General features: G+C 37.3%; 7 protein-coding genes and 2 long non-coding RNA genes across 19 annotated transcripts; 4 read left to right on the top strand and 5 right to left on the bottom strand.

Moving 5' to 3' along the window:
* Window positions 1-1,239: 1,239 nt before the first annotated feature.
* On the bottom strand, window positions 1,240-5,975 carry LOC113041651 (kelch-like protein 13). Its single transcript, XM_026200299.1, has 4 exons — window positions 3,839-5,975; window positions 2,719-3,658; window positions 2,460-2,630; window positions 1,240-2,186 (listed from the first exon to the last, which is right to left on the bottom strand). Exons 1-4 carry the CDS (start codon window positions 5,679-5,681, stop codon window positions 1,664-1,666), a joined length of 3,477 nt encoding a protein of 1,158 aa, XP_026056084.1. The 5' UTR covers window positions 5,682-5,975; the 3' UTR covers window positions 1,240-1,663.
* Window positions 5,976-11,540: 5,565 nt separating this feature from the next.
* Window positions 11,541-15,754, bottom strand: LOC113041688 (uncharacterized). The gene is made up of 7 exons (XM_026200356.1): window positions 15,540-15,754; window positions 14,813-14,911; window positions 14,652-14,738; window positions 13,796-13,873; window positions 13,653-13,723; window positions 13,404-13,575; window positions 11,541-12,625 (listed from the first exon to the last, which is right to left on the bottom strand). The coding sequence occupies exons 2-7, from the start codon at window positions 14,882-14,884 to the stop codon at window positions 12,407-12,409; spliced, it is 699 nt and encodes a 232-aa protein (XP_026056141.1). The 5' UTR covers window positions 14,885-14,911; window positions 15,540-15,754; the 3' UTR covers window positions 11,541-12,406.
* Window positions 15,755-19,832: 4,078 nt separating this feature from the next.
* Window positions 19,833-29,907, top strand: LOC113041683 (heterogeneous nuclear ribonucleoprotein C-like). 8 transcript variants are annotated; one of them, XM_026200345.1, is made up of 11 exons: window positions 19,833-19,961; window positions 22,065-22,099; window positions 23,432-23,500; window positions 23,601-23,645; window positions 25,235-25,500; window positions 26,955-27,027; window positions 27,107-27,172; window positions 27,332-27,492; window positions 28,005-28,118; window positions 28,202-28,320; window positions 28,404-29,907. In XM_026200345.1, exons 4-11 carry the CDS (start codon window positions 23,641-23,643, stop codon window positions 28,500-28,502), a joined length of 903 nt encoding a protein of 300 aa, XP_026056130.1. In that variant the 5' UTR covers window positions 19,833-19,961; window positions 22,065-22,099; window positions 23,432-23,500; window positions 23,601-23,640; the 3' UTR covers window positions 28,503-29,907. The 8 variants fall into 8 exon arrangements, with proteins under 8 accessions (XP_026056130.1, XP_026056135.1, XP_026056134.1 ...); XM_026200350.1 differs by lacking the exon at window positions 23,432-23,500 and having other exon boundaries at window positions 27,125-27,172; XM_026200349.1 differs by lacking the exon at window positions 23,432-23,500 and having other exon boundaries at window positions 27,122-27,172.
* A 7,472-nt stretch (window positions 29,908-37,379) lies between these two features.
* Window positions 37,380-70,212, top strand: LOC113041674 (protein NDRG2-like). The gene is made up of 16 exons (XM_026200330.1): window positions 37,380-37,894; window positions 50,079-50,171; window positions 51,066-51,107; window positions 51,328-51,433; window positions 60,262-60,382; window positions 61,222-61,284; window positions 62,868-62,928; window positions 63,505-63,591; window positions 63,680-63,736; window positions 64,557-64,660; window positions 64,808-64,846; window positions 64,931-64,982; window positions 65,057-65,104; window positions 65,232-65,267; window positions 65,361-65,412; window positions 66,543-70,212. Exons 2-16 carry the CDS (start codon window positions 50,097-50,099, stop codon window positions 66,704-66,706), a joined length of 1,107 nt encoding a protein of 368 aa, XP_026056115.1. The 5' UTR covers window positions 37,380-37,894; window positions 50,079-50,096; the 3' UTR covers window positions 66,707-70,212.
* On the bottom strand, window positions 56,653-59,295 carry LOC113041699 (uncharacterized). Its single transcript, XR_003275428.1, has 2 exons — window positions 59,208-59,295; window positions 56,653-57,320 (listed from the first exon to the last, which is right to left on the bottom strand). It is a non-coding gene; the product is annotated as an uncharacterized LOC113041699 (long non-coding RNA).
* A 249-nt stretch (window positions 70,213-70,461) lies between the features above and the next one.
* Window positions 70,462-74,026, top strand: LOC113040899 (ice-structuring glycoprotein-like). Its single transcript, XM_026199093.1, has 5 exons — window positions 70,462-70,465; window positions 71,167-71,376; window positions 71,691-71,730; window positions 72,034-72,593; window positions 73,041-74,026. Exons 1-5 carry the CDS (start codon window positions 70,462-70,464, stop codon window positions 73,091-73,093), a joined length of 867 nt encoding a protein of 288 aa, XP_026054878.1. The 3' UTR covers window positions 73,094-74,026.
* A 4,982-nt stretch (window positions 74,027-79,008) lies between these two features.
* On the top strand, window positions 79,009-81,900 carry LOC113041675 (C-type mannose receptor 2-like). The gene is made up of 5 exons (XM_026200331.1): window positions 79,009-79,198; window positions 79,387-79,425; window positions 79,516-79,863; window positions 80,641-80,988; window positions 81,152-81,900. Exons 2-5 carry the CDS (start codon window positions 79,389-79,391, stop codon window positions 81,511-81,513), a joined length of 1,095 nt encoding a protein of 364 aa, XP_026056116.1. The 5' UTR covers window positions 79,009-79,198; window positions 79,387-79,388; the 3' UTR covers window positions 81,514-81,900.
* A 5,195-nt stretch (window positions 81,901-87,095) lies between these two features.
* On the bottom strand, window positions 87,096-105,349 carry LOC113041681 (uncharacterized). Of its 4 annotated transcripts, none has more exons than XM_026200339.1 (9): window positions 105,331-105,349; window positions 105,000-105,057; window positions 101,266-101,330; window positions 90,906-91,188; window positions 90,468-90,601; window positions 90,353-90,385; window positions 87,915-88,197; window positions 87,650-87,786; window positions 87,096-87,164 (listed from the first exon to the last, which is right to left on the bottom strand). In XM_026200339.1, the coding sequence occupies exons 2-9, from the start codon at window positions 105,011-105,013 to the stop codon at window positions 87,160-87,162; spliced, it is 954 nt and encodes a 317-aa protein (XP_026056124.1). In that variant the 5' UTR covers window positions 105,014-105,057; window positions 105,331-105,349; the 3' UTR covers window positions 87,096-87,159. The 4 variants fall into 4 exon arrangements, with proteins under 4 accessions (XP_026056124.1, XP_026056125.1, XP_026056126.1 ...); XM_026200340.1 differs by having other exon boundaries at window positions 105,000-105,054; XM_026200341.1 differs by lacking the exons at window positions 101,266-101,330; window positions 105,000-105,057; window positions 105,331-105,349 and adding exons at window positions 91,313-91,377; window positions 92,550-92,604; window positions 93,855-94,007.
* On the bottom strand, window positions 98,279-98,952 carry LOC113041704 (uncharacterized). The gene is made up of 2 exons (XR_003275434.1): window positions 98,830-98,952; window positions 98,279-98,572 (listed from the first exon to the last, which is right to left on the bottom strand). It is a non-coding gene; the product is annotated as an uncharacterized LOC113041704 (long non-coding RNA).
* Window positions 105,350-120,143: the final 14,794 nt, after the last annotated feature.

Below are 120,143 nucleotides of genomic sequence, written 5' to 3'. Positions count from 1 at the left end.
TCGCAATTCAAAGACTGAAACTTTTTGGATATGTAAATGTAAAATGTAAATAATTAATGTAAATTCAAGACAAAGAAACTATTTAAATTCAAAATATGATTGTTTATTGGAATTTTTGTTTAACTTGTAACAGATTTTCTCATGTAAACAACATACCTGCAATAAACCATCAATATCCTCCAAATTAACTGTTTGCTTGAAAGCCATATTTATTACAGAAATAAAAACACAGGCATGTAAGTACCATTTGAATTTCAAAACAATCAATGCCAATAAAAAACAAAAATGATTTCCATGTTGAATTCTAAGTGGACTGCAAAAAAATTCCAAAGTATAGTCATTGCCAGTGCTTTAAGTGGGCCAGTACGCACCGGTACTCAGTACCGCCACTTCCAAATATAGCTCTTGAGCGTACCGCCACCTCTCCGTGCGCCCAGAACGTGCTTGTAGCATACCGGTACGCTCATTTGGACATCTGTTTTAATAGAGGGTTTAATCTTTTACCTGCACTGCCGATTTTCAGAGCGCCCTTCACAATGCAAGCTTCCTAATTCATCCCACCCAGAGCAGAAACTACATTACCCATTCACCCTTAAGTTATACAAGTGAATAGCGCATGTGTTGCTTTTCCCACTGTTAAGTGTCAACAACTCAACGTGGCCGGAGAAGGTGTGTGAAACTCGTTGTGAGTTATACTAAAGCAAAATCTTGAGTATTTATTGTCTGATAAACATTAAAAACTGTCTGCTGAGGTTGAGTCGTCCTGCAGCCCCCGCTGGCTGTTCATTGGCTGCAGCATCTTTTTTCTAAGTTCTAAAAAAATACCGTAGACGGCAAGGCACAAATTTAGATATTCATTTATCTAATTAATCTATAGCCTATGCACAAAGACAATATGATCTTTTTGTCCCCTTTTTGTTTTAAAGCTTGATGAAGAGAGAGAGCGCAAGTTGCTGCAGCTGAGGAGGACAGTGATGCACGCGTACAGGAGTGATTGACAGTTCGCGGCACTGTGTACAAAAAATACTCCGCTACACAATTATTTCGTTATTTTCGTTTAAGCTTATTAACGTTAGCGTTACAGAAAGGTCTGATTTACGCACTGTTACAGTCATTGTTTTTTTTTTGTTTTTTTTTTAAACAATGACATTTGAGTTCATGATTTTAATGTTGCTGTTTCTTGACTAAATGAAGAGTAATGTTTCTTGTGGCAGACTGAAGAGTAATCCGGCAGAGTTTTATACTGAAACTTTCCGTCTAAAAGTCCTTCCTTGGTCTTATCCATATTTCTTTGCACGTTGAACACACATAGGCCACAACTGGAAATAAAAATATTATATATACATATATATATGTAATGCACACTTTCAAAGAACTGTTATTTGAAAGTGCCTATGTGCAGTGGGGATAATGCCATAATGTCAATAATATAACCAGACTTTCAATGGATTGTACATTCCCTTAAGAATCACCTGTTCAAATCATTTCTGAGAACGCCTTTTGCCCCAATCTGAAATTCAGATCAGAGTTTTCATCCTCGTGTGTTGATTTAAAGATGTTTTACTTTTATTATTTTTTTATTTAATTTAATTATTATTTTTTTATTTACAGTGCAGTAACTGAGGACACTGCATTGTATTCAATGTATTCCCTTCTTATTGTCTTATTGTCTAAGATGAGCAGGTATTGGCAGCACACAGGCAGCTATGTATGTGTTTGGTCCTGGTGTTATGCTCATGTTCTCCCAGCGTTCTGTTGCAGGATCATAGCGATGCACAGTTTTGGTATCATTGTAGTCTTCCTGGCAGTAACCTCCAATTACGTAGACCTTTCCTTCTAAGACCGCTGATGCTGACCCAACATGAGGCACTGGGAATGGCATAATGGCACTCCAGGAGTTGGCTACAGGGTTATAGACCTCACAAGCTAATTGATCTAACAGACGCCCATCAGCATCGCACGAAACCCCTCCAGCCACATAAAAACGGTCACCCAGGGTCTCCATGCAGTGCAGGGCTCTATCATGTGTCATCTCAGCCAGGTAAGTGGATCCTCGTTCTGGGTGGTAAAGGGTCAAGGACGAGAGGCATTGGTACTGGTTGTTAAAGCCTCCCGATAGGAAGATTGTACCATTCCATACAGTGGCCGCATGACAGCACAGAGCTTGGTCTAATGGGTGGACAAAACTGGAGTAGGAGACAATGAAACAGAAAGGATTTTCATTTGAACAAAAATGTGGTGCCTTATCAGACTAAGATCCAAAAACAAAGTTTAGTGGTAAGGATTTGATCTGGGGTTTGGGTCTTTAACAACATTCAGACATATGGATATTTCTTGCCATTGATTACTTTCTAGAAACAAGTTTCTAGGAACAACAGCTAATATTGATCATGCATGCTTTTTAGACTCTTCCTGTAATTACAAATTCATTTCTTGTGCTATTCATTTACTCTACTAACCTCCAAGAATTTGTGTTGGGGCAGTAAACCTCAGCACTCTCCATATTGACCCCTGAGTCCCTCTCTCCACCAATAGCATATATTTTACCATTTAGGACCACTAGAGTGAAGCTGCCTCTTCTCTCGTGCATGTCAGTCAACCTTTGCCAAGAGTTTTGAATGGGATCATACCTAATTCAAAGATTGAACAAGAGGTCCACAGTATGAGAAGGCAACCCTGGACAAGGTCAAATATAGGAGTCTTCATGTTACATCTTACCTGTAGGTGCAATTCATGGTATCAGCTTTGCCGTAATAATGCCGTCCGCCAACTACGTAAAGCTTGCCCCTCATAACCCCAACTCCATGACTGAATCTTGGTTTCACAGGTAAAGTTCCCAGCATTCTCCACTCTACTTTCTTAACCAATCCAACATGGTTCTGCAAGGAATTGCTAAACCACATTTCCCTACATGGTCTACGTTTGTCAAAATTATCAGTGATCCTCTCACCCCCAACTAGGACTAGAGCGTCTTTAGGCATATAGGCCCTGAAATTGGACTGAACATCTGAAGAACTGGAACAGAACTCCTCAAGGAAAGAATCGTATAGTTTTTTGGCTCCAATTCTCGGCCAGGACGTTATGGACTTGACTTCTTTGAACTCCTTAAAGGTCATTAAGGGAAACTGGACAGTTCCCATCAGCTCCCTGGCAAGTTTCACCCGTTGTCTGGGAAAGGCTTCGATCCAAGACATGACTGCTCTGAATACGGGCAACTCTGAGGGAACGCAGAGAGAATCACTTTGAAGGTACTTCTTCAGTTTCTCTGCAGGAAGATCTTGAAACTTTGGAGTGACAGACACGTCTTGAAAGTGCCTCAAGACATAGTCATTGGCCAGTGCAAGTAAGTCCCCCATTCCAAAGGACTCTGCAAAAGATGCTACATCCAGGCAGTGGTAAGCATCTATTTCTTGTTGCAGGAAGTTAAGGCATAGTGAGAAGGCAGTCTGAAACTGTAATTGAAGAGATGTACAGGTGAGATCAAACACACAGCCCCATCCGAGCACAAGAGCCCCACTGTAGGTGTAGTGCAGGAGGACTTCAAACTTGGCCGCCCCTACAAGCAGCAGAGACACCAATTCCTGTCGACTCTCCTTCATACCGTTAGTAAACATGCCTCTAAAGTAGTCACTGCTGGCAGCCAGGAGTGCGCGGTGAGCTTCATGAAGGTGGGACATAAATAAAACAGTATAAGCATTTTTGTAAATGCAGAGGGCATCAAATTAATACTGATCAAATTAATTCTTTGAGCTAGAGAAGTATAAATTCATATGATATGGAGGCAGCATTTAGCTTCTTGAAAACTCAAACAGTTGCCATATTTCCAAGTGTCTCTTACCATGAAACACTCTTCCTTCTGCTTCAAGCTCCACGTCACATCCCATCCTCTGTGTCCACATCTGTCTGATATGCTGGAGACTAATTTTTATATGTTCCTCTGCAGAAATCTCTTTCCTGTCCACTTTCTTCCCTCCTGCCTCGTCCTCTTCTCTTTCTTCCTCCTCTTTGCAGAGTTCTAGAATTCTTGGAGCTTCCAGGCTCACTGCTGCAGACCAAATCTGTTCTATATTTTTTTTTTTCCGAATGTCAATGTACCCTGTATAGGCGAACTCCACCACTGCTGCCAACCCAGAACCATGAACCTTAGGACCCAAACACAACGAGATAAACTGCTCTTGTTTGGGCTTCTGTCTGAGTCTCGTCTGAATAAGGTAACTGACTGCAGCCAAGACAAAGGAATGAACCTGGAACCGGTATCCATCATCTGTGAAGAGGGTCAAGTCAGTGAGGACCGAATGCAACATCATGTTCTCCAGAGCCTGGAAGACCGCACTTGGGTAAGCTGGATCAGAACATAGCTTCCTGGGATAAATGTCGCAATTCTCAACTTCTGAATCTTCAAAGCTGCTACTTCCATCATCATCATCATCATCATCATCATCATCATCGTCATCATCATCATCAAGATCAACATCAAAATCATCTCCCTCTTCCTCTTCTAATTCTTGATTTACCAGTTCCTGTTCAGAGTTGGAGTCCGCCATGTGCTGCTCTTTATCTCTAAATGTTAAACCTCCAAATGTTAAGGCTTTTTCAGAACCACCTATGTCATTGGTACTGATGGAGGCAGTTGCAAAACAACCATTTTCAATATTGTTGTATTTATCATAATCTTTATCAATGATTTTATTATTATGTCCACACACAGCAGCTAAACTGTCAACATGTGCAGAATTAACAGGTAAATTCTTAATATATTCTTCATTGCCGTTAATATCGACACGTACATTATATCCACTCTTGTCATCATTGACTTTATCATTATTTGCTAGTGAAGCAACTAAACCTTCACTGTTTCCAGACGCAGCAGGTAAACTATTATTATATCCTTCATCATTATTTTTGTAATCTTTTTCATAAGCATCCTCTGTATAATTTTTTGTGGATGCTGGAATTAAACCATCACTGTTTGCAGGCATAACAGAAAAATTAATACTAAATTTATCTTCATCATGTTCATTGGCATTCTCTTCATCATTGGTTTTATCATTATTTATAATTGAAGCAGACAAACCCTCACTTTTTGCGGATGCAACTGTTAAACTACTATGTACTTCATCAGTATTTTTGTCATCATATTTATCAGCATCATCTTCACCTTCATCTCCAGCCTTTTCATTATTTGTGCACGCAGCAATTAAACCATCACTGTTTGCAGATGCAGCAGGAAAACTAACGCTATACTCTGTATCATCATACTTATTAGTATCATCACTAGCATCATTTGTAAACACATTCAATAAGTAATCATCGTTGTAAGCAGGAAAGGTATTACTGCGCACCGCATCAATGTTATTGTTCTTGTCATTTTTATTGGCATCCTCTTCATCGCTGGCTTTATCATTATTAGTACACATAGCAAAAACACTGTCACTGTTTGCAGGTGTGAAAGGAAAACTAACATTACATTCTTCATTGTCATCAACAGCCTTCCCACTTTCCTGTGCATCTACTTGCAGCTCTTTTGTATCCTTTTCTTCTGTCCGCTCATCTTCTTCTGAAGGATTCTGCTCATCCTTCACTTCTTCATCCGCATCTATCAATCCATTGTTGCTGCTTGAGTTGTCATCCTCCCTTGATCTTCTCCATTCTCTCTGAAGGCACTGCTGATCTTTTGCCATTGTGTCGTCAGGTTACTGTCAAGAGCAAATCTTGAAATGTTTCCTTCTGTTTAAAAACCAGGACAGGTTCCATCAAACTGTTTCCTAACTTGTGTTGAATCTCTCTGTTGATGTGGGATCATGTACTGTAGTCTGGTATGCAAAATAGATCAGTGTCTCCTTAGGTCACACAAAATATAATGCTATTTTTACCTCAAGCATTTAATAAGATCATATCTCAAGTATCTAAAAATGACTGGCTGCTTATAGTCCAGTTATGCAATATATTTATGAGTGCCTAGTGCTGATTAATAAACTGTTTATATTTTTAATTGTGTCAACAAAATCAAGTTATTTTAACATTCATTTGAGGAAATGTTTTGTCTGATATTTGATCATCATCAAAACATTTCTGGTCTAACCTAGAACAAATTTCCCAGTACATTTTATTGCAAAAAGAAAAAGAAAAAAAAAAACCTTCTCAGATGATACCTCTTATTCTTCGACTCCTGTTTCACTTGGTTTGAAAAAACAAAGTAAAAAGGCTGTTGAAAGTGTCAAGATTATGGACCTGTTTTGTTGTGTTTTCCCTCCCCATGTGCTCTGCTTGTGTTTGATTAAGTTCATTGATATCAGGTGTGTCTCATTAATTCCCCCGTTAAGTTCACTGTATGGAGCGAGCCACGTTGTTCTGCCAGTCTCTATCATCACTGTGGCTGGATAATCCCTTATCTTCACTTCCACCCTCCGAATCCTGTACTCTGCCTCAGCCCGTTGACCCATCGGCTCCACCATTGCTTCTAGTTCCCTCCTTTCCCCCATGCTCATCAGTCCACTGGCTCCGATGGGCTCCCTCTTCCATCAAGCTACATCTTTGTCTGTCATCAACCATCCGTCGCCTCGGGACTCCACTCCTCCGGCTGCACCTTGTCCCTCCATCCCTCCAGCTCCATCTGGCTCCTCCTCCCCTTCTGCTCCACCTTGGTCCTCTGTCGCTTCGGCTCCACCGTGGCCTTCTGGATCCCCGCCTCTGTATCGGTTGCCTGAGCCATCAGTTCTGCATTGGCCCTTCAGATCCTCAATAACACACAAATGGTGTGCACATCCCAAAACATCCAAATAGGATGCAGGTGCAAGACAACTGAATAATATAACCAAATAAAGAAGTGAAGTCTGCACACTGAGAACTACTGCTCCAGAGGAATTTAATTAAGCTCAAGCGCAACGTTTCGACCTTCCCTTCAGATCCTCCCCATCACCCTGGTTTATCAGCTCTCTGTCTCTGCCTCAGGCTCCGTCGGTCAGTTCCCTGGAGTCGGCAGCCCTTCCTCGACCATGACTCCTCCCTCTGTTGGCTCCACCTTGGGTCCCCGTTATGACTGTGTCCTGGGTTCCACCAGCTCCAATCCTCTACGGTCTTTGTCTGGTCCGCTCTGGCTCCTCCCTTCTTCGTCACCTCCCTGAACTCTGACTGCGAACCCCCTGCCGGGTGTCCGTCCACCTCCTGAGGCTCCTCCCAAGTTCCCACCAGTCCCTCCCTCTGTTGTTTCTAAGGTGCGAGGATGTGCCTTCCAGGAGAGGGGACAATATGTCAGGGTCAGGAACCTGTTTTGTTGTGTTTTCTCTCCTCATGTGCTCCCCGTGACCTAGTTTCCCCTTTTGTTTGATTGTTTTCATTGATGTCAGGTGTGTCTCATTAATTCCCTCGTTAAGTTAAGTATTTCAAGTATGTTCTGCCCCATGTTTCCTGTCCGGTGTTAAATGTCAACGTTGTGCTATGTATGTTCCTGCTTGCTCCATGTTTACCCAGTTTGGATTATTAAAGATCTGTGTTTATTCCATGTCTTCTTTTTTCTCAATCTTTCACAGTAACAGTAGTGAAAGAAAGCCATTTTGTGTCAACTTAGTGAATGTCATGGCAGAGAATGTCTCCCAAGCCAAAAATAATGGACTGACAATCTGACTCCTTAAATGATACTTTTGGTTTATAGTGCTGAAATCCATAGCACTCAGTTATACAACACCTAAAACATCTTGAAATCAATGGCCTTTTGCACTGATGCTGGACCAGTAGCCTTTCCACAAACTCAAGACTGTGATGAGATTATTTTATAAGCACAACTTCTTCACTGTACTGTCCTTAACTGTGACTCTGGCTCAGGAAAGAAACTTCTGGGCCATAAGAAACTTTGGAGTGAGTGCAGGGAGCATGTGATGCTTTGAGGCATTAAATTCTGATTGTGTCAGTAGAATCATGTTTCTCCTCCACAGCCTGGGAATGTTATCTGGGTCAAGAGGCCCACGGCAGATAGAAACAAGCAATTTATAGACTTGAAGATTGTTTTTCTTGCTTTCCCTCTCTTTTGTAAATGCTTTGGTAATTATAACTGCACATTTATTTTGTTTAAATGCTTTTTAGATTGAAATAGCATCCAACTGTTCTGTGTCTTTTGTCGGTCCATGTTTTGGAAGCGTGAATGCGAGAGACAGCAGATGGAAACCTGTGGCTCTGTAAGAGCTACAAACAGAGGAGCAAATGTCACTAGCGTCCTTGGACTGGAAACCTGCTGGAGATGCCAAGAGGCCACAGAGACAGACAGAGAGAATATGCTCATGCTAAGATCTATTAGGGCCTACCTGCCTTATTAATACATTAATACCCAAAAAGTATCTAAATTAGCAACACTGAAACTTCACCTAAGGGTACGTTCACACTGCAGTCTCAAACGACCCAATTCCGATTTTTTTTGCCCCTATGCGACCTGTATCTGATCTTTTCGTGACAGTCTGAACGACACAGATCCGATCTTTTCAAATGTGACCCAGGCCACTTGGGTATGTGGTCCTGAATCCGATACGTATCCGATCTTTTAAAATGCGACCTCCGTCTGAAAGGCCAGGCCACATGTATCCGACCCGTACATCATTGATACGCTACAAACATCATAATTCTGCGTTGAAGTAGGCGGGAACCAGAAGAGCCACTCACATCAGTATCCCACCACTCCTGGCTGCGACTGCGCACCCACACGTTTCTCTGTACCGACGCTGCTAACACTGCTCCGCAAAACGCCATGGCCAAAAACCTTCTTTTTAATTTTCTTCTTAAAACGAGAAGATTGTAATTGTGCTGGCTCTGTTGGGAAAATAACTTTAATATTGCAAAAAGAGCTCCGCTGTTGACTACACTGTTGTTGACATCCATGTTTAACGTTAGCTACTTCCGCTAACAACGAGTGACGTCGTTCACCGTTGAGTACTCTTGAGTCACTTCTGGGTCATTTCACGTTCACACAGGAGATCACAAAAGGTCGCATTTAATTGGAAATGTGAACGGCCTTGCAAAAAAATCTAATTAAAAAAAAAAAAAAATCGGAATTGAGCATTAAGCCCTGCAGTGTTAACGTAGCCTAAATGGCATCCATTTAAAATACTTTAACTGATAAAACAAACAAACTCTTATGAGAAAATAGATAGCGGCACACGAGTGATTCATTCCCTCACTCTCATTGCAAGGACAAGTGCTCATATTTAAATGACAAACAAACCTCTTTCAAAGAAAAGCAACATCTACGGACCATGAGTGGACTGTGTGCTGAAACTCAACAAATACTGTAAATGGAGAAATTATATGTAATTTTGAGCTTCATTATATCTTCATGGGTTAGGTTGCGTGTATGTTTAGCACTTTTTTTATTACATTTGTTTACATTTATGACATGTTCAGACTTTCTGTTTACACACATTATATATATATATATATATATATATATATATATATATATATATATATAATTATTTTGAAATGTAGGCTTAATTTTTTGATAAGCAAAATATAATTTCTTAATTTGATTTCAAGTCGAAATGCTTTTCATGCTTTGTGAAATCCAACTGGAAATGATTATTCAATATTTTGTTGTGTTTTAAGAGAAAATAAAACACGTAGACTTGCTGTCAAACTATAATTTTAATTCTATTAAAATCTAGACAGATACTCATTTTACAGAATCATTTTACAATACCATTTTCACAAGGAGAAATGTTTAAAATAAAAAGGGAAAAAAGCAATAAGCAAATATGAATAAATATAAAATCTAAAATGAGCTGGAATCAGGTACAGATGCACACCGCCAGTCAATTATTATAGCGATAATATTCAACATAAACATGCAGCTGATAAAATAAGTGGACAGTTGTGAACGTTTACGCTCAGATAATGAACTAATGATGAAGGATCATGGGAAACCTTAGTCTGAACTCATCTGATCTGAGTCACGCTTGTGCTTCTGGCAGTGAATACTGCGTCTGGAGAAGATTCAGATGAGTCACTGTCTGTGAAATACTGCATTTACAGTGAGCCAGAGTGAGACAAACAACAGCCCTTTACACAAATCCATGAATGGCACGCTGAAGATTCAGGAACAGATGAAAGATGGCAAAAGCAAGAGGAATTAAAACTTATATGAGCTCATCTATACCACAAAAAAAAAAAAAACAAGAGTTTGAAAAAAGAGTGACGCTTGCATAGATTCAGCCCACATGTGATAGTGGGCCTAAGCTTACACCCCCCACCCCCAACAAACACACACACACACACATAGCAAGAATTAGATAACAGCTCTATTTCTGACACTGCGAGGTTCACCAGACACCAGGAATGATTCTTTTCATGGAGATGCAGATCTGAGCTGCTTTTACTGATGTTTAAGTCAACATGAAAGAATATTCATCATAAATGTGGCCCTGGACCACAAAACTAGTCGTGATTAAGGATAAATAATCTTTCCATTGATGTATGGTTTGTTAGGATATGACAATATTTAGCAGAGATACAGCTATTTGGAAATCTGGAATCTGAAAAATTCTAAATACTGTGGAAATTGCCTTTGAAGTTTTTCAAATAAAGTTCTTAACAATGCATTTTACTAATCAAAAATAAAATTTTGGGAATTTACATAATATCTTCATTGAACATGTTCTTCACTTAATCCCCTAATGAATTTGGCATGAAAGAAAAATCTATAATTTTGACCCATGCAATGTATTTTTGGCTTAAGAGACTTAAGACTGATTTTGTGGCCCAGGGTAACTAATGTTCCTGGTCTTATTGTACATGATTTTCTAAATCTCTCAGTGAAATGTCTTTATCCCTGAAACAGCTTTCTGTTGCACTTGATGTCAAGGCTGTCAAATAGCTTTTCAGCTGCTTTTGTAGGTGACTCAGCCTTTTTGAAAAATCTTTGTGAAGTTATTCAATGCTGGGCAATGTACTAAAGCTCATGACAATGATAGCTGATGAGGGTGAACTTGACCTTCATCCTCCATGCTTCAGGTCAAAAAAACCTCTTCAAACTCACTTGACGCCCACTTTACACCTCTGCATCAAACCTTGATGAATACAACCAAATCCTGATCTACATTTTATGTTCTTGTTGACTCAGAATACATCACGTTGAAAAAGTAAAACATAATGTGAATGCATTGCATCTTGGCCTTAAATACAGATGTGAAAGTTTCTGCAAAGAGAAAAGCATTTATACTGAAATCTGATTAATCATATGACTATAAGATCTTCTGAAGAGCACATGCAGGGGTGTTAAAGTACTTCATTGAACTCCATTATATACTTAAGCATTAATTTGGGAATATGTTCCCGGCTCGAGTAATTTTGAGACTGCAACTTTTACTCTATTTATTTTCTAAGGAAAAAATACTCCACATTTCCAAGTTCATGTTTCGCAAGTCATTGTTACATAAATATTTTCTATTATATAAAAATATAAGCCTATATAGTGTTTTCATTTTACTAAGCTGCTAAGCCAATCAAACTGAGCTCTGGTGCTTTTTTTGTTGTTGTTTTTTTACAGCCAATGAAATCCATTTCAATGTGAAATGTAATTGGTGATAATTGCAGTCATTTGTTCTTGTGAAGAGACGCCTTAATTTTTTTTTTTTTTTGATTTTTATGATTACATGTGGAAACAACTTTTTGGCACCGTATTCCCTCACTTAAGTACAAAATCACTGTAATTTTACACCCCTGACCATATCGTGCGTCCAAATGTGCTTTTTGTCACTAAACTTGATGGCTTTGATGTCCAAATAATACATAAGCACATTTCCAACACAAGATGCCATAGTCATGACATAAAAAGTAAGCTATAATTCTGAAATAAATTATGACTTTTTATCTCATAATTTTACTTTTGTCTCATAATGATTTTTTCATACTTTTACATTTTTATGCCCTAATAATGACGTATGTCATAATTTGAAAATTTTTCATCTCATACATTTAAACATATAATTCTCATAATGATTTTTTTCTTATTGTTTTTTCATATTTTTATGTCCTAATTATGACTTAGTATGTCATAATTGTAACTTTTTATCTTATAATTATGACTTCGTATGTCATAATTATTGTCATAATTTTACATTTTTATCTCGATTAGGACTTACTGTCATAATTTCAACTATTATCTCATAATTATGACTTAAAGTTTCACAATTTGTCTTTTTATCTCATAATCATGACTTCCGCTTTTGTCTCATAATTGTGACATTATGCATCATTATTTTTACTTTTTATCTCATAATTGACTTTTTATCTCATAGTTATTTACCAAAGCTTCTATAGATCACACTGTATAAAAGGGTCAAATATACTGTACATGTAGACACAACTAAAAAGATAATCGATTCATATGATGAAGAGGGTTGTGCAGCGATGTTTTAAGGCAATGTCAAGTATCTGTGAGCGGTAGGAGGAATGACACAAGAACGATGATGATGGATACGGAGAGAGGGACGATGAGCAGATAACAGGACACAGGGAGAGAGAGAGGGACGGGGAACACTGCCAGGGTCCATTTTCCGCTGTCGGGTTTGTCGTCTGTGACGGTTTGAGTCTCTCGCGCTGCACAGCGGCAGATTACCAGCGGCCGCACCTGAGAAATGCTCTCCTTTGAGACAATGACAAAAAGAAAGGAAGAGGAAACCAGTCAATTTGGAGTCTTTCAAGCTGTCTTCTTCAATCGTTTGGTTCAAAATACTGATTTGTTTTTCTTTACTTGAAATGTAATAAATGCTAACAGATACAAAACGTCAATGTTATTTAAAAAACTTATTTTATTTTAGCTAGTTGCCAAGGCAAAATCTCAAATTTTCATCTAGTTACCTTGAAGTACTCAAATAATTTAAAAAATTTTTAAAAACTATATTTAATAAAATCTAGACAAATGTATAAAAAATTGCCAAGAACACACAACAAAATTACCAAAACTTTAACGAAAGTGAAAATGATACAATCTAAATAAAAATATTAATAAAAAGCTATAATAGTAGGAATATATTAATGATAATAAAATAAAAATTCTGTAAATTTCCTATTTATTTTAGTAATGTTATGAGGCGTTCAACTTGCGCAAAACTTTTGCCACATCTTTCGCGCCACTGGATATCTATTCGTGTCTTTGCATTGACTTAACATATAAATCACTTGCGCTTAATGCTTCATTCGCATCTGGTGTGAACGCACCATTCGAAGTAAATAAAAATAAGTTTTTTTTAGATTATTTAGTGAAAAACAATCATGGAAAAGCATTTTAGCTAGATTATATTATTACATTTGTTGTACTTCTCGCATAATATTTTCGAACACATTTACAAATTAATTTCGGACGATAATTAAGATGCATATTTCAGCTACATCGTTCCGCACGGTTGTTGAACGTCGCTCACCTCCAGGATGGTCCTGTTATGTGCGCGATGAGGACTGAGCCGTAGACTCCAGCGGTGCGTCCTGTGGCTCCGCCCACCATCGTCTTCGCTCTCCGTTGTGTCCTGCCGCGTGATTCGCTGACGCTTTCTCTTCCGGGAGCTGATTCGCTGGAGGGAACCCACAATCTGGAGCCTAAGCGAATCACAAAGCAGAAAGCGAGCTGAAGAAGATGACGAGGTGTAGCACATGCGTGTGTGTCAGTCACTCACCTGCTGTCCGTGTCCTCGATGTCTGCGTCTGCGTCGCTGTCTCCCTGTAGATGAGGCTGGACACACTCCTCCTGAAACATGAGTCACACGTATGAACACACACACTCGCGCTTGTGCTTACACATTCAGAGACGTGCGCCCACCTCTGTGCCATAACCCTCTGAGTATCTGGTGATCATGGCTCTGTTCTTACCGCACTGGACACACTTCACACTGGAGTCCTGATGACAGACATTGAGACAGATTCACAGACTGTAAGACCCTTTAATTCAAACCATTTAATTTGATCTGTAGTAGACAAAACAGATGATAAAATGATAAAATAGGTGAAAAATCCCATACAGTACATTTACATTGAAGGAGTGACTGGTACCACATATTGAGACAAAATTTTTTGGATATTTATTATTATTATTGTTATAGTTATTTATTATTTTTAACTATAAATACTTCAAAATTTTGGTGTAAGATTGTTGGGGTGTTTTATGTTAGAAAGAAGTCTCTTCTGCTCAACAAGGCTGCATATATTTGATTAAAAATACAGTAAAAACTGTAAAATTGTGCAATATTTTTACAATTTAAAATAACCATTTTCTATGTGAATATGTTGTAAACTGTAATTAATTTATGTAATGCAAAACTGTATTTTCAGCATCATTACTCCAGTCTTCAGTGTCACATGATCTTCAGAAATAATTCTGATATGCTGATTTACTGCTCAAGAAATTTTTCTGATTATCAATGTTGAAAACAGTTGAGCCACTTCATATTTTTGTTAAAACTTGGATACATAAAAAAATTGGATGTTTTGGAGAATATAGTTCAAAAGAGCAGCACTTATTTGAAATAAAAAACAGTTGTAACATTATAAATTACTTGAATGTCACTTTTGATCAGTTGAATACATCCTTGGTGCATAGAAGTATTCATTACTTTAAAGAAAAAGAAAAAAATGTGAATACTACCATAAATGCATGTAGGCTATGTGCAAACACTCACCTCCTGTGGGTGCTGATCACAGAAGCTGGTAAAGGGGGTATTTTCACACAAACACACTGCTGTCGTCTGCCCACAAGCCCCCAAGTGCTACAGAGAGAGAAGTCAGAACATGTGCAGGTCCAATAATGACACTCATACCTTCCCAGTAATGGAGTTCATACCTCACAGTCATTGTCCGAGTTGTCTGAGAAGAGGCCGTTTGAGTCTGAGTCTTTTCTTCTAATCACCTCCATGTCTCCCTGACTCACTCACACTTCCACCTACACGAGGCCAGGGATAAATAAAGAAGCACTGCACCAACAGAACCACTTCCACTCGTGATTACAGCAGTGTGCTCTCCAGCAGGGCAAATCATGCTGAACACTCATGATAATAACGCATTTTAACCTATTATGATGGACTTATAAACTTTTGGTGTCCAGTGGATACATTGTTTCAGTTGTGAAGCACTGCACTGACAGTGATGAGCGTGACAAGTGCGTGAAACCGATCGCACTGGTTTAAAAATACGTGTATAAATATATATTTGTCATCCGTGCAATCTGCTGTTCTATTGCTCTATCATCTTTTATAAGGAAAAGCAAGCGTTGGTGATTTCAGCTCAGACCCACGCGCATCTGCCCCGCGCGCTCGTTACGTAATAACCGCTCACGTATTTTATCCGCTCGAAGAGCGCAGATATTTCGCAATATATTTTCTTCTCCGTAAAACTTTATTTACATTTCATAAGGCTGCATTCCATCATTTAAACTCATTATAAACACTTGAAACAAACAGCAAACTAAGAGTTGCGTGCTGAATATGCACGCGCACAGCGCATCGTTCTTTATCAGCGCAACTGAACTGCGGCCGTGTGCGAACTTCTTAAAGCGGACACTATTGACTTACCTTGTCTGAACGATGATACAACATCTCAGTCTTTAGCTTCCAGAAACACCATCAGATTGTTCGTAAATTTTTCGCGTGTATTAATAAATCAGGACGGGTCCTCCGCTGCGCGCGCGAACACGGAAGCGCTCGGTGTCCCGAGAATGTTTGACATTGTAGTTTCGGTGTCAGTCGCTCGTCGAATAATAACGGGGCGGTCCGCGGGAGCGCGCGTGCCATAAATAACATTCGGAACAGGGTAAAGCAGCGTGCGCGCTCCCGTGGCGCGGATGATGTACGGGTTTGAAGAACCAATCGAATCTCTTCATGAGGATTATACTGTAGCTTCCTCAGCTCCGTCACTGGAAACACAAGGCTTTAAATCTTATGATTAGACCTGTATTTAACCTCAGAACCACCTCAAAGTAAAAAGAGCTGCAAGAGTCTGATTCTGGGGTTGCTGTGCTTTCAAATTAAATTATTATAATCTTAATTCAAGTGATGAAGGATTGAAATTCAGAGGTTAACCCCGGCCTGCTCTAAATGTTTGAAAATGATGAACAGCTGAACATATTGTTAGAAATTTAGAAAAGTGGTCAAATGTAATCAGTTACATTACTTTAACAAACTAATTGAAATAATTTCACTACTTATTACATTTTAAATAGGTTGTAATCTCTGATCTATTACATTTCCGAAGTATCCTTCCCAACACTGATTACAAGTAGCCTAAGCTTAAATTAGATACAAAATAAACTTAAATTAGGTACACTCAAGAAAAAAAAGAACAATTAAAATATTTTTTTATGGTATAAATGAAAAAATAAAAATAAAACAATTTGAATGCATCTCACCATAATATAAATAAATATAGGTCCTAAATGTATACCAATGCAATTTGTATCATATTAAGGCAAACGTCTAGGATCTGAAGGACAGATGTAGCTCTGCTGGAGGTCTGACTCATATCTCCTTCACATCGTAATGAATAACATCTCACTGATTCTAATCGCCGTAGTGATGGGATTTATGGCTCTTTGAGGGGATCCGGATCTTCGCGATCCGTTCCTTTCAAAGAGCCGTTCAAAAGAATGGCTCTTTTGGCTCTTTTTAAATATTTAGTCAGTTTTAAGAAGCCAGCTTGGGAGCATCTCAGTTTATCCTGGAAATAATCACTGGGAGGTATTATGAGGTGAGATTTGTAGTCAAATAATTAAAGCTCAGATATCACACACCAATATCTGAGTTTGAATTGTTCTGAAATATTGATTATTACCTCATTTCTCATGTGTCGACTATATTCCATAGGGTTGCACAAATCCCTCTGCTTAGACAGTGACATCATTATTTTGATTTACCTTTAGTACAAAGTGTGTGTGTGTGTGTGTGTGTGTGTGTAAAACTACGTTGACTTATGTTATTCATACAATACCTACTCACAAATAAACATAAAAAACAAAGCCGGCTGCAATGAATTTCTGTGCAAAACAGCTTTTACTACAAACACTTCCACACAAGAACTTTGTTATCACACAAGAACATTTTGATAGAAAACTAATTTTTTTTTTAAGTAGATAAAATTAGAATAAATAAAATGGAAATGTCTACATACTACATACTATTACTACTGTAAACTTTGCAAATAGGACATCAGCCCCTTCAAGTCAATGAACAATAACAAAGTGGGCTGCAATGAATGTCTGTGGAAAACAGCTTTTAGTGAAATATTTCTATACAAGTACAGTATCACAAAAGAACATTTTTAATGATTTTAAAATAAGTTTTAAATGAACACAAAATGCAATGTAAATGCATGCACAACTAATAACTAATATCATCACGCTATAAAGGGTTGGCCTGCGCTGGGTGCGCCCCTCCCCCTATAACTGTTCTGTCTCCTGGCGGAGCTCATTTGTATGAACACGCATAGGAAAAAAGAACGATAGAAAGAACGGCTCCTCTCCAGTCGCGACTCGGCTCCCATCGTTCATGTTTATGAGCCGTTCAAAAGAATCGGTTCGTTCGCGAACGTCACAACTCTAAATCGCCGGTTATTCCCGTCTGACTGAGGTCTGGGATTGCCCTCTCCAGTTAATTAAACATCATTAAACACTGTTATGGACAACATCCAGCCCTGCGGTCCCAATCACTTCCCTGGCCCCGCAAACAAACATAAACAGCTTTAGGAGATAGAGCCACATGAGACGCAACTCGTTTAACAACCCACTTAATGTAAAATAACAGAATCTCTCTTCAAATGTAATTGTTATGAAGCAATGAGAATACTGTTTGTACACGAAGAAAACAAAAATAATGATTTTATTTAACAATTCCTTTGTCAGCAGTCTCCTCTGTGTCTCTCCATTTCACTCAAACTGATTACGCTCTTCTGTGTGAAGACCACGTCCTTGTGGCGCGGCTGACAGTCTGAAACATAATGGTTTTAAAGTAAATCCAACATAAATTTTTACTGTTGCTAATTTGTCTGAATACATATAATCTCAATCATGTTTCCGTTTTCAGGTTTATCGCAGTAGCTACTTTTCGCAGTACTTGTCTAGATACTGTAGCTATAGCAGAAAACAGAACCTCAAATGTGATTACTTTATTATTTTCTCTTTCAGTGTTCAAATTCATTCCACATAATTTTTCTGACAACGCCGGTCCACCTGGGCCTGTGAAGGTCACTGTGCGCTGGTTGAGAAAAGCAACTGTAAATGTCAAAGACATGACAGTGCTCCATTTTTTTTTTTTTCCTTGCATTTAGATTCCACTCGTTCCTGCTCCTCCTCGGTCGCCCGCGCACCATGGTGAGAGAAAGGAGTGCGGAGGTGTTTTGTAAGACCCTCAGTGACTTTGCTCTGAAGTACAGATCACATTTGTGCTATCCTTCAACAGAGGAGAGAGCACACCTAGCTCAAACCCAGACTCCAAAAAAAGCACGTCCGATGCAGTAAAGGCCACTTTTTACAAGTAAGGGCCTGAAACACTACTTTTCATTCTACGTTAATTTGATGTATACTTAAGTGTTGTATATTTAATTCTATGTATATTATAATAATACGTTATCCATCAAATTCTCACAAGGTAGGCCAATGCATGGATCTGTAAAAAGTGAATCAGTTTTAATTAGGAAGCTATGTAATGACATGACTTTCTTTCACTGAAGGAGAATCGAGAGAAACTTGAGGAGGTTTGAAGACTCTTGAATCATCACCACCTTTCCACTTTAACTTTTTTTTTTTTTTTTTGACTACTCTTCCACGACATCAAGTCAAGTGTAAACAAAGTATTATAATTGTTGCCACATCCCTCAGCTACATTCAAATAAACATGTATACAGATACTATTGCTCTGTTGCAGGTGTTCACTGCCAAAGATTGACTTTTTTTTGAGTACTCTTCCACGACATCAAGTCAAGTGATTGAAGTTGTGAAGGCCAATCCTAATTTCTCTAAAAGTGTAGCTCATTGACTATTAACTTGTCAACTATATTTCTGTGTTGTAAGCAAGCTGACACAAATCTCAGTGATTCTAAGGCTTGGAATCAAAAGTCAGTCATTTTGCATGCTGAATTGTTGCTGTTAATGAATTGTTGTTTCATTATTGTTTTAATGCTTAAAATATGATGGAAAACACATTACGTTTCCATTGTGACAACTTAGCCTACACCGTATATTGTGACAAAATCACCTGACTTGCCTTTTTATACATTTTATATTAAATCAACGAGTGGTATTTAAACTACCGTTGTTTTGCATTATTTTATTTTGCATAATTCTCTGTGATTCAGAATTTCAAATAAATGTCATCAATAATGACATGATTGGCAATGCTCTTTCTGTGGCATTGTGTTCTGTTTAGTAGGGCTTTAAACTTCTTAAGTATGTGCTTTTAATTATTTTTTGTGCTAATGGTTTAAAGATGCTTGAAACAGATCAATATCAAAACACAATAGTTAATTACCAAAGTATTATTAATAAGGTTTTTCTTAGTGTTTTTAGAATTAATTTGTTACAACATTTACTATAACACATTTCTGTGATTTTGTTTAATTAAGGAACTCTATTTCAGATATTTAACGAGCTGTTAACTGCATACATGGGACGTAAAGCTTTTGTAAAACGATTAGCAAGATGCTGCGAGCTGAATCCTGCATTCATTCACCAATCAAACGCGAACATTGTTTAAAAAGTTAGACGTAGAAGAGAATGACGCATAAATTCACCAATCAATTCCTTCTGTTTCTTCCGCGGGTTGAGATGTAGCCAATGGGATTCGAGGATGAGTGCAGTGGGGCGGGGCTTGTTTCCAGGACGTATTTGCTCGACGCCATTTCGTGCCCTCGTCTGTTGGTCGGTGTCTACTGAACGAGCTGGTACGGACTGTATCCACAAAACAGTACAGCACCGAATTTTAATCATTTTTAGTCTTAAACTCCCGGTGAGTATTTTGGTTCGAGAGATTTTTTGTCGTTTTTTTATTTTTGACTGACTTTGAATCTTATCTTTGGAGATTTTTTTGTGTTTTTTATTTTTAATGTATTTTTCTGGTCATTTTCTGCTTGGCTTTGGTGGCGTACATTTTGTGATGCCGTTGATAGAGCAGTGAACACACACAAAAGAAAAATATACTTTGAGAGGACCGCACGATTTTTATTTTATTTTTCAAAGTAGGAGTTATTTTTCACCTCATTTTTGCAGGACTTCTGCTAGAGCAGTTGGTTTGTTTGATTTTGAAGTTAATGTGGAGGAAATGGCTCTTAAGGACCAGTGGTTGTGTTTTCAAGATGGGCTCGTTTTTGCCTCCATGTCCAGGATTCAGAATAAAACCGCGTTTTAAGTCCATTTTTAACATGACAGACTGATTTTCACAATATAAGTAGACCATTTTTATTCGTCTGTAGACATTTGGAGTCAGCTTGTCCTTTTGAATACATTTATTTGCACGTTATTTTTGCTCTTATTTTTCAGGGTCTTTGCGTTCCAGTCGGAATCGAATGTTTTTATCTTTTTTTTTCTTTTTTTTTTTCTCCAGGCGACGAGTTCTGTTTCAGCACTTTTAATGGACTGAGAAAACACGTTTTCTGTCTCGTGCAATAATACCAATGCATGGACAACTTAACACTTTTTACATTTGCACCCCGGGTCTGTGCAAAATCATGTAAACGTTCAATCTTTCCATTAAAAGTACACCAAGAATGTTGAATTGAGCTGGTTGCATTAATATTAAATACATGTTTGAAGAAGGCCCATTGGGCCACACAGTATAACTGCCTTTGCCCAAGTGCTCAATGCCTCATGCTGTGATGTGTTCAAAATTGCATCATATTTGTGTGTAATCCAAAAGTTCAGCCCATAAATCTCTTATAGCTGTCTTGTAGAATGTCTTGGAGAAATGTAAATGATATATTGATTTCCCATCCCCCACACCGACTGATTCATTTCATTGATTCAACAGTACTTTCAAATGTCATTTCACATTAGAAAGTGGTTTACTTTGGCTCTGTCTTTGTATGCTTGATCTAGAATATACAAGTATTTCTTACTCTGTCTTCATTCAATGTGTATGTCATATGACTATGTGAAATGCACCAAATCATGTTCCCCTCACAGTTCCCCACTAGGCACACATCAGTATCAGCTAAAGTCTGTCAAGACCAGTTTTGTTTTTAGCTGTTATATATTTGTGTAGATCACGGGCTCCCCAAACATAGGAATCATTCACATGCCAAGATCTTGGGTACAACCACTTATTAATATTTCCAAGTTTTATGATTAATCTTAACATTTATTTAACCCCCCCCCCCCCCCCTCCAAAAAACAACAACACAAATTTGATTCTAGACAACAAGGGTGCAAGTTGTAGAAATGATTGTGTATCTACAGTAATTGAGTCTTGTTTCTTTTTTTTTTTTTTTGCACCATAAGCAAGTGTTTCAGTGTGACTGGATGATAATTCCCATTTGTGACCCTGGAGCACAAAACCAGTCTTAAGTCTCTGGGGTATATTTGTAGCAATAGCCAAAATACATTCTATAGGTCAAAATTATACATATGAAAAAAATCGCTAGGATATTAATTAAATATCATGGTCCACAAAAATATTTAGCAAATTGTATACCGTAAATATATTGAACATTTCTGATTGGTAATGTGCATTGCTAAGAGCATCATTTGGAGCGCTTTAAAGACGAGTCACGTTCTGTGACTGGTGTGAACGGTAGTTTAATGAAATGGGAGTGAGTTTCGTTGCAGAATATGCGACTCACACTTTGGGAAACCCTGGTCTAGATTAAACACTGAATGCTGATGTTGATGCCTTTTGGACATTTTGCTCTTTAAAGTCATGGGAGGTCACATTTCTATTTTCAATTCCACATTTTACACCAAATTTGTCAAACCAAATCAGATTACTCCTATAATGTAGGTCTCAGGTCTGTCAACACTGTCTAAAGCTTTTGTTTTATTTATTATAATTTTTTTCCCTGTTTTAGAGAGTTAAAGGTGTTCTTTTCTGATTTTATTCATTTTGCTTTTTTTGTAGTTTTTGAGGAAGCTTTTTTTGAACCACATCAATCCGTAAGTTGGTTTTTCTTTCATTCTCCTCTTGTTTTAAGCAGACTAGACTCCTGTTTGCTGTGTGTACTTCTTCCATTACCCTATAGTAAATACCTTCGAAATAGTCTGTAGACTGTGTGGATTTGTTTTGTAAAGACATTTAATAGTTCATAGTCTAAATCAGCTTCAGCAAAGTCCAGCAAAACACTAAACCACATGCTTCAGGGGCAGTTTGCTAACCACTCCTAGAGAGAATCCAAACCTTTGACAATGAAGTCTAGCCTAATTTTTGGATTAATGGTAGTGTTGTGTTAGATGAGTGGAAAGACAAGTCTTCATCTTGCTGTGATAGATTGTTGTAGGTAATTTCAAGAAACAACATCTAAATTTCACATTTAAAACTCATTGACTTCATATGACATATCATTAAGATTCTAATCCCCAGTTTCACAGACAAGACTTAAACCTAGACACAGAAAAAATGTATTATGAGCTGTTTCAGAAACTTGCACTGACTGATCTTGAAATATACCAGTGCCCTTTTGGATCCAGATGCACACCATTTTTTTTATTTTATTTTCTAAAGCATGTTAATAAAAAAATACATTTCCTAGTTGTACTATGGCCTTATCCTGGCTTAGTCTAAGTCCTGTCTGTGAAACCAGGCCTAAATTAGTGTTTACGCTATTGAATCTTCGATTGGCATGGGTGAAAACAAAGATAATTGTAACAGTCTGCTTTTGACTTTATGTAATACTGATAATGGAAGAGGCACAGAAAATGTCTTGACTAATCATTAAATTGCTGAAGTAAAGGTAACCGTTATTGTGAAACTTCCTACCAAGTATAGAAATGTACAGGGCCTAACTTTCTTTAAATGTGGTCTATCTCTCCTGGTGCCTGAGGAGATTTGGAGATTTTAATTTGCGTTGACCTCTGACTGGCTCCATAATTGTCCCGTAGTGACGGTTTCACCTGCTTTCATCCCTATAAAGCTGGAATTTCCTACAGACACACTGATATTCATCTTTTTGTTCAGCTATAATACAGACTTAATGGTGCATCTTAAGATGTGCCGAAAGCATCTTTTAATAGACCTTTTTAATCTCTCTTGACGTTGGTGTTAAAGTCTTTTTTTCATTAGCGTAGGATTTGATTGCGTCACACTGGGAAACGTCACTCTATTTGACACTAACAATTTTCCCTTAAATGAAAGAGTTTAGTTAGAGATTATGTGACACTGAGCATGTTTAAATACTTTATGGTGACATGGCTGTTCTGTTTCACTTGGGATATCTGTCTGGATTTCATTTTCTTCGCTTCACGTTGTGTGCACCAACCACTGGGTGGCAGCATCCGAACACTAGACTGCTTGTTTGACCTTGGGAAAGTGTTGATTGGTGCGATGTCCGTGAAAGTGCGGTGGGTTACATCACCCACCCATGCAGTACAACCTTACCCACAATGCACTGCTGAGCAGCAGCTCAATGGTGTCCAATAACAACCCTCTTCTCTCCAACAGAATCAGGCAGACAGACGACTCGACCTGAATTACAGACAGAATGGAGTGAGTTCTGACTATTCAACCCCCAACATCCCCTTCAGCACACTTCAGTATCTCAATGTGCACGTTATGTGGCCGCATGTCCCAAAAATACCACCAAAAACACGTCCAAAAATACCACCAAAACAAGCCCCAGTCCAGCTAAAAAAACACCAGTTTACCCCTCAAACATGTAGTAAGAACAGAAAACGTTACACACGCATAACCAGATCCATTTTCCTCAGTAAATTCACTGTTTAGGGCATTTCCACCCATTTTACTCCGTCAAACCCATAAACCTAGCAATATTATAATGCTTCTGTATTTAAGCTTGAATGCAGCAGGCAATAAGTTTCACTTTTAGTTTGCATGCGTGAGATCCCAGCTGGCCATACACTACCACATGACCTGCCCGGCCCTGGTTCATGCAGTTATAAACACCATCCCCTGTGACACATTGAACGACAAACTGTGTAAGACAACATAAACTCGTGCATCTTTGATTTGAATTGTTTCTCTATGCACGTTATAGCACAGGAAAGATTCATATATGACTGCCGTGGCTCTTATTTTAAACATACTAGCTGATAGAACTTATGAAACCTAATGTGTTTTAGATTTTATCTTGATGGTTACAAACTGTATATGTCTTTGTGTATGTTCTTCCCCCAGATCTCATGATCTGTGATAATATCAGTAATAGTGGACTAATTGAACATGTTCATGTATTGATCTGGGTAGTAATCATCTTCTTGTGGTTCTATTTTAAACAGTTAGAAAGTCAACATGACGTAACCCAAATTGGCCCCATTTATTTTGAAACAGCTAATACATGTATTGAATCACTTACAATAAGACCGGAAACATGTTTTTATAAAAAAGTAAAAATGTGTTGTGGATACCGTTTCATGTTGACTTTAGATTTCCAGAACTAATCAGGTCTCACTAGCTATGTTTTCATCCACATATCTATATGCACATTTTGAGATATCACATAAAAAAGCTGCATGTACATCCTTAAATGCACATTTTTAAAAAAGAGCTCAATTGAGAAGGATCTTTTTTTACATGCACATAAACTCCAATAGAAACACATTTACTGAACAAATTCCTCAATGTGCAACAAAAACCGAACATATGATTGGATAACTGGACTAACTAGAAGACCAATCGCATTGCAGATTATCTAAAATATTGATTAGTAATTCTGAAATGCCTGAGCTAGTCTGTATTCAAAATTTTGGTTTGGTACATTTACCTTCCAGAACTCAAATGGTTGTGTTCCCAAACATCAGGCCAAGATTACATGGCAGGGATTGCTATTGCAATTTGTCTGTTGCATTCGCAGCAACGTCCATTTTTATTACTGATATGTTGTGCCGGTTTCCCAGAAAGTGGTGTTTTTTGTTCTTTTGAACACATGGAATGGAAACTGTGCATTAGTTTAAATTGGTTCATGCGAAATTCACATTTTTCTCAAGTTAAATTCACACTTTGGATGGAAACATCGATAATGAGGCTAGTAATGTTGTCATCAACATGCTAATTTTTCATTTGTCCTTCCTGTGTCTGTCAATCTTCTGCACCCCCTTTATTCCTCTCTTTTTGCTCAGTCATTCCCCTTCAACCAGCAGCCTGATGGCCAGCAACGTCACCAACAAGACGGATCCACGTTCGCTGAACTCCCGGGTCTTCATCGGGAACCTCAACACAATGCTGGTGACCAAAGCCGACGTGGAGGCCATCTTCAGTAAGTACGGGAAGATTGTGGGCTGCTCCGTGCACAAAGGCTTTGCGTTCGTCCAGTACGTCAACGAGAGGAACGCCAGAGCGGCGGTCGCAGGTGAAGATGGGAGGATGATCGTCGGACAGGTGCTCGGTAAGTAGAGTAGCATCAAACTGTGAAGATCTTACTGATCTCAGGTTAATTTATTACGTTTTGTTACCTGAAGATACTACAATCTTAAAGGCTCTTCTGCAGTCACATTGTGTACTAAGACTAACGGAAAATGAAAAGTTGCGATTTTCTACGCAGATAGGAACTATACTCTCATTCCGGTGTAATAATCAAGGAGCTTTGCTGCTGTACCATGCAGCAGACATGGACACAGTTTTGTTCTCACCAACTAATAAAAAAATGGTACCAATGGTGATTAAATCTAACTTCAAACCGTGCAAATTATTAGTATTGTTATAATTTGTTCTCAATTGATTAATGTTAACATCAACACTGCGTGACTCCATATATTAGTGTTATCTGTAGATTATACTTTCTGTACAGTCTAATCTGTAATTGTCATACTATTCGAAACATCATGGAGATTGTTCTTTTAATCTTAAAAAGCTATTTAGTGTTGCTTAGAGCTTGTTCTAAAATGACAAGTTTAATTATTCCAGCTGCTGTGAGAAAATCCTAAAAACGATCCGCCAACTCCAGCGTTCACACACACACACTCACAAAAAATAAAGTCACCGACTGCAGCTTTAAAGTAAATCCAAAGTCAAGTGATGTCAAAGGACTTGGCGGCCTCCAGGCATGCGAGATCAAAGCTCATCTACTAGAATGGCACAATAATGTAATCTCAAAAACTCATTTAAATGACAAATTTGGAATCGGCAAGTAAGTCCAACATGAATTGCCCCATAAATGTTGTCTCTTGTCTTCAAATTGGTCCAGCCAAAGCACATCTCAGGTCTGTTTCTAAAGGAAGTGGTAGCTGCAGTGATGCGATGACTTAACTATTGGTGATTGGCCGTTTTATTTAGAAGGTGGGAGTTGTTCTTCTGTCACGCTTTGCGTTGCACTTTCTTCTGTTCATATTAATAAGAGTCTCACAAAATCGGTCAAGAATGTGTCCACCATTTAATTTTAGGACCATTAAAATTTATTTACATTCATGGTGTAATGTAAAAATGGTTTAACTATATCTAAAAAAAATCTGCAGTTACATTGAAAAATCTTAATTTAAGAGTATTGCAATTTTTTTTATGCAACATCTAGTTTTAATTGTATTATTATTATCAACATTTACTTACATTTTAGGGGGGTAATGTGCCCTTGCTTTGTTTTTGCAATATTTACCCAGATTTGGATAATGAAGAAGGGAAATAGGATCTGCACATTTCCAAAATTTCATTTCAAAGAAATGTTTTATATTGTTTTAGCTGTCTGTTAAATTTCTCCCTGCTTATGTCTGGGCAACTTTTTTTTTGTCCTTCATATTTATCATTCATTCATTTAGCAGATGCTTTTATCCGAAGTGACTTGTCTCGTGACCACTAGCCCACAATATACATTTTTTGTGTGTGTGTGCAATCTTTCTGCTGTTTTAGATATTAATCTGGCTGGTGAGCCGAAACCTCATCGTTCAAAGACCATCAAACGCTCTGCAGGAGATATGTACAGGTTTGTGTTTAATATTTTTAATTTTATTGTGGTTTATTTTTATGTGGAAGAGTGTTTTTACCCCTCTTAATTATTGAAGTGTTTTCTCCTCCAGCAGTTCCTCATTTGATCTGGACTATGACTTTCAGAGAGATTACTATGACAGGTGAGCTCTTACAGATTCACTGATCAAATGCTCTGCAAAGAGATTTGTTTATTTATTACTATTATTATTATTCATGAAAGGCTTTGGTGTCTGTCTGAACTGGGATTGCAGGATTCCAGGAACGTGTGTGTGTGTGTTAATCTGAGCGTGTGTTTTCAGGATGTACTCGTACCCGTCACGCGTCCCCCCTCCTCCTCCTCCTCCTCTCTCGCGGGCGGTGATTCCCTCCAAACGAGCGCGTGTTAGCGTTAGCACCGGCGGCAGCCGCAGGACCAAAACCAGCTTCTCCTCCAAGAACAGCCAGCGCACGTCACGCACCAGTGAGGAACACTTTATTTTAGCTATATTGTCCATTTTATATATATTTTTTTATTCTTATTTAAGTCCATTTTCTATGTTCACTACTAAAGTTCAAAGTATAATTTTCTAACATACACTTCCAGTCAAAATGTGTAACTTTGTTGTTGTTTATAAGGGTCTTATACTCATAGGGCTGCATTTATGTGAACAAATACAGTAATAAACTGTACAATATTATTACCATATAAAATACCTGTATTCTATATGAATTAGTTTAGAAACTAAATTTATTTCTGTGATGCACAGCTGTATTTTCAGCATCAATACTTCAGTGCCACATGATCCTTCAGAAATCATTTTAATATTCTGATTTGTTGCTTCATGATTTTAAAGCATGTTTGATCAAATAAATGCAGCCTTGGTGAGGAGTAGAGACATTATGAAATCTAACCAGCAAACTTATGAAGAGAAGTGCACATTTGGATGTCTCCGATGTTTGGTAACCGTCATTCGCATCCCTGTGTGTGTTCAGTGAGAGCCGACGATCTACAAACCATTAAGAAAGAACTGACTCAGATTAAACACAAAGTGGACTATCTGCTGGAGAGCCTGGAGCGCATGGAGAGAGACCACAGCAAGAAATCAGGTACATGCCACGCTGACCACAAACCTACTGCCCAGAAGCACAATCACTACTCATTTCTAATCACTCCTCGTGTTTCTGCACAGAGGTGAAGAGCTCTAAACCAGAGGACGCCTCCCCGCAGCACTCCAGTGGGAAGAAAGAGCGCGAGAGCACGGACATGAACGACTACGAGGACGAGGGAGACCTGCTGGAGGAAGAGGAGGTGAGTGAAGAGAGACAACAGCGTCAGAAGTCAGAAATCGTTTCTGCTCGCTCGTATTCACCCGTCGCTGTGGGTTTGTGCAGATCAAGAGTCGAGGAAGGGAGGATGATGATGAGGAAGAAGAGGGTGAGCAGGAGGAAGGAGAGGATGATGGAGACAGCACCAACGGAGACCATTCTTAAACATGTCCGACGTGGACACACATGCATGCTCACCGTCAGATATAGAGTAGATCCTCTGACCTTTAATGCACCCTTAGTTTTATTTTAGAAGTCCAGAACATTAAGACTCATCATGAAAATGAATCTCAGCTTTACACTCCATCGCATGAACCCCGGACTTCAGCCAGCGTCCTCTGAGATCTCGTCAGTCTTGACCAAATCTGCATTTACAAAAAATTAACGTTTTCTGCTTTAGGATTGAGAAACTACTTTTAATTGCAGTGAAATCTCCTTCATTGCTGTGACATTGTGGCATCACCATGCCAAGCTGTTTTAATACTGCCAACCCAAAAGCTTAGATGTGTTTGCATAATAAATGGAAGAGGAACTACTTAGAAGTGCTGTGATTGGATTTTACCAAAACTGTTATAGTTTGTGCTTGGATGAAGGTTAGAGAGGGGACAAAAACGTTATGTAACTTGGCAACCCATTAAAGACAAACTCTAATAATCAACATCCTAAATGGCTATTGTAGGTTTACTAGGTGATTGACACATTGATGAGCCAATCAGAATGCATGGAATCTGGAGACTACAGCTCCTAAAGAGACACTAACATGCATTTTTTACATGTAACCTTGTTCATTGGTTTGCACCAATTGGATTGCCAAGCCTAGGAAACATTCGCTGTCCCACTCCAGACACGTTCAGGTCATCTTTAAGATCTCAAACCGCTGCATGAGTTACGATGGTGATAATGGTGGCTGGAGTTAGGGAAGGTTCTGCCATGGTCTTGAGCTCATTTTAACCAGCCTGTGTAGACTAATATCACACAGATGCGCTCAAATACACGTGAATGTCCTTCTTTACCAATGCTTTCCTTGAGTCTTGTGGTTGTGAGACCCTTCTGTGCTGGGTTCTGTTAAGCGTCATCATCTTCCCCAACACATACTAGACTATTATTAGATCTCAGATTGCTTTCCAGTCGAGTCCCGAAGCTTTTGACGGACTTCAGTCCCCAAACCCTGAGCTTTCTGAACTCATCCAGCAGGAGTTTGTTTGTTTGCGTCGGTTCAGGCGCAGCAGTGTTCCTCTAGGACTCCTTTTGGGAGATAAATGTAGAGTTACTCATCCTGGCCAGTGGGCGGCAGTGTGGCCCAGTTCTGTTATTTAACCTCTCAGAAATACTGCTTGATTGAACAGTTTTATATTCATTAAGGGGTCACTGAGTTTGTGAATACGTTTGGATTGTACAGTCATTGTAATTTTACCCGTGGGTTTGTATCTGTGTACAGTGACACTAAGAGCTGAGTTTGCTTCTGATAAATACAAGCTGTGTTTGTTGCCGTTTTCTTTTCTTTTGTTCCGTTTCTGATTTCTGTTTGGTCTGTGAAATAAGTTTCAATAAATCTATGAATGAAATCTCATGACGTGTCGGCTCTTATTGTAAGAATCTGGAACGACTGCTGTGATGAACTGCTTCAGTATCTTCAGCTAAACGTTGCATTGGTTTTTCCAATATGTTTTATTTTCCCCAACAAGTAGCCATGAACCGCGACAAAACACAATGACTTCTTTGTCTTTAAATTGTGCTTGCGACCTTACAAGTTGAGAGAGCCTTGTCAGATACCTCTTTATGGGTTTTAGCAAATCAATTTGCTTCATTTCAATGAACTAATTAAAAGAAACTCACTCAACAGTGTTCCCTGCAGTCGCTGCTCTCGGTGTAATCTGTTTCTGAATGGTGATTGTATTGCTGCCGTTCATCACTGATTTCTGTAGGGCTTTTGTATGTTTTATTAGATCATTTGTGATGCTGTACTCCCAAAATGAAAGGCCTGTAGCACACTACCTGTACAACAGATGTATCTTTTGATTTCTTGAAAGGCCGTTGAGTGTTTGTTTAGGATGTGAGTTGTCTAGTAGGGATAAGACTAGATTCAGACAAACAGGTCTAGACGAGTCTCTCTTTTTATGAGATTGTTTTTCTGTCTGTTCACATTCATCTTTCAATCTGTCTGTAGCTGTAACATTAGAGGGCCTGTTAAAACACGACCCAAACCGCTCAACACACTTTCTATTTCACCTCCGGAGTCTGTTAACCTGTCGACCCAAAAATGTGGCAGAACCACGGTATGAGATTCAATATTAGCGTGGTGTTAACATGGTGCTCTGTGGTTTTCTAGCGAATGCTTTAGAGTTCAGGTGCTGATTGTTTATATTGGGTACCTTATTCTCCATTTTCGTAGTGTTGATTCTGTGGTCCGTCGTTCAAACCCTCTGCTGTCACCAACTGTGCAAAGTTGGTCATGGGGACGGTTACCAGTCTTACAGTTTAAGCTATCATCACCCAAATCTCTCACAAGGGTTTTTTCCTCTCCTTCACTCAGTCCAGTCTTCAAGTCGTTTTCAGTTGTTTTGTAAAATAGGAAAATGTGAAGGAGCCGAACAGAAAAGGCCGTATCTTATCAACGCTGTGACATATTGATATGCAATTTTGTAGCTGTCATTTCCATCACGTCTTTAGGGTTTGTGCCAAATATCAAGTTGATATGAATATATGCAGCTCAAATCTACTTGGTTTTATAGTGTGTGCAGCTAGGTGATATTGAAATCACAATCAAATTTAATTGGATAATGATGATAAAGCTCTGGATGTTTTTACTCAATATGGATTAATCTAACAGCCTGAGGGAAAAGAAAGTTTGAGTTTGACTTGAAGATATTGTGATTCTTTTTTTTTTTAAGTTTAATTTGAACAGTTATGCTTACATTTATTCTCAAGGTCTAACAAATGTGAAAAGTAGTTCATTCTTTAAAACAGTAAAGGAATATTGTGGTAAATATCGATATAATATTGTGATATTATTGGCCATATCACCCAGCCCCATGTATCCTGTAAATGTTCAGTTTTATTAGTTGTTTTGTCTCCAATTTTATTTTTTTCTTCAAATGAGTTTCATGATCTGAGCCCATGGACAGCAGGACATCTGATGGCGGGTAATTCAAGTGAATTAGCTTTTCCACAACCTTTGGTACACCTGTTATATCACAGCGAATCTGAGCAACCTGAAACAGACTAATATGAAATGGACTCAATCAATTTAATGAAATGGGGATTATTTCAAACCAATGAAATGACTGTGGGCCGTTCTTCTGGCTCTTTGGAAGCAGACAGACGCAGGAACAATCAAACGAATTGAATCGGAGACACACACATCTGCTGGATTTCAAACACAGTGAGTGAATGAGGTGCAATGAAGATGAAGAGAACGCTTACTGTGCATCCCATGCCACAGATGGCAGAACGGCACGAATGTTCATTAATGAAGCGTTCTGTGTGTGTGTGTGTGTGTGTGTGTGTGCACATCTGACGCCTCATTGCTCACAATCATTACAGTGCAGTGAACACACTCCCCCTCTCATGGGATCTGTCATCTCTCTCTCTCTCTCCATCCATCCATCCATTTGTTGTCCATGTGTTCGTCATCTATCTATCTATCTATCTATCTATCTATCTATCTATCTATCTATCTATCTATCTATGTATGTGTAATCTATCTATGAACACACACACCACCACACACTTCTCCAAACAGAAAGTTTGAAGTCTGCCGTCACACTCAATCTGGGCTGTTTGCCGAAGCGCGGGTCTCGGTTACGCAAACACAAGTCCACGCAAACACACACAGTTGTACCTGCGAGATGTGGCATGCATCCGATGCCGAGGCGCTTCACGCTGACAGGCAAATAGATATAATGGACTGAACAAACCAGAAACTCAACAACACACACAGAAGACAAACAGCCAGGTGACGAGTGCACAAACACTGCTGCAGCACGAGATCCTTCAGGGTGTTCGGGCCACGGGCATCTACTGTGTGTGTGTGTGTGTGTGTGTGTTTCTTTCAGAAGGTCATGTGTGCACTGCTGTTGCCAAGAATGTGTTTGTTCCTGACCGAGTATGAGTTTTAGTGTGTGTTCAGTGCTGTTGGATAACATGATCTTTAGAAAGGGTGACGTTGCAGTGCAGTGTGTGTGTGTGTGTGCGTGTGTGTGTGTGTGTGTGTGAGACCCTCTGAAGGCTGCATTGTGTCGCTGTTGGTCTACGGGTGACTTGCTAGAATATAAATGAGAGTTAACACAGCGAGTCATGAGTGACGTGAGATGCTTTAGAGAACAAGACACAAAGAGAAACCCTTACTAGGGCACTAGGAAAACTGCTGACTACTAGCACACTAGTGTTGTCATGTCACACTGAGACAGTCATTCACCTCATCTCTCTGTCTTGATTACTAAGCCTGTGTTGATTTTCAGCATGCATACATACATTATATAATATATATATATATATACATTATTTTTAGGTTATGCCTCAAAACGACAATTTTTTTTTTTTTTACATGTTCTAATGGATCATTAATTTGTTGTAATATGATTGTGGTTTTGCAGGTTCCTCTCGAGTGTTGCATGCTTTGACGTGAGACTCTGGTGAGTCACAGAGAGACAGATGTGAGTCGCGTGTCATCTGAAGGGTTAAAATGTGTGCAAACCACAAGAGTGTGTGTATAGTGCCAGAGGAGAAAAGAGGCGAGAAACAGAAAGCGGATCTGTGAATGAGAGGAAGACAGATGAAACCTCTGCCACCTCTCTCTCTCTCTTCTCTGGTTATCTCTCCTCCACAGACTCCAGAGCTGAACAACACTGTATACACATCCATCTGCAGCAGTAAGAGCTGTTTATTAAATAGCCATTTAGTGATTTCTCAGTGATTTTCTGTGCTGCTGCTGATGCTGATCATATAGTGTTTTCTCTGTTGATCTGGATGCAGTCGTGCGTGACAGTGACGCTGTGTGTGTGTGTGTGTGACAGAGACAGCTTCTGCAGCAAAACCTCATGCGATCAGAGACGATGAGTTTAAAGACGGTTTAATGAGTAGATGTGCGTGCGTGCGTGTGTGTGTGTGTGAGTCTGATGTCACACTAATGTAGGTCAGACCCCAGTGTGATGACGTCACCGCCTGCGAAATCAGCCACAGCCAATCAGACGAGAGAAACGAGCAGGAAAACAGACTTCCCTTTTCAGAGCTCTGCAGCTGTTCACACACACACACACACACACACTGCTGCTCATGTACATGACAGAGAGAAACAGCAGCGATTGAAGCGTTACTGCAGGTGAACACAGTTGTGCGGTCAGTGGTTACTTGTTGCAAATGTACTTGTTGTACTTTTGCTTTTAAAGAAAGTGATTTGACCACTATCTAACATCATCATCTCAGCGTTACAGACTAAACATATATACATAGATTCATATACAGAATAGATTGGCCACTGCTTTTTTTTTTTTTTTTTATAAATAGTATACAAAATATTGAACATTACACACTGAGAAACATTTCAAATAATGATTATATTTCATGCACTAAAATTAATTTTGTAGTTGTAAATAAAACAAATTATTCAAGTATTTTATATTTTTTGTGTGTGTACACAATCAATTAAAAATGCATGTTTAATTGAGTGTGACATGTATTGGAAATCTCTAAATAATTATATAATAATGCAATTTAAATAACACATTTATTTATTAAATTGTAATTTCTTTAAAAGGCCTTAATTGTATAACTTTTTCTGTCATCATAATTTTTATTATTATGTTTCAAATGTTTCAAACAAAACATGTTTCCTTGGGAATATTCATCATTTATTTGCGTAAGAAAAAAATGAATCCAACAGTGAAGTTATAGAAAATAATAATAATTAAAAATTATATATATATATATATATATATATATATATATATATATATATATATATATATATATATATATATATATATATATATATTATATATTATAAATAAACAATATCAATGGGATTGAGAAACCCACTGACAAATTGATTTTTAATCATAACATTCCTTTTTTATAGACAAACGTCTCCCTACACTCTCAAACTTCTTTAATGTTTGTGTATGTAATGTATCTATATTTTGCAATACATATAAAATATGTTGTTTCTATGTAAATAATTATTATCTTAATTTAAAATCATCCAAATAAATAGTTTTATACTGTCTGATTTTGTTTTATTTGATTATGTCATTAGCAATGCTATAATTAAAAAATAAAACACTATGAAATAATTCACATATGAGTGTATTTCTTCTGTTTAACTCATTTGAAGAATGTCAGAAACCAAACAGTTGCTGGTAGCCATTGACTTCCATAGAATGAACTGTGTGGTAACCAACATTGTTCAAAATATCTTGTTTTGTTCCATCAGAAGAAAGAAACTCTCAAGGGCGGGGAACTTCTCCTTTAACACTCATTGATTGAGTCTGTGTTTGTCAGCAGATAACTGTGAGCTGAAATACCTCTGTGTTCTGGAAACATCTTCCCACAAAGAGAAACCCTTATCAAATCAAAAGAAAACACCTTTCCGGCCAAACGTCTGAGCGCTGCATGGGCTTCAAACAGGACTCCATTGACACAGAGAAGTGTTTTCCTGATGCGCTGCCAAACTCCAGTGTGTGTGTGTGTGTGTGTGTGTGTGTGTGTGTGCTCCTGCATTGTTGTGTGTGTATCTTTAGCTGGCGTTCGCTGTGCTCTTTGGCGATGGGTCACATTGTTCAGGGCACTTTTCTTCAGCAGACACCCTGTAAGACTGAAATAGTGCCCCACTGTAAACAGTCTGCAGGTTTGTGTCCAACAAAGTCATCCAGACACTTTCCTTCCCGTCAAGATTGTCAACACAGTGGAGTCCCAACAGAATGAGCTCGACATGAAGCCAAAACCCACCCTGTGTTCAACTGTAGTGAAGTGCTATTGATTAAAGCGTTACTGTTTCATTTCTACTCTGTGTTTGCCAAGAGCATAGCATTTGCTGAGGATATTACAATAAATAAATAGATAAAACTAGTTTATCAGATATTTAACGGACAGTTCTTACATTGGTGTTTTAAACTCATGTACAACACCCACGTTTCACAATCCAGTTGGATAAAAGCAAGTCCCACCCCAAATGTGTTTTAGTTGAATCTTCTATTTCAAGATGCCTGAACACAGTCTTCACAACTCGGCTGATCTGAAAGAGATGTGCATCGCGAGGACGTGGAGGAAAGTGATGCTCCTTCAGTCTAAAGCTGAGAACTGCTGACTCCGACCTTGGTATTTAACAGATTCTTACACATTCCTCCATCAGAGCGCAGACGTGCTTCATGTTGGCTTTGCGTGTACTCGTACTGATACGTTTAAGTGTGTTGGTCTTATCAGGTTTAGCATGAGTCTACAGACTGGCAGATGTTGTGTTTCAGCACTAATTCTGAGGTTCAGTTAAGTGTTATCTTCCGAAAAGGTTCCCGTTGTGCAACAGGGATCTGAAACTTCACACATAGTTCAGTTTAAGGGGGCTGTGAGACCCTGAATGTTTCCCAACATGCTCCTGGACTGACTGAACCCGCTGAACTCAGCTTTACACGTGGCTTAGTGCTTTCTTTTGGGACTTTGCCAATGACTCTATATAGACTGCAAAAGATATCAAAGTTTACCATGGTTTGACTATAACAAGACTTACAGAAACTTATATTATTAACCTATTCAACATATTTCACATTGTTCATCTAACATGCAGGAGTCCAACTGTTGAGTTTAAGGCTCACACACACATCAAATAAATAAATAAGTGATTTCTGAGTTTTACCTTTGATGACGGCAATATTAAATAGTTATTGAGATTTTATTATTACAAACTTGTTGATCGTGTAGCATCCAAAGTGTTATTATCTACAGCTGAATACACTGAACCCAAACCCCAAAGTGTAGCTCTAAACGTATTCAAATCAAAACCCTATCTCAATCTCAACCCGCTGCCAATTCGGCCACTTTCTATGCGAAACATAATCAAAGTTATTTTTGAAAAAATTAGTGTAGTGGAAATCAATAGTGTCCAGTGTTATTTGGACTCCTAACTTTCTGTAAAATATGTCAGAGGAAAGTTAAATGATGGTAGATTGGGTTCAGCCAGTGTGAATGCTGTAAGCTGTTAACATGACTGCCAAAATAAATACACACTGCATATTCAGGCGATGTGAAACATGAAATCTGCCTTTTAATTACACCTGGCGGCTGCAGAGCACTATAGATCAACACTTTGGGTTTAGGTTCAGATTCATCACCATTTGGATGTAGACGTACGCTACATCATATTTCATGCTGATCAAGTCTGTTATAGCTCTCGGTGATAAACTCAATACCTCTGTCAGAGCTATACTCCATGCAGTAACCTACAAATCACTTCATTTTTGTATAAGTTTGCATAATGCGGTCCGTGTGCAAACTGCTGAAACACAAAACTGTGTGAAATATGCTTTTTAATAGGCAAATGATATGAATGTAGCAACAACATTTCTGCCAAAATACCAGTTTCACTGGATTATAATCCAACTGTGTTCAATTTTGACATTCATTTGCAGCCTAGTAAGACAGTGTCCCCCAAAAATACTTAAAGCTGTAATGTTTTTATCCTGCAACTATTATTCTTCACTGATATTTGTTGCTTCACGTTTTCTTGTAATTTTGGTTTATCTGACTTTACTGAGAATCACATAAAGTGTCGCTGTAAAGGTGTTTTTATTATTTTCTTCTCATACGTGTGTTTGGCTTTATCATGAGCTCTACTGCGGTACTGAGGCGAGCTCTGATGATGAGGAGCAGGCGCGTTCACTTTTCCACTGCTTTTTACAAATCACTTGTCTACCCCATTTAGCATATCCCGTGCATTTCTAAAATACATTAAGAGATTCGTGTATTTATATCCTCTGACGCAGCTCAAATCACACGCAGCTCTTGCTCAAGACTGCGGCGCAGCTGTAACCAGAACCTTGGAATGCGAACGCGTTTTGTTCCACCGGGCGACTCAACAACGGGAGCGAACCACTGCCGAAAACAGGGGGGAGCTGTTTCACAACAGCAGGCTTTCGTCGACTTTTAACCTCTTGTTATTGACTTGTTGGTGTGTTTCAGACAGGGATTTTATGTTGTAACACATACGCCTCATAACCGCCCTAAACAGCTCAGCACGGGCGACTCGAGCTCGATGAGTAATCCCGCGCTCCCCCATCCATAACTTAAGGCGACTTATTTGATTGACGGCTCCATATTTTTTTGTGTGATTTTTTCTCGCTGGCTCCAGAAAGGACAAAAACGGGGTAATACAGACAGAGAGGAAAAGAGGGAGAGAAAATAACAAACGCAGCTGGAAAGAAAGTGCGAGCTCAAGAGCGCTGGGAGCGACCCAGGATCAACATTGTGAAAAATACATAGATATTTCACAGACAAAGGAGTGTCGACTTTTGCTCATTTCTTTATTTTAGGGAACTTGGGCACGCCGACATAATTATTTTGCATAAGAGGTAAGTACAATCTCCTAAGGCTTTATAACAGCCTGTATTTGTGTTCGTGTGTAGGATATATATATATATATATATATATATATATATATATATATATATATATATATATATATATATATATATATATATATATAATATTAAGTTACACAAGCCCTCATTAATGTATTTTAATGCATGCAAAAATGTGTTTTGCTCATAATTTGTCACGATTTGTTGTGCATAATGTAAAAAAAAACGTAAATAGGCTATTTATAAACCATAAGTAAAATCTCCGTTTCAAAAGAACGGCACAAGAGACGTGACCCTAATCTTCTCCAGCGGCTGAAACTTGTAAACATAAAGCTGCATTCAAATCAGCTCGCTTTATACGAGCCATGACTGTGTAGCCTTTAGGTTGCACGCTTCACAGAGTCAGCCCACATTTCTGCGAGAGTTTTTGGGGAATTGATGGGCTGTGAGCGCGCGCCGTAACATGTGTGTTTACGAGCGCTTTAACTCATAAAGGTCTTTGTTCGTGGATTGTGTAGATCATGCGCTGGAGCGATGCATAGCTACGTGTTTTATTTAGTTGATGTGAACTTGAATTTGAAGAGGAAGACGCCTCCAGACCTGGGCTCTCCTGCGGTGCTGCAGACAGAGCTCTTCTCTGGAGAATGCGTGTCAATGTCAAAGGGAGGTGTGTCCCGCAGAGGCCTTTTCCAGAAAAGACTGCACGCAACAAACACGCACAACGGCTGTGTTCTGGAAACTCGTCTGGACTCACCGAGATACACCATTATCTGTCTGCAGAGTCTTCTGGCAGTTTATCTGGGGTCTTCAGTGACTCATGCAGTCATTAAAGGGATAGTTCACTAAAAAATAAAAACGCAATATTAACAATACTCTTTTCCTTACAACAGAAATGAGTATATTTTACTCGTTTGATTTCCGAATAACACTATAAATCTATATTCAGTCTTCTGAAGTCATATGATAGATTTGTGGGTAAATCGTCACCGCAGCACTCACATTATGACACATTATGACTGGTTATGTTGAAAAGTCCTTCTGAAGGCGTAATGTAAACACAATATCAGATTGGACCCTTCTTGTTGTTTTTGTGAACATTTAATTAGTGTTTGTCTTAATCTTTAAAAAGAAAAAAAAAAACTTGCCTTTAATTTAATTGGTCTGAGATCCAGATTACGTAATAATCTAATAAACTGCTTACAAATTGCTCGCGTCTGAAACGATTTTCCTTTTCAGGTGACGTCATCAATCCCTTGTTTTTAAACCCCTCCCCCTCCAACACAACCTCTCTTTTGGAAGTAAAACCCTTTGATTTTCTCCATGGTGTAGTGATTCTGAACAATTACTAATAAAACGATAAAGAGCTACAAGGTTGTTAGTCGATGCTATCTGCTTTCACAATGATCGATTTAAAATTAAATATTATGTCTGTAAAAAAATGTGAACCACTTTTATGTTTGTTAAGAAGATAAAATGGCTCAGAATGGTTCAATTTAATTGGATTTCTAGGTTTTAAGACTAAAATCTCAGTCTGGTCCTCACACACAACTGGCATATAGCTTCACATGATGCTGAATCTAGTGCTTTATTAGTATGGACTGTTTTTCTGCTGCTTTCTATTTTGAGCTTGACAGTGTGAATCACTTTCCATTTTCGTCTCCTTTTAATAAACGCAGGAAGACATGCTTGCAACAACATGAGTGCGAGCAAATGACATAACTCCATTAGGTGAACTCTCCCTTTAAAGACACCCAGTCTCTTAATGTGAAGGTCCTGTGATCTTTCACAACATCTCAGCTGTTCAGCCTGATGTAAGAGCAGCTGGTCTCAGGATCATTTCGGACTTGTTTGGGTTCTATTCGTGGGCTGGGCTTGTAAGGTAAAGAGAATCTGAACTCCTCCTCACAGACTGCAGACCTCTGTAACATCACAGCACTCCAGAGTGTCCTTCATGTGATTGTACAGCACCCGGAGAACAACACATCATCACTACACGAGCAAAGAGCAGAAGAAGAGATATTTTTAGACTGACTCAGTAGTGTAATGACTGAAGGGAGACCATCCATCTGGCAGCAAACTTTCATTTAGTGCTTTTTCTAACTTTCCATCTGACTGTGTGTCATGCAAATGTTCATTATTCTATCTAGCAATCTATCGTATAAGTAGTACTAGTAGTAGCGTTTTTTCCCACCAAACAATTCAACATAACAACAAAAGCAGAAAACATGACAGAGAAATCATGTAAAGTGTATAAGAGCACAAGCAGTGCAGTGGTAGACTGATGGGAAGGGTACAGGTGAAACAGAGAAGTGCAGAGTCACTGAGACGCGTGTGTTTCGTGGATCTGCTCCTGGTGGTACAAGGCTCCCTCTGTTCCCACTCATCCTCCAGCCCTTCAGCTCATGCTATTCTTGCTCTCGGTGGTTTCTCGCCCCATTCATTCGCTCACCTCGCTCTGCCCTCTCTAGCTTGTGTACATCTGAAGGATGAGGACAAATACTGGTCTGTAGGTGGATTTGAACCTAGATTCGTTAGACAAGAATCTCCAGTTTAGTGGAATAAAATGCTTTGCTGGTTGAGATTAGGACTGGCCAATACAGTTGATTACTGCAATATTAACAGTATCTTTGCAATAATTTTGATGTTGACGTAAAATTGACAATCATTATAAATATCACAATCATTGCAATGCACTTTTTGCCATCAATTTAGCTATTAATAGACTTGTTTTGTTATTTGGAGTTTAGAAGTTTCATTAATTTTCGTGAAACGCTTTAAACGCAATGCTTCATTGATTTAGGCTACCTCCACATGAAGCCTGAGCTTTCCCTATACAATCTTTTATTTTCCTTGTCTCAAGAAATATTTGCTTCCACATAAACCAAAGAACTGACACAAAACGATAGCATGTTTCATGCATTTAAATATCAAGTAGGATATTTTTTCCCCCTAAATGCTCTAGTAAAGACATAGTTATATTGGTGCATATCAATGAAAAAGTAAATGCTATATTTTTGGTATTGTGTAAATTAGCAATTTTGTAAATGTAAACTTTGTAAATTAGCTGTCCTGTAGGCTTCAGTCATTCAGCCATAGTTAATTAGTGCAACTGTCTTTAAATAAAGACAGTGTTGCAGTGTGCTGCTGATTTGGCTCCGCCCACATGTTGCTGTTGGTTGAGTGTTGCCATGTGCTGCTGATTTGACTCCGCCCACATGTTTCACCCACATGCTGCTGTTGGCAGAGTGTTGCCATGTGCTGCTGATTTGACTCCACCCACATGTTGCTGTTGCCATGTGCTGCTGATTTGACTCCGCCCACATGTTGCTGTTGGCAGAGTGTTGCCATGCGCTGCTGATTTGACTCCGCCCACATGTTGCTGTTGGTGGAGTGTTGCCATGTGCTGCTGATTTGACTCTGCCCACATGTTGCTGTTGGTGGAGTGTTGCCATGTGCTGCTGATTAGACTCCGCCCACATGTTGCTGTTGGCAGAGTGTTGCCATGTGCTGCTGATTAGACTCCGCCCACATGTTGCTGTTGCCATGTGCTGCTGATTTGACTCCGCCCACATGTTGCTGTTGGCAGAGTGTTGCCATGTGCTGCTGATTTGACTCCGCCCACATGTTGCTGTTGGTGGAGTGTTGCCATGTGCTGCTGATTAGACTCCGCCCACATGTTGTTTTTGACGAGTTGTCTCATGACTGTTACGCTGTGAAAGTAATTACAGAAAATCTTTTTGACGCAGGGTCTTCTTTAAAACACTGCAGTGGTGCAGAATTCTGGGTAAACCAAGGGTTTACAAAAGCGATGGAGTTTGAGGCGTCTTAGTGATCCTCATGACTGTGTCCGTAGATTACATCTGCATAATAAGATCTGGCTCTTTTCCACATGGTGACGAGCCTCCAGCGTGAAGGTCGTTCCAGGAGCGAGTTTGTGGCTCTTTAATGATGCACATCAGTTACGCAATGACACTTAATCATGTCGGATGTTTGATTCTCTGTAATGAGCCGAGTCATTGTGCTTTACTGAAAAATCACAAGTACACACTGAGCCGTAAAGATGGAGACAATCAGCAAGTCATTTGATGAGATTCCCATCCATCATTCTGCTGGAGAAAAAGAGAACAGACATGCAATAGTTGGCTGCTCTTTTCCAGCTGGTCTGATGAATGCGGCCCATCTCTGAGGGAAACCAGGAGTGAAGGAGCAGCAACACAACATTGAGCGCTTTGGCGTCTCTCAGTGTCTCCATGGTGGCTCGTTTCTGTTCTTTTGTCATCAAAATTTGTAGATGAACAAACACAGAGATGAAGCCAAGAGCAGAAGCATGAACACACACACTGCCCAGATCCACGGTGAGCAGCTGCTGATGGGAAGAGACTGGTTATTATTAATACTTGAAAAAAATATAGATTTTTTGCAAGACTTATTTTTAAGCATATTGGCCTTTTCTATTTTTTTGTGGTTAAGTCAGATATAGCTCAGTTTTTAGCACAGTTTACAGTGCCTGAAGCAGAGTAAACCCACACCCAACACAAGCATGTGCTATTTCGAATGATTTATTGTGACGTTTTATTCACACACACACTCTTTGTGGGTGTTTTCTGAAGCAGCTCGAGGTCTCTCAGGGCGTCTCTGCCCAACATGGCTGAACTCTTGAAATAGCCCTCAGTTAGCACACCCTCACCAGTAAACAGCACACTACACCGTGCTCACTACAGCAGGGACGCTCCTCCAAACACTCCTTCTGTGTTCTTTACATGCAGTGTTCAGTGCACTGTGTTCCTGATCGACTGTGAGGTGTTTTTAACTTTGTCAGTCTCTATCGTAATGTTTTTGTAAGGTTTCCAAGCTTTGCTCGAGGCTTGCATGGTGCTCGGCAGTCACATGTGTCCTGAAGTCTTGAGGAAAGTAATCCACACCCACATACAACTGCTGGCCCAGGAATAGAGCGGTCGCAACATATCCCAGTGTCCTTTATCATAGCACCTAAAAATACAGGCCAACCTCTAAACGTGTCCTGCCCTACAACCAAACTGAAACTCAAGCCGTAGATTACTAGAGAAGCTTGCTACTGAAAGACTTGTTTTCTGAGAAACCTGTGAACTGAGTTTCTGATGAAAGCAAGAGCAAATATCTGCCAGTGGGGTCAGAAAAATAAAAAGAAATGTTTTCCCTTTGAACAATCTTTCTTTTTCTGACTCCATTGGCAGATTATTATATGTTTTTTTTTCTTATTTCAACTCATTTAATTTAGATTATTATTATTTATTTAGTTATATTCGCCAAACGAGACTATCTTATCAATTTTCAAATTTGTAAAAAAAAAAAAAAAAGGATGTTTTACAAGTTTTAATTTCACATGATTTAATCCAGTGTTACTTACTGTTTAACTTTGTTTTTATTTGCGACCCTGAAAACCAGTCTTAAGTCTCTCTTGGCTATATTTGTAGCAATTGCCAGAAAACCTTTTTATGGGTCAAAATGATTTTTCTTTTATGCCAAAAATCATTAGAACATTAAGTAAAGATCATGTACCATAAAGATATTTAGTAAATTTCCTACCATAAATGTATCAAAACATAATTTTTGATTAGTAATATGCATTGCTAAGAACTCATTTGGACAGTTTCAATTGCCATTTTCTCAGTATTTACATTGTTTTGCACCCTCAGATTCCAGAATTTCAGATTGTTGTATCTTGGCCAAATATTGTCATATACTAATAACCCACATGTCAGTGGAAATCGTATTTATTCAGCTTTCAGATGATGTATAAATCACAATAAATAATAAAAAAAAGACACTTAAGACTGCTTTTGTGGTCCAGGGTCACATTTGTGAAATTTTCAGACAATATGAATTCTTATATTAAATAATTTTGCTTCTCAAGTAAGTGTACCTTTATTGAAGAATAATAAATAACAAAAAATAATAATAATAATAATTCAAAGTAGGAACATCATTTTGTTGCAGTTTTTAACCTTTTAATTATAAAATCACTTAATTCCCTTTCCAAGTAAATATAAAGTATGTATGTATGCATTGTGTATATATACACAAACAAAAAAAGACTGACTTTTTTCTTTTTTTTTTTACCTTTGGCAGGATGCTAGAACACTTTTATGGTGCAAACTGTATCAAAAGAAGGAAAACATGCATTCAGCATTTTTGTTTAACAAAACACAAATATGTTACTGAGATGTAACCGTTGCAAAATCAAGGGTGAAATTGTGTTGACCCAATATGAATCTTCAGTAATGCATGTGTAATCAGTAATCAGTGTAATCCTGTAAAACACACAGCATCCTCAGCTCTTGCTGAATCATTTTTCGGGTCGATGACGTACAATCCTCTTCAGCTTCCTGTCCTCTGCTTCTGATTGAAACCCTCAGTATCCTCTGAACCCCCTCCAGCGGCTCTCATCTGTCCCCTGAGCACTGCATTAATGAGATCAAGCTCAGCACTGATCCTAGATCAGCACAGCATGCCATCTGAGATGTTGGTTTGGTGCAGTCACAACAGAAGAAATGTCAGTTAGACAAGCTGAGATGCGAATAGCTACCGTCGGATCATCAGGATGGAATGAGAGGTAGAGTTGAGTGTCATCAGCATAGCAGTGGTATGAAAAGCCATGTTTCTGAATGACAGAACCTAATGATGCCATGTAGACAGAGAAGAGAAGTGGTCCAAGAACTGAGCCCTGAGGCACCCCAGTAGATGTTGAGATTTGGACACCTCACCTCTCCAAGATACTTTGAAGGACCTATCTGATAGGTAAGACTCAAACCACTGAAGTGTGGTTCCTGAGATGCCCTTTGCCAGTAGGGTTGATAGGAGGATCTGGTGGTTAACCGTGTCAAAAGCAGCGGACAGATCAAGCAGTGTAAGTACTGAAGATTTGGATTCTGCTCTTGTCAGTCTTAGAGCTTCAACAACTGAGAGCAAGGCCGTCTCAGTTGAATGTCCACTTCTGAAGCCAGATTGATTGCTGTCAAGGAGATTGTTGTGTGTGAGAAATGTAGAGACTTGTTTGAACACAGCTCTTTCAAGTGTTTTTGCAATGAAAGGAAGAAGAGAAACTGGTATGAATTAATTAATTATAATTATGAAATAAAACATTATTATTATGAGAATACAAAGCCAAAATTAAGTCATTGAGACAAAAAAACAAACAAAATGGAGCTAAAATGTCACAATGATGACATACTCAGTAATAATGAAGACCAAACCTGCTCCATCGTTCACCCGGAGGAACATGTTCTCGCTCAGATACATTTAGCTTTGCACAACAATAAACATCTCTGCCATGGGGTCAGAAGAAAGCAGCAGAAACAAGTTTATTTCTCTGACCCTGTTGGCAGAGTTTTTTCTAGCGTAAAGCTAAATGTAACTGAACGAGAACATGTTCCTCCGGGTGAAAGCTGGAGCAGGTTTGGTGTGATGGCCTGCATGTATTGAGCTGCAGAAGAGAAGAATGAATCACCAGCTCGTCTGCCAGCAGAGGTGTTTCTGAACGGGTCATGAGAGACACACACACAGATCTCTGCAGGGACCTGTTTCTGTCTGGATAAACTCTAGCACTGATGTTTGGAGTTATACTACCATTTAAAACTTTGGGGTTGATCAGATTTGTTAATGAAGAAGTCTTTTGCTCACAAAGGCTGCATTTATTTGATCAGAAATACAGCAAAAACAGTAATATTGTGAAATATCTTTACTATTTAAAATTATTTAATTATTTTTACTATTTTAAAAAAGGTGCGTTCTATGTGAATCTGTGTTAAACTGTAATTTATTTCTGTGATGTGCAGCTGTATTTTCAGCATCATTCGTCTAGTCTTCAGTGTCACATGATCTTCAGAAATCAGAATAATGTTGCAGTTTAATGCGTCCGTAGTGAATAAAAAAAAAAAAAAAAAAAAAAAAAAATTATATATATATATATATATATATATATATATATATTCATTTGACCACAAAAGGTGTTTTGCACAGTTTGCATGCAGTGTACAATCAAGCATTGAATTGTATTCAACATACAAATATAAACACCGTTATTCTCTAATATATTGTGAATATTGCAATATAATATTTAGAATAATTATGCAACATTTCTGTCAAAACACCAGCTAATGTGAGGATTAACCTGATTAACCCTGTGCTTTCCTCGTCAACTTAATCACGTTATTCGGGTCTCATAATGGTTTGTAACAGAGAAATAAATCTGTGTCAAATTCAGATGTGTTGCTCAACTTCCCTCAGCTTTGGGCTGCACAGTCAGAACCAGAGGAAACAAGCTTGCTGTCCAGTGCTTTGTGCAGATAAATGCATGCTCTTCTTACATGCATTTTGTGTGATACTGAGCTCTCAGTCTACGTTTTTCATTTAAATGTCCTGTTTTGGTAAAAAAAAAAAAAAAATGCATGCATGATAGAATTAAATGAGTAGTGCATGCTGGGAATCTCAACTTTTGAAACTTTTGATTGCATTTCCACAAAGTTCTTGTTGAAAGTGTTTGAGCTGAGCAAGACGAACCTGACAGAGAAGCGTTCAGCTTTGAGAAGATTGTCTTTTGCAGTGCTGGGTGTGATTTGAATATATCTGCATGTTCAGATAATATTAGCATTATTCTGATCTGCACTGGTGCCAGAAGACAGAGGGCTGTGTGTCATAACTGAGCAGCTGGCGGTTCGTATCGATCCGTTCACATCATCCATTAGAGTCCGTCAATAGACTCGTGGCCTGTTTTCAGTCCGCTTTCCCTCTCCATGCCATTATTCCTCTGAATGAGCTCCATCAGTCACTTCAGAAGCAAATATCATTTGATTTTCTGCTGTTTTCGTCACTGCTGATTGGAGTCATGAGACGCCGGGGCTTGAATTCCTTCAGCAGTGTGTGTTTACTGCAATGTCCTCAGGGGGTGAATCTCATGAAAACATGTCCAGGTTATATTTCAACACAAAAACACTAAAGAAAAATATACAAATATATTTTGCATTGTTATATGAAAATGACATAACATAATTACATAATACATATTTAATATTTTAAACATTTTTCATAATGACTAAACAATATTTCACACTTAAATTATCATTGGATTATTGTCTGAATATATTTTTCTATTCTCAATGCCATAACAGACTTTATTCTTCAGAGATGACGTCATACAAATTTTTTTTTCATTTGATTTTTCCACTAAAGTGACAAAGTCGTAACTGATTTATTTTTGACAGTTTTTTGTGAGATTCATCTCAAGCTTCCTGCACTGCTTTTTCTTTAATACATTTTTTATTTTTTTTTATTTTTTTATAATCTCTTCAAAGAAGTACACATAGTTTAGAACCTTCCTAAAAATAGGCTTAATTTTATTTTAGCCAAATATTTTATTTAGCTAATTTAAATATTGAATATTTACAATATTTAATATTATTAAATCTTATTTTACTATTTTTAATTTTAACCTTTTAATTTTATCACTAGATGTGGGCTAGACATGTTCTTTACAGGTTTTATGGGATTCATCTCAATCCTCCTACGCTGCTCATTTTTCTTTCACACATTTTCTGTCATTTTTTCCATTTCGTCCTGGATGTTGCTTTTTCTGTCGTTCTTCCCCGTGACAGACGGTCTCCCGCTGGTTTAACTGTTATCATGTGCTCCGAGATCGAAGTGACTCACTCTGAGACGAGGAGATGAAGAGCTGGATGGGAACGATGAAAACAGTTCCTCTCGGTCACATGACTGAACGTCTCTCGACTCGTTTATGACACATCATGCATCTGCAGCGGTGACCCGACGCTGATCAATAACACAGCATGATCAATAATACTGTCTGAAAACACAGCATGAACTCTATTGATCTCTCACAAAACCATGTTTCTCAGGATCAGGGTTTCTCACCCTTGGAAAAAGAAATGCACTTTTGCATACACAACAATATACTTTGAAATATATATATATATATATATATATATATATATATATATATATATATATATATATATATATATATATATATATATACTTATTGCAAACTAAATGTAATGTTTTTGGACATTTAATTGCATGCTATTTACAAATTACAAATTTAAATTAAAACCTATTGTAGTTTACCTCTATATTGAATGCAAATTATTTCAACTTTATCAACTAACCACTTAAGTGGTACTATGTGTAATTTCATAATTCTATTAATTTTAAAATAGAGTTAGTGTTTACATGTGCTTTAGTATGTTAGCCAACACATCAACATTAGTTTGAAAAAGCATGACAAAAATGTTTATAAAATATTATGATTTAATAATAAATCTAAGGTAAAACTTTTATTTTTAAATTATTTAAATTTGTACTTAAGTGTGCTAAGAAACAGCCATGAATAAAACTATAAGTACACTTAAGTCACCTTTTATTTAATTAACATTATATTGTCTGCAGGTACAGTTTAAAATATATATATAATTTGAAATGTACGTTCATGTAAAACCTTTTATTTGACATTATTTAGAAGTGTACATAAGTGTGTTAAGAAACTCTTTTTTATGTACACTTAAGTAACCTTAAATTTCATCAGTGTTATGCTTTTTATTTGACTGAACTTAAAAGTGTACTTAAGTGTGCTAAGAAACAGTAATAAAAAAACTAAGTACACTTAAGTAACCTTTTATTTCTTTGATATTGTATTGTCTGCAGGTAGTTTTTAAACAATATATGATTTAAAATGTACTTAAAAATAAAACTTAATATTATTTAAAATTTACTTAAGTTTGAAAGCAGTCATTTTACAGATGTTTAACATTTAATTTCATTAATATTATACTGTCTGCGAGTACAGTTTTCTTTTATTTTTATAACATAAATCACATAAAAAAATATGTGAAGAAGTTATAAAATCCTTGGAGGGTCACTTTTTTCACACAATAACACTTTGCATCTTTAAAGGGTTATCACCACCCTGTAACTCACAGAAAGTCTTCTCGTCTTCTCGTGGTCTTGTACTGTATTTTTCCCAGCGTGGGGTTAATGGACTGTAATGGATTTTCCTCCTGGGAGGTCTTTAATTTGTCACAGCTCTCACAGTTGGTGAAAGGCTGTGTTGTGTTTGTGAAAGTGCGCTGGCGAGGGTTGTTCTCCATCAGGAGTATTTTTAGCATGTGCATGATGATGCATCCGTGTGAATCCACTGACCAACTCAGACGAGACACAGCGATTGGACAGAGACAGGGCTGCTGTGGAGCCTGATCCTTCCTGGTTAAACCACAGAGAAGAAGAAACGGCCCCCTGAGGCCTGCACACACACACACACACACACACAAGCTTTATAGGCCGTGAATGCATAAAGAAGCAACATTACGCACTTTAAAAACCCCACAGAAGAGTCTGTTTTTCCCCTATATTGATGAATTGCTAAAGTCAGATGTGCTGCATGCAGGTTTATATGAGTCTACACTGAGCAGGACTGATGATTGGAAGAAAGCTTTGCTGTGTTGGTCTGGTGTTGCTGTATTCACTCGGGTTGTGGTTTCAGACCTTTGAGTTAGTTTGAAGCGATCAAGTGTGTTTTTTGATTCATTTTGGAAAGTAATTTGATTTTGCTCTAAACCATTTGTGCACAATCACTTGCAAAAAACTCTTTTGATTATTATTTTTTCCATTGTGGTCTAGTATAACGTGGTTCAGAGACAGTATAAGCACTGTTCTCTCTGTGTTTGAGGCTTAGTCACTTTACACATTGGTCTCTTTCTGTTTCATTAAAAAACCGATGTTGTGGAGACATATTGAAATGCATTCCTCCTCTCAGTGAATCACCGTTCTCCAGTAAAGATCACAGACAGTTATCTGGTCTTCACATTAGCACAACAAAACTAAAGACCTGGACGTTCATAATGTTGTCATAATGGCACAGGTTTGTTAAAAGAAAATATTTCTGGTGGCACTGCAGTTGAGTTTCTCATCATCTGTCTCTCTGTGTGCATTTGTTCTTGCTGTAATTTCTAATTAAGTTCAGTAAAGCCCAGCAGAGTCGTGATGGTCCCGCCGGAATGTGTGTGTGTGTGTGTGTCTGTGTCTCTCTGTGTGTGTGTGTGTCTCTCTCTCTGTGTGTGTGTGTGTGTTCTCGTTGTTAAGCGGCTGTTTTTAATGACAGTGTTTATGATGCATTCTTCTGTTTCAGGACATAGTAACGATCACCATGACGACTGAAATGCAGGATATCTCCATCACAGAGGAGAAGCCTTTACTGCCGGGTCAATCGGACGCTGTGAAGGTCAGACACACACACACACACACACACACACACACACACACACACACTTACCCTCTGCTGCCACCTGCTGCATGTTTGAAGACACTCAACATACTAAAGTACAGTATAGTGTCTAAAAAACCCTGGGATCATGATTTGTTTGGAGTAATTCACACTAACTGATGATCATGAAACAGCTCGAGATCTGCATAAATGCACACAATTTCAACGCTGCTTGGCTTTCAGAGAGCACGCACTAACATGATTGAGCTGTTATTTCTGTATCAGTGATGTTTGCTAAACCAGATCCCTCTGTTTAACCTGAGCGAGCCTCCAGAATGAACCTCGAGCACACACTCTTGTGTTTCAGACCTGAACGATTGCTCAGATCGTGTGTGTTTCTGACGAGAGTGTGATTTTCACTTGCTGCTTGACTATAAAACAGGTGGAAAAATCCCACAGGTGCACACTGAAAGATGATTAAACATATTTTGCATGTCAATTAGTTTATATGAAAAACAGCACATTTGCTTCAGAGACTGTATTTTTTTCATATAATCATTGGCACAGTTTGATAAAAACCTGACCAGTTAAGGCTGTGAAACTGATACTTTATCTTAGTTTTGCCTCAAAACCGTGGTAAAATCATGTTAATGCACACCTTTAAGAGGCTTACTGATTTTTTATTTTATTTGAATCTTTTTGTTACTTTTTATTGATTGCACTGTATCATTTTATTCATTATTTTATTTTATTTCCTTTTTTATTTGTTTTAATACATAACAATTATATGCATGGGTTTGTTAAATAATTGTGTATTCAATAATCTGCAAGCTGTTTCTTTGAACTGGAACTGAGTTTGTGGAGATGCAGAGTAAACGGAGATATTGAGATTGTGTGATTGATTTGATGCAGGACGTGGAGATCGCGGCTCGGATACTTCTGGATCATGGCCAGGTGAGTCACTAATGTGCTGGTAATGGACATGCATGTTTTCATTTTAAACATCATTCACCATTTTTACTGTCTATGATGTGTATCAGTAGCTGTTTGTTAAAGTCAGGTTTGGGTCTGGTTTAGGAGGTCACACTTGTCATGTCAGCTGTTCCTTCATCTTTCAGCAGTTATGCATAAGCATGATTTTATTAAAGGTTGACCTCGTGCTGTGTCTGTGCAGGAACACACTGTGGAGACGTCTCACGGCGTGCTGCACGTCACGGTTCACGGCGCTGGAAACGTCCGCAGACCGGCCATTCTGACCTTCCATGATGTGGGCATGGACAGTAAGTCACTCTCAAACACATTATATTCACACAAAGGAAAAAACAACAACACTTTTTAAAATATATACGCTTTTTTTGTTGTTGTTCTCATAATTACACTTTTAACTTAAAGCAGTAATAAACAGCAATCATTCTTCAAACCAGCAAACAAAGATATCAGGGAACCTTTTTAAAAGTTGATAAAAATGAATGGAGATTTTAAACCAAGGGTTTCTTTTACATTTGTTTTGATGCCCTAAATATAATGTTCCCTTTGCGATTCTTTTAAATCTTTGAGCATTTCTCTTCTTTTGCTCATCATGGCTAAATGTATTTGATCATAATACAGTATTTTTCTGAATTAAAGAAGAGCATTTATTTGACATGGGGATCTTTTGTATAATTGTAAATGTCACTTTATCATTTAATGTCACTTAATGTGCACTTTAATGCATCTTTGCTGAATAAAATTATTAATTTCTTCTTTAAAAAACTTACTTACACTAAACATTTGAAGGTATTATGGTTTTCTAAAAATATTAAGCAGCAAAATAAGTTTTCAGCATCAATAACTCAGCAGCAAATTATTATGATTTCTGAAGATCATGTGTGTGTGTGTGTGTGTGTGTGTGTGTGTGTGAATTTTTATTTTGGAAAGAAAATCATTTCCTGAGGTAGGTCAGTTTGGAGATTAGATGTTATAACAGTATCAGTTTAATATAGTAATAAGGTTTATGACTGACCTTGACAATTTCATCAAAATTATGAGAAGAACGGTGAATTTAAAGTCAGGTTGTTTATATGTATTCACTACAGCAAGTAGGGGGCACTGTCTCCAATTTGCTTCTGCAAGTTCAAGGCAAAAACAAGTTTTATGTTTTATAACAAAATAATTTTATGTTTTGAATTTGAGGCTTTTAACAAAACGATTTATTAGCAAAGCCCACAGATGATGTGATTCATATTTGTAAACCATCAGATTAATGTTTTGACGCATATGAAACAAGTACATTTTCAAAAACAAAATCACAGAATTTGAGTTCATTATATGCAACAGTCACAAAATAATGTTGATTTGCCTGTTTAGATTTTGAGAATTACACTGCAATCCTTGAATGTGCATCTTTCCTGTCAGGAATGCTTCAGTATTTTGTGCTGTCAAAAACAAGTGTGAAACTGTTTTTACAACATTGACACCAGCATTTGCTGCAGTGTAACAAACACAAATGTTGAAACAGTTTTTAAAATTAAGTCTCTTATGCTCACCAAGGCTGCATTTATCTGATAAAAAACAAATATTATTAAAATTTAAAACAGCTGTTTTCTAAGTGAATATCTGCTAAACTGTAATTTATTTCTGTGATGCACAGGTGTATTTTCAGAATTATTCCTAGTCAAAAAAAAAAAAAAAAAATCATATATATATATATATATATATATATATATATATATATATATATATATATATATATATATATATATATATACAGGCGTTAGTGATATAATTACAATATCATCAAAAAGTTGATTTCACTAATTCCATTCAACAAGTGAAACTTGTATATTATATTCATTCATTACACACAGATTGATATATTTCAAATGTTTATTTCTTTTAATTTTGATGATTATAACTGACAACTAAGAAAAATCCCAAATTCAGTATCTCAGTAATTAGAATATTGTGAAAAGTTTCAATACTGAAGACACGTGGTGCCACACTCTAATCAGCTAATTAACACAAAACACCTGCAAAAGCCTTTAAATGGTCTCTCAGTCTAGTTCTGTAGGATACACAATCATGGGGAAGACTGCTGACTTGACAGTTGTCCAAAAGATAACCATTGACACCTTGCACAAGGAGGACAAGACACAAAAGCTCATTGCAAAAGAGGCTGGCTGTTCACAGAGCTCTGTGTCCAAGCACATTAATAGAGAGGCGAAGGGAAGGAAAAGATGTGGTAGAAAAAAGTGTACAAGCAATAGGGATAACCACACCCTGGAGAGGATTGTGAAACAAAACCTATTCAAAAATGTGGGGGAGATTCACAAAGAGGGGACTGCTGCTGGAGTCAGTGCTTCAAGAACCACTACACACAGACGTATGCAAGACTTGGGTTTCAGCTTCGCATTCCTTGTGTCAAGCCGCTCTTGAACAACAGACTGCGTCAGAAGCGTCTAAAGACAAAAAAGACTGGACTGCTGCTGAGTGGTCCACAGTTATGTTCTCTGATGAAGGTAAATTAAGCATTTCCTTTGGAAATCAGGGTCCTAGAGTCTGGAGGAAGAGAGAAGAGGCACTCAATCTACAGTGCTTGAGATCCAGTGTAAAGTTTCCAGTCAGTGATGGTTTGGGGTGCCATGTCATCTGCTGGTGTTGGTCCACTGTGTTTTCTGAGGTCAAAGGTCAACACAGTCATATACAAGGAAGTTTTAGAGCACTTAATGATTCCTGCTGCTGACCAACTTTATTAAGATGCAGATTTCATTTTGCAACAGGACTTGGCACCTGCACACAGTGCCAAAGCTACCAGCACCTGGTTTAAGGACCATGGTATCCCTGTTCTTAATTGGCCAGCAAACTCGCCTGACCTTAACCCCAGAGAAAATCTATGGGGTATTGTGAAGAGGAAGACGCGATATACCAGAATCAAGAAATGCAGAAGAGATGAAGACCACTATCAGAGCAACCTGGGCTCTCATAACATCAGACTGTGTGTAATGAATTAATATAATATACAAGTTTCACTTTTGAATGGAATTAGTGAAATCACTTTTTTGATGGTATTCTAATTATACGACCAGCATGTGTGTGTGTGTGTATATTTGTGCTTATTTTAGATTCTGCCCTAGAGAAATTCACAGAATAAAACAAAGAGACGTGATTTCACAAAAGAACAGATACATTAATGAATTTGACAGGTGCTTGTATTTAAAGAGATTTACACTACATTTAAAAGCTGCACATTTGATCACAAAACCAAATTGTTCTTTAGTAAGAAATCTTTCATTTAGAAGCCTCTGGAATCACATCCAGTTTAAACATGAATGTAGCATAGCAGCAATATAACTAATGATTAAAGATGTCTACTCGGTGCTTGAGAAAACTCTGCCTGCGGTCTGCAGATCTGACCTCTTCGGGGCGGACCAGTGTCTCGTTGTCTCTCGTAGTGCACAGGCAAACATCGGTTTTCAATGACCTCACAAGCAACAACCACGTAATATTCACCATCATGAAGTCTATTAACTTCACAACGTCCATTTCTCAAAAAGCTTTGAACAATGTACACTGTGAATGTCCTCCTACTGATGCACAAGTTTCCTCTGACTCTGACGCCTCGTCCGTTGCAGATTCTCTTAATGCTATTGATGTCGTTTTTATGGAGGAAGGATTGTAAAGTAGTTCTGCCGCAAAGATTCGTTCTCGTGAGATAATCTGCCCAGGCGCTTGTCCGTCTGGTGTTGAACTGACGCGAGAGAATGTGTCTCTGTTTAAAATGATTATATGCGTTGTTATTCTGAGATCTCTGGCAGGGTTGTGCCCAGTTAGAAGAAATGTCCGAAAACATCTCCAGTTGATCGTTGCTGAAACTGACATTATTCAGTCCATCACTGAGTGTGAAAGAGAGCAAGAGCAAAACCACCGCTCTCTTCCTGGAAACAGGAAAGTGACTGTCATTTAGAGATTCACAGTTAGTTAAAAGAGTTAAAATAGAGCAAACAAGCTAACGAAGAATTTCTACCATACAATAAAGCCAAAAAAGCAGTTATGTGGCCAAACACACCAATATCATTCACATGCGCAGACTTGTTCCTCAATGCATCCTAGTCTCAAAGACCAATAGCTTCATAATGTTTCATTAGTATGTACATGTTATATTCTCAGGGCTTTATGGAAGTGATTCAAATTTGTTGATATTTTACAATCATCTTTTCACAACATTTGTGAAAATCGGTGAATCTCACCCTGTTTAGTTGAAAATTGGACAATATGGTTTATGATTGACCTTGAAAAATCTCAATACTCATAGAAATACAGTTTCCAATATAGTACAATATGATAGAAAATAAGAATATAATATCATATTAAATAATATATTGTAGTGATAAAATGTTTTTCCGTTCATTATGGTTTATACTATATTTATTCATTATTGCCAGTAAATCATCACATTGCTTCTGTAAGCTTATGCTACGCTAACTATGATCAATAGAAAATATCATGTTTTCAACTTTAGCACGATTCATTTTTTTTTTTTGTTTTTTCAGCATAGTCGAAGATGATCTTAGATAAATTTGTAACACATCATACTTAAGCGGTACGGCGAGTTTAAAAAAGTAAGTTAAAAAAGTGATGGAGAATTTGGATTCTGGTCTATTTGGTTCAGAAAAGTCATTATTTTAATAGTTAATTAGTACTAACACATCACCAGTGTTTCACTGCTAAACATATTTTACAGATTTTGTGAACTAATTACAATCCTTATGACCATACATATTCACATCATGCATAAAACCGGTATCGGAGTATATCTGAGCATATTAATACAACATAACATAAACCAAAGTCAGAGAATGATGTGTGTTTACCTGTTCATTAGAGCAACTGTTTAGATGAGTCTCTTGCTCTTCAGTATTGTGTGCTGTGGAAGAATAAGAGCGTGTGAAGTTGCTTTAACAAGGTTTCTTCCCATGTGAATCGTTTGTGTGTTTGACGTCAGCATTTACCGCACGGTCTAACTCAAACTAAAGCTTTTAAAAGAAGCTTCATATCTTGATGCAAAGGGTCCTCAGCAAAATACTGAACTATATGGTACTATAATAAAATTATAGTCAAACTTATCAGATGCATATTATATATATTTAAGATCCTTCATTATCTAAACTGTTTACGTTTTAACCACATTTGTACTGAATTCAGATTTACTCTTGTGTTGTTCTTGAGCTCGTGTGAATTAAAGGACTGATGTGGATAAGGTTGAAAAGAGGCAAGAGTGAAAATGCACTCTTGATTGTTTTTGCTTCTTTCCGTTATGCAAAATGTATTGGCATTTTTGCTTCTTTGAGATTCTGCCTTTAGGAAATTCACATTAAAATAAATTGAAGTGATGTGTTTTTATGAAAAGCCACATGTGAGAAGTTGTGCGGGTCTGACAGAATGAGACTTCGGACGTGATGAAGAAATGAAAAGCATAGCTTGTTTCTCAAAGATAATCAGAATGATTTCACAAAAGAACAGATGCATTCATGCATTTGGGAGATTTTATTCAAAGCGACATTGCTTTCGAGCCATACATTTGATCAGCTCATTTTATAATACTGCGTAATGCAAATAAATCTGAAACATTTCTTGAATTATATCACTTAAGCATGCATGTGACATAGCAACATTTTTAATGAATGCAGCATTTCAAGCCCCACTGTGATAAAGTCAAATCATGCTGTATAATAGCAAGGGTATGGCTTCTTGTTCTTTTCAATGTGTTGGTCATGAAAGTGCACAGGTAGGTCTTTATCGCATTCAACAATTACATGATATTTGGCTGTAGTACATCTGAATTTGCACCCCAATTCTAACATCTTTGGTGTACTGTTTTCACTTTTAATATTGAACACTTGGAAGAGATTATTACTTTTGTAATAGTTATCTTTTGTTTTAGTACCAGAGCTTTTGCAGATTTGTTTTATATTTTCTTCACTGTCATTAATGAAGGATTGTACTGGAGTCCTACCACAGAGACCATTGTTCATTAGGTGTTTCTCCCAAGCATTTTCATCATCAGTTTGGAAACCAGATGGGAGAATATGTTTTTTCTTGAACTCAGCGTATCGGTCGTTGTTCTGTCGATCCGCTGCGTCACTCAGAGCCAGAATGAAGAGGAGCGAGAGAAGAGCCTCTGATCTCATCCTGACAACAAGAGAGAGAACATTTAGTTAGACATCGAGTAAGAGAGCAAACATCAAAAGCGAGCTGTGTTGGGGAAGTTACTCTATCAAGTCATCTTAATTATTGACTGTTTAGGTCATTTGAAAGCCTTATTCACCAGCCACCCAATGCTATTCTCATAGGAGCATGATAAAAATGCTCATGTAAAAGAAAAATCTCAGACAAACTTGGATGTATTTGCACCTGAAGTCTTCATATATAGCCCTCGTGTTTCTCTTGTGCTTTGTGAGTTGTTAACAGTATTGTTCCCGCTCTGCTGGTTTCCTCCAGTCCCAGCAACATACTACAAGTGTACAGAATCACATTACCTAGCCATTTCGTCATTTTAACACTAGGTATATTTTACATGAACAAATAAATAAGTATTCAACTTTACATGTGTCAGACTGAAAAATATCGAAGCCTGTTTCGCTACTTAATAAAAAAAAAAAAAAAAAAAAAAGGTTAATGGGGACCTTTTACCTCACAATTCTGACTTCATAACTCACAATTGGGAGATATAAACTTGCAAATGCAAGAAATAAAATAAAACATCTGAATTGCGACTATATCTTGCAATTGTGACTTTATTTCTTATAATTGCGAGTTATAAAGTCAAAATTGTGAGATATACTGTAAACTTGCTGGTTAAAAAAAAGACAGCACTGCGAGTTTATATCTTGCAATTCTGACTTTATAAATCACAATTTTGACTTAATTACTCACAGTTTTGTGTTATAAAGTCAGAATTCCAAGATATACATGATTACCAAGTAAACAAACATGGACAACATTACAGTGGTGATGCTAATTCTGGTAAACCAGTTCTTTCTGACAGTTCGGTTCAATTAACTGTAAAAAAAAAAAAAAAAAAAAAATATATATATATATATATATATATATATATATATATATATATATATATTCATCAGTTAATGCAAGATTGCAAAGCACGCGTAGTTCTGCAAGACGTCTGTTAAAGATGGCTTCATCTGGAAAGCATCTGCTCTGTACAAACTTTTGATAGATGTCTCTAAGATTTCTGTTTTAGATTCATTCTAAATCATAAACGTCTTAAAAACATCATATAAACCTGTTTATCATCTGATAGGAAACGTGCTGTAGACGTATTACAGACGAGCAAACACTCAAATAGACATCTCCGAGATGTACGTGTGCTATCAGGGTTGACATCACTAAGCATTTATTTTCTCAGTATTATTATATCACTGAAACATTCAAATAAAGTTATTTGTGTGAATGCATATTGCAGATTATTGTCTTTCATTCAAGTTAATGATGTTCGCTGTTTCATTCGCTGATCCTTCGTGTCGGATATGACAAACCAATATAATACATCTTGAATACGTTTCATAAAACCTTGCACTTACGGCATGTGTTACGGACAAACATGCACAAACACGGATGTGTTCGGCATGTCATATAATATATAATAATCTGTATCAATAATCTGTATGCACAATAATTGCAAAAAAAAAAAAAAAATAGGTCTGTCTAATAAAAAGAATATGCGTATTTTCAGTCGTTTTGATTATTATTAAATAAGCTAGCATTGCGCATCAAGTCCTTGGTGATAACATGCATGTGCATTATGTCAGAAAATCACTCGTCAGAGTCCTTGGTAATCGACTTCGATAGTTGTTCTAACTTTTTTGTTTGGTTGTTTTTCAGCTCTGAACTAAAGTTTGATTCATTTTGATCTGTGAATCCGCTCGACCAGTTACTTCAGACAACCAGCTCACAAGAATATATTTCTTCAAGACTTTATTAAAGTACATTAATAAAACAACTATAGCTTATATCCCTTTTTTTCAGCGTTTTAGTAATTTGTACTGAATGCAGATTTACCTTTGTGTTGTTCTTGAGCTGGTGTGAATGAAAGAGTCTGGAAGATCTGAAAGTGTCTGAGACGCTCACTGGACTGATATTTATTGATGTGAAAAGAGGCAGGTGTGAAAATACACACTGTTTCTTGGAAATCCCCCACTAAAACATTTCTTTCAGCATGAATGTTGCTGTATCTAATAATAATATAGATGGTTCAGAGTCAGCTCAGCTCATCATGCTGAAGGACATGAGCTCTTCACACTTCCTCCATGCGGTTAGCACTTGATGAGTGTGTTCAGCGTCCAAACTGAGACTAAGTGCAACACATAAACACATGAGACATCTACTGCTGTATTAGCTAGAAGTTTCTTTAATGGCAAGTTCATCAAAAGCGAGGCATGAACGTAATCATCGCTCTCCAGAGAACTGAACCTGTAGACATCGCACTGGGGATGTCCAAAAGAAAGAGATCTTGGTTTAATAAGTAGGGAATAATTGCAACTGAACAACTGATTCGATTAAAGTTGTGTAGTTCATTCAGATATGAGTTTTATGAACATGTCCAATGATTCATTTATAAGATTCATTAATAAGGTTTTAATAATATTAATAAATTGAAATAAATAAAATCCATAGAAAAACATTTTACAATTTCAATAGGGAAGGTAATTTTTTGGAAAATGACAATGAATCTGTAAAAGTTGATGAATTGTCATAAAAAAATGATGTTGCCTCTTCCTTTTTTACATCCTAGTTTACATTTCTTTTTAATGATTGTTTTTATTGTTTTATCCTTTTTGTTTGTCTTATTAGTTGCGTGACAACTGTGAAGTTTCAAATATGCTTTAAATAAATGAATGAAGCCATAAGAAGCGTGATGTGTGTAATGCTGTGTGTATGTTCATATACTGTATATTCTCCATGTTTCAGCTTATCTTTATAAAACTGAAAGGCGTTCTGATTTCTCTAACATCATGGGCTCTCAACATTGTGCTGTTAATCAAGAAACGTAACCTTTTTTTGTAAATAACGAAATGATTAAATGCTAATGTTTGTGTTTGTGTGTCTCTGTCAGGTAAGAGCTGCTTCTCCACCCTGTTTAAGTTTGAGGAGATGCTGGAGATCGTGAAGAACTTTACTGTGGTCCACGTGGATGCTCCGGGACAAGAGGAGGGTGCAGCCATTTACCCTGCAGGGTACGAGCCATGTGTTCTTTACACTTCACAGCGTTTCAGTAAAAACTCATCTGAATGCTTCTGATCCGACATTACATTCATAAGCACAAATGAATCGCCTGTGATTGGTTTAATGCCAACTCTGCAAAATATAAATATAAATATAACCGTATAAATATGGTTGTAAACACTGAAAAGTTTTCAGCCAAAGCGTGAACGCAGATTTGAGTTGAGCAGCCGATGATAATCCCATCGGTGTGAGCCTATGCAAACTTGTGTGTGTGTGGGAGCGTGTGTGTGTGTGTGTTTGTGTGTGTGTGTGCATGTGCGTGTGTACTTGTGTGTGTGTGTATGCATGTGTGTATGCATGTGTGTGTGTTTGTGTGTGTGTGCATGTTTGTGTGTGTGTGTGCATGTGTGTGTGTGTTTGCATGTGTGTGTGTGTGCATGTGCGTGTGTACTTGTGTGTGTGTGTGTGTTGATGTGTGTTTGTGCGCGCATGTGTGTGTGCATGTGCGTGTGTGTACTTGTGTGTGTGTGTGTGTGTGTGTGTTGATGTGTGTGCATGCATGTGTGTGTGTCTGTGTGCATGTGTGTGTGTGTGTGTTTGTGTGTGTGCGCGCGAGTGCGATTGTGATCGCTGATAACTTTGTGTGAAAATTAAAAAAAAAAGTGACAAATATAAATGCATTAAATGGCGTTTGACACCCGTCAAAGTGTCTCCAGAAGGTGTTAGTGGTCTGAATTATTTTGTGTTTGATGCAGATTGTGACTCAGAGACTATTTTCATGCTTTCACATGTCCACAGGTCGCTGTGTCTCATGTTAAGAGTCCTAAAATGCTTTATTTTCCTCTAACAGATACCAGTATGCAACTATGGATCAGATCTCTGATATGCTTCCAGCGGTCCTGCAGTATTTTAAGTGAGTTAAACAAGTTACTGGATGTTTACATTTTCATTAATGACACTTTACAGATATATATATATATATATTAGTGCTGTCAATCGATTAAAAAAAATTAACTAATTAATCGCACAATTTTTTTAAATTAATCGCGATTAATCGCGATTAATCGCAATTAAAAGACTGAAACTTTTTGGATATGTAAATGTAAAATGTAAATAATTAATGTAAACTCAAGACAAAGAAACTATTTAAATTCAAAATATGATTGTTTATTGGAATTTTTGTTTAACTTGTAACACAGATTTTCTCATGTAAACAACATACCTGCAATAAACCATCAATATCCTCCAAATTAACTGTTGGCTTGAAAGCCATATTTATTACAGAAATAAAAACACAGGCATGTAAGTACCATTTGAATTTCAAAACAATCAATGCCAATAAAAAACAAAAATGATTTCCATGTTGAATTCTAAGTGGACTGCAAAAAAATTCCAAAGTATAGTCATTGCCAGTGCTTTAAGTGGATCAGTACGCACCGGTACTCAGTACCGCCACTTCCAAATATAGCTCTTGAGCGTACTGCCACCTCTCCGTGCGCCCAGAACGTGCTTGTAGCGTACCGGTACGCTCATTTGGACATCTGTTTTAATAGAGGTTTTAATCTTTTACCTGCACTGCCAATTTTCAGAGCGCCCTTCACAATGCAAGCTTCCTAATTCATCCCACCGAGAGCAGAAACTACATTACCCATTCACCCTTAAATAATACAAGTGAATAGCGCATGTGTCGCTTTTCCCACTGTTAAGTGTCAACAACTCAACGTGGCCGGAGAAGGTGTGTGAAACTCGTTGTGAGTTATACTAAAGCAAAATCTTGAGTATTTATTGTCTGATAAACATTAAAAACTGTCTGTGGAGGTTGAGTCGTCCTGCAGCCCCCGCTGGCTGTTCATTGGCTGCAGCATCTTTTTTCTAAGTTCTAAAAAAATACCGTAGACGGCAAGGCACGAATTTAGATATTCATTTATCTAATTAATCTATAGCCTATGCCCAAAGACAATATGATCTTTTTGTCCCCTTTTTGTTTTAAAGCTTGATGAAGAGAGAGAGCGCAAGTTGCTGCAGATGAGGAGGACAGTGATGCACGCGTACAGGAGCGATTGACAGTTCGCGGCACTGTGTACAAAAAATACTCCGCTACACAATTATTTCTTTATTTTCGTTTAAGCTTATTAACGTTAGCGTTACAGAAAGGTCTGATTTACGCACTGTTACAGTCATACAGTCATAATGTTTCTTGTGGCAGACTGAAGAGTAATCCGGCAGAGTTTTATACTGAAACTTTCCGTCTAAAAGTCCTTCCTTGGTCTTATCCATATTTCTTTGCACGTTGAACACACGTAGGCCACAACTGGAAATAAAAAAAAACTGCAACCGCGTTAATTGCGTTATTTTATTTTAACGCGTTAAATATTTCAAATTAATCGAATGCGTTAACGCGCTAATTTTGACAGCACTAATATATATATATATATATATATGACAGAAGTTGTTATGTTGATGTGATTCAGTGCTGATTACTTTCCTCTGGTGTAGTTTCCGCACAATCATCGGTGTAGGAGTTGGAGCTGGCGCTTACATACTGTCCAAGTTCACTGTGAGTCACTCACCTGAGCGCCACATCACCCTGATCACATGCTGTCACCCGTCATATATTTGGGGTTTTAGTCTTTGAATTAAGTTAAGGTTTAGTTTCTTTCTCTTGAACACAAAACAATTTAAGTATAGGTTTTTATTTAAATATTTATTTTTTAACTGCAACAATATGTTAAAACACAACAGTTTAACACGAGCAGACACCCAGAGACTGAATTTCGCCCTCTGCTGGCCAAAAAACACACCGAGGCATTAAATATTATTTCACTTTTTAAACTTTAGACTTTAGACTTTTTAAATATAGAGTAGAGTAAAAATGAGAAACTCTTAAAATAATCTCCATTCTTCATCCTTCTTTGATGGAGATGTCACAATGCTCATCACCATGCATGTAAATGTTGCCTTATAAACAAAGGAGAATTGCATCGCTGCCTTAGATTTGGCTAAAAAGGAAGGTAGCAGCATTTTGCAGTGTTTTGAACAGGAGAACGCCTCTGATGCCTTCAGATTGTGTAGATGTTGGTGTTTAGTGTCTTTATACTGACCGAGCGCTGCTTTCGTCCTCTCTCGCTCACAGCTGAGCAACCCTGAGGCCGTGGAGGGGCTCGTTCTGGTCAATGTGGACACAAACGCTCGAGGCTGGATGGACTGGGCAGCACAGAAGGTCTGGCAGACGTCTGATTCATTATACATACATATAACAATCAGTGTGTATCAGAAAATGACTCCAATGGCTTGTGTTTGTTCTGCAGCTCTCCAACCTGACGTCTTCCCTCTCAGACCAAATCCTGAGCCACCTCTTCAGTCAGGTGTGTGTTTCTGTGTGTGCGTGTGTGTGTTAGAGAGGTATATATGCATGGGAGGGCTTATGATCAAGCTTATGTCAATTAGTTTTTTTTGATAATGAACTGACTGTATATTGCCATGCTTATAATACAGCTAAAACAGGCCAAAAACATTGTTTTCTCATGTCTTTATGGTCAAATATGAGATTTTGGGCTATTTACATAATATGTATTCTTTCAGACAAGTAAAAAAAAAAAAAAAAAAAAGACTTAAATACACATTTTTGATTTTATTTTATTAAGCTTACCTTATTTGCTTTTTCAGTTACAATCCAAATCTTAAAAGGGCTTTTTATTTTTTTTTTACTTCGGTATCACTTACATTAATCAACATTTACAGTTTTATTCCTGGATATATTCTGAAGGTATTTATAGATGGCTTTGTTAATATATCAATCACCTGATTATATAAGCATTATATTCCTAATATAATATATCTATTGACACTATAATGATAAAGAGAAAACCCCAACACCCTTCTGTAAAAATCTTTATCGATTATGTCAACAAACTCAGTTTGAACCTGACTTCATCCGGTGTTCAGATTTATACTCTGGAAATGTATCCAAACTAATGCATATTTAAACAGAACATTCCAGAAAACGTGTGATGCAAAATAAGGTTAGACTTTATTTTAAGGTGTCCTTGTTACATTGTAATCATACATTTAAGTAATGAGTAGTTGAAATATGATTAGACTATGTACCAATTGTGTATAATTCCAATCCATTATAAAGACGACGGTGTGTTAAAGGATGAATACTGATATGTTGTGTGTTTTCAGGAAGAGCTGTCTGCAAACACAGAGCTCATTCAGACTCACAGAGAGAGAATCTCTAAAGCACCAAACCTCATCAACATCGAACTCTTCTGGAAGAGCTACCAGGGGTAAAATCACACGCATCGCCTCATGCTTCTGTCTGTTTAAGTGTTTTATTAGGAGGGATGCAGCATGCATGATAGAAACACAATGAAAGAAATGCAGTTCATGCACCGTGATAATCAAACTTTTATGTTTTTCTTTTTGTCTCACAGTCGTAGAGATCTGAACATCGAGAGGAATAACACGTTCAAGTAAGAATGATCAAAGATAAAGCCGTTCTCTAGTCTATTACATATGTTTCTCTTGTGACGTCTCCACGTGTCTGTGTTTCTCAGGTGTCCTGTGATGCTGGTGGTCGGAGATCAGGCTCCATACGAGGAAGCAGCTGTGAGTCTTTATATCAGTCAAAACCTCAGAAACCCACAGGATTGTTCTGATGCACATCTGTTTCTGTCCACTAGGTGGAGTGCAACAGCAAACTAGATCCAACTACCACTTCCTTCCTCAAGGTTTGCCCTTCACCTGTCTCTTATGTGCCTTTTTATCAATTATGCAAACATATGATAAAAAGAAGAGCCAGAATAAGCACAAATCATGTGTATTTGCACTTTAACTCTCTGGGTTGTTTTCATTCAGATGGCTGATGCCGGCGGGATGCCACAGCTGACTCAGGTAAGTCACATCAAAGTATTATTATATATCAATAAAATGTATTTATTCAGATGAATCCTGTGCAGTGTGTAAATGAAATGTGTGTCTCTCCAGCCCAGCAAACTGACAGAAGCGTTTAAGTACTTCATTCAAGGCATGGGATACAGTAAGTGACTCGAGAGCATGTTATTATTGAGAAACAGCACATAAAACTAGGAAACACAAAATATGAAATATAAAATCTAACTAATTACGTCATCACTTAAAAGTATGAGTTCAGTAAGAAATCAGTACTTTTACTCAGTAAGGTTGCAAACAATAGTAAAAACATTTGACAAAATATTTGTATTTCAAATAAATGCTCTTAAAAATGTAGTTTCCACAAAATAAAGCAACTAAAAAATTTATGAAATCAGAAATGTATTTTGAGCAGCAAAACAGCATATGATTTTTTTTTTTTTTTTTTTTTTTTTTTACCATTTGGGGAGCTGTAATGGTGTCCTTTAGAAAAGGGGGCATGGCCAAATGTGAGCAGAAGTCTATAGATCCTAAATGAAAACTCAGAACTTCATGAAACTAAGTGAGCACTTGAGACATATGAGTCTGAACAAGCTTGCAAAGTTTTATGGAGATCGGACCATAGGTGGCGCTTTATATCAGAATAGTTTCTGGAGGATCATGTGACAGGGGCATCAATTTCCTCCAGCAGTGGGGGAAAATAAACATACATTGTGTCAAGAGCAATCTTTGAAGGGGACTCAAACAATACAGCTAAAATTGTACTTGAAAGGACAAGCTTACACAGCCTTACTACTGTTAGCACAGCCAAATTAGAGGACTTCAAGCTGTTGTGGGTTAGGGTTAGGGTTAGGGTTAGCTATTGGTAACATAGTGGAGTCATCGAAGAAAAGAAAACAAACAAACATTGGAACCGTATGTATGAAAGCCAAAATAATCAGTTCATCTGTTTAAGTGAATAAAATAGCCTTGACAGTCGAGTTCCACAGCCATTGACTGTTCTCGCTCACCGATCTTGTGTTTGTGTATGGGTTGGGTTGTTGGGTCCCCTGGGATTTCAGCCTATGTGTGACACTGAAGATTGCAGTAATGATGCTATAAATACAGCTTTTATTACAGCAATACATGTCATATTACAATATTCATATAGAAAACTATTAACACAAATTGTAATAATATTGTAATAATAATCAATTTTTCATATTTGTTATATGTTCTTGTTTTTCGATTCTTTCTTCAGTGTGTCCTCTAATGTCTGCGCTGCTGCTTCTCTTTCAGTGGCCTCGTCCTGCATGACGCGTCTCTCGCGCTCGCGCACCACCTCGCTCTCCTCCTCCTACTCCATGGAGGGCTCGCGCTCCCGATCCCGCACGCTGTCCCAGAGCGAACAGGGCGGACAGCTGCCCCCGAGCCCGTCCCAAACCATGGAGGTGTCGTGCTGAGGGGCGCCAGAGCAGGGGGAGAGAGGTGCACGGATGGATGAAGCGCTGGAGTCCTTTGGGAAAGTGAGTTCTGTGCGTGAAGACGGGCGGATGATGACGACTCTCTCCCTCCCTCCCTTCACCCTTCACCGACCCGTCAGGCAGATGATAGAGCCATTTAACTCTGTGGCATGGGCGGGGCCTCTAGTGAGACCCACATTTAGTGTTAACCAATAGTAATACTTCTAATATGAATATTGATTATTAATATTAATAACGACGAGTGTCACTGAAAAAGAAAAATAACAATGTTTCTCTTAATTACATGTTGAATTTCTAAACAAAAGAATAGAGAAAAGAGTATATAAGCTCATAATATGTGTCTATCAACTTCTATGTGATTATTATTTTTTGGTGTGTGTGTTTTTTTTTTTTCTTTAGTTTTTGTATTTTGTATTATTTTCTTCTGTAATACAATCCTGCTGCTGTGAGAGGAGTACAGTATTTTCGGAGACGTTGGTGAAAGTTTTAGGCCGAAGTACTCGTCTCTGTCGATGACAGCCACCTCATGTCTTCCATTTGCCCTTAAAAGAAGCTATATACATTAAAAGCGAGAAAGATAAAATACTGTAATTGTATTATCTTACTTTGATTTGTTTGGTTTCAGGGTTAGGGCCATTGGGGTCTTTGCCTGTTTTGAAATGCATGCCGGAATTTCATTGACCTCGTCAGTCTCTTATTTTTTTTTGTTTTTAAGTATTTTACATTTGTTTAATGACAGTGAGAGTGTGAGAGTGCGAGAGAACAACTAAAAAGACACAAGGGTCATTGTTTTGATGTCATGTGACATGATGGTCACATTTTAGGCCACTTCTTTAATTGGATTTATTTTTATAGAAACCGGATAAAGCCTAAATGTCGGACGGGGTTTCAGTTTATCACTGGGGAATTGATTAATGGTGTCTAGCTTATATGATGGTGGTTGGGAATAAAATAAATTGATGACGGCAGCCGTAAAGGAAAGTTGTTTCAAAGGTCGACCGAGTTTGATGAAAGATTATGAAGTCTAGCCTACTCAAGTAAATAATGTCGATTTCAAGATGACGTTCAGTTGAAAGAGAGCACGATTAGTAAAATAATTGGACTAGTGCTTCCAACAGAGTGTGTTTATGTGTACAACAAAATGCTGATAACTATTAAAAAATTTGGTCATTGTAAAAAACCCATCTCGAGGATTTACTGCAAATCATAAACCAATGATAACGCAACAAAATATTTCTGTTTACATGAGATAAAAAAAAAGCTCCCAGTCATAATCAAAAATGCTTTTCAGCTTGCAGAGAATATTTATGAATGGTAAATTTTGAAATATGTTCCCAGATAGCAAGCAATTTCGGCCCAGAACCGGCCCACATCTGGCCCGCGTGAAATCCATGCGTGTGTGGGTTCTAGCTTTATGAAAAATTTGTTCAGCTTGTGTGTTGTGAATGAGTCAGCAGAACAGCATTAAAGTCATTGAAACCCTGTCTCATGAGAAAAACAGTCTATTTGCGAATTTGAACGATTTGATTTGTGCAATTTTTAAAATTCATAAAATTCGCCAAATTGTAAAATACTTACAAACTGTCATCAGAGTGTCTTGGGCATTTACATGATTAATTGTTTGGCTTCTAGAGGCTTTCCCAAACAAAAGGCCACCATTTAAGAAATTATTAAGCATTGACGCAAAATTGCATGTAAACACAGTCCAGCTCTAACCTCATCTACTAGTTTGAGAAATAAAATACCTGAAGGATGAATAATAATGCATTAATAATGTCTTTTTTTTTTAATTCAAGGAACTACTGATCTGTAAAGAGAAGTTCATCTGCCATGCGTGTTTTTCACCCGAGGTGGCGATTTCGTATAAATTCATACGATTTGATTTGTAGGGAAACATACAATATAAAGAATAAAAATAATCATACAAGTCCACCTCTAAACTTAACGGTCAGTGCAGACAAATTCATACAACTTAGCCACCAATTCACCAAAGCGTAAAATGCTTAGGAATACAAATTGCCATGAGAGTGAGTTGTGAGTTTTTGGATGTGTAGCCTGCCTTAAATTGGTGGACATATTTTTTAGAGTACAGTATCATTGTACCGCAGATATGACTATGATCACCAGCTAGTAGTTAGTCTACTGTGGTATATAACAAAGGCCCATTGTTTTGCCACCTGATACCCTGAAAGTGTCACGGTACGGTCACAGTACTTTGTTTTAACCCTGTTAGTCTGCTAGAAGTGTTTGCTTGGAAACGTTGAGGGGGGCCTCATGGTGATGCTGACGTTTGTCTTTCAATGGAATTTCCTCTTTTTAAGGTAACGTGAGAGCACTAGCACAACTTAGAAGTGTACTTATAGCCATGGTGTGATCTAATGCTGAACCATAGAGACTTGTACACAGAGTAAAACAGTACGTGTTGGCATGCCTGAGCGTGCGTGCAGTGCTTTAACTTTAAAGCACAATGAGAGAATTATGTGTGAGTTTGTTCAGAAGAAAGGCGGCGCTTCAGAGCGCTTGTGTCAAATTCACTTTGCTGACTAACCAGCCCCTTCACTGCCAGCAGGGTTTAGCCATGTTAGTGACCCATTAGCTCCAAGAGATCTTCCAATCGGCAAGCCACTGAGATTAGCAGGTTATCATAGCTGAAAAGTTTCAACCTATAGAAATGTCGATATAGAGCGCTCCAAAAAATACCGAAATCACTGAGTTTTTGCGATATATATTTTTTTCATGATTGCTAAAACTTGCCAATAACAACATAGACCAAAACCTAAAGCATTGTAACAATCACATTCAGCAAAACACTGCCCTGAAAATGACAATAAATCGGAATAATCAAAGTTAATTGGAAAGTTCGTACAGCGTACGTTAGTTTTTTCTTCTTTCTTTTTTATCCCGTTCTAGAGATGTTTCTCTTGTTCATGCCAGAATGTTTTAATGGATTGCGTAAGTGGGAAACCTGGTATTTTTCTTATTTGTTTCGAATTGAAATTTGAATTAAATGTTTATAACTGCGTCTAGCGAAAAGACTGCACGATCATCCCAGATTCACAAGAGCCTTTACCAAAAATAGAAATAGATCTGACATTTTTGCCAAATACATAGAGAAATAACCTTAATAAAGGTGAGAATACTGGCACAATAAAATACAAATAATGGGGAAAGGAATGGATAATGTTGTGTTGGGACGGTGTGAATGTAAATGTGTGTCCCTTTTTAATTTTTAACTGTCCTCAATGAAATCCTTTTATTTTCTGTGAAATAGATTTACGTCTCAATGTCCTCATGGATTAGACATCAAGTGTGCTAGTTCTTGTGTAACTTTTCTTAGCTTTAGCACTTAAAAAGGAAATAATGTAATTAACAAAAAAAAAAAAAAAAAAAAAATGTTATGAATAACAGAATGCAAAATAATTTGTGTGGCTAATTTCTCTGTGTAATACTATGAACAACTGGAAAAAAAAAGTAATTAAAGGGATCAAAATGACACTGTTATCTGAGTCTTATTTTCATATGTACTTTTTTCATGTAAAATATTTTTATGTGGAACTGTGACAATCTCTTTTTAATTGGTCATAACTGATTCGTAATCACAACAATTTATTTTTATATGAAGATTCTAAAAATGTAACTCATCAGGAATAAAATACATTAAATATTTGCACTTTTAAAAAATGCTTTTCATGCATGTACACTGAACGTGTTCCAGTACATTTCAATCGTTCACAATGTGTGAGTGTGGTTATTAGTAATTTAAATACTTGTTTGCTTTATTTACATGTATTTATATAAATCTATTTGCTAAGATAGTGATCATTCTAGCCATATAATCATGTTTATTGTAGACCTAACTTATTCAAATATTTGCATATATTTGACAGTTAATGCATTAATTTCGTTTTTTAGTCAATATCAAAACAATATGTTCAAATTATCTGAAATTTTAAGGTGTATTTAAGGTATACAGTAGTCAACATTTGAAGTGGATCAACACCTTTCTTCAAAAATGTCCTAAATCCAAAAACCAAAATGCGTTCCTGTCTTAGAACAACGTTTTTGATCCATTTCAAATGCTGACTAATGTATATGTTCAACTCAGTTTTCCACGATTTCGATCACACTTTCATATTAAATGCCCGTAAGAAAACATCCCGAGTAAACACACCAAAAGTATTACACATTAACCACATTTCTCTATTTAAAAGTATTGCATATTAATGCTGATTTTACTTAGTTTGAGCTTTCACAAACCTATTCAACACTCTAAACCTAGTCTATTTTTAGATGTAGTCTGGGCTACTCACAAAACAAAAAGTTCTTTGGCAGATTGTGAGATGCTCCTGTATATATATATATATATATATATATATATATATATATATATATATATAAAACTGGACCATGGTAACTCGTGTGTCAGTGTTGATACACAGCTCTGTCTGTTGCTAAAGGGCTGAAATCAACCTCTAACATAAGAACAATAAGTGGAAGTGCTGAAACCCAATCCATTTCCTCGTCGAAACGTACAATTACCCAGCGGGTCAGAAAGGGGTTTCCACAGAGATCACAGATCAGATTATTCACACAAACACTTATAAACCTCAGCCACCGACCGACTGAAGGGACAACCACACAGAGAGCAGGTATGTGCACCTTCATGATCTTCTCTCATTTTATAAGTAGTTTAATCTGACCGTCTCGTTGGATAAAAAGCTTCTGCTAAATGATTAAATGTAAATGTAAAGATTACTTTAAACGGGCAACTCATTTAAGCTACATCATTTACTAACAGTATTATTATCAGACTATACATTTCTATGAATTCACAATTCACAATAGATGAATATATTTTATACTTTTTATTTATAACCTACTTTCATAACCTACTTATACAGTAAAATAATTTAGGCCAGAAGCAGTTTCCCTGTGGACGACTAACAATGACATTATTTTACAGAAAAGTTAAATCAGAGGAAAGAAGGCATCAAAACACCACGGTAATTAATATTTTAAAACACAATATATAATTTCTTAATTACCATAATCATAAACACCCTGGCTTGTAGTGCAAGTATTTTATTTTCATTTATTTGTTATTTAATTTCGATTCGATTTACTCATTTTGGCTAATAAATCAGTCACATTTAAAAAAAAATAACTTAGACTTGCACAATAAGGTGGATATGCCTTTATCAAGTGTGATTATGAGTCCAGCTACACTTTATTATTCAGTAGAATTATAGAATCTATCAAATCAAACCTTTGTCTGTTCAGTGAGGTTCAAACACATTTATTTCCAGAAGGAAGATGAAGCATTTGAGTGTCTTTGCTGTAACTGCTCTCCTGCTCATCAATGGATGTCACTGCACCACCACCACAGACGTGACATCTCCAGCTTCGACATCTCCTCCAGCATCTACAGCATCTACAGCTTCTACAGCATCTCCAGCGCCTCCAGCATCTACAGCATCTACAGCTTCTACAGCTTCTACAGCGCCTCCAGCATCTACAGCTTCTACAGCATCACCAGCATCTACAGCTTCTACAGCATCTCTAGCACCTCCAGCATCTACAGCTTCTACAGCTTCTACAGCATCTCCAGCATCTACAGCATCTACAGCATCTACAGCTTCTACAGCTTCTACAGCATCTCCAGCATCTACAGCATCACCAGCATCTACAGCTTCTACAGCATCTCTAGCTTCTACAGCTTCTTCAGCATCTGCCAATCCAACCGCTAGTGGAACCACTGCAGCCACCACTACAACCATTACAAGAGGAGCCACGACGATCACGGGTTCAACTACAAGTGGAGCAACAGCTACAGTCTTGTTTTCAATCTATCAGCTTCTCTGTGCAGGTACCATATTAAAGATCAGTCCTCACCACTTGTAGTTCAGGCTTTTGTAGGACATGGTAAATGTGATTTGAAATTAGCAGATGTGTTTGTTTTTGTGAGTAAAACTTAAGTTTGACTTAACTTGGAAGACTTTTCTGCAGGATTTAATTTCTATACATTGTTCTTATGAGAATATTAACATTATCCTGTTTAACTTCTGTTAGCTGTGTATCTAATTGATATTCAAGTGAGAAAAGCATTTACTAAGTGGAAGAGTGTTTTGAATAAAATATTACATATACATATTTTGATGTTATTTTATTCTTATTTATATAAAAAGAGAGTTATTAATTCACTTAATTGATTATTGGATGTAGATTAAGTCATTAGTTCCCTAAACATATAATAATGTTAATTTCATTAAATTGGGTTCCTAAACAAAGAGGATGTAATGCTGTTTCTGTGCAGGTGTTCTTACCTGGATGCTGTCACTCATTCAGTGGAGAGTTGGAGATCACTGAGACTCAATCCAGCGGATGACTTCATATATTCATTATTTTCCATATGTTTAGAAAATAATAGATTTTTTGGACATCATGTCAATAATTGTTCTTCAACATTTATTTATTTGTGAATGTACGTACACCGCTATCACACAAAGCAGATATTCCCTATAATATCTCAATAAGAACAAAGTGCATTTAAATTTAAATTGTAACATATTTAGATAAACATTAAGTTAATAGTATAAGTTACATACATATTTAAAGTGTCATGTAAAGCAAATACACCTTCTGTTTAAAAAGTGTTTTGATAGTTTAGCATCTGAATAATTGAGCAACCAATGACAGACAAAGCAGAATCCCATCTGAAAGATAAATATGCATATTCTTATATGTAAGGAATAACTGATGACGGGCCATTGAATTATTATAGAATAATGCACACTCGAGGTTGTGATGTGGCCACATCACAAAGCATCTGTAAAGGAGAGAGCTGGATAAGGAGTAGGCTATGTTCTTTCCTTACATAATAAAATGTAATTTTGTGGCAAAAACATGGAAGTAATCTGTCGTTTTTGTTAAATTTTACTGTATTTATTTTGCTTGACTAGTGTCATTGCTTAATAAGGGAAACCCTTCGCTCAAATACTACTGAAGCCTTATTGAATCAGGCCAGTAAAATTGGTCAGTGGTGCTCAAGTACCATTGTGGGGCTCCTCTCTCTACACTGTAAAATCCAATAGTTTACCTTACTTAGATTTAATTAGTTATCTTTACTTAGTTGTTATACTTACTAGGTTTTATTAAGTTTCAGCTACTTTCAAGGCAAATAAAACAATTTACTTACTGTTTTGAGTGACACTTAAAATATTCAAGTAGCCACAAAGGAACCAATGACATTAATAAACCAGTGAGAGGCAGCAGTGCACTAATATGTTGCTAATTGCCGTTTTTTTTTTTTTTTTAGCTTTGGTTGGGCACTTGAAACTTCATTTATGTTACTATAATTTTCTCTCTAATAATCAGAGTCATTCGATTTCAAAGAAAAGTAAGAAATATGTTGCTTTTATAAAATGACCTATTTTTTAATTAAAGCATTTTTTGTGTGTGTTTAATAATTACCTTTTTTAGATTTTATTTTTAATAAATACCTTGATATGTTTTTTATATAAACCTTAAATAGTGAGTGGTAATATGCTGAAGTCACACACAGACTTAAACATCCATCACGTGAATCACAACAATGGTAACAATTTAATTTAATTTATTTTCATTCATTGTAACAATAGCCATTTTATTTGCTCTTTTTGTTATGCTACTGCTGACACAAGACAGCAAATAAAATTGGCAAATAAAAACAACAACTTTAAAACAAAGCAACTGCATAATTTATTCTGCGCAATGCATTCTGGGAGTCAGTGAGTAGCTATACTAAGTCATGACTAAACCTAAATGAAAGGATCAAGTACCCCCTACAGTTCTTTTTTAGTTACTAGGACTCTTGTGTAAGTTAACTATACTAAGCATTTGTCAGTACAACATACTATTCCTATTTCATTTATTTAGTTTTTTCAAGGTAATCAGTTTGCATGCTTTTTTTAAGTAAGCCCAACTTATTAGATTTTAAAGTGTATATAAGACAGCACTTGTATGTCATCCATTCAGAATCTTGACTGAAGCAACTTGGCATTGTAGATCCCGAGAAAGGTGACACATAAGTGCAATGTCTCGTTCCCTCATCTCAGGGAATCGAGGTTACTCGAGTAAACAGAAACAATCCCTTTTGATTTGTTCACTTTTGCATTGCATTTGCTAATGCTTTGTGGGGAATGTATAAAATCCCGCTGTTTAACAGTATGGAGCCAAAAGAGTATCAATAAAGATAAATGCACACACTACATTCACATATGCACACACAGGATTCATAAATACACACACAGGATACACAAATTTGCACAAAATTTACAAATGCACACACAAAATTTAAAAAGCACAGAAGATTCACAAATGCATACAAAATTCAGAAATGCACACAAAATTCAGAAATACACACAAAATTCAGAAATGCAAACAACATTTACAAATGCACTCAAGATTCACAAATGCACAGAACAAGATTCAGGAATGTATTTCTGATGCACACACACATATATCTTGATTTACAAACTGCTTGCGGTCTGTGAACTTCACTGCATTTGTGTGTGAATTTTGAGACTCCTCTGACTTGGCTCCACACACAAATGCCTTTTTTTAAACATGGAATGATCTGCAACCAATCAGATATCTCCCTTCTTTTAATCAATCACAAGAACGCACTCCACGTGGGGGATTGTTTACTTATAAGCCAATCACATGAACGCGTTCACACAGCGCGATATGCCTGTGGTGCGGCATATTATAGCCTACTTATTTATGAAATTGTATGAAAATACAGATGTTTACATTACAATTCAGGTGTATTTTTTTTTTTTTTTTTTTACAAAATATACATTTAAAAATGTCTCAATACATATAGCTGACTGCAGAAAAAAAAGTTAACCATGGATTCATAAATTTGCAGTAGGCAATTATTTCATTTTATTTAAATATTTTAATGAAAGTTAAAAAAAAAATGTTTACACCCACAATCCTATGCACGCAGCTTTGCTATCTAACATTCGTTCAAAAATGTTGAACGTTAACGTAGTGGGAGAGTTAACGGTTTTTATTTATGTTAGCAAACATTTGTCATAACTGTAGTAAATATAAGTAAAGTTTGACGTTTAAATGCCAGTACAAATTACTACCGTATTGATATTGTAAATTATACAAATACAAATGGTTAACTGAACCGGACTTGTCATTTAACAATTGGTTGCGTCAACAGCATTTCTTTTATAAATAACTAGTTACATTCACAGCGTTATTCAAACAGACCTTTTCACTGACGTAATGACGCAATTACGTGCACTTGCTAGCCTGTTCCATTTACGTGTTCTCCGTATGCTAAAGAGGAGTCTCACCTAGCCTCTGAAGGAAGTGACTTTGAAGGATCAGTCCTTCCAAGGAAGTATCCTTGACATTGAGAAACGCCTATTGAGTAGTTCGCTGCGTAACTCGTGAGGAGAGAGTGAATCGTTCGATGAGGAAAGTGAGTTGTTCGCTGCGAGAGGAAAGTGACTCTCCGGCTGCGGAAAGTGAGTCTCCTGCTGCGCAAAGTGGGTTTCCGGCTGCGCAAAGTGAGTCGCCAGCTGTGTGAGGAAAGTGAGTCGTTCGCTGTGTGAGGAAATCGAGTTGTTCGCTGAGGAAAGTGAGTCGTTCGCTGATTGGCTTATAAGTAAACAATCCCCCACATCGGGTGCATTCTTGTGATTGGCTCAAACAAGGGAGATATCTGATTGGTTGCAATTCATTCCCTGTTTAAAAAAAGGCATTTGTGTGTGGAGCCAAGTCAGAGGAGTCTCAAAATTCACACACAAATGCAGTGAAGTTCACAGACCGCAAGCAGTTTGTTAATCAATATATATGTGTGTGTGCATCAGAAATATCCTGTGTGTGTATTTATGAATTATGTGTGTGCATGTATGAATCCTATGTGTGCATATGTGAATGGAGTGTGTGCATTTATCTTTATTGATACTCTTTTGGCTCCATAAACAGCGATGGATACCAGTTTGACTTAGTATGTCAAGTTTTACACTCAAAGACATAATAGTTGCAGTAATGATGTTAGTGCTCTTCGTAAAGACTGCTCAATCTACAGGATGGCTGGCAGCATCACATATATTATTTGTAATGATGCAGTGGCCATTCCTCAAGGAGTGCTCGAATGAGTATGATGTGATCACATACCAAAAAAAAAAACATTCTAAAAACTACACTGCATCTAATTTATAAAACCTCACAAAGGTCTGCTGGCATGCAAATGTCCTGAATAAATATAGCATTTGCCCAGGCCAGTATGACAGCCTTTGCCTGGTCACAGGAAGGCCTTTTGTGTGTCTTCCAAAGCATATAAATTTTGATAGCCTGAACTGTCTAGAGTGCTAAATAGTGTATAAAGAGAGTATAAAAGTGGCTTTGCCCCGACTGGTGTTTCGGGATGGAAAGTAGATATGACCTGTGCTTTTTTTTAAAAAAAAGCACTTTAGGCACATAACCGTTCATAGGCATCACAGTGACTCACCTGGCTCGAATTCAATACACATGTATTCAAGCTAGAGGTCTTCTCGGGTATCTCAGCCATAATGTAGTGCACCTCAGGGAAAAAGGGGCTGGGCCTCTGCAGGGTTTCCTTTAGGCTACGGTCCGACTGCCTCTGCCAATTAAAAGGGAACGTCTTGGTTACGTATGTAATCTTTGTTACCTGAAGGAGGGAACGGAGACGTTATGCCAGAAAGAGACTGACGATTGGGATCTCGCCCGAGAGTCCAATCACCTTTGAAAAAATAGAAGTACTGATTACTGTAACTGTAACACATCCCTTACAAAACGGAAGCAGACACAATGTACATGCAGTATGATCAAGGCGAACTTATTGCCCAGCCTCCCTCATAGTCATATCATGGACAAGGACATGTTCAACTAGTGGCACACATTTCATCTGAGACTCCTTGTCTCCTTGCCCTTCATCCTCTTCCTCAACCTTTTCAATCACGTCTCACTGGATCCATTGTTCCAAAACTGAATGAACTGACTGGGGCACTTTTATCAACCTGTTGAAGGTTCTGATTGGTGTGTGATAAATCTTGACTCTTTTTTTTTTCACTTCGTTAATTGTGTGCTATTTGAGTTTAAACTGTGCAGACTTGAGTGAACAATATTGAATGCTAGTGCTTTCTAAATGACCACATGGTGTAAGCACTAAGAAATGTAGGGATCTGTGTGTAGAGTTTTGCAGTAACAGTTCACCAAATCTGACTCATGCGTTAAAGCAGAGGAGCAGTGTTTATAGCTCAGCGAAATGGGTGTTCTTTGTCAAAAATGGCATTATGATTTTGACATTTTAGTTCAAATGCCTGGTTAAAGTATTTTAGCAATCAAGAAAAACTGTAATCTTTTTTGGCAAACTGATGACACTGCATTTTGATGCACTGCCATCATAAAATTTTATAAGTCCTTTTATCTTGGAGCTGAGACTATGGTTGATAACTGTTCAACTTTAGGTAAAATGCAGCTCTTGTGTCTGTCACAAGCAGTCAATAAATGGGGACAAATATGCTACACCGCACGTCCTGATTTTGCCAAGTTCGATGTGTTCCTAGGTCAACATATTTTGTTGACTCTGGAACAACATTTTACTCCAAAAATATATTCTTAACCATATCCCTACACCTAAACCTAACCTTAACCATGAGTAATCCCTAAAATCAGAGGAAATGATAGATGAATGACACTGATGTACAAGCATCAAACACTGATTTTAAGCATAAACGTCACAAAATCTATAAACTGGTTCTTCAAATCTGATTGGTTAATCACAATGTTGTTCCAGGGTCAACAACGATGTTGTCCCAGGAACATGTCTCACTTGGTAAAATCAGGTTCTGCTGCTACACCAACATATGAAGAGAAAGCAACATCAGCTGTATAGTGAAATAATTTGCAGGTTCACTGTGCCTATATGATTTCCATAAATAAAGAGTTGAGTGTGTTGTTGCTGTTATCTTTTACTTGCCTGTTGTTACACAGTGTACAAAGTGCTCATGACACAAAAGATACTCTGCTAATGGTGACACAGAATATGTTCAAATTTTGTAAAAAATATTGTTTAGTTTAGGATGCAGAAAGATGCAGTTGGTCTATGACAGTATTGATGTTTACAACATGGAAAGAAAACTATAAGGAAATAAAATGCAAATGTTGAGGTTGTTCGTGTGAAGCTGCTGGAAATACACTTCATTCCAGAACATATAGACTCTCCGTCTCCACCACATTCAAATGAACACACTTCCACAGAATTACAGCAACAAAGACCAACACAAACATCAACAACAACAGAAGGAAATACATGTGAATGAGGAAGAAGAATGAAAAGGGCTTTTGTTTTAGAGTAATAAACACATGCAGCAGATATAATCATCACAGAGTGTGAAGCTGAAGACAGAAACATCAGACTCAGAACAGAAACACACGACCTCTAAAGTAAGAACAACTCACATCTTCATTCTTTACATCAGACTTTGAGATATTAATATTGTCTTAATGATTGTGTATGATGCATTTATGTTCCTGTTATTATGGATTTTTAATTATCACTGAAATCATGTTTTAAATTAAAATGAATCAGTGAATACTTCAAACATTAGTTTATCTATATTATTCTTCCACAGAAATGGAGCAAACTCTATATTTCATTCTTCTTCTCGTTGGTGAGTGTTTGTGGTTTTATTTATGGTTTCTAGTTTCATTAGGTTTGATGCTGTTCTGAAAAGCATTAAAGCAGCGTCTCTCTTTCACAGCTCTCTGCTCCGTATCTGAATGTGTTCAGCGTCAGTATCACTTTATAAATGAGAAGAAGACCTGGACTGAAGCTCAGAGATACTGCAGAGAGAATTACACAGATCTGGCCACCGCTGACAACATGAACGACATGAATGAGCTGAAGAAGAGTGTGATTAATGAACGTTTCTGGATTGGGCTGCAGAAGACGGGTCGTGATCAATGGCAGTGGTCTTCAGGTGAACCTGTTCTCTATCTGAACTGGGGAGATAAACAACCTGAAGGCAGAGATTATTGTGCTATGATGAGAAATGGACAATGGCATGATTTTCCATGTAGTACTGCCAACACTTTCATCTGCAATAACAGTGAGTACAAAAACCTGATATAATAAACCTTAATTTAACAAGAGATACTTCATATGAACAACTTGGTAGATCGATGTTATTCCAAACCTTTTATCTGCAACAATAGTAAGTGCAAACATCTAATGTAATAAACATTAAACAAGAGACTTGGTAATAAATGTTAAGTTAACGGATCTTATATTTGGCAGAAACCCATTAATTTTTCACTATAACACTCAGTTATTAGTTGCGTCAAGGCCTGTACTAGAAAGAAAGTCTTTCACTTTTTCCACAGATTTGAGTAAAAATTGTTACATTTACATGCTTGTCAAATTGAAGAGAATAAAAATTGGCTTTTGCATAATTGTGTAGGTCATTTCTTAAGAAAACTGTTTTGATGGAGTTTTAAAAACTGCCTATCCAACAAGTTAACAAATGAATGGCCTTTCTAACACTGCTGGATAAGATGATGGTGGTTTTATTATCAACATTGTTATCCAAAAATTATCAATGACATAATTATCAAATCTTACTAAAGAATAAATACTTTTATATACCCTTGCATAAAGTTTTATTATTACATGTTTTGTGACCACAGTTATTATGCTACCACAGAATGGCATATTAATGTCAAAATATACAGATACTGTTTACAAACTGCAATGGTACAAATGACTCACTATTAAAGCTATTAAATGACATGCTCAACTATGAGCTCATCACATTGCCATTGTAGAGTATATTTACAGTGTAAGTGTTTGAGAGATAATTAAGCACTGATTTTGTTTATCCTAAAAGCAATCACAGGTCTTGTCTTTATCAATCAGACGATGAACTGGAGAGACGCTCAGAGTTACTGCAGACAGAATCACGTTGATCTGGTCAGTGTGAGAAACCAGGATGAGAATCAACAGATTGAGAAGATCATGAATAATAGTAAAGAATCTGATGTCTGGATCGGTCTGTTCAGAGTCAGAGACTCATGGCAGTGGTCAGATCAGAGTAACTCTTCATTCAGATACTGGATGTCTGGTGAACCTAATAATCATGGAGATAATGAAAATTGTACAGCTGTTGAAAAGAGCGCTCAGGGACAATGGATTGACATCTCTTGTAATCACCAGTTTCCTTTTGTGTGTCATGAAGGTGAGTAGATCCTCTCAAAACACACACAATCCATCATCTCCTCCAGATCTCTTAAAGTTCCCGCTACATGTCTGACATGACAAATTCATCCACAGTGTTTGTTCTGATGTTGTTTTTGATCAGTCTCTCTCTAGTTTCTGCTTGTGCTCTGTTTGGTTTCCAGATAAACTGATTGTGATCAGAGAGAATCTGACGTGGTCTGAAGCTCTGAGATACTGCAGACAGAATCATGTGGATCTGGTCTCGGTTCATTCAGAAGAGATTCAGCGTCGTGTGATGAACGTGGTTAAACGAGCGTCTACTGCGGAGCTGTGGTTGGGTTTACGTCACTCCTGCACTGTGGGCATCTGGTTCTGGGTGAGTGGAGAGACCGTGTGCTATCAGAACTGGGCTCCAGGGAACGGCACATCAGAGGAGGACTGTGAACACACAGTGAGATCTGGAGCAGTTCAGTCTGGAGGAGATCAGCGCTGGATCAGCCGTCCTGAAACTGACAAACTCAACTTCATCTGCAGCAGATATTAATGAACGGATACACTTAGATTTCAAGATTACAAACGCATGTGTGTTTCCTGTTGATTTAAGTGTGTTTGCTTATCACTCAAACTCTTTCACCATGAACTTTGTGTCATTTAGCAACTGCTAAATTATGAGACATTCATCTGTCAATTTAATTTTGTGAGGGATCATAAGGTCATCACTTTTACTTATCATTGTACTGTTTTCTTGGCTTCGTGTCTCTTCTTCAGAAGTGGAGTTTTTCTTGGTCGAAAACCTCTCAGTCCATTTCTGTACAGGTCTCTAGTGATTCGTTGAGACATCAATCCCAGACTTGGAGTCTGGGACCCTCTGGAGTCCATTAACGCATATATGCGTTTTGAGTCATTTTCTCCGGATAACCCCGAAAAGAACTTAAATTACACTCTCAGTTTTAATCGTACAGATAAGAGCAATACATCAATCGAATCTGTAAAGGGTCTACTTTTTTTTTGGATACAGACATAATAACAAAACACCTTAGTGCACTTATAAAGATAATAAAGATAACAAACAAGGTATGCTGTCTGCAGTCTTTGTCTCCGCTGATCGTCATTTACAAACACGTCATTAAAATGAACTGTAACTGTGAATACTCAACGAAGAGATATGAGAGATATATCTATAGAAAGCCTTTTCTTTGAATATTATATAAATGCCATCCTTTATTCTCACCATCCTATTTAATTTGCCACGTATCTTAAGTTTTATTTTTATTTTTTATTAGCCCGTTTATTTCTAATTTACTCATTGGAGTATTAAATTTGATGTCTGATATTTTAACATTTTTATCTGATCCACTATGTTCATTATCTTTTATTCCTATATGTGCGGGTATCCATACAAAATAAATATATATATTTTTTTGTATTCTGAACAAACTATGTAAAATGACTGACAAAATGTCTTGTCTAGTTGAAGATTTACCACTCTTTAAACTTGATAGTACTGAAAATGAATCTGAACATAAGACTACTTTAGGCATAATATTGAGTCTGAACATATGACTACTTTAGGTATATTAATGTGTTCAACCCACTGAAGAGCCAAAATATGGCAATCATTTCTGTAGTATAAACTGACAGATTAAGTTATTTTTCTATTCTATACCTAACCCTTGGAACATATGTGTCCTGTTTCAGGAGCTTTAGATCCAACTGTGTATATGAGTTGCTTTAAAACTAGGTTAGCCTATATGATCTTTAATTTTCATCTAAACAAAAGTCCTTGTTTTATTTTATTTTAATAAGTCACTCACGCTTACTTTAGTAGGCTAAATCTTTTAATGTGTCTTTTGTCAATATTAACTTCTGGCACAAAATTTTACATTCATAAATGTATGTTTTTCAAAATTCCCCCCACGTTTAGTGGCATTTAAAGAGGAATTTGTGATGTATTTGGAGACATTAAAAGGAAAAGTCCCAAAGCAAGATTTTTGTTTTCTTCATTAGAGGACATTTTTTTTTTTTAATCTGTTACTCCCCTACTTTTTCTTTATTTTATTTTTTTCTTAAGTGTTGTTTTATTTAACATTTATTTTGTTTCATGATTTAATCTCAGACCGTATTTGTAAATCTACCAGTAATGTATGCCTTTGTGTTAATGTTCAAAGCAACCAATGTTTTTACTTTAAACTTAAGTTAACCTATATGATTTTTCTTTTTTTTTAAAGTCCTTGTTGGAAAAAAAAAGTGTTTTATTTAATTTTAATAAGTCACTGACACATACTTTTGTAGCCTAAATCCTTTAATATGTATTTTATGTTGTCAATATTAACTTCTGGCGTTGCTATATCAGTTTAAAACCTGTAGACGCATACAAATATTAAACAGGAATGAATGTGGTAAATCAGGATGGGATTTTCTTGCCAAATAAACTTTTACAACATTACACAAAGGGTAAATATTTCATCTCAAGTCGTGCATAGAAACACATCTGGTGTCTGGCATCTGATGTCTGTGTACGGTTACAGCCATGTCAGCGAAGATTGTAAAACATCTAAAAGGTTTTCAGGGATTGGAGCTTGATTGTGAAACTTATTAGTTTTGCTGGGGTTCGGGCGTTGTAAATAGTGGTGCTGCTAAAAAAAAAAAATTGTGTTTCAGTGATCAAAGCGTGACAATTTCAACTTTATGACATAGGCCTGTGATTGCAACTTTAGCTGAAAGTTCATTTACTGGTCAAAAGGATGTTTGATTTTTAGTCAGACCATATATGAAGATGTAGTTAAATTTGAGCTAATTTAGTTTATTGCAGTTATATTTATAATCTTTATTATTATTACTCACAGCAAGTCCCCATACAGTGGCTGCATGCTTCACATCTTCCTCAGAACAAAAACAAAACGTTACAGGTAATGTAACCTGACATGTGCACTTGGTGAGAAATAATATTTAACCATCCAAATGTTTGCTGCTGCTTATAATAGTAGACATTTAGACATTGCTTGTATTCGATTTGGGAGAATCAATGTTGCAATCCCAATACAGTACAGTACAAATGACAGAATAGAGTGATTAGCTTTTTTTTTTGGATCAAGTCAGATCTGGGGCCCGTTTCACTAAGGAGGTTCAACCAACTCTGAGTTTAAACTTTAACTCTGAGTTGACTTACCCTGATATTGGAAACTCTGAGTTTTCAGTTACAGAACAGCTGAAATGAGTTGGTTTAATCAAATCTACACTGACTGACTCTGAGTTGAGTGCGTGCAGCACAACTATAAAAAGGCATTATGAATGGAGCACCGATATTACAATTCACCATGGCAACAGCTCCCATCAAAAAGCAGTCTTCATACTTCAGACTCAATACAAATGTAATTCTTATCAGTGTTATAATAATCAAAGGTGAAAACTGGCAGAACGTTACATTAATTAACTAACAGTTAATCATTTTATGGTATCTCATGGGCTATATATTATATATATATATATATATATATATATAATATTAATATTTAAAGTGCATTTTTCTTAATTTACAAATGATCTGCCAATGGAGTAAGAAAAATACATCAGTGTTTATTTACACTAAATAGGATCTATCTCTAAGAAAGTATGTTAATTCCACTTACATTAGGCTAAGTGCAAGGAGCTCTAGATGCTATTTACAGAAAAAAAAATGTACAGTGAAAATGATATATTCTATTTACCATGTAAAAGTAGCAGTTCTTTGCAAAGTGTAAGTGTAAATAATTAGATGCTAGTTATACTTTATACTGGCAGATACATGTGCACCTCAGTATTGTTATACATTAACAGAATGCAACAACAGATTGTAAATTATATTACAATTATTAATAGTTGTGTCATTATTAAACACTCGTTAGGCATTTTACCTCCACTTTTAGAACATTTTGTTAATTTTTATTGAAAATAAATTCTAATGTGACATGTGATGGGAAAAGTGAGGAGAACGAGCTCGGCAAAAGCCGGACTCTAACCCAATCATTTGCATTACAAACTAGTTTTCTGTGCCCAAAACATTACTGCCTACAACATATTTTGCCTACATGCATATTTTAACTAAAAACAAAAGCATACCACAATGAAAATGTTAGAAACTAATCTTAATCCATTAAAACTAAGTAACCAAACCTGCTGCTTGTGGGTTTAATCTTATAGTGGAATTGTTCAAGACACCGATTTAAAACAATTAGTCCATTTAACTAATGACCACACACACACACACACACAAAACAAACAAAAAACAAACACAACCTTAAGAATATTGAGTTACTATTGATATTGAAGATATTTGTTTGGGACACACTTCAGCTACTTAGTCTATGGGAATTAAATCAGTATTTCCAAATCTTTTAAGATACTTTGTACAGTAAAAACTTTACAGTATGGTAAAGTTATACCTAACTTGGTCAATGAAAATTACGGAATTTAAAACCAATACAGAACTTTGAGTACAACCATTTATGATAAGAGTTTTAGGTATGACAATATACTTCTGGAAATTAACATTTGTATCGATACATTTTTGTAGTATACAGAAGCATACATTTAATTCATATACATTGTCATATTTGAAAGTGCCAGATGTCTATTGTGATGTATATTATCCATTTCTTCAACTACTCCTTGCTTCAACCTTGACCTGCTTATTTAGGCTATATTTGCAAACCGGTTACAACTTTTCCCATTCAGTTTACTTTTGATGTCAGACAGAAGCACAGGGTATTAAGTAATAATACTTACATTGTCAATAGTCAGATGTGTGCATAGGAGGAGCTGAATTAAATAAGATTAAAGTTGGTTTTAACCTTACACCAATCACTATACTTCCTCCTCACTTTAAACGTCCAAATGATTTGATTCAGACAAAAAAAAAAAAAAAAAAAAAAGCAATACAACATGCAGTATTGTAATAATTCAGAAAGCAAAGACGGGTTTGTTCAAGCTGTAAATACACAACCTGAAGTTAAGAATGTCAAAGCTTTAAACTTCACCATTCAAAACTTCTCATTGTCCATCAAAATAGCTCTAATCTTGGAGTACCTATAGAGTAGTACTGCATCCTTCATAACTCCAAAAAGTCTTTAGTTTGATTATATTCATAAGAGAAAGCTAGTCTGTACCGTTTTTTCCCGGAAAAACACGACCGACTGGAGGCGTGACGTGTGGGCGGAGCTAAAGAATCATGAGCGCCAGTAGGCTTTTGAGTTGAGAGCGTTTGAAAGCTGTGACATTACCCAGAGCCGTTGAAAAACATAATTACGGCTCTGACATTACCTTGAGGAAAAAAAACCATCATCCAAAATAAACCATGGCTAACAGTCAGATTCAGCTGTTTATTTATGATCCAGAATCAGATCCAGAGGCTGAAACTGAACGAGAGCAGCAGCAGCAGCGACTCGCTCCGAGCGAGGCTCGAACCCGGGTCTCTGGCATGGGAGGGGACGCACTAACAAGGAGGCAGAGATATTTGAAGCAGTTTTACTCACCGTCTGCGGTTCCAACACACAATCGTGACCCTTTTTCGTTGGGATTGCGTCATCCTTAAGAAATAAATGATACGCAAATGCAGCGTCAAACTGGGCCTTGTTTGTAAAACAAGCATCTTCAAAATCCAGGGAACAAAACACTTGCACAACTCCGTTGATGCTCTGTAAAAATAAACTCCATCCGCTGGTCCCTTAATGCGGTTTTTTCTTTGGTAATCTGTGCAGAGTTGTCTTGCCCTGGCAACCAAAAACACTCCTTTTGTGACATTTCACGACGCTCTCGCTCTGATCAGTGAAGTCTGTTGTGCTCTCAGTGCTCTGCTATATGGGAGCGCGCAGTCTTCTGGCAGACGTGCTTTCAGGACCCATATAAAGGAAATTCCCCTCCATCTAATGTCACACAGAGCCATACTCGAACTTGTGACAAACCGGAAGGAGTATTTTTGGAACAGAAATACTCCTTCAAACGTACAACTTAATTTTTTAAAGTTTGTCCATGTTTAGCATGGGAATCCAACACTTTAACAGTGTAAAAAACTCAGTATGCATGAAATAGCATTTCAACCCCCCTTTAAGGATTAAAGCTGCATAGGTCAAGTTAACACACACACTCGTATCATTTGGAAAACAAGTTTTATTCATTTTGATTACAGAATCCATGGTGTGACATCTTGTTCCACTTAATCTGGCAAATGAAATCAGAAAACAAATTGTCATTAAGGCAACAGTGACATGAGCCCAATACCAATTCTACCCCTTCCCTCCGTTTCGCGCATTCACGTGAAGGGGTGTCTCGATTCTCTTTTGGTTGGAGGGGTGGGGGTAAGGGGAAGGGCCAGATAGCCCTTCAAACAAAGACTTTTCGGGACCACACTTCAAACGAAGGGGTATGAATTATCGCAGTAACATGGCTGCTGCAGCGAACAAAGACACAAATGTAAGTTTTTGGCAAAAGATTTTAACGGAGTAATAATTTGTTTTATTTTACATTCAATTGGGCGTTCACTTTAACGTCATGTTACTCAAATGTTTGCCCCCAGTTCACAAGTTAGTAACATTTTTTACGAGGATGTTGATGCATTTTACTAGTAATTACGATATGGCGTGAACAACTAATTTTAAAATGTATACCTCCAAATTACACCATGTCTCTCTCCTTTTATCACTCACCTGAATAAACCTCAACTTCACACAGAGTGAGGTATTCATTGCGTCCAGGCACAATAAGGTTGACGTATCTCCCGCTAACAGGACTAAACTCAAATGTTTTTGTGTTTCCAAGTGGGATGGGCCCAACAGTCGCAACCCTGTGAAGGGACACAGGAACAGAGAGGGGCGTATCAGATACTTAATTCTTACAGGCATTCATTATTAAAAGTAATTTAATCTTATTTACGTCTTTTCTAACAATTTAGTGTAGGTATTAAACACTTACAGCTCATTATTGTTGCCGTTATTCTCCAGGCTGTTTCCGATACGGATCTGAACACCCTCGATCCTCTTTTCACAGCAGTCTCCACGATTAGTGATGCTAACCCTGGTTACCCTGTAGACGTCCAGCAGGTCAACTCTCCACCAGGGGTCCTTGTCCCCGTTAGTATGGCTGCATGACCCGAGCATGTACAATGACTCCCGGTTACCATCAACAGCATTATGAGCAGCCGCTAAGTCACTGTATGTGGAGGACTGAACAGCTTCGCCTCCAAGAGCAAGATTCCCTGTTTAATAAAGTAATAGCCAATAACTTTACTAAATTTATAATCCAATTACAAAATGGACAAATATTGCTAGGCTATGTAATGCAAATGATCACTACAGTGCTCTCTGGGATACTTGATTCAGATTGGTCAGCCCAGACATTCCAATGTATGAGGTTTCCAAATAAAGACTTGATGTCAATGAGGTTTACAAGGTACAGTATACTGCTCACACTGGACCAGCTCTATACCCTTTCCAGGGTGCTGGAGGGTTCATGGGAGTTTGCCCAACAAGTCCACATGTGTTTTGTGGACTTGGAGAAGGCATTCGACCGTGTTCCTCGCGACATCCTGTGGAGGGTGCTCCGGGAGTATGGGGTCGGCGGCTCCCTACTTAGGGCTGTTCGGTCCCTGTACGACCGGAGCAAGAGCTTGGTTCGCATTGCCGGCAGTAAGTCAGACCTGTTCCCAGTGCATGTTGGACTCCGGCAGGGCTGCCCTTTGTCACCGGTTCTGTTCATAATTTTTATGGACAGAATTTCTAGGCGCAGCCAAGGGCCGGAGAGTGTCCGGTTTGGGGACCATACGATTTCGTCGCTGCTTTTTGCGGATGATGTTGTCGTGTTGGCATCCTCAGACCAGGACCTTCAGTGTGCATTGGGACGGTTTGCAGCCGATTGTGAATCGGCTGGGATGAGAATCAGCACCTCCAAGTCCGAGGCCATGGTTCTCAGTCGGAAAAGGGTGGATTGCCCACTTCAGGTTGGTGGAGAGTTTCTGCCTCAAGTGGAGGAGTTCAGGTATCTTGGAGTCTTGTTCACGAGTGAGGGAAGGATGGAACGTGAGATTGACAGACGGATCGGTGCAGCTTCTGCAGTAATGCGGTCGCTGTACCGGTCTGTCGTGGTGAAGAAGGAGCTGAGCTGTAAGGCAAAGCTCTCGATTTACCGGTCAATCTACGTTCCTACTCTCACCTATGGTCATGAGCTGTGGGTCATGACCGAAAGGACAAGATCCCGGATACAGGCGGCCGAAATGAGCTTTCTCCGTCGGGTGGCTGGGCGCTCCCTTAGAGATAGGGTGAGAAGCTCGGTCACTCGGGAGGAGCTCAGAGTAGAGCCGTTGCTCCTCCACATCGAGAGGAGCCAGCTGAGGTGGCTCGGGCATCTATTTCGGATGCCTCCTGGACGCCTTCCCAGGGAGGTGTTCCAGGCACGTCTCACCGGGAGGAGGCCCCGGGGAAGACCTAGGACACGCTGGAGGGACTATGTCTCCCGGCTGGCCTGGGAACGCCTCGGGGTCCCCCCGGAAGAGCTGGAGGAAGTGGCTAGGGAGAGGGAAGTCTGGGCGTCTCTGCTTAGACTGTTGCCCCCGCGACCCGGCCCCGGATAAGCGGAAGATGATGGATGGATGGATGGAGTATACTGCTCCTTCTGGAATTTAGTCTCAAATCAGTTGGTCCATGCATTGTTCATTTATTTTTTTGATGTGTCATGTAATTAGAATAACTTTGAATCATCTCTAAATGGTTTGTCTAGACTGAACTTGATTGATAGTTTTTCCTAGAAGCCATTTAGTCTCACGTAGCCAGATCTTCAAACTGATGGCATTAGGTCTGGGAACCTTGGCTGTTTGAATGGCCAACAAAACGGACCTTGTGTAAATGACTTGGATGCATTTACAGAGTCCATTTGGGGGGGGGGGGGGGTGCATTATTTCCCGAATTCTAGAGGAGTTTACCATATTTTTTTGGTATAGAAGTTGCTCCCAAGTATAAGACGCATCAGGCAAAAAAAAAAAAAAAAAAAAAAAAAAAGCGACTTGTAGTCCAGAGGATACGGTATATGGGGTCTTTTTATAAAAAAAATATTTTATATATTAAACTCAATGATCTGCATCAGATGTTCAGTCAAAAGGTTCATAATGTGGAGACTAGGAGCTATTGTTCTTCACAGAAGCTTTGGGTTTTACAATTAAGCTGATCATATATTTAAACTAATCTCAATATTTTGGATCCTTTTTTTGTGGCATGTATCTGTCTAATAAGCCAGGGTTCTGATCAGCCTGTCTGGGTTTATTTTGTGATAACTGTCTGGATGTACTGTACATTATCCTTCGTTACCAAATATTCTGGAAGATTATACTGTATGCGTTACATTTACAGTACAGCACTCACTTGGAACACAGATGTACAATGGTTTGTCCTCTTCTGTTAATAAAAAAAGAAAATTTATTAAAAAAAACAATGTATATAAAAATAAAAACCTCTACTGTCGACTTCAGTCCCTTACCTGCAAACACCTCAACTTCGCACAGTGTAAGAATTTCATTATTCCCAGGTAGAAATATGTTGACATACTGGCCGTTAACAGGCTCAAACGCAAACTCTACAGTGCCATCAGGAACAGTGAGAACCGTTGCAACTCTGCAAATGCAAAAAGTAGTTACATTGGAAAACAGCTGCCTCTAAACACATGTCTAAACAATTAAACCATACTGAAATCAAATGAGATTGTATAGCACCTTCCACAATACAAGTTATTTTTCGGGTTTTAGATCACATTGCTATAAGAAACAAATGGTCTAAACTTAATTATATAAAGAAAAGTATGGTAGGTCTTCTTGACAGTAGCTTGCTGAGCAGCTGGTTTGTGCAGGAGGTATAGCTTTGCTTCCTGTATTGTCAAACTAGATCGCACAAACATCTGAAGATGATAAACATTTCTTACAGCTGGTTATTGTTTCCGTTGTTCTCCAGACTGTTACCAATGCGAACCTGAGCTCCTCTGATTCGCTCTTTGCAACAGTCTGCACGATTAGTGATGGAAACATTGCTTATGCTGTAGACGTTTCCAAGGTCAGCTCTCCACCATGGGTTAAACTCCCCTTTAGTGTGAGTACATGAGCCCTTTCCGTAATTGGAGTTGCTGTTTCCATCTACTGCATGTTCAGCAGCTCCCTGTGGGTGTCCTAAGGAGGACTGCACCACTTTGGCATTAAGAGCAAGATTCCCTACACAATGACATGAAATTGATAGCCATCTTGAGGTATCAAACAAGCCAATAAATCAAGATCAATTCCTCAAATCAATAATCAGTTTTTAAATCTAGGCATTTTTCACTCATTCCAAACATACCTTTCGAGTCAGCGACACACAGCCCAGTAGAAAGGGTTAGAAACAAGAGCACATGGACGGCCATCCTGATTCAAGACATAAATGGATAGGTGAGTGACCACGGTTTGCAAACTGAATCTGCTGTAAAAGGACAGTTTACTGGAAGCACAATGAAAGAGCCAAGTTCCAAAATAAGCCTCAATAAAGTAGCCTATGTGGGAATCGGTTACACATTTAACCGGTTCATATTTGACCTAGATATGTCTGCAAGTGGTCTGTTAAAGACTGCTTCATCTGAAAAGCCTCTGCTGCTTGGTAGAAACATCTGATAGATGCCTCTACATTTTCTAAATGTCTATTTGACATTGGATAAGAAGAGTTAAGACATACTTCAGGAGAGAAGTTTCCTGCAGATGTCAATTCAGACGTCAAATAGATGTCTCCATGATGTATGTGTGCCACATTGGAAATATAGGTGGTTTAAAATTGTATAAAGTTAGATTAAGATGTTGTATAAAAATTTGCTCGAGAAAAACAAAATAAGTTGTTCGGCCTGTCAATTTAATTTATTTGTAATGAGACTGGGTGCTTTGTGGTTGGACATGTGTGAATTTCCAACAAACACACAAGAAGAGTGGGTCAACGAAGTGCGCGACCATCAGAATCTAAGGTTTCTGCGATAGATTCTCCATTTCTAGCTAATAATTGTGAACAGATGTTTTTTGAAGTGTGTGGTATTAAAAGTTTCAGTCAAAACTTCTGTAGTGTTGAAACCCCCCATACTGATTTACTCAATGAAAGGACATTAGTATGGTCTAAAAAGTGGGAGCACGCTTTTGTCCACTAAAGAGCTGTTTTACACCCCTATCGGAATGCGCCAGATTTTCATTTAAACTGCATTAGGATGAGAGTTAATTTGGGGAGGGAGAAGTATTACTACAAGAGAACATGGATATTTATCATCCTGCAGTTTTTCCAAAAAAAGGTTTTCATAAAGCCAAAGTTACACAGCACAATTGAGACGAAAGCTCTTGCTTTAGAGCTAGAGCTCCAGCACTTTGAAGTTTATCTTGGAGGTTTAGTGGGACCATTATTGCATTCACCGACCATAATCCTCTTACCTTTCTTTCCTTATCTGTAATGACAAACACTGATGCGATTGGTTGTGATAAAAAAAAATCACTTCAAAACTCCAATAAACTTCCCCTCCAAATCATAATTTTAGCTGCTGTAAAGAGGGCACAAACATTCAACTCACCTGAAATCCATAAATGTATAAACGTTAAGGAAGACCTTCACAAATCAGAAGTTACCTGCGGTTAAACAAAATGCAGGTTTTGTACGATGAGAAATTGGTTATTAAAAATGTATCCCATGTAAAAAAAAAAAAAAAAAAAACACACGTAATATGCCGGAACAGAACACTTCAAGACCAAAATTACTTTTGTAGCTATGAAAATGAATACTCCCCAGCAGTCTATGGAGGAGTATCAAGTTGACTAAACTTTTATTACATTTGTTGCGGAATAAGTCCCTCACAACCAAATGTTGTAAACACTGACTGGGGCCTTCAGCTCATCCATTCCATTTAAAGAAACCTGGGCTTCCAGACCACCTCATCAGTGCCAATAACCGATCCCCTCCATGCGTCGCCGAATTGAGTAAATAATTAAAGCAAAAGGAGCCCCTACCAAACTATTGAGTACATGTACAATGTGGGCTAATTGTTACCCCTCTCAACTCGTATATAAAAGGTACAGAAGATCTTGACTTTCATCAGGTTCATGGTCAGGGAGCTTGGGCTCAAAACATTCATTGAGCACCATCTTACGCAGTACATTATGATCGGCAAAATCTCTAAAACCACACGGTTAGTGTGAAGATCTTGCATGCAAAAGGTTAAGACTTCTCACATTACCATAATGTGTGCTCTGTTAACATTCCTCTCCATTGAGTTTACCTCATTAAATAAGGGAGAAGCATGTAACCCTCACTAAATATCACTGGCACAACATACTCATTTTCAGTGTTTTAAGACCTTGCACACAGAAACCAGTCATCTTTGGAAATAGAGGGTTTCAGAAAGAATGAATAGAAGTCATTTTGAAAGTCTATTGAGTATTGTACTTTTAAAATATTAAATGGAATAAACCACCATCCCAGTTAATATTGTGAAGCTTAAGTGATTAGTAATATCCCTGGAGGTGGTGAATAAATAGAAAATAAGGTCACACAGCAGCTGAAGTCCACCTTTAGTTCATCATCTTGGTTAGTTCTCAACAAATACTGAAATGTGAAGTTAATTTAATGGGTCTTGAAGGAGATCCATTTTCATATGTTCTTTACCAACTAACACAAATCTCAGTTCTAGTTTAAAAAAAAACAAAAAAAAAAACACAACAACTGAAGAAATACAAGAACAATACTGTATCTTCTAGCTAGAAGAACAGCTTCAGGTTAGTGACAAGTAATTTGTAGAAGTTAGTAAGAAAATTGAATCTAGGAAAGTAATTTGTTTAAGCAAACAGAATCTATATAATGAAATGACACTGAGTGCATGCACCTTTTTCCTCTTTATGTCAGTCAGTTGATCTGGTGAATCTCCTACAGGAAGCAGAGATGCTAAAATATGTTTTGATAAGATTCTCCAAAGTAAGGTACTTCACTTGCCGTTGATACACAGATACACATTTATACAGGACAAAGAACAAGGAATCGAATTAGGGCTGCAAGATTAATCACATGTGATTGTAATGTGTGTCTCCGTTAGTAAAACCGGTTCTGTGATTAGCGGTAAATGTCCATCACCTGCTTTCAAAGGAGCAGCACTTAATATATAGAGCCGTAGTTTGCTGACAAGCCACGCAATATCGCTTCAGATGCGGTTATGAACGCAACATTGCGAGGCTTGTCAGCAAACTACGGCTCTGTAAGTGCTGCTCATTTGAAAGCAGGTGATGGACATTTACTGCTAATCACAGAACCAGCTTTACCTTTACTGACCAGACACTCATGCGATTAATCGTGCTTCCCTAAATATAATTAAATAAAGGCAACCATTAATAGAGCTAAAAACGAGCGTGTTCTGATCAGGGCCATAGCTGGGGTGATCGGCCAGGTGCAGGTTGTACCAGTGGGCCCAGTTTGAAGTGTTTAATTTGTATGTTCGTTCTGTTTATTTGTTTGTGCTATTTACACAGTGTTTGTTTTTATTTTCATTTTAAGTTTGTAAGTGTCCAGGTACAGAAATAGAGTAATTAAATGTAAAATAGCACTGCATAGTCTTCACTGTAAAATTAAATATACAGTCAAACCAAATTTTATTCAGACACCTGCAACAGTTTTTTTTGGTTAATGAAGCTAGTAAGATTGTCTTTAAAATTAAATTGAAATTGTATTTATTTACACAAGTTTTTATATGTTTTTTTTTTTTTTTTTACTTCTGTTTTGTTAAAAAGGTGTTATATAAGTAAAAGTTTTTTCACCCTATAAGTATACATGGGTTCTTAGTTCATGAGTTTGATTTAAATTTTTTACCAACTTAAATCAAGGAATATTTTCAGTTCATCTTCTACAAAATGTCTTTGTTTATGGTTGTATGTTGTATGAATGTATGCTTATTTTGTAAAAATTGATATGTAATAAGTGATTTTGACCACAGGAAGAACAGCACTCATATGTAAATGAGATAGCTGATTGTTGGATCAATAAATAAAACAAACAAACATTTCTAACATTTATAACAGTTTATTTGCACTAATTTAGAAAATTGTAATAAATATGAGAAGGACTCTGAATTAGACTGTCAGAACAAATTTATCTTAATATAATCCTAATATCAGATAACTTTGAAAGATATGTAGTGGATTGCAATAAAATGAAAACTTCAGACAACTGTCAATAATTTGTTGACCAATTACCAAGCAATGATTAATTTTGTTCAGTCTGTGATGTTAAAAGGTTGCATTAGCAATTCTGGAAAAAAAAACATAAAGCATGGTGAGGTCAAAGTGGAAAAAATGGTGGTCCGAATTTTTTTTGTTTTTATCAGTTTCATAAGTAATCAACTGTATGAAAATTATTTGGGTATAATATGCCACAGTTCACTTTATTTTGCTATACTCACTGCCTTTTTTTTTTTTTTTTTGCTATATATATATATATACACACACACACACACACTTTTTTTTTTTTTTGCTATATACACACACACACACACACACACAAATGAGTTAGATTTTTTTTGAAGCATCAAAAATACATTTTGGTATCACAGCAGTTCAGTCAGTGTACTGTTTGAGTAAATGAATTACTCCTGGATATTGGTTTGTTTGAACTCAGAGGGAGTGTCAATCACATTAAAATATAACAGCTTGAGTGTTCCTGTAGCTCAACTGGTAGTGCACTGTGCTATCAAGCGCAAGGTTGAGGGTTCGGTTCCCCGGGAACACATGATAGGCTATGTAAAAATTGATATCCTGAATGCACTGTAAGTCGCTTTGGATAAAAGTGTCTGCTAAATGCATAAATTTAATTTAATTTTAATTTAAGTCATTTGTGAATTAATGCTTATTGGAGATGGGAACCGCTTAAAATGATTCAGTTCGATTTGGTGAACTGGTTCAAAAAGATCCGGTTACATCGAATGATTCGTTCATGAACCTGATATCACAAACTGCTTTGATTTGAACTCTCTCACAACAGACACAGAAGAGAAGACAATGCTGAATAAAGTCGTAGTTTTTGCTATTTTTGGACCAAAATGTATTTTCAATACTTCAAAAAATTGATTAAAATCACTGAATTTAAAACTAATTCAGAAATGTATACAATTAAACATTTAATCATTTTCTCACTTATAATGATTATAAGAGTTTGAGGTATGACATAAACTTGTGGAAACGAATATAAATGTATAGCTATATGTTGTTTGTATAGTAGACATAAGCATGTGCATTTTTTATGAAAAATAATGTATTTAGTGTGACGTGTCAGCTGCCTCCTCCCTGATTGTCACCGGCACCCCGTCCTAAATTGCTGCCCTTCACCAGGCTCCCGACTGGAGTGGGTGTGTGAGAGGAGGGGCGCTGGACGAGTCAGGGCTGGCGGCGTGTGATGGGACACACCTGAAGGAAATGAAGCCTCATCACCGCCGCTGTTTAAAAGCCCAACGCGCCTCTCCTCGGGAGACCGATCTCTTCCCTGTGCATGCACACTGGTGTCCTCGTGGGTCCAGAAAGAGTGTGTTGAGGGACTCCCGCGCCACAGAAGACGTGAGCTGCCGGACCCGCGATCCGGAGAACCACACCCGTTTACACGACCGACGGGCCAGGATGCCGGGCCGTCCATCCCCTACCAGAGCCGCGGCCAACGAGAGTGATGTGACCGCTAGAGGAAGCCGCCGCCCCGGACCGAAGAGGGGAGCGTGTGCGGCCGCCGGACTCCGCCCCTTACCTGGACCCTTCCTCCATGAATACTGCCCGACCCACATGAACCCTGCAGCATGACGAGGACACTAGATTCCCTGTTTTGGACACTCTCTCCCTTTGGCCACCTTTTATCCCTTTGTTGTTTGATTTTGTTAAAGGTCCCCTTCTTCGTGATTCCATGTTTTAAACTTTAGTTAGTGTGTAATGTTGTTAGAGTATAAATATCTGTAAAATTCTAAAGGTCAAAGTTCAATGGCAAGTGAGATGTTTTATTGTACAGAATTCGCCTACATCGATCGACCCGTTTGGACTACAGCCCTCTAGTTCCTGCAGTAATAACGTCACTAAAACCGTTTTTTTGACTAACCTCCGCCCACATGAATTCTCAAACAGGGGGCGTGGCCTTGTTGCGCTCCGACGGAGAAGGAAGAGCTGTTTGTGTTTGTCACAATGTAGTTGAAACGCTGTTTTTTTCATCTCTGAGTCCAATCACCTTTGTTTGGGCTTCCCAGGAACGCTGTACTTTGAGATTAATGGTTACAATTTATGTTTAACACGGTTCCCGAAAATTACAATGCATATGTAAAACTATGTGCAGCTCATTTTGCTAAGGACAGCTTGCTGAGGACAACTTCCTCAATCTCAATCAGTTTAATGCTGGATTTGCACAAAGATTATTCTTGAAAGATGGAGCAGTTCCCTCTTTGTCTGGAGAAGGCGTTGTTTATGGACCTCAACTGGTAAGTGTATTGTATTATTTAAGTTGGTGCGTTTAACAGTTTCTGTAACTTATTACACAAAGGGCAATGCTGTTTAGCTTTGTTAACTAGATGTTAGGGCTGTGCAAAAAAAAAACAAATGCGGTTTTCATGCGCATCTCGTCAGTAAAAACGCTCCTGTGACTATAAATACATCTCCAGCACATGCGTTCTAGCCCAATCACGTTGCCAGGAGGTCAGCCTGCTCTCAGCTGCTGTCGAACCACTACACAGGAACCGCTGGCCCAATCAGAACTCGTCACGTATTTCTGAAGGAGAGGCTTCATAGAACAAGGAAGTCATCAGCTCGTTTTTGTGACCGTGAAAACAGCAGTATACAGATAGGCGAATTGTGTGAAAAATACTGTGTTTTTTTACACGAGAAACATGAACACATGTTATATTGCACACTGTAAACACAATCAAAGCTTCAAAAAAGCGCGTAAAACGGGACCTTTAATAAAAGCCTCTCCGAGTCCTGACGCCACGCCCACTGTCTGTCTTGTGCTCCTCCCGTCACATTAGTTAATATAAATTGCCATATTTGAAAGTGTATTGTGATATGTATGTAACTGTTTAAAGTTTTTATTTACTTTTAATGTCAGACAATAGCAAAAGGTTTTAAGGAATAACCTTTTCATTACCGTTGTCATTAAAGTCAGATGTGTGCATGAAGAGCAGAATTATATATGATTCAAATTGGTTTTGGATGCTTTTAACCTCACAGCTCGTATCACTTTACTTCCTCCTCACTGTAAACATCCACATGATTTTTTGATTCAGAAAAATGCAATACAACATGCAATGCAGTAGTAATTTATTCATGTAGAAAGCAAAGATGAATAAAGATGGGTTTGTTCAGGCTGTAAATACACAACCTGCTGCAAACTGAAGTGAAGAATGTCAAAGCTTTAAACAGTCACCATTCAAAACATTTCTCATTGTGCATCAAAAGAGCTCTTGATTAAATGATTAAAGCTGCATAGGTCAAATGAAAACGTACACTATTAATATTGTTCAGAAAACAGAAGTTTGATTAATTTTGAATATAGAATCCTTGAACTGAGGTGTGACATCATCTTGTTCCATTTAATCTGGCAATGAAATCAGAAAAAAAAAAAAAGTAATTAAGGCAACAGAGACATAATCAAATATATGCCTAAACATAGTACTAATGAATCTGAGGTGGTCAGGTGGTAGTGGTACGAGTTGAAAAGTTGTAATTGTGCGTTCTAAGAGGATGTGAACACTTTTATCATATAATTACGATATGGCATAAACACATCTTATGAATTGTAAAAGTACACATACAAATTTTTACACACCATATCTCTCTCCTTTTATCTCTCACCTGAATAAACCTCAACTTCACACAGAGTGAGGAATTCATTGCGTCCAGGCACAATAAGGTTGACGTATCGCCCCTTAACAGGCTTAAACTCAAATGTTTTTGTGTCTCCAAGTGGGACGGGCCCAACAGTCGCAGCCCTGTGAAGAGACAGAGAAAAAGAGAGGGGCGTATCAGATATACTTCTATAAAAGGCAAGTTTGTATTAAAAGGATTAATTAAAAGTAATGTTGTAATCTTATGTACTCATTTTTCTAACAATTTGTATAAGTGTTAAGAGACAGAGACAGCACTTACAGGAGATTATTGTTGCCGTTATTCTCCAGGCTGTTGCCGATACGGATCTGAACACCCTCAATCCTCTTTTCACAGCAGTCTCCACGATTAGTGATGCTAACCCTGGTTACCCTGTAGACGTCCAGCAGGTCAACTCTCCACCAGGGGTCTAGGTCCCAGTTAGTCACACTGCATGACCCAAGCGCGTACACTGACTCTCGGTTACCATCAACAGCATTTTGAGCAGCCGCTAAATTACTGTATGTGGAGGACTGAACAGCTTTGCCTCCAAGAGCAAGATTCCCTGTTTAACATAATATATATATATATATAATTTTTTATTATTTTTTATATAATGTACTAAAGTATCATTCCAATATAATGGGCAAAATAATGCTAAGCTACAGTATGCAATGCAAATGATTATTACATGGCTCTCTGGGATACTTGATTCTTGATAATCCAAGATCTGATATTCCCAAAGAATGATCATCGTTAATAGCAATGATGTATAACAGACTGCTCATCTGGGTATCTAATACCGGTCATTCTTGAATTTAAAACAGTTTTGTCTCAAACTAAGCACTCATTATTACAGTTGTAAAAATGACGCATAATTCTAACATGAGGGGGTTTGGCTTCACTGCATCTTTGTTACCAGGCATAATATTAAAGAACGCAAAACACGTCTCCCGGAAATCCTGTATAATACAACCAATTAGATGACAACTCCTGAAGTGTTTTCAATTTTGTGTGTGATGTGCACGTTGAATCAACAGTCCATGGGGGTGACATCTAATGCTGAGAACAAGAGCTACTGTTTTTCACAGAATCTTTGCATTTATTACAATTGATCTGATCTCAACTCAAACCAATATTTTGTGTCCGTTTTTTAATTATTATAATTTTGTTTTTGTTTTTTTGTGGCAAGTAGCCGTCTTATAAGCCGGGGTTCTGATCATCTTGTCTGGGTTTATTTTGTGATAACAACTGTCTGGATGTGCATTATGACTTATTGGTTTGCAAATGCTCTGAAATAATATCATATATGTGTGTTACTGACAACATTCACAGTAATGTAGAGAACTTACTTGGAACACAAATGTACAATGGTTTGTCCTCTTCTGTTAATAAAATAATGAAACACAAACAAAACATTGATAAGAACATTAAACAAATGATATCACTTATATACAGTTTTCTTCTCTCGCAGTCCCTCACCTGCAAACACCTCGACTTCACACAGAGTAATGACTTCATCGTTCCCAGGTAAAAAAATATTGACGTATCGTCCGTTAACAGGCTCAAACAAAAACTCTACAGTGCCATCGGGAACAGTGAGAACAGTGGCAACTCTGCAAATACATAAAGAACAGTGTTAAAGTGGAAACCAGGTGCCTCTAAACACAATGAACATACCTAAAAATGTTTAATAAACTACTGAAATCAAATTAGTTTTGTTTAGCACTCTTTAAATTCCAAATGATTGTTCATGTTTTATATCATATTGCTATAAGACACAATGTTCTAAACTTACAAATGTCTAATCACAATATGAAAAAAAACATAAAAACTGAGTGGCTGATTTATAGAGGAGGTACAATTTTGCCTCCTGTTTTGTTAAACTAGATAGAACATAAACGTCCAAAGAGGATTAAACATTCAAAACATTTCTTACAGCTCATTGTTGTTTCCGTTGTTCTCCAGACTGTTACCAATGCGAATCTGAGCTCCTCTGAGTCGTTCTTTGCAACAGTCTCCACGATTAGTGATGGAAACCTTGCTTATACTGTAGACGTTTCCAAGGTCAGCTCTCCACCATGGGTTAAACTCAGCTTTAGTGTGAGTACATGAGCCCTTCCCGTAATCTGCATCTCTGTTTCCATCTACTGCATGTTCAGCAGCTCCCTGTGGGTGTCCTAAGGAGGACTGCACCACTTTGGCATTAAGAGCAAGATTCCCTGTTCAATATGATATGAAATAATAATAAAAAAAATTATATATATATATATATATATATATATATATATATATATATATATATATACATACAGGTGGGTTTGAGGCAATACAAACAAACCAATCAATCAATATCAATTCCTCAATCAATAATCAATCAGTTTTTAAATCCAGGCATTTTTACTTGTATTATCCTAAACATACCTGTCAAACCGGCGACACGCAGCCCAGTAAAAAGTGTTAGAAACAAAATCACATGGATGGCCATCCTGATTTGAGACATAACAACACATTATCACAAATAGGATGGGACAACAGTGGTGGATAGTAAATAAGTATTGTTACTTTAAGTAAAATTTTGAGGTGTCTGTAGTTTTAATTTTCCAATATTTTTAATTTGGGAAACTTTTACTTAAATACATTCTAAATCATAATATTGTACTCCACTATATTTCATAAAAACATGTCGCTCCCCATTATTTTGAACTGGAGAAATCGCCGCACCATGAGGCATGCTAGCGGTGTCCCAATCCAATCTCATGGCAATTCGTACATATTTTACGAGGTGGCTTATTGGTACAAATTAATACGACCACACTAGTACAAATTCATAAGATTTGTGCCAAATCTTACATATGTTACAAGTTACACAATTCGTATAAATTTGTACAAATGACCCCGCCCCTAAACCTAACCGTCACTGGGGTTTAGACAAATCATATAAAATCGTACGAGTGAGGTCGTACAAATTTGTACGAATAAGCCACCTAGTAAAATACGTACGAATCGGTCGTGAGTACGTCTGTAAGATGTCTGTTAAAGATCACTACATGCTGAAAAGCATCTGCTGTGTACAAACATCTGATAGATGTCCCTAAGATGTCAGTTTTACATACATTCTAAATCATAAACATTTTAAAGACATCAAATAGACATCTATTTGACATCTAAAAGGAAATGTCCCATAGACGTATTGCAGATGAGCAAACACTCAAAAAAAAATGTCTTGCAGACATCAAACAGACATCTCCATGATTGACATATGCTATCAGAAAAATAAAGTTTGTGTATAAAATTGTATAATGTTAGATTAAAAGGTACTGTACAGGGAACTACACTAACCTTTTCTACTGGTGGCACTTTGTGCGACTAACTTTTTCAGTTAATGGCTCAAAACATGATTTGGTCGCACAAATTTTTTATAGTAAGGCAATCAGGATAATAATGAAGTATTGCATTCAGATGTACTTTTTATTTTACTTGCCATTTTTTAAACCACATGCCTTCTTGTTTTATTTCTTACAGTGCACACAGTGCATTGCTCCGTCTTGGTACCTTAACCCAGGGCCGTAGCTGGGGTTAGAGGAGCCCTGGTGCAGGTTGTACAGTGGGCCCTGTTTTAAATTGTTTAATATTTACTGTATGTTCATTCTATTTTTTTATTTGTGCCATTTACACAATGTTTTTTTTTTTACGTTTGTAGGTGTTCAGAAACTAATTTAAAATAGCATGCATAGTCTTCACTGTAAAATTGAACACACAGTCAAACTAAAACTAATGAACTAGTGTCCTGCACCCACCAGTAAAAAAATATAATGAATTATATCAGATTTTTGGATGGACTGTAGATAAATTCTTGTTAAAACTACAAAGTAATTCAGTCAAGAGCAGTGAGTGATTTGCTTTCATTTTCTTGAATTAACATTAAACAAACTGGTAGCAGAGCTAGTAAATTAGGCTTGGTCACTTTAAGAGACAGTGCATCCATTATAATGATACACTTCCGATTTCTTTCCAACTCTTTACTTTCACTTAAGACATAACCACAGACTTTTTGAACACACTTTCCAAAACAAGTATTTTGACACATTTAGTATAGGCCTATTTGTCGGTACAAAAGCAAGAAGACTTTGAGACGCGTCTCTGCGTGCGCCCTGAACACCAGAACACCGCGGTCCTGAATTAAGCTCTTTCGCATCCTTTTCTGTTTGTTTAAACTGCGATTTGTATTTGTTCATTCAGGTACAAGAGGACGCGAACATTCTGAAGGAGAGCTCGGTTCAGTGTTGCTGTCCGTGAAACGTGGCTCTCTCGTGCAGACCGAACACAGCACGCGAGTAACCAGCTACTCAGTTCAGCTTTTCCGCATCGCGGGGCTGAAGCCAACTTGATGTGTTGAAAAATAAAAAATATTCTTAAAATACATATTTCTGTTTTAATAAATGCTCATAGTAAATCATAGCATATTGCCTAAAACATAAGGTAGGTACAAAAATAATCAGTGTTACATTTGCGACCTCATAAAATTCAATGTCATTTCAAAAGGTCGTATATGCGACCATTCTGGTCGCAGTGTAGTTCCCTGCAGTATAAAAATGCTCTTGAAAAAAAAGTGCTCAGAGATAGCTTTAAGTGTTGGGCCTGGAAAGAGGATGCCAAAGGTCCCTGGGTGGTCTACAATTTCAGGAAAATTTTTTAAGTGTGGATTAGGGCTGTAACGAAATACCGATATGCCAATATACCGTGATATAAACATTTATGATTATCATACCATGTACATTTAAACAGAAAATAACCGACACATAATCTCACCTGCGCCTAGGCAACAACTTTACACCTAAGGGGCCATTCACATATCGCACCTAAAAATGCGTGGAAAATGCCTTCGGGCACTTGCACTCCTGAGGCGTCTGCCATTGCTAAGCAACCATGACCTGCTTTCTCCATGAAGACGTGGAAATTTCAGCAATGGATAAATGGATTTGCATGATAAAAATTGCTTTCAGTAGCTCTGCTGATCAATTTATTTAAAAATGGCAATCCATATACAGCTATGATCAGCTGTTCCTTCATCTTGGCTGAGCTTTCAACATTGTTATGGAAAAGGTGAGGAAGCTACATGACCTGTGGTGCCCTTGCGGCATTCTGAAAGTTGAGATGTTTTTAACTCGATGCGGTGTGGACTCGCCTGGAAAAAATGAGAGTGTCGCACAGCGTGCACGTCACTTCCATTATGAGCTTGAAATAACGAACTTGAGCGCGCAAAAGACGTGATATGTGAACGGCCCCTAACTGTTCTCCTTCTCCACCCACACGTACAGCGGAGACAACATTAGAGACAGAGGCCATTATCTAATCTCAATCCCACGTCAAAATAGTAGTTAAAATTAGCACTAGTATGGGAATACTTTTTGCATTACTATAATATAATGTATAATTGTACTATAATGTAGCCTACTTCTATAATAATACAAATTAATAATAATATTAATAATAATAATTATAATAATAATAATTTATATAAACATTAGGGAAATATAATTTCCCTCATTTTAATTTAGTAAATCTCTGATGTGCAGCCCTTTGCGAAAACATAAAATAATAAACGTTTTAAAACATCAATTAAATTTCAAACATTCAAATGTCAAACATTTGTGCCCCCCCCCCCCCCCAAAAAAAAAAAAGTTTGATTGTTTAATACCATATACCGTGAAACCGTTGGATTTTCTAAGACAATTATCATACTGTGAAAATCCCATACCTTTACAACCCTAGTGTGGATAAATGCACACTAATGGCTAAACTTTTCTAGAACTACAAACGCAAATAAAACATTTTAGAACATGGCAGATGCGTGCGAATGACAGTTAGGTAGAGAGGGGTACAAAATGTATTCATTAGGGTTTTAGTTACTAATTATCAACATTATACTGGTAAAAGTTAAAGCTAAAATTGGGCCCATTATTGTATTCTCTGACCAAAACCCTCTGACATTTCTTTCCTGTATGCATAAAAACATCCAGCGATTGATGCGATGGGTGTTGGTTGCGATGAAAGTGATACCAGATTAATTTAAAACTCTAATAAATAAATTAGATTTATTTTCCCTCCAATAATAATTTGACCTGCTGTAGAGAGTGCATTAATATTCAACTCACCTGAAATCCATCATTATATCAACGTCACAGAAGAGCTTCACAATTCAGCAGTTTTCTGCTTTTAAACAAAATAATACATTTATTCAATAATTAAATGACATGATAAATTTGTTCATAATTGTTTGCTATGTTTATTATTGATCTATATATCTGTGTATATTTATCTATTATTCTATTTATCAGTCATCGCTCTCTCTCTCTCTCTCTCTCTCTCTCTCTCTCTCTCTCTCTATATATATATATATATATATATAGACATCAATGATATTATGCCCTGACAAAACTTTTCAAACTAAAAATTGCTATTGTAGATATAAAAATGAATACACACCAGCAGTTTATGAAGAGTGTCTAGTTGAATAAGATTGTGCTCAGAAATGATGCTTATTTATTGCTGAATAAGTCCCTCCCAACCGAATTATGTTTCTGATATCTGAATATTCAACATTAAATGGACCTATAGCAAGATTATCCATTTTTTTGTAAGCCTTTATTCTGATAAAAGACAATTGAATACAGAATTTTGATAATTTCTGTATAAATCAGGAAGTTACAAGTAATTACAATACAATAATACAATACAAGCAGGATTTTAATGAACTATTTCAATAGTTCATCTTCTTGACAACAGCAGCCAAAAATGCAATGGATTTCAAAATGTATGTGATGAGACAGTACTTTTGCTTCTCTTTATTCTGATTAATGTTCATTTTCAAGACTTACTGAAGCACAGGTAGGAATGGGTGCACTGAAATGTGGTTGAATAAAACTTATTTTCTGGCAGTGGTGTGGTTTTCTCATATTAAAATCACTTTACATTTACCACAGATGCTTTTATTTAAAGTGCATTCAATTTAGAAATTTCATCAGTTCATGTATCCCTTGTTCATAGTGAACAGAACCCATAGGATTTCTAGTGCCATGTTTTGTTGTTTGAAATCCTGTAATCAGACACTTTATGTGTGAACATCTCGTGACCAATGTGTATGCAGTGTAAACAGAGTTTTTTACATAATTCCCCACCTCCATGCATATTAATAGAAAAGAAGCACATATTGCAGCTAAAGTCCACCTTTAGTTCATAAATACCAGAATGTAAAATTAATTATTTAATGGATATTGAAAGGTGATCCATTTTATATGTTCTTTACCAGCCAACACAAAATGGCTCATATTTTCTAGTACAAATGCACATTGCTTGCATTTATTTGTGCATTAAATTACAGATGAAAATGCTATAACAACGTGTGGCTTATTGTACAGTTGTATTGTAGCTTAGTCCATACATTAAATGTGATGCAACAAATGCATACATGATCTGAACAATGAATCAATTGTCTTTAAGTGCTGCTTTACAGCAGAATTTGAACTGTCTGCATGGTTGAGTTTCCATTACTGAGTCTGCTATTATTAATGTTATTATCAGATATCAGGATATTTCAGATAAACTAAGATGAACACTTTTATTTACTGCTGTTCTCTTTTGAAAAATACATTGGATTTTTTAATTAATTATAAAATGTAGGTGAAGAGATAGCGCTTTCACTCATATGTATGTTGATATACTGTATGTTGATACTTTTTATGCTGGTAAAAAAAAAATAATAATAAAAAAAATCTGTAAAGTGCTTCATTGATAAGTCATGTATTCAATCATATTTATTTATAAATCCATATTTATTTATAAATACTGTTTTAACACAGTATGCACTCACTCATTTTGGTTGAGTTAATTGATTCAGTCACAGTTGTGGCTTCTCATGTCCAAATAAAAGAGAGTGAAAATTTAGCAAATGCTTCCCTATAAAATGTGTAAACAAGGGAAATGTTTATTCATTCCTTTTTCTTGAACAAAATTTGCTTATGCAAATGTACTTATCATATAATCTTATTATATAATATAATGCTTAATCTGTGATCTTGCTATCAGGATGTAAACAAGGATCTTTAACTCTATGGTTGGGTAAATTTGAACTGTTTAGTTTTGTTTGCATTGCCACATGTTTTTCAAAAGTAACATGGATAATTTGATCTCAGAAAATAATTGTAAGTAACAATCAGCAGTTTTGTTTTTTATTGATAAAACTCAAAACACAGGATTTTAGTTGAATTCAGATAAGGTTCAGTAACATTTACTGATCAGTGTAAAAATCATTGTGCTGATGTTTTAATTTTAAAATAATACTGTCAATATTTATGTTCTTATATCAACACTTTTCCTGCCGTAAAAGGGAAAACATGATTTGAATGCTATGTGGTTTTCTGATATCAGTTTAAAGAGAGAGAGAGTATCCAAAGTAAACACTACTTTCATTTGAGCAGCTAGTTTTAAGGTGTGTTTACTTTAAATAAGAAATGCAGTGCTCAGTAAACATGATATGGAGGCTTTCTTTGCAATTCAATACTTCTTCAAAACTAATTGCACGCATTGCAATTGTTCTTTGACCGTACATTGTTTTATTTTTATTTTTAAGTGTCTTGAATTCAAAGACTGTGGAGCATAGAATCTTTCCTGTTTTTCCTCCTTTTATCTTTTATTTTAGCCTTTATTTTTCCTCAGATGTGTCTGTCAACATACACATTCAAGTTAAAATAACCAAAGTAATTCAGAAATATAAACTTTGTATTTTCTTTGTTAGTATAAGTAAATTGAATCTTGGAAAGTAAACAGAATCTGTCCATAGAAATGACATTGAGTGCATTCACACTTTTCCTTAAGCTCTTTATGACAGTCAGTTGATCTGGTGAATCTCCTACAGGAAGAAGAAATGCTAAAATATGTTTTCATGTGATTGTTCAACTCTCCAATTAATTATAGGTGCTTAACTTGATGATTTATTGTTTTCTTTCATAAGATAATCTGGTTGCACTTTATTTTACAGTACGTGTACTAACATGTACTTATAGATTACTTACAGTTTATTTATATAAGAAAGTTCTGGTAACACAAGGTAACTACATGGGGTAGGCTTAGGTTTAGGGGTAGGTTCAGGGTTAGTACCTAGTTATTACGTAGTTATTGTAATTACTATAATAAGTACATAGTATGTACACAAGGAACAGGACTGTAAAATAAAGTGCTACCGATAATCTTCTGATGGTTATTTTACAGTTAGACTTTCATTGAGCTGTCTATCATTAGCAAAACTTGACACCTGTCCTAGCATAACATGTTAAAACATACTAGCATGATGTTATTAGTGGTTAAATATGCTAGCAAACATTAGGAATGAGTGGACCCATTTTATTCTTAATGAAGATCCAGATTGTGTTAGTAAGAACTTTGCCCTTTGTTCACTTCATTTTCCCGTGGTTTCATTCATAAACTAGGCACCATAGGTGAATTCAGCAAGAATTCATGTTAATCATTTAGTAATAGCCTGATCAGAAGGTTACAATGACTGCAAGAATCGAGCAGGATGTTAAGAGTTATTCTGTTTCTTTTACTGATTATTTTCGGGTTATAGCATGATTTAAACAGATTCACACGCAATCGTTTTCGCAAAAATGCATTCAAACAAATGTAATCTTACATTATCAGCATGCTATCTGATTTTGAAATCTTGAAGTCAATCGATCTGTTTAGATAAAATAACTGACAAAAATGTACTGTTATTTTCGTCATAAACCAAATTTTCACAGCAGAAAGCAGCAATTAAAGATGTAATGCTTACAATGTTATTAGTTTGACATGTTATATAGGGAAATAATCTCCTGTTATTTTTTTATTATTATTATTTTATATGCTATGTTATGAACATAACATTTCAAACATACTGAAACACTTTATTCACGGAGTGAAGGCGGAGCGTGTTACTGGTATCAGTTCACGCGGAGGGGAAGTTGTTGCTGCTCACAGACTCTGCTGCGAGTGAGAGAGATGTTTAACCTGACGAAACGAAGACTACCACGCAAACACAAGCACAGCACATCCGCCAAAAATCAACCTGCAGCAATGCTCGTTGCTCGACTCGCCAAGCTTTACTTTTGTAGGTCGCATGGCAGTAAATAATTTGATAATATGACCAGGCAGTCAATACAGATATTTAATAAAAACAAATAGGGCTGTAAAATAAAACAATAAAAATAAAACAAATAAAAAACGCACGCCAGGTCTACACTGGACACAAGTGGAACGATCCAACAAAAGACAACAGAACCCAGTGATGGATACACTGGACACGATCCCCAGCAGTGAACTGATGCTCGTTCTGTTTATGATGAAATGTTCTGACACTGTGTTCAGATGATTTGACACTATAGTGTGATGTCATCAAGTTTAGACACACGTTTTGCTGTGGGGCACAGATGACAACTCTGGTGTCCGGTGTAGACACACAGAAAGTTTCTGCTCTATTTACAAATAAGTTCTATAATAAAAAAAAAATTATAAAAAAATAAACCAGCTGCATAACAAGATGTAAATTTAAACGAGAAAATATATTAACAGGTCCTCCGTCCGTGACACTGACTCACTGCTGAGCTGGCAGTTTTAATCTGAACAGCTCTTAAAGCTGAGTGGATGGTTAGATGCATGATGGGCTAGTATTAAATAAATAAATAAATAAATAACTAAAAAAATAAAAATAAAGGTCTTTCCAGCATTAAGATAATAACAGTACTGTTTTTTTTTTTTTTTTTTGTTGCAGTTATAAATTTGACTGCTAAATGCATGATAAAGAACTACGTTAAAACTTGTTTTTTAAAATTTCTTCATAATTTGAATATTGATTTAAAAATCAATATATAATACAATATATATATATATATATATATATATATATATATATATATATATATATATATATATATATATATATATATATATATATTAGGCTATATGATATTACCCTACTTTAAAAGCAAGTAAAGAAGGCTCCCTTTAAAATCAATTATGTTGTCAATTACTAAAGCTATTTTTTACATCTTGTGAATTTTGTTGATTATAATGAGAAATCTTGAGTTTAAATTAAGTTTTATTGAGTTTTATTAATCCGTCCATTCTTTAGAGTTTCAAAGATTTAATCGTGGAGGTTTAATTTGTTTTAGGCAAATTAGGCCTAAATAATGGGAACAAAATTATACAGTGCTTCACGTTTAAACATGCAACAATTTCTTAATTAGTTTACAGACAAATGTCTTTTTCTCAATAAGTTATGTCAAAATAAAGGACAGGTAACGGATAACAAAAATGCATGTTGTTTTATTAAAAGTAAAAAATATAATTAAATATTTACAGTATAAATTAAAATATAGGAAAATATTGACATTTTGTATATTTATCCATGTAGCTTACCCCCCCCCCCCCCCCCCAAAATAGTCTACCACTTTTAATGCTCTGATGCAAATTAAACCACATTTTTTTATAATATAACGCATAATTAATATAATATAAATAATACTGCACACCTTTTAAATGTGTCAAATCTAAAATATGGTTTAATACCATGTAGCTTAGAAAATATAAGCACAGACTCAGGCACAGGCTTGACATTTATCCTGCTTGAATTCGTTCTAAGAAATGCACATAACTTCATGAATACCAAACTTTAATCTGTGAATATTAAATATTAAGTATATAAAATATTTAGACTATAGTGTTTTTCTTTCATTTTCCGTGACTGAAGCACTCAAATGTAACACATCAGTGAGGCAAAACTGACGTCTATTTGCGAAAATGTGCTTTGATGCGCTTGTTTGATAACTTGCGATGGTAAAAAGGGCCTTTTGAATGTCTACTTACTGTAAATCACTGCAGCTCACTACTGCTCAGACTCATGTCCCAAATCAGCACAATATGTCCGTGCCCTACTGGGACATGTGCGGCTTTACTTTTATTCAATGGAAGAGAGTGAATGTACGTCGTCCATCTTTTTTACAGTCTATGGTGGGCACACAGGTGTCCTTTAGAACTTGCAATAAGCAAAACTGTTAGCCAATCATAGTTGTGGGCAGGGGCGATTCTAAGATTTTGATTTTAGGGGGGCTCAGCCCCCAATAAGGGTATGATTAGAAAATATTATTTTACTATTAGGGTAGGGTTGTATACTACTAACCTTATTGCAATCCACTATTCCATTGTATTCCCTGTATTTCATATATGGGAGTAGGAGTACTGACTGAGCCATATATAACACTGTAAAAAAAAACTAATACAGTTTTTTACATGTGACCAGTCACTGGAAAATTTTGAATTGGGAATGTAGATTTTTTTTTTTTTACAATAAAGACTTCCTGATTCAGTATTAGGACATTCATGTTTATCCTTTGATGATACCACTGCTTTTTCTTATGAAATGTACGTGGAAATTGGCAGAAAATTAAAACAACATAAGGGTTCAATGACTGCAATGAATCTTGGGAACACTGTTGCTCATTTGCAGACCTACTCCCGCACGACAAAAACAATGTTGTATATCCATCTACAATGAAATATAAATTATTATATTTTATTTTTATTATTATTATTATTAATTTTTAGCTTTTTAGCCTTTATAATCAACAATACGGTTGGTTATACATCAAGTCAGCCCATGAACATTTATTTCATTTCAAATCATTTAACTAACCAGCTAATATTCATTAAGAATATAGACAAAACATGTATTAATGTAATTGTCTATTGGCAATATGTTTAATCTGTTCTATATTTATTTCTATTTATTAAAAATAACATCATTATCAATTTGCCACTTCTATAAATCAATTACTTAAAAAAAAAAAAAAATCACAGATCCCTTTAGCCTACTCTTACTCTAATATATGTATCATGATACACTAATGATTAATTATTACTTAATACAAAATTATGTTTAATAATAGAAAACAAAATAACTCCACATGATGTTTCTCTCTCTGTGACATTTAGTGCTTTCAGACAATGATGTGTGTCATTAATAATTTATTTTGCATGGCTGCATAATGTAATGCCGAAATACACAATAATATGTTTTCAATTTCAAAAAGTAAATTAAAATAAATCATGATCGTTTTCTAAAGTATGTTTTCATGGGTGTTAATCGCTTCATTTTTTGTTGGAAGAAAAAAAAATCTGTCACACTGTGATAAAGGCTGAAAGTGAACGCAGCGAAGACGTACTGGTATTGGATGCGAGAACACACACACCACACGCACACACACACGCACACACACACACACACACACACACACACACACACACACCTTGTACTCTCTGATGTTCGCTCTGCTCGGCGCCCCTGTGGATTGAAAAACGCGCTGAATCCATGCAGACTCAGATTAGGGGAAGAGCCGGAACTTGATGCAGCTTGCCACCGTCTCAAATGAGATTTTAAAGGGGACTGAAGCGATCACTAATTAATTAATCAAATAATTTTTAGGGGGGCTGGGCATAAGTTGCTGAAGAGGGCCTAGCGACGCCCCTGGTTGTGGGCATTTACTTCTGAGTCTACAATCCACCACACCTATTCAAACTGAGTGTTCTGATGAAGGGGTCAGAACAGGACAGGAAATAGCCTATTGCTGCTAAATTATGATGTTTCTTTATATTTTTTTTATTTTTATGTATACATCCTGATAATTTTATAAGTGGAAGAAAACAGTATATTAAATTAAATAAAGGCAGTGTGTGAACCCTTTAAGGGGCAAAACACTGAGGGAAAGTAAAAAAAGAAAATTGTATTATATGTCGATTGAGTGAGTAGTGTGTTTTTCATACAAGATCTGGCAACTGCACAGCCTTGGAATAATATATTGATGTGATTATTCATATAACAAGATTTGGGCCATACAAATTACAGGAGCGTTTAATGGATTGTACACATAATAGTACACATATACACTTTTATACAGGACAAAGTACAAGGCTTCTAATTAAATAAGTGTGACCATTAATAATGCTAAAGATGAACATATGTGTGATGATTAAAAAAGAAAAGAAAAAAAGTTGATCCATGAATATTTCTGCAGCCACTATACCTAAGACTGACATGAAGCATGAGAACCAGGGACAAATGCAAACACAAATGCCTTGGTTGTTTTGAACAATGTTAAATAATAATAATAAAAAACAATAATTTAATAAAAATAAAAAAAACTCAAACATGTATTCAATTTTAAACCTAACTGATATAATGATGCAAACGTAAAAGTTTGTACATTAATACAGCTCATCAATAAACCAAAGAGGAAGTCACACAGTTTGCACAAGAAGGTGTTGTCAGCACTGCCCTGACGATTTTATCGGTGAGTCTATACAGTGTAGCAACTTAAAGGCTACACATGACATTTCAGCGCTGTTTAGAGACGCTGCAGCAGAATAGTTTAGAGACTCTGGTAGCCAAATTCACACAAGCTCTCTCTCTCTCTCTCTCTCTGTGTGTGTGTGTGTCACTGTCGCTCTCTTTCTAATAACTTAATTAATAACTGCATTAGAATTCTATCAATGGCTCAAGCCTATGTTACTAACTTTATAACAACGTTTTGGTACTAGCAAAAGAGGCATTGGATGAGATGTGGAAGAAATAGTCCTACTCACAATAGCGATTTAAGTGCAAAAATCGGGCGAATCCCTTTAAATAAATCATTGGCTTGATAACCATAAGCGGAATAACTGACTCAGGGCTGTTGAATTATTAGGGAAAAAATCATTATTTAAGGCTGTGCAATTAATCTAAAAAATAATTCGCTTTCGATTTTGGCCTCCAGCGATTATGAAAATCCAATAATCGAGATAAATCGATTATTGTGCCCCATTCCTCCCTCTTAGCCTTTGCAGTGCTGCACTTTCGTTCCTCCATAAAAGCCCAATTTCCCGTGCAAATCAGTAAAATCATCTAATATGAAATTTGCAAAATGGGATGTGGTTAAATTTTTATTAAGTATATTTATTCATGTTTTTAAAAGCATGAAAGAGAACATTCGCTGCTCCTCAGGAAGATATAAGTGCTCAGAGACAAAACAGAACACGGACATTTAAAGTAATCGTTTAGCTCAAAGTGTGCGCCTAATCGGACAAATACAAGCAAAAATGTGTCAAAATGCTGCGCTTGGTTATTATTCATGTATACATTCGTAGGTCATGTAATAAATGTGTCATGATTCTGCCTTCATGTCCTGACTTTTCTCTAGTCTTGAGGCAGGATCATGACAGACCCGTGTTTTGTGTACAAGCACATGGCCTTGTCTTTGGGCCATGTGCTTGTGTTGTCTCGTCCCCTTGCCCCGCCCCCTTGTTATCCTAGTCTTGTCGTGATTGCCTTATCTGTGCCACCTGTTGTGTCTTAATTAGTTTTCCTATTTAGATCCCCTAGTGTGCTCTGTCTTTTGTCGGTTCAATGTGATTGTTCCTCTTATGTGTTTCTACATGTCAGCCTCGTGAGATATTGTATCCTTGTAACCCCTTTCAGAAGTCTTTGTATAACCGTAAGTGTTTAATTGTAATTAGTGTTCTCGTGTTGCGAGTCTTTGTTTATCTTGTTAACTCAGTCCTGTTAAGTCATTTTGTATCTGCCCTAGTCCTTGTTTTCCCCCTCGTGGGTTTTGTTTTCCCCTTTTTCGTGTAAATAAATCTTGTGTTGTACTTCCCGTCTGCTACCCCTCCACATTACAAAATGAATGTAAATAGTTCAGAATGAAAATACGTGTGTAACAGTAATTTGGATCCGTTTATTGGAGTTTTTGCCTTTCATAATTGAGAAATTGAGTTCTCTTGGTAAGTGTAATTATTAACGTTCTTTACTAATGTTCTTTTCTTTTTTTTTTCTTTTTTGTAAAATGATTGTGTTCTATGCAGTTGTTTGTAAAGATGCATAAGAGTTAATATTCTGTTATAACATGGGAAGAGCATTGCATGAATGTGTTGAATAACTAATGCTTCAGTGTTAAGTCACTTTGAGATGTTAACAGACGTTATTTTAATGGTTTTTGCATGTATTTGTGCTGTGAGTTGATGGGTGATCGTCTGACGCACATATAATACAGGTAGATGAGGCCTCATTTGAGAAATAGCTCTGCGCGCATTTATGTAAACTAAATTTGCTAAAGTTAAATGAGAATTAAGGGGACAAATGTAGAAATGTTGTTTATATGCAGACTAATTGCTTTAATGATGCATATTGTTGCAAGGCATGATTTTCTGAGTCGGATGCTGCACATCCCTGGACACTGGACGATTCCTGAAAATATTTTTTACGTGTACTGTCCCTGCATCAAATCATACATCATATATATATATATATATATATATATATATATATATGTTTGTTTTATATATATATATATATATATATATATATATATATATATATATATATATATATATATATATATTCCTTTTTTTTTGAGGACGAGAGTAAAAGGGTATTTTAAGTGTTATTATTTGGAAGAATTGTATTCAAATTAAAAAAAGTTATTTACTTTAAATGAGCAAATTAGAAACAATTTGAATAAAAAAGATAAAATAAATTGTATACATATTAATAGAGTAAGGATCAATAAAATGTATTAGCTTGAATCAAAATAAGGATAACTAAATAATGAACTAGGAATTATAACTAAATAGGAATTATAAATCTATATAAATAAGAGTTATAAGAAGGACTTGTTATTTGTTTGGAGCAAACTTTTACTATCATCCTGGTCATATCTATTTTTATTTCCTTGTGTTTTATGGTGATGTTTTGAATTTCACTGCTAATAAGAATATTTCATAAAATTCACAGTTTTACAGATTAAATTATAAAAGTTATAAAGAAGTTTTAAAAGACTTGTGGCTTTAGCTACACTGCATTTATAAACTCATATCTTACATCAACAATTTTTTAAATACATTTATAAAATATGTTTTTAATATTTTTGTTTTTATGTTTGACCTCATATATCTCTATTATCATAATAGTCTGAGTGATTCTGATTCCTGAACAGTAAACTTTGATGTGTCAGCTTTGTGAAAAATGTTCATTATGTATCTAGTCAGAAAGAATCATGAGCAGAAACTTTTTTATTTGTGGTATGTCATTTCTGTCTCCATGGCAAAAAAGGGGGGTGACTGGTAAGAGGTTAATTGTATTCATTATTATGTTTTTCCTCATTTTATTCCTTCCCTATATTCATTAAATACAACATACCTGTTTTACTGCAGCTAGTGTTGTCACCATTTCCTTCTCCCCTCGTTGCTGACACAGTCTCTTGAGCGAGTCTAATCTTCTGGTTGCTGGTCCAAATCTTGAGGGGGTGCACTCCCTTCCCTTTCATTTGCATATATCACTGTTTAAGAGTGAGGGTGGCATTCTCACCTTGACACATGTTACAGAAAGTTGGCGAGCCAGCCAGGAGGCTGTTGCTTAGCAACAAGGACAGTTGGAAAGGTAGGAAAAGCAGAAAACGAGCAAATTTGTAACAAGAAAAAAATCCCCAAAGTGTTGACCTTACACTCTGATAATGGAGATCATAGAGAGAGAGAATGTGAATGTGGAAAATGTGCTTATAGTTGAAGGCCTCACATTGACCGATGCAGACGATGAGCTGGTAAGCTACCTGCAAAAGTTTGGCTCAGTTAGACATAACTTGATTATTCATGATCAGGCTTCTGAGTTCCATCAGCATGCTATTGTGGAATATGCTCACAGCTCTGCAATGCTAAGACATTTAACATTTAACAGTTAACACCAATGTTACCCTTAAGCCTGGGAAGCCTCTTGAACTCAAGTGTCACATTCCAAGTACGAGCTCTGGCTAGCGTCTGTAACCGGATGGCTAGTGATGAAGTCACTGAGGGGTATATTGGAAAATTCAAGGCCCTTGCTAAAGAGCGTGAGAGGGCTCTCACAGATGTGCTTCAGGAGGAGTTGAAAAAATGCCAAGAAGCTTACTTTTCTAACTGTACAGAAAGAGCACAAAATGCACGTTTTGATGATTCCCGTGGTTCAGAGGTTTCTTGTTCCCCGATACTCCTGTCGAATAATGCAGAAATAGAAGGAATGTGAGCCCCAGAATCCAAAGACCCAACCAAGAGACGGATGGCCCAAATGGCCTGACCAAATCCATAAACCATAGCTGATGGTGTCACATTGACTACTAGCCCTGGTTTCCCACTGAACGTTGTAGACCCACCGGGTTTTCAATGGTAGTGGAGCACGTAGTGAAGACAGTTGATGCTGTAATCGTACGCAAACCTCAGTTCGTCTTAGGATTTTCTCAGGGAGGTGCCCACGCCCTCCAAATGAACTGATTTTGACACTTGCAAGTTTAGACCTTTTGTTAAGTGATCCATCTGTTTCAGATTTACATAGAGTATGTAGGATTTTGGACAGCTTGTTGCCTCCGGCCGCAGACGTAGTGAAGCATGTGCAAGCTCCAGCTTTGCCTGCAATATACCTTGAGTTACTAAAGTTAGTGTATGGTTCTGTAGAGGATGGTCATGAACTGTTGGCCAAGTTCATGGGCACCTTACAAAACCAGGGTGAAAAGTCATCAGATTTTTTGCACCAGTTGCAAGATCTTCTGAGTTCAACGATCAGGAGAGATCATGACCGTTGCCTCTTGAAACAGTATATGAGAGGGTGTTGGGACAATGGTCTCATTGACAGCCTGCATTTATGAAAGAGTGAAGTGAAGAGTGAAGAGTTATGCACGCTTCCAAACAAGAGTGGTTGAAAAAGCACCTTGGCTTTTCCAAAACTCCTGTTGCCTACCCGAGACCATGATCTGCCACTCATCAAGTGTCTGTCTATTCACAGGAGACACCAAATTCTGACAATTCTGAAACTGACCTTTCTAGGTCAAACCCCAGGCCAGAAGCGTCTGAGTGGGTGCCCTGAGCAGGCAGAGATGAACACTTTGAGGAGAGTAGTGGAAGAGTTGCACAATCAGCTAGCCAATCGGCCTCGCCCTGGATTTTGTTTCCGATGCAGAGAAGATGGCCATTTGTCTGTTGCCTGCAATAATCCTGCAAACCTCCCAAAGGTTGAGGAAAAGTGGCGTAAGTTGAAGAAGCAACAGGCCCAGTGGGACTATCTGCATGGGAAATTCTCTTTGCCTTTAAAATACAGGAAGTCTCTGTAGTGGGGCATACAGAGTCAAGGTTTAAAAGTAGCCACCTTAAATGTTATAGGCAAGTCCCTGTAACAAGCAATCATCATAAGTCACCCTTAAAGAGTACCGAAGAGGTTGGTAGAAGTAAAGTGCACTGTGCAGATCATTATTGGCAGTAAAGAGGTAGGTTGTCTCCTAGACACAGGGTCTCAGGTTACTACGGTTCCCCAGTCGTTCTATGAGGCACATCTGTCTGATCACCCGCTGAAGTCGTTAGAAAGTTTGTTAGAGGTGGAGGGAGTCAATGGGAGACCCGCGCTATATTTGGGTTACATCAAGTTGGCCTTGAGGTTTCTGAAAGTGTTTGTAGGCATTGAAGCTGAAGTCCCCACTTTAGCTTTAGTAGTTCCGGATCTAAAGAGTATGTCGCAAGTTCTTCATTCATCCCTGCCATTCATCACTCTACCCAGCACTACCCGCTCCTCTGCTTGTGCCTTTAATAAACTATCTTTCTGTTACTCCTCAGCCTCCCGGGTATTCTGTATCAGAAGACCGGACCTACATCGCTTGGCACAAGCATGAGCCTCACGGACTCCTTTCAAGATCTGGTCGATGCACTCCGTAGGACACTCACTGCTCAATCCGCATCCCCAACACCAGCGATCACTTCCACCAACGATGCCAGCACTTCCTCACCTTCCGTTCACGCCAGTCCAATGGCCAGGCCGGTGCCCTACTCTGGTTTGGTGAAGGAGTGCAGCGGATTCCTCCTTCAATGCTCGCTGGTCCTGAAGATACAACCGCACTTATACCCCACCGAGAGATCCAAGGTAGCATTCGTAATTTCTCAACTGCAAGGTAAAGCACTGCTGTGGGCAGATTCTATATGAACTCAAAATAACCCAGTTATCCAGTCTTATTCCAGCTTCATCAACCATTTCCGAGAAGTTTTTGGCAGACCAGCTTGGGACACGCCAATTGGTGAGAAGCTGTATAACCTCAAACAGTGGAAAATATCTATCAATGAATATGTCCTTCAGTTTAGGACTCTAGCGGCCTCCAGTGGATGGAATGAACAGGCCTTACTGACTACCTAACATCAGGGTTTGGAACCTTGAGTGCGGTTGCATCTCGCTGCATAAGAGGACACCATCGGACCTGAACGATTCATCCAGCTTTCCATCCACTTCGCCATCCATATGCAGTCGTGCTTAGAAGAGCACCAGGGCCAGGCGTATTCCACCTCGCCACTCTGCCAACCAGAAGCCATCAGCTCCCCAGAACCAGCCAGCGAACCCATGCTAGTGGACTCATATCGACTCTCGATGACTGAAAGAACGACGGCTGGCTCAGAATCTATGCCTCTACTGTGCAGACATTTAAAAAAAATAAATAAAAAAAATTCCCTCCAAACCGCACTACTCCACCATAAGGAGATCCATCTGCTGGTTCTGGAGGAATCCACCGCTGACGTCATTCTAGGGTGCCCATAGTTGGAGCAGCACAATCCTGTCATTCAAAACGGCTGAAGTCCTGAAGTGGGGCCTGTTTCAAGAGCTGCATCTCTGGTTGTCCTGTCCCAGCCAAACCTGGAAGTCGACGCCTCAACAACTGGAGTAGGAGCCTGTGGTCACACCTAGGGGTGGATTTTATTACTGACCTTCCTCCTTCAGATAATAATACCTGCATTCTTGTCATAGTGCATAGATTTTCTAAACCATGTCATCTTCTCCCCCTGAAAGGTCTGGCCAGTTATTATTTAACCATGTCTTCAGGTACTTCGGCATCCCAGAAGACATCGTCTCGGACAGAGGTCCTCAGTTCATCTCCCGGGTATGGAAGGCTTTCCATTCACTCCTAGGTTTGGCCATCAGCCTGTCCTCAGATACCATCCCCAGTCGAACGGGCAGACGGAGAGGAAGGTGCAGGAGATTGGACGCTTCCTCTGTAACTTCTGTCACGGCCACCAGAACTCCTGGAACCAATTCCTAGGGTGGGCCGAGTACACACAAAACTCCGTGCGATAACCTACCAGCGGACTCACTCCATTCCAGTGTGTACTCGGCTACCAACCTCCACTCTTCTCCTGGTCAGGTGAACCCTCGGATGTCCCCTTTCATCGACTAATGGTTC

Source organism: Carassius auratus, chromosome 23 (genome assembly GCF_003368295.1).
Source record: "Carassius auratus strain Wakin chromosome 23, ASM336829v1, whole genome shotgun sequence".
NCBI classification, from domain to species: Eukaryota; Metazoa; Chordata; class Actinopteri; order Cypriniformes; family Cyprinidae; genus Carassius; species Carassius auratus.
Note: the sequence above shows the minus strand (reverse complement) of the source record. Positions and strands in the feature narration are given on the sequence as shown.

Coding starts and splice junctions, on each gene's coding strand:
- LOC113041651 (XM_026200299.1), bottom strand. CDS start 5,681: ATGGCAAAAGATCAGCAGTGCCTTCAGAGAGAATGGAGAAGATCAAGG. Junction 3,659..3,838: donor AGAAGGAAGAGTGTTTCATG/GTAAGAGACACT, acceptor ACCTTCATGAAG/CTCACCGCGCACTCCTGGCT. Junction 2,631..2,718: donor ACCATGAATTGCACCTACAG/GTAAGATGTAAC, acceptor TCTTTGAATTAG/GTATGATCCCATTCAAAACT.
- LOC113041688 (XM_026200356.1), bottom strand. CDS start 14,884: ATGGAGGTGATTAGAAGAAAAGACTCAGACTCAAACGGCCTCTTCTCA. Junction 13,724..13,795: donor CAGAGGGTTATGGCACAGAG/GTGGGCGCACGT, acceptor CTCATGTTTCAG/GAGGAGTGTGTCCAGCCTCA. Junction 12,626..13,403: donor ATAACAGGACCATCCTGGAG/GTGAGCGACGTT, acceptor ATTGTCTCAAAG/GAGAGCATTTCTCAGGTGCG.
- LOC113041683 (XM_026200344.1), top strand. Junction 27,173..27,331: donor CAGAGAGATTACTATGACAG/GTGAGCTCTTAC, acceptor GTGTGTTTTCAG/GATGTACTCGTACCCGTCAC. Junction 28,321..28,403: donor ACCTGCTGGAGGAAGAGGAG/GTGAGTGAAGAG, acceptor GGGTTTGTGCAG/ATCAAGAGTCGAGGAAGGGA.
- LOC113041674 (XM_026200330.1), top strand. CDS start 50,097: ATGACGACTGAAATGCAGGATATCTCCATCACAGAGGAGAAGCCTTTA. Junction 50,172..51,065: donor GTCAATCGGACGCTGTGAAG/GTCAGACACACA, acceptor GATTTGATGCAG/GACGTGGAGATCGCGGCTCG. Junction 61,285..62,867: donor GCGGTCCTGCAGTATTTTAA/GTGAGTTAAACA, acceptor CCTCTGGTGTAG/TTTCCGCACAATCATCGGTG.
- LOC113040899 (XM_026199093.1), top strand. Junction 71,377..71,690: donor GACAACCACACAGAGAGCAG/GTATGTGCACCT, acceptor ATTATTTTACAG/AAAAGTTAAATCAGAGGAAA. Junction 71,731..72,033: donor GAAGGCATCAAAACACCACG/GTAATTAATATT, acceptor ATTTATTTCCAG/AAGGAAGATGAAGCATTTGA.
- LOC113041675 (XM_026200331.1), top strand. CDS start 79,389: ATGGAGCAAACTCTATATTTCATTCTTCTTCTCGTTG. Junction 79,426..79,515: donor TTTCATTCTTCTTCTCGTTG/GTGAGTGTTTGT, acceptor TCTCTTTCACAG/CTCTCTGCTCCGTATCTGAA. Junction 79,864..80,640: donor CACTTTCATCTGCAATAACA/GTGAGTACAAAA, acceptor TTATCCTAAAAG/CAATCACAGGTCTTGTCTTT.
- LOC113041681 (XM_026200339.1), bottom strand. Junction 91,189..101,265: donor GCGTGTCGCCGGTTTGACAG/GTATGTTTAGGA, acceptor GTCATTGTGTAG/GGAATCTTGCTCTTAATGCC. Junction 90,386..90,467: donor CGAAGTTGAGGTGTTTGCAG/GTAAGGGACTGA, acceptor TTTTATTAACAG/AAGAGGACAAACCATTGTAC.